This window comes from Sinohyriopsis cumingii, unplaced genomic scaffold (assembly GCF_028554795.1).
Source record: "Sinohyriopsis cumingii isolate HCF-2022 unplaced genomic scaffold, ASM2855479v2 utg000160l, whole genome shotgun sequence".
Taxonomy (NCBI): Eukaryota; Metazoa; Mollusca; class Bivalvia; order Unionida; family Unionidae; genus Sinohyriopsis; species Sinohyriopsis cumingii.
This window is the reverse complement of record NW_028315873.1, coordinates 11,654,622-11,798,800: the sequence shown is the minus strand read 5'-3', so window position 1 is coordinate 11,798,800 and position 144,179 is coordinate 11,654,622. Positions and strand designations below refer to the sequence as shown.

The 144,179-nt window shown below is 38.4% G+C and overlaps 1 protein-coding gene across 3 annotated transcripts; it reads left to right on the top strand.

Moving 5' to 3' along the window:
* Positions 1-76,072: 76,072 nt before the first annotated feature.
* Positions 76,073-142,489, top strand: LOC149774786 (uncharacterized). 3 transcript variants are annotated; one of them, XM_089944829.1, is made up of 4 exons: positions 133,124-133,546; positions 134,429-134,502; positions 135,731-135,833; positions 137,540-142,489. In XM_089944829.1, exon 4 carries the CDS (start codon positions 137,567-137,569, stop codon positions 138,995-138,997), a length of 1,431 nt encoding a protein of 476 aa, XP_089800955.1. In that variant the 5' UTR covers positions 133,124-133,546; positions 134,429-134,502; positions 135,731-135,833; positions 137,540-137,566; the 3' UTR covers positions 138,998-142,489. The 3 variants fall into 3 exon arrangements, with proteins under 3 accessions (XP_089800954.1, XP_089800955.1, XP_089800956.1); XM_089944828.1 differs by lacking the exons at positions 133,124-133,546; positions 134,429-134,502; positions 135,731-135,833 and adding an exon at positions 76,073-76,267; XM_089944830.1 differs by lacking the exons at positions 134,429-134,502; positions 135,731-135,833.
* The last annotated feature ends 1,690 nt before the right edge of the window (positions 142,490-144,179 follow it).

Below are 144,179 nucleotides of genomic sequence, written 5' to 3'. Positions count from 1 at the left end.
GGTAAGTAAAATAATTGCCATCACTCTTTGTGCTGTAGTTATTTATATGATTCTTAATGTACTACTGGTCCAGCGATTTTCAATTTTAATTTGTATTTCTTTGTCCTATTCGTATATACGGGATTTAAGAAACAAACAAATAAGAAAAGAAAACAACTCACTTTGACTAACATAACTCAAATCGTCTAGCAAATGAAATAATAATTGATAATTTGCTTATTAAAATGAATAGAATTTGGATAATTCGAAGGAAAGAAAGGCATACAAAATCCTTTATAGCATAATACTGTGTGCCTAAATAAACTTTAAAGAAACACATTTACGGTCCATAATTTTGCCTAAAGTTCCAACAATTTCATACACAGAAAGAATGAAAAAGCTACAACAGCAGCAAAACCACCACCACCACCCATAATCTAATTGTGACGTGACTAATTCGAAAGATGCTGAGCCGACTGAAGAGCAAGCAACCCACAACGCCTTATTCATTTCCGACGACAGAAAAAGCATAAATCCACCCCACTCCATCCCAGTCTCAACAATGAGCAAAGCCCACAAAACTCACAGAGTGGTAGAATCTTCCAAAAAGCCCTACCTATCATGTCAGACATTGATTAGATAATGACATGGCCAGTTTAACATGTTATCTTCCAAGAAGCCCTATCTATCATCTCAGACATTGATTAGATAATGACATGGCCAATTTAACATGTTATCTTCCAAAAAGCCCTATCTATCATGTCAGACATTGATTAGATAATGACATGGCCAGTTTAACATGTTATGTTCCAAGAAACCCTATCCATCATGCCAGACATTGATTAAATAATGACACGGCCAATTTAATAATTTATCATCAAAAGAACCATATCTATCGCGTCAAACACTGATTAGCTAATGACATGGCCAATTTAACATTTTATCTTCCAAGAAGCCCTATCTATCATGTCAGATATTGATTAGATAATGACATGGCCAATTTAACATGTTATCTTCCAAAAAGCCTTATCTATCATGTCAAACATTGATTAGATAATGACATGGCCAATTTAACATGTTATCTTCCAAGAAGCCCTATCTATCGTGTCAGACATTGATTAGATAATGACATGGCCAGTTTAACATGTTATCTTCCAAGAAGCCCTATCTATCATGTCAGACATTGATTAGATAATGACATGGCCAATTTATTGTTTAGCTTCCAACAAGCCTTATCCATCATGCCAGACACTGATTAAATAATGACATGGCCAATTTATTAATTTATCATCAAAAGAACCATATCTATCGTGCCAAACACTGATTAGCTAATGACATGTCCAATTTAACATGTTATCTTCCAAGAAGCCCAATCTATCATGTCAGATATTGACTAGATAATGACATGACCAATTTAATATTTTATCTTCCAAAATGTCATATCTATCATGTCAGACATTGATTAGCTAATGACATGGCCAATTTAATAATTTATCTTCCGAGAAGCCCTATCTATCATGTCAGACATTGATTAGCTAATGACATGGCCAATTTAATATTTTATCTTCCAACAAGCCATATCTATCATGTCAGACATTGACTAGATAATGAAATGGCCAATTTAATATTTTATCTTCCAACAAGCCCTATCTATCATGTCAGACATTGATTAGATAATGACATGGCCAATTTAATATTTTATCTTCCAACAAGCCCTATCTATCATGTCAAAAATTGATTAGATAATGACATGGTCAATTTAATATTTTATCTTCCAACAAGCCCTATCTATCATGTCAGACATTGATTAGATAATGACATGGCCAATTTAATATTTTATCTTCCAAGAAGCCCTATCTATCATGTCAGACATTGATTAGATAATGACATGGCCATTTTATTATTTTAGCTTCCAACAAGCCCTATCCATCATGCCAGACATTGGTTTTGTAAAGAAATGGCCAGTTATTTTCTATCTTCCAACAAACCTAATATATTATGTAAAACATTGACTCCATAACGAAATGGCCAATTTAATATTTTATATTCCAACAAGCCCTATCTATCATATCAAACAATGATTCTATAAAAGAAATTACTAAATTAATAGTTTACCCTATCACCATACAATTATATCTAAAATAAAGTAAAATAATTTCTTTTGTCAATGTAAATACCATGTATACCAACGTTGCTACTAGTGATGGTTCTAAGCATATATTAAGTCGTTCACCCTTGGAATGTCACAGAGGCATACCGCATGACATAAGGTGGTCAACGTGTGCTCGACACAAGTCAAATAAAGAATATCACATATTAATTGTAATGACATATCGAAACTGAACAACAGAGACTATAAAAGCATTGATTAAGTACCGCACCGATTGAAATGGTTCAGTAAAAACATTATTGGCTAAATTATAAGGCGCTCCAGTTGTATTATTCCCTATTTTCTGTTAGATGAAACATGCAGAATACCTGACAAAATTTCGATACAGGAGACAAAACAGAATTTTAGATGACTTATTAATGAATATACCTGTGACAAATTCGTTATTAATGCATTATGTAAATATCCATAGGATTTTTGACAAATTGCTTTGTCTATGTGACTCTCTTCGTCTGTGTAAACGATTGTTGTGGTTGTGATAAAGAAAGATGAGTAACTGAGTTCTATAGAGGATTATGAGATTATAACACGGCGTCAAAATAGGACAATATATTGCACTCCATAAATGCAGGATACGAAATTATCGCTGATTTGTAAGATTTATAGTATGCTTAGATTTAACTCAGACTTACACCCCAACCCACATCTGATGTGTTGATAATATTTCGGATTTGTAGCATAATTAAAGTGAAATATCACCCCACCCCCACCACCTCCAGTTCTCTTAGTGCATTAGCTCTTGGTACCAGTCAAAACACAAGGTCAGTAGCAGCTGTAAAGAATAAATGAATGAATATTGTCAAAAACATTTTGTTTTCAATTCCATCTTGAAAATTGAATCCCACCCCCACCAAACAAAACAAAGTGGCCATGCAGGAATCACGGTCAGTCAGATATTTGTGCTACCCCATCAAAATATGTTTCACACACACGCACACACATACACACACATGTACACACACAAACACACATACACACATAAACACACACACACACAAACACACACACACACAACATGAACAGACTGAGGATGATTTTGATGTGGATAGGGCGATATTGAAATACATAAAATCTCGCACTGAGTAAATTTGAATTTTCAAAACTTCAAATGCATCCTGATTGTTGATATGATTTATTGACTAAAAGGGAATCCTGGTTCACATTTATTAAGCTAAATTTGCATTGACAATGCTCTTAAATGCAGATTAGATAAGATGTACTAAAATTACCCTGTGTGTACCCTCTATGGATATTAGATAAGATGCACTAAAATTACCCTGTGCGTACCCTCCATGCATATTAGATAAGATGTATTAAAATTACCCTGTGTGTACCCTCCATGCATGTTTGATACGATTTGCTGTATTTGTCTTGTCCCAGGACTTTATTAAATTAAATTCATATTCAAGTATGCAATGTTCGTACGTTGACTTTACGATGCTACATTATTATGTTATAATCTACCTGGATAGATCAGGTGCAACGTAAATATTTCATATTTTCAGTATCTTGCATTAATAAAATGTTAAGTTTGCTTTTATTTAGTGTAGAAAGAGATATGAAAGTATTTGTAGATGTGACATAAAGAGAGCACATGTATAAAACAAAACATTATACTATGACTCAAAACAACTTTCATCTTGTAGCCTCTTCCAACCTTGGGGAGTTAAGACCGGATTGAGACTGCTAATGGGAGACTGCGGTAGCAAAGGATTCCTGTCACAAGGGTGTACAAATTGTGACGTCCTGAGAGCAAAAAACGTCGGGACATGGGAGCCCCGGTCACATGAACCGCTTTGAACCCGGGAGAGTTAAGGCCTGGTTGAGGGACTGCTAAAGGGAGGTTTGCTAGCCAGGTTATCCTACCACAAGAGCAGAAAAAACAAACGTCATAAGAACATTGGACATGGGAGTCCCAGTCAAAAGTACCCAATAATTCACTATGCAGTGGAGAAGCTGTTGGAGGGTGAAGGAAGACAATGAGGGAGCCATTGGATGGCATACCTATGCAGAGAAAGAAGCCAATGAAGGGCACATGTACTCATGTGAATAATAATTATATGCAGAAGTATTAGTAAACATAAAGTGCTCATAAGAATATACATATATAAGAACAGTTTAACTGCAGTTATTTGTTTTCATTTTACTGTTGTGTAATGTGTTTTTTTCTTCTTCAATTCATCATAACCATCTAATTGAATCATCGTAAGATCTTCGCTTGTTGTCTCTATGTTCTCCATAAGTAGCATTTCAAACAGCCATTCATCAATTATGTGACAAAAGATTCCCAGCCCATATCGGGAGTAGAGTTATACTAACATGGCCACACTCCAGTGGACTCGTTAGAGTTGTAGTAACTATAACATGGTCACATTTCAGTGGATTCGTCAGAGTTATAGTAACTATAACATTGCCACATTCCAGTGGACTTGTTAGAGTTGAAGCAACTATAACATTGCCACATTCCAGTGGACTTGGTAGAATTGTACTAAGTGTAACATTCCCAAATTCCAGTGGACTCAATAGAGTTGCACTAACTGTAGCATTGCCACATTCTAATGGACTCTTTAGAGTTGTACTAACTAGGTGACGAGGTCCTGTTTTGCACAATTGTTGGAATAGGCAGGATATTACTCTCACGAAATTAAAATTGAATTCATATCTGTACACTGTATTATAAGTTAGCATTTCGAATTTCTCATATGTATGATAATAGCTGATTTTGATAAATTATTAAATAAACCTTTTTTCTGTGGTAAGCATCTTCTTGCAAATTCTATTTTCTTTCATTTCTAATTTAATTTTACAGTACTGTATTAAATGTTATCCCTGTTCCTGACTTTAGTCAGTTTGTGCCATTGTACTGTGCTATTGATGTGTTCATACATATGAGATTAAATTTGACAAGCACAGCACTATGCATTAAAGAAGAAACTCTATTTAGGTGTAATTGTGGACATTGTTTGGCAATACCCAGAGCAAGGGAATGTGCATGTTGTTGTGACATAAAGAAGGTCACAAGTGTCCGCAATGAATACCAGGGGATACAGTGTATAACACACCATCCAGGATTCAGTCCAGTTTGTGCTGACATCCATGTTTTAAAAGTTGCATACTATAGCATAGACAACAATTTGGAGAACATCCAGAAAAAGGAAATGAGTAAGTAAAATGTCTGTGTAATTTTTCATGTTCTTTGGTTTCATAAATTTTGCTTTCATTACCTATGCATGACAGCATAGTATTGGGGTTATTAATGCAACAAATAAATAAACCACTTTTTCAAGTCATTTTGAGACACCTTCTTGGATTGAACCCCTGTTCTCGAGGCCTACACTGTCTAACCCATATACCACAGTGATACTGATAAATCATGCCAAAAAACAAGACACATACATGTACAAATATTGTTTTATTTCATTTTTGTGTCAAAAATAAGATCGTTATATTGGAATCATTTCACTTTATTGATATACAAAATAACGATAAATCGCACTGGGCCACTACTAATACTATACACTAAAACTTTTGATTTCCAAATTTGATCTAATGCATAAAGCATATTTATTTCAACTTAATTTTCAAATTATTATTTCAGAAGCCATCGGTATACAGCATATATACAATTTCCTAGGTGGTGTTGGCACTTCTTGGGCAAGGAAGTGAGGGTCATCATTCACTCATGTGTTGTTCAGAGGATCCGTACTGCCTTTCCTGATCAAAACCTGAACTACACTGGCTTTTTTGAGGCTGACAGCAATTAAACCTGCTAAGAAGATTTTGAGTAGCAATATCCTTGTCATGACTCTGATACGGACTACATAATGTTGGTGTTACATCTACCAGAAGTTTTACTCCTTCGTCATTCATGTGAGACACCTGTCCAATTGTGAATGCTGTTTTCATCAGACATTCAATAATCTGTAAATTAAAGTAAACTTAATACACATTGTATTGTACAAGCCAAAAACAGCAACCTTTTGTTGAAGTTAATACATAAATTAAAAGTATTTGTCTTTACAATTATCTGCATATGTTTATTATTTTGCCACAGGGCAAAATCATGACCTTTAAAATTAAAGGAGTGTCAACTTTAACAAATATTTTGCCTTTACTGTTTGAATTTAATATAAAAAATAATATAGGTACTTACACTTGGTACAACACACTTGTACAACAGTATTTATATCTCTGAGTGATATATTTTTCCGTTCATTAATTACTAATGTATATTCTTGCCATATGTTAAGTCAACAAGGATTTTCCTGAGAGCGTATTCTCCTTTCTTGTACTTTGGATGCAGTATATTATATCTGGCTCTCCCATTCTTAATGCATGCTTGCTCTCTTTGGTTGTTTCATTCAATTGCAATGCAGCTAGCCAAAGCTCATTTCTACGTAAATGAAGATGCAAAATATATAATTCTATCAAAATCTAGATAATTGTTTTTTTATCGATACTCTATTTTCAAACATTCCAAACACCAAAAACTGTTATATGATGTTACATTGCAGGATATCAAAATATCAGATCTTGATATCTATGATTTAATTTGAAGATGAATATACTGGGTTGTAAATAAAACACTGAAAAACCTGAATCAGTATTTTTGTGTGTGCAATAATATAAGATTTACCTTGAAAGCATTCCATAATAGGAGAACCAATCATCTTTGTTGCAAACTAATTTATCACAGCGTGGTATCCATCCAGTGCTGAAGCTTGTTGTCCAGATGACGACATTGGTACATCTTTTCTCATTTGTCTGCTGGTCACAATCTCTTCAAGCTTTTCAAATACTTTAGATCCTATAAGTTAAAAAATATATTTATTAAAGCTTGGTTTTATGCTATATTGCATGAAAATTAAAGTGTGCACTAACAAACATGTATCTAAATTCAATAAATTACTAGACCAATACAGTTAAATAAAAGGCACATACCTATATGACATGCACTCCATAAGATGCTTTTGCATAAAAAATATCATTGATCAATAAGAAATAGGTCTACTAATTGAACACACTTGATGGACTTAGATGATTGTTGCCAAGATACGAATGAAAAATAGATTAATATGATAACACCACCACCACTGAAAAAAAATTATAATACAATATTGTAAATTTTCTGCTATATTTTGTGTGATACAGATGTTTATTAATTGCGGATGGGAATAAACCTCATCATGTTTGTAAATATTTATATGTAATATGATTCACACATTTGTCCGACAATGAATTATATATGTAGGCCTTCTAAATCTACCAGCAGAAAGATTTGTCTATTCACATGATCAAACAAAGTTGAAAGCAACATGAAAATTGTGACAATATTTATCAAATGTTTATATCTCAGTTCTTGATTGAAAGAACTTTCTACAGGGTACAAATGGAAATTATGCAGTGACCGATCTGTTGAATATCATATGTATAATAACAATATGGTACTTGTCATTAAAACTCACCCTTGCAACTTCTCTCTTTGAATAGCCCCTTATTTTCTTTGGAAGTGACACTTAACAAGCTACTTCCTCTGATGATGACAACATTTCAAGCCTATACAGATGATGCTTTGGTGTTGAAGGTTCTGATAGATTTGCAGTTACCTTGGCTTGGTTGTCAGTTTCCTTCACATACTGGATATAAGGGACAGCATTGTGATTGAGTTTGACTTTCTTTGTTGCCCTACCCATATGCTCAACATCAAATCTATACCTAAATGGGAAGCATTCTGGTGTGAAATTAAAGGAGTAGAGGGCAGAAAACTCACTCGGACCATCCGAGTTTGCTTTTTTGATTTTTACAAGATCTGTCCACCTGCGACGAAGTGCTTGGTCTTTCGGAAAGGAATGCATGGAAAACCCATCAGCATTTGAATTCCAACAATTTGCTATAATACACCTGACCCAGCTGCCCTTGCTTGTACCTCCAAGATCTCCTCTTGGCATGATTGTGATGATAAAACTTTTCAAACTAGCTAATTTGGAACGGAACGCGTACTTTGTTAATGTTTTCATAGAAACGGAAGTAATGTGTGTTTAAAATATAATGTCAGGCGATCTACACACTCCGGAAGTTACCAAGCGATAAATTTATCCGATGTGTATTATTTTCGAAAACACACCTGAGCGTATTTCTGTTATTATGGGGAATTTTTCCACCAGTTTGTTTTTCATACCGCTTCCAGTCTTGACTTTCTATTCATATAATATTGAGTTGTGTTACGTTATCTACATTGGCATCGCACATTAAGCACGAAACTGTTGTACTTCAGACAGTTTACCCATAAATATTAATAGCAGAACTTGGTTTCATGACTTCATTTTTACCAGTGATATAGCTCATCACATGATGACATTTTGACCAGTGAAATGACCCATTACATGATATTCTTTTGACCAATGAAATGACCTATTACATGATGGCCTTTTAACCAATGAAATCACCTATTACATGATGGCTTTTTAACCAGTGAAATGACCCATTACATGATGGCCTTTTGACCAGTGAAATGACCTATTACATGAAAGCATTTTAAAAAACAAAATGACCTATTACATGATGGCCTTTTAACCAAAGAAATGACCTATTACATGATGGCCGTTTAAACAGTGAAATGACCTATTACATGAAGGCCTTTTCACCAATGAGATGATCTATTACAAGATAGCTTTTTGACCAGTAAAATGACCTATTAAATGGTGGACTTTCAACCAACGAAATGACCAATTACATGATGGCCTTTGAACCAACGAAATGATCCATTACATGATAGATTTGTGAACAGTGAAATGACCTATCACATGATGGCCTTTTGACCAGTGAAATGACCTATTACATGGTGGCCTTTCAACCAATGAAATCACCCATTACATGATGGCCTTTTAACCAATGAAATGACCTATTACATGATCGCCTTTTGACCAGTGAAATGACCTATTACATGATAGCATTTTAACCAACGAAATGGCCTATTACATGATGGCTGTTTAAAAAGTGAAATAACCTAATACATGATAGTATATTACCCAATGAAATGACCTATTACATGATAGGTTTTGACCAGTGAAATGACCTATAAATGGCGGCCTTTCAACTAATGAAATGACCAATTACATGATGGTCTTTAAGCCAGAGAAATGACCTATTACATGATAGCATTTTAATTAAGGAAATGACCCATTGCTTGATGGCTGTCTATCCAATAAAATGACCCATTACATGATAGCACTGTAACCAATTACATGACGGCCTTGCGACCAAAGAAATGACAAATTACAAGATGGCATTTTAACCAACGAAAGGACCTATTACGAGATGGCCTTTTGAACAGTGAAATTACCCATTACATAATGGGCTTTTAGCCAATAAAATGGCCTATTAAATGATGGCCTTCTGACTAGTTAAATGACCCTTTACATGATAGCATTTTAACCAATAAAATGACCTAATACATAATGACATTTTGACTAGTGTAAAGACCCGTTACATGATGGACTTTTAACCAATGAAATAACCCATTACATGATGGACTTTTGACCAAAGAAATAACCTATTGCATGATAGCCTTTTAACCAGTGAAATGACCTTTACATGATAGCCTTGTAGCCAGTTAAATGACCAATTACATGATAGCCTTTAAACCAATGAAATTACATATTACATTATGGCCTTTTGACCAATGAAATGACCATTTACATGATGGCCTTTTGACCAAAGAAATGATCTATTACATGATGGCCATTTGACCAATGAAATGACCCATTACATGATAGCATTTTAACCAGTGAAATGTCCTATTACACCATAGCCTTTAAACCAGTAAAAATACCTGTTACTGATAGCCTTTTAACCAGTGAAATGACCTATTACATAATAGCCTTTTGACCAGTAAAATGACCCATTACATGATAGCATTTTAGCCAGTGAAATGGCCTATTACATGATAGGCTTTTAACCAGTAAAATTACCTATTACTGATAGCCTTTTAACCAGTGAAATGACCTATACCATGATGGCCTTTTGACCAATGAAATGGCCTATTACATGTTGGCTTTTTGACCAATGAAATGACCCATTACATGATGGACTTTTATCAAATGAAATGACCCACTACATGATAGCCTTCTATCCAATGAGATGACCCATTACATGATGGCCTTTCGACCAGTGAAATGACGTTTTATATGATGGCCTTTTATCCAAACAAATGACCTATTACATGATGGCCTTTTGACCAGTGAAATGACCCATTACATGATGGAATTTTATCCAATGAAATGACCTATTACATGATAGCTTTTTAAACAAAGAAAATGACCTAATACATGATCGCTTTTTGACCAGTAAAAAGACCTATAACATGATAGCATTTTAACAAGTGAAATGAAATATTACATGATAGTCTTTTGAAAAGGGAAATGACCTATTACCTGATTGCTTTTTAACCAGGATAATGACCTATTATATCAATGCCTCTTGACCTATGAAATGACCCATAACATGATAGCGTTCTAACCAGTGAAATTACCTATTACATGATAGCCTTTTAACCAGTAAAATTACCTATTACTGATAGCCTTTTAACTAGTGAAATGACCTATTACATGATGGCCTTATGACCAATGAAATGAACTATTACATGATGGCTTTCTGACCAAAGAAATGACCAAGGACCTGATAGCCTTTTATCCAGTTAAATAACCTATTACATGATGGCCTTTTGACCAATGAAATGACCAATTACATGATGGCCTTTTGACCAATGAAATGACCAATTACATAATAGCCTTTTATCCAATGAAATGACCCATTACATGACAGCCTTTCGACCAATAAAATGACCCATTACATGATAGCCTTTTATCCAATGAAATGACCTATTACATGATAGCTTTTTCATCAATGAAATGACATATTAAATGCTGGACATTCAACCAACGAATTACATGATGGCCTTTTTAAAAGTGAAAAGACCTAATACATGATGGCCTTTTACCCAATGCAATGACCTATTACATGAAAGGTTTTTGACCCGAGAAAAGACCTATAAATGGCGGCCTTTCAACTAATGAAATGACCAATTACATGATGTCCTTTTAACCAGTGAAATGACCTATTATTTGATAGCCTTTTAACCAGTGAAATGACTTATTACATGATAGCATTTTAATCAATGAAATGACCCATTACGTGATGGCCGTTTATCCAATAAAAATGACCTATTATATAATAGCATTGTAACCAATGAAATGACCTATTACATGGCGGCCTTGCGACCAGTGAAATGACACATTACAGAATGGCATTTTAACCAAAGAAAGGACCTATTACACGATGGCCTTTTGGCCAGTGAAATAACCCATTACATGATGGCAATTTAACCAAAGCAATGGCCTATTACATGATGGCCTTCTGACTAGTTAAATGACCCTTTGCATGATAGCATTTTAACCAATGAAATGACCTATTACATAAGGACCTTTTGCTAGTGTAATGACCGTTACATGATGGCCTTTTAACCAATGAAATAACCAATTACATGATGGACTTTTTACCAAAGAAATAACCTATTGCATGATAGCCTTTAACCAGTGAAATAACCTTTACATGATGGCCTTGTGGCCAGTTAAATGACCGATTACATGATAGCCCTTAAACCAATGAAATGACATATTACATGATGGCTTTTTGACCAATGAAATGACCTTTTACATGGTGGCCTTTTGTCCAATTAAATGACCCATTACATGATAGCATTTTAGCCAGTGCAATGACTTATTACATGATAGCCTTTTAACAGTAAAAATACCTATTACTGATAGCCTTTTAACCAGTGAAATAACCTATTACATGATAGCCTTTTGACCATTGAAATTCCCCATTAAATGATGGCCTTTAATCCAAAGAAATGACCCTTTACATGATAGCCTTTTATCCAAACAAATGACCTGTTACGCGATGGCCTTTTGGTCAGTGAAATGACCCATTAAATGATGGCCTTTTATCCAAAGAAATGACCTATTACATGACAGCATTTTAACCTAAGAAATGATCTATTACATGAAAGATTTGTGACCAGTGAAATGAGGTTTTATATGATGGTCTTTCATCCAATGACATGACCCACTACATGATAGCCTTTTATCCAATGAAATGACCTATTACATGATAGCTTTTTAACTAAAGAAATGACCTAATACATGATCGCTTTTTCACCAGTCAAAAGACCTATTACATGATAGCATTTTAACCAGTGAAATGAAACATTACATGATAGACTTTTGACCAGTGAAATGACCTGTTACCTAATTGCTTTTTAACCAGGATAATGACCTGTTATATGAATGCCTTTAGACCAGAGAAATGACCCATAACATGATAGTATTTTAACAGTGAAATGATCTATTACATGATAACCTTTTAACCAGTAAAAATACCTATTACTGATAGCCTTTTAACCAGTGAAATGACCCATTATATGATAGCCTTTTCACCAGTGAAATGACCCATTACATTATAGCATTTTAGCCAGTGAAATGACCTATTACATGATGGCCCTTTGACCAGTGAAATGACCTATTACATGATAGCATTTTAACCAGCGAAATGACCTATTTCATGATGGCCGTTTAAAAAGTGAAGTGACCTAATACATGATGGCCTTTTACCCAATAAAATGACTTATTACATGATAGGTTTTTGACCAGAGAAAAGACCTATAAATGGCGGCCTTTCAACTATTGAAATGACCAATTATATGATGGCCTTTTAACCAGTGAAATGACATTTTATTTGATAGCCTTTTAACCAGTGAAATGACCTATTGCATGATAGCGTTTTAATCAACGAAACAACCCATTACTTGATGGCCGTTTATCCAATAAAATGGCCCATTAATGATAGCGTTGTAACTAATCAAATAACCTATTACATGACGGCCTTGCGACCAGTGACATGACACATTACATGATGGCATTTTAACCAACGAAAGGACCTATTGCGCGATTGCCTTTTGACCTGGGAAATGACCCATTACATGATGGCCTTTTAACCAATGAAATGGCCTATTACATGATGGCCTTCTGACTAGTTAAATGACCCTTTACATGATATCATTTTAACCAACGAAATGATCTATTACATAACGACATTTTGACTAGTGTAACGACCCGTTACATGTTGGCCTTTTAACCAACGAAATAACCTATTACATGAAATGACCCATTACATGATAACATATTAGCCAATTAAAGGACTTGTTACATGATTACCTCTTAAAGAGTAACATTACCTATTACTGATAGCCTTTTAACCAGTGAAATGACATATTACATGATGGCCTTTTGACCAACGAAATCACCTATTACATGATGGCCTTTCGACCAATGAAATGACCCATTACATGATGGCCTTTAATCCAATGAAGTGACCCACTACATGATAGCCTTTTATCCAAACAAATGACCTATTACATGATGGCATTTCGACCAGTGAAATGACCCATTAAATGATGGAATTCTATCCAGTGAAATGACCTATTACATGACAGCATTTTAACCTATGAAATGATATATTACATGATAGATTTTTGACCAGTGAAATTACATTTTTTATGATGGCCTTTCATCCAATGAAATGACCCACTACATGATACCCTTTTATCCAATGAAATGACCTTTTACGTGATGGCCTTTTGTCCAATGAAATGACCCATTACATGATGGCCTTTAATCCAATGAAATGACCTTTTAGATGATAGCTTTCTAACCAAAGAAATGACCTAATACATGATCGCTTTTTGACCAGTAAAAAGACCTATGACATTATAGCATTATAACCAGTGAAATGAAACATTACATGATAGACTTTTGACCAGTGAAATGACCTATTACCTGATTGCTTTTTAACCATGATAATGACCTGTTATATGAATTACTTTAGACCAGAGAAATGACCCATAACATGATAGCATTTTAACCAGTGAAACGATCTATTACGTGATAGCCTTTTAATCAGTAAAAATACCTATTACTGATAGCCTTTTAACCAGTGAAATGACCTATTACATGATAGCCTTTTGACAAGTGAAATGACTCATTACATTATAGCGTTTTCGCCAGTGAAATGACCTATTACATGGTAGCCTTTTATCCAGTAAAATTACATATTACTAATAGCCTTTTAACCAGTGAAATGACCTATTACATGATGCCCTTTTGACCAATGAAATGGCCAATTACATGATAACCTTTTATCCATTGAAATGACCTATTACATAACAGTCTTTTGACCAAGGAAATTACCCATTACATGATGGCCTTTTATCCAATTAAGTGACCCACTACATGATAGCCTTTTATCCAATGAAATGACCTATTACATGATGGCCTTTTGACCAATGAAATCACCCATTACATGATGGCCTTTTATCCAATGAAATGACCCACTACATGATTGCCTTTTATCCAAAGAAATGACCTATTACATGATGTCCTTTTCACCAGTGAAATGACCCATTACATGTTGGCATTTTATCCAATGAAATGATCTATTACATGACAGCATTTTAACCTAAGAAATGACCTATAATATGATATATTTTAGACCAGTGAAATGACATTTTATATGATGTCCGTTTGACCAGTGCAATGATCCATTACACGATGGCCTATTAACCAGTATAATGACTTATTACATGATGGCATTTTATCCAAAGAAATGACATATTACATGATGGCCTTGTGACCAGTGAAATGGCCCATTACATGATAGCATTTTAATCAACGAAATGACTTATTACATGATGGCCTTCTTTCCAGTGAAATTACCCTTTACATGATAGCATTTAAACCAATGGAATGACCTATTACTTTATGGCTTTTTGACAAATGAAATGACCCATTACATGATAGCGTTTTGAACAGTGAAATGACCCATTACATGATAGCTTTTAACCATTGAAATGACCTGTTTCATGATGGCCTTTTGACCAGTGAAATGACTCATTACATGATAGCAGTTCATCCAGTGAAATGACCTATTTCATGATAACATCTTAACAAACGAAATGACCTATTACGTAATGGCCTTCTGAGCAGTGAAATGACCCATTACATAATAGCATTTTAACCAATGAAATGACCTTTTACTTGACGGCCTTTTGATCAGTGAAATGACCAATTACATAATAACATTTTATCCAATGAAATGACCTATTACATTATAGCATTTTAACCAGTGAAATAACCTATTTCATGATGGCCTTTTGACCAGTGAAATGACCTTTTACATGATAGCTTTTAAACCAAAGAAATGACCTAGTACTTGACGGCCTTTTGATCAGTGAAATGACCAATTACATAATAACATTTTATCCAATGAAATGACCTATCACATTATAGCATTTTAACCAATGAAATGACCTATTTCATGATGGCCTTTTGACCAGTGAAATGACCTTTTGCATGATAGCTTTTTAACCAAAGAAATGACCTAATACATTATAGCTTTTTGACCAGTAAAAAGACCCATTACATGATAGCATTTTTAACCAGCGAAATGACCTATAACATGATAGTATTTTAAACAGTGAAATGAAATATTACATTATAGACTTTTGACCAGTGAAATGACCCTTTACATCATGGCACTTTGACCAGTGAAAATACTTGTTACTTGAAGGATGGTGTAAATGCTTGTTACATTGAACTGTTTGAAAGAAACAAGGAATCAGCAGTTTGGAATTATTTCAGAGATAGTGGAATGAAATGAAATTAGAACAGAGAGTTAGCTCCCTTACGTGAGTTAGAAACGGGTTCTTCAGGCCCTGTTCTTGCTTTCCTTAAAAATGAATTTCATTGTGTTTGGCAATGAAGATGATTACCATTTGACAACCATGCCATTAAATTGGCCGATTACTGTATGACGATCATGCCATTAAATTGGCAGCTTACTGTATGACGATCATGCCATTAAACTGGCTGATAACTGTATGACAATCATGCCATTAAATTGACTGATTACTGTATGACAATCATGCAATTGAATTGGCTGACTACTATTTGACAGCCATGTCATTAAATTGACTGATAACTGTAAGACAACCATGCCATTAAATTGGCTGATTACTGTATGACAATCATGGCATTAATTTGGCCGATTACTGTATGTCAACAATGCCATTAAATTGCTTGATTACTGTATGACAGCCATGCCATTGAATTGGCTGATCATTGCATGACTGACATGCCATTAATTTGGCTGATTACTCTATGACAGCCATGCCATTAATTGGGCTTATTGTATGACAACCATGCCATTAAATTGGTTGATTACTCTATCACAACCATGCCATTAATTTGGCTGTTTGGGAACATTTTTTCTTATCAGAAATAATTTAGAGATATGAATCTTGTAATTTTATGAGACAAAACTTGTATTTATCATTTTTTTTTGCGGTGCTTTCAATACAGCATAATTGGTTGTCATGAGTAATGATTTTTTAATAGACAATTGATATTAAATGTAAAATCACATTGGAATTGGTTGTCATGATTGTCATGTAACTATTATTTATTAGAATACAAGTACTTAATGATGAAAACTCACCTTGTGATTGGTTGTCAGACATCACATTGTAATTGATTGTCATGAGCACAAACGAGAGCAGTTTCATTAAATTAAATAACACTGATAAAATGGGGCTTCTAATAAAGTATCACTTTAACGGGAACCGTGTTTCACAGTGAGAACCATTTAGTGGGATATATGGGTATACTAGGTTCATAGGATAGGACAGCAGTATGGTGAGGGTCCACTTAATGGGATCTGTCACCATACCAGAGTGTTACAATGGACCAATTTAATGGGATTTATGACCATACCAGGGTGATACATGTGACCAATATATTGGGATCTTTGACCATATCAAGGTGATACAAAGTACCAATTTACTGAGATCTGTAACCGTACCTGGGTGAAACAAGGGACCAATTTATTAGGATCTTTGACCATATCAGGATGATATATGGGGACAGCAGTGTAGTAATTGACCAATTTAATGGGATCTGACCATACGAGGCTGATACAGTGGGACAGCAGAGTTTGTGAGGGACTATTGTAACGAGATCTATGCCACACATACATAATTATCAGGTAAACTTATATAGTAATGGGATTTGTATCGACCAATAGACTTCATGACCGTACCTGTTAAGGACCGATTTAAGATGGCAGCAGTAAAGTAAGGGGCAGACAGTGCAATCTATTACCACAACTGTGGTTATAATGAAACGGGGAGGGGGCAATTTTACAGTGAGTTACCGCGTTTTATATTTATGTTCCTATGTTATGCATGTTACGTGTCATGTTAGTTCATATTTTGCTTTTTAATTTGTCATATGAGATACCTCTGTTGTTATTTAGCTGTTTACACAGTTTTTCTACTCCCGGAAAGCAGCTTACACCGATATGTTATTTGTCCTATTTTACATATGGTAAGAATAACATGAGTCTCCTCTGGAATGCAATGTTACCTACACTAAACATGGGCTTGATTTACCATTCATGGTCACTCTCATAACGAATTGCAGAATCGTCCGTTGGTTCACTTCACTTGTGAATGAAATATTTGCACTTGCAAGAATAACAGCAGGTCCTCTGTTAGTAACTTCAGAGTTTAAGAGTCTTAATCGCATGGCTAATCTTTGCAGCCGTTATCCCGTTAAAATACAGTTTTGGCTTTATTCCTCTTCCAGGGAATTCTACAGTTTCAAATAAGGATTTTGGTTTATTCCTTTCCCAGTGAAATCTACAATTTCAAATAAAGATTTTGGTTTATTCCTTTCCCCGGTGAATTTACAATTTCAAATAAGGATTTTGATTTATTCCTTTCCCAGGGAAATCTGCAATTTTAAATAGGGATTTTTGTTTATTTCTTTCCCAGAGAATTATACAATTACAACTAATGTTTTTGGTTTATTCTTTAGCCAGGGACATTTACAGTTTCAAATAAGGATTTGGTTTTATTCCTTTGCCAGGTGAATTTTTAATTTCAATTAATAATTGTGGTTTATTCCTTTGCCAGGTGAATTTTTAATTTCAATTAAGGATTGTGGTTTATTTTTTTGCCAGGTGAATTTTCAATTTTAAATAAGGATTTTGGTTTATTTCTTTGCCAGGTGAGTTTTCAATTTCAAATAAGGATTTATGTGTATTCCTTTGCCAGGTGAATTTTCAGTTTTAAATTAGGCTTTGTGTTTATTAATGGTCACATGAATAACATTTTAGACTTTCTCTCCACACTTAACCCTATTCTGACTGAATGGTGACATAAATAACATTTTAGACTTTCTCTCCACACTTAACCCCATTCTGACTGAATGGTGACATGAATAACATTTTAGACTTTCTCTCCACACTTAACCCCATTCTAAATGATTGTGACATGAATAACATTTTAGACTTTCTCTCCACACTTAAAACCATTCTAAATGAATGGTGACATGAATAACATTTTAGAATTTCTCTCCACACTAAACCCCATTCTGACTGAATGGTGACATGAATAACATTTTAGAATTTCTCTCCACACTAAACCTCATTCTGACTGAAAACTAGAGTCAGATATTAGTTTCTCTTTGAAAACTAATTTGATTCTTTGTGTTATTACCGTTATTTCAGTCCTATTATGGGATGAAAGAGATTATATATGTTCAGCCCAGTGTTCACTCCATTACCAGAGATTACCCAATGAGAAAGCACAAATGATGCGATCTATAACCCACTACCAGGGCTTAGCCAGTCAGAAAGCACAAATGATGAGATGTCCAACCTACTACCAGGGATTAGCTAATCAAAAGGCACAAAAATGGGTTGTACAACCCAACTCTAGGGATTAACCAATCATAAAGCAAGCCCGCTGCAGATCGGAAAGCACAAATCATGATGTGCCCAATCCATTACAAGTGATTTGTGAATCAGAAAGCAATAGTGATGAGATATACAACACACAACCAAGAATTATCCAGTCAGAAGAACAAATGATGAGGTGCCCAACTCACTATGAGTAATTTTCAATTTTCAGAAAACACAGTGGATGCAGTGTAGATGGCCTACCCTAGAAGTTAACCTGGGACAAAGAGTGTAGGGCAGAAAAGAAGCTGGTGGAAGTATAGAAGAAATTAGAAGAAAACCAAATGCCCTTTTCAGGGCTACGCATATGCCTCAAAAAGATTTGCTTTCTTTCCTAATATTTCTATTAGTCGGTTGTATAGTTGTTTGTGTGATAGACTGATGTTCATCAATCTGTATCTGTATGTTGTATGTGTTATATATGTCTACGTCCCGCCAAGCATTCTAGGTTTTGTCCTGCTGTTTGCTCCGGCTGAGGTCAGCCCTTTGAAACACTGTTACCAATCCTCAGTACCGTAACGTCACCTCACCTGTTCCATTCCTATTGTCCCTATACAACAATCCCACTTTCCCTTGTCTGCATACAGTCCCAATATTCCCCATGTTAAATTTCCATTGTCCGTAAACGTTCCCAGGGGGGTATGAAAAACCCTGTCCGTAAATGTTCTCACGACCTTTCTGACTGGGATGTCCATTGTCTGTAGGGTATCCCCTATTACCACTCAGGAAGGCTGGCATTGGTCATTGTACTGAAAGCTGTGGTACGAAGAAAGTGGGCAGTATATCTTGCAGAAATATTGGCATATTTGTATGTCAGGCTTAGAATTGCTAAATTGTTTCAGTGCAACACATCTAGCCATGTTTCATAGTTGACACAGTTGAAGATTGGGCAAAGCAATGCGACAAAAGAGCATGTCAACTTTTGGATTAATACATGGGAGGTAGTATTATACTGTGCTGACTGTGCAGTCCTGACAACAGTTGCATACATTCTCTTATCAGAGTTTACCTCCTTAGCATTTAAGTCCTTCTGCTAACTTTGATATGTTAGAAGGACATATTTTTCCATGAGTGACATAGTGAATAGAGAGGTAGAAAAAACCTCTGAATCTGAGTGTTATAGGATGATCTTGCATCAGCTACTGATTGATTGCATGCATTTGGCATTGATAAATAATCAGTGTATATTGAGTGTTATAGGACGATCTTCAATCAGCTACTGATTGATTGCATGGATGTGGCAATGAGGTGTAATCAGTTTGTATTGAGTGTTATAGGATGATCTTGCATCAGCTACTGATTTATTGCATGCATGTGGCATTGGGAAATAATCAGTTTATATTGAGTTGATCTTGATAAGCCATTCCTGGTGTTAACGTCAATTTTCCATTTAACATGTATTTTCTTTTAAAAACAGAGGATCTATAACAATATTGGTTAAACAACCACATTTAACCTGAATAAAGCAATTAATAGCATCCTTTGTGGCATTCTTCAGCTTTGGCTTCAGGGAATGTTCTCATGCTGGTTTTGGTGATCTTGGGGGCTGCTTTAGCATAAAATATGACTAGAATTTGGTCCGAATCTGAAGACTTACCTGACTTCAGATCTACCTGCATGTTCTTCTCCTTGCACCATGCTGAAACTCATATGGATTTCAGCTAGGTTGTAACTAGGTTTTAAACATTTTAAATATTTAAAATAATATCTAAATATGGATCTCTAAGCCCCGATAAGGGACGAATTACTTTCTTGGTGAAAAAGGGGACGGCGTTTATTAAAAGGTGCATTTTATTAGATCAACTACAGTATGCTTAGAGACGGAAAAAAAGTAATAGAGTGATGTGACCTATTGCTTTCTTCTAAAATCTTGAGATAGCACTAATCATAATACCCATGGGACACATTTTTCGCTCTCACACAGACATTGTTCAGATGTGCATATCCAGACATTTTTTCATATAAACCACATGTCCAGCCTTCTGTTTGGATGTAGAAAGTGAATAATATTATAGAAAACTGACTGAAACCTCAGGTGTATGCCAAATTTGTCAGTAATACTACAGAGGAAGCCTGAAGTGTATCTGATGCCAGACTTGTGAATCATTGTCTATCTATAATTGGTTCACTAGTTCCTATTTATCAGAGCATTGATGATCCTTCTGTCATTGGTGAATGGTCTCGAATGCAGTTCAGAATGATTATTGATAAAACATCCATGTAAAGAAGTCTTTCTGCCGTCAACTTACAAACTTGCTCTATCTGATGAAGAAATCCCCCACCATAATATTGGAACATCTTGCACTTGATGAAATCTGAAAAGAAGTTAATCATTATTATCTTTTACTTTCCAAAGCTCATTTTTATAAATACAGGCATGCATTGAGAAGTATAATTTCTTGTTAGATACAGAATTAGCCATGATATATCTGGAATGACTACAATGATATTTTTAATCAATAAATATTATTCAAAGTCTATTCAAATTCTACTCTTTTCATAAAACTTTACTCATTTTGCTTAAATTGTAAGGTTGTGTAGCAAACAAATATATTCAGGATGCAAAACAAATCTGTTTTAGTATTTTTAATTATCTGACCTTCATTTCCACACAGCCCTTCCTAAAAGTCCTTGAATTTGTGATGATGTTGAACTGTTCCACTGGATAGCTAAAACTATGATACAACAAAGTGATACAGTGATGTGACCTATTGCTTTCGTCTAATGGAAATATTAAATCTGATGTATTCTCTTTTGCCAGAAAAGATCTGAATGAAATAGTTACTACACTCAAATATCTTTTAACAAAAACCATTAAAGATAGAATTATTCATTGTAGGTTTTTCAAGTCATTTACAATCGTAAAAATGAACTATTACGTCATGCCGTGTACAATGGTAAAATTGAACATGAAGTCAGGTAATGTTCAATGGTAAAAATTTACTCATAAGTCCTGTCATTTACAACGGTAAAAGAAAACAAAAATAAATTTAAGTCATGCCGTGTACAGTGGTAAAATAAACATTTAAGTCATGCTGTGTACAATGGTAAAAATGAACTATTGAGTCATGTCATGTACAATGGTAGAAAACAACTCTTGCATCATGTCATTTACAAAGGTAAAATAAACATTTACGTCATGTCATGTACAATGGTAAAAAACAACTCTTACACCATGTCATATTCAATGGTAAAAATGAACTATTGAGTCATGTCATGTGCAATGGCAAAAAACAATTGTTACACCATGTCATTTACAATGGTAAAAATGAACTATTGAGTCATATCATGTACAATGCTCTCATTTAAACTTTACTAAACAAGTGTCTTATGCAACCACTCAAATAATCGATAGTGCAATTGTAACTAAACTAGCTGAAGAGTTCTGCCACTTACAACAATTCGGGTATGAACTCAAGAAATTTAACTCATGATGAACTTAATTATAAAATTAAATACAACTGAGTGGCAGCTGCAAATTAATATTTACCATAGCTCATATAATACTTGCAACATTAAATTGTTTCCCATGGTCAGAACAAAAAACATTTTTTTTCCACCCACTTGTACCCGGTTTTTCTTGATAGCATGGCTTACCTCTTAATTGTCTGATATCTAATTAGATTATGTCATGTTTGATTTCTCAGATAAAATTTAACCATTTCCCACAACAAGAAATATCCCTGCATCTTGCAATACAGCCAAAAGTGTAACAAAAACTAGAAAAAGGGAAGTATAGACAAAAACAGGATAACATAGGAAAAGATATAACATAGACAAAAAGTGTTCATTACAAATATCTATAGACAGCTAAGACAACTATTTTATACGTGTTATCATGCATTTGTACAAATATATATATATATATATATATATATATATATATATATATATATATATATATATATATATATATACACACACACACACACACACAGATAAATATATATACAAAAATGGCATTGCCTGCACGTAGAACACATGATCAAAATAATCCTGGTATGTGAACTTGACCTCCAAAATAAAAGGCTGCGCGAGCGTGTTGTATGATCATGCTGCAGAATGAACTGTCTTAGGTTTATAACGATTCATCCAAATATAAAAAAAAATTATAAATCCATCAAGAGGTTTAAGAAATAAATCCAAATGACCAAACTTACAGAACAATCTCCACAGAAAATTTCTGACTTACCTTGACCCAAGAATGAATTCGTTATGACTATGACTTGGATCATACATCACACTGCATGGCATAAAATGAAATGCCCTTGCTTCATAATGATTCATCCAAGGTATGAACAAAATCCAAAATGGGTTTTAGGAACATAATGCAAAGAATTCAGTCAAAGCCATTATGCAGCAGTTTAGATGACACCCCTTAAGAATTTAAGTAGAATATAATTTTGTTACGACTATGGACACCACTTATAGGTTACCATCACCACACTGACAGTATGGGTCTTTTGTAGGTTACCATCATCTCTCTGACAGCATGGGTACTTTGTAGGATACCATCATTTCTCTGAAAGCATGGGTATTATGTAGGATGACATCATCTCTCTGACAGCATGGGTACTTTGTACATTACCATCATCACTCTGACAGCATGGGTATTTTGTAGCGTAACATCATCTCTCTGACAGCATGATACTTCGTAGATTACCATCATTTATCTTACATCATGGGTAATTTGTAGGGTACAATAATTGCTCAGACAGGATGTGTATTTTGGAGAACAGCATAGGTACATTGTATGATACAATCATCTCTAAGACAGTATGTGTACTTTGTCGGATACAATAATCTGACAGCTTGGATGCTTATTTTGTAGGATACATTCGTGTCTCTGACAGTATAGTTACTTCGTAAGATATCATCATCTCTTTGACAGCATAGGTACTTTGTAGAATACCATCATCTCCCTGACATCATGATACATTACAGGAAACTATAGGTACATTGTAGGATATCATCATCTATCTGACGGCATGGCTACTTTACAGTAGTACATCATAGGTACATTGTAGGATGCAACCATCTCTCAGACAGTATGTGTACTTTGTCAAATACAATAATCTAAAAACATGGTACTTTGTAGGTTACCATTACCTCTCCGAGAACATGGGTACTTTGTATAATACCTTAATCTACCAGTTTCGTGTTTTGTAGGACATTATATGTACTTTGTAGGTTAGCAATATCTCTCCAACAGCATCAATACTTTGTACAATACCAGAGTCTGACATCATGGCGACTTTGTAGATTTCCAATATCTCTCTGACAGCATGGGTACATTTGTGGTTACCATCATCTCTGTGACAACATGGGTGCTTTGTAGGATACCATCATCTCTCTAACAACAGGGGTACATTGTAGGATATCATAAGATCTTTGTAGGTTACCATTATGTATATAACAGCATGGGTGATTTGTAAGTAACCATTATCTCTCATGGGTTCTTCGTAGGGTACCATCATCTCTCTGACAGCACAGGTAATTTTTACTGTCATCACTCAGACAGCATGGGTTCTTCATAGGATACCAAAATCTGACAGCATGAGTACTTTGTAGGACAGCATCAGTACTGTGTAGGTTACCATCATCTCACTGACAGCATGGGTACTTTGTAGTATACCACCATCTCTCTGACAGCATGGGTATGTTGTAGGATACCATCATCTCTCTAACACCAGGGGTACATTGTAGGACAGCATATTCTTTGTAGGTTACCATTATCTTTCCGTCAGCATGGTTACTTTGTATGATCTCTTAATCTGACTGCACGATATTTTGTAGGACAGCATAGGAAACTGGTACGTTACCATCAACTCTCATTATGTGTAATTTGTGGGATACCATTGGTACTTTGTAGGATACCATAACAGCATGGGTACTTTGTAGGATAGCATCATCTCTGAGAGCATGGATACTTTGTAGAATTCCATCATCTCTCGGACAGCATGGGGTACTTTGTAGGATACCATCATCTCTCGGATAGCATGGGTACTTTGTAGGATACCATCATCTCTCGGACAGCATGGCTACTTTGTAGGGTACCATCATCTGTCAGCATGGGTACTTTGTAGGTTGCCATCATCTCTCTGATAACATGGGTACTATGTAGGTTACCATCATCTCTCTGACAGCATGGGTGTTTTGTAGGATCTCTTCATGTGACTGCATGATATTTTGTAGGACAGCATAAGAAACTGGTACGTTACCATCACTCTCATTATGTGGGATACCATAGGTACTTTGCAGGTTACCATATCAGCATGGGTACTTTATAGAATACGTCATCTCTCTAACAGCATGGGTACTTTGTAGGATACCATCATCTCTCTGACAGCATAGGTACTTTGTAGAATAGTATGATAGGACATCATAGGTACTTTGTAGGTTACCATCATCCCTCGGACAGCATGGGTACTTTGTAGAATACCATAATCTCTCTAACAGCACGAGTATTTGTAGTTACCATCATCCCTCTGACAGCATAGTTAATTTGTCGGTTACCATCATCTGACAGCATGGGTACGTTGTAGGTTACCATCATCCCTCTTCCTGCAGGGGTACTTTGCTGTTTACCATCATCCCTCTGACAGCATGGGCATTCTATAGGTTACCATCATCACTCTGACAGCATAGGTACTTTTATCAGTACTATCATCTTTCTGACAGCATGGGTACTTTGTAGGATACAATCATCTCTCAGATATTGTGTACTTTGTGGGATACCATAGGTCCTTTGTAGGTTACCATGAAATCTCTGACAGCATGGGTACTTTGTAGAATAACATCATCTGACAGCATGGGTACTTTGCACGATACCATCATCTCTCTGAGAGCATGGCTACTTTCTAGGGTACTTTGTAGGATACCATCACCTCTGACAGAACGGGTACTTTGTAGGATACCATCATCTCTGACAGCTTGGGTACTTTGTGGAATACCATAATAGGACGTCATTGGTACTTGGTAGCTTACCATCATCCTTCTGGCAGCATGGGTACTGTGTAGGATACCATCATCTCTATGACAGCATGGGTACTTTGTAGGATACCATCATATCACTGACAGCGTTGGTACCTTGGAGAATACCATAATAGGACAGCATTAGGTACTTGGTAGGTTACCATCATCCCTCTGACAGCATGGGTGCTTTGTAGGATACCATCATCCCCCTGACAGCATGGGTACTTTGTAGGATAAGATCATTTATATGACAGCAAGGGTCCTTTGTAGAGTCTTTTTTCAGTGGCAGTTGTATCCATGAATCTGACTTAAAAATGCACTAGGTGCACATATTGTCTGTATTCAATGGTAGTTGTATCCATGTATCTGATAGAATAATGCATCAGGTTCACATATTGTCTTTATTCAATGATAGTTGTATCGATGTATCAGACTCAATAATGCATCAAGTGCACATATTTTCTTTATTCAATGGTAGGCGAATGCATTTATTTGACAGAAAAATACACCAGATACAAATTAAGTGTAAGGTATGTTTTCAAATCCATATGCAGGTGTCCCTCCGTCATAAGACCATCTCGAACAATTGACTCAGTTTGTATTCCCTTGTAGTTTCTTCACTTCTGATAGAGCGGTCTCCAAGGCTGACCTAATGCCAGTGGCTGCAGCTCAAAGAAGAATACAGTATACATGATGTCTGAACCAATGAAAGATTGTTACGGATATATTCATGAATTGGATGGATACAATAAATGGTGCATGATTCTTGACCTGGCTGAAAAGACTGACTGACACATTTTAGATGCAAACAATGTTAGTGTCAGAATGAATTCGCATATATAAAATGTGTTTTATTAACTAATTTGTTTAACACAATAAAGAAACATTGTCTACATCTCTAAAATTTACTTTTTTCTTCAAGATATTTAAAGAAAGTGTACTTGATCAGTTCAAAACTAAAGAGTTTTCTACATAATGTTGTTACATTCTTTCAAAACATAAGATCTTATCACTTATGAAAGAGTACATTATGATAAATGTTGCATGCTGCAGAACTCTTTATTCTTTATGTTTATAAATCATTAATACTTGATAGATGAAAAGCGGTGAAACATTATGGTTATCCACATGTTTGAATATTATGGCTCTGGAAAGACGGAGATTATTTACTTACCTTCTGGGTTTTGGGGGGGGGGGTTGTATTCACGAGCTTCATGTGGAGTGATGGCCTGATTCTTACGTTTCTCTATATCTTCCAAGTAGCCATGGTTACCAATAAGTATTTCAATGTCATGAAGGACATTATGAATCATGGCCCAGTAATCCTCAAACTCTTGCTGTCCGATCTCTCCACCCATAGAATGACCACTGATGCTATTCCGGTACGAGCGAATCCTTTCCATGCTTACACCAAGAGTTGTATCCCTTGGGTTATCGGCTCGAGGGTTTCCCCAGCCGTTTGATGGAGCAGGAACTGAATTTACATTTCTTATGATTGTATATAAGAATATGTCAAATTCTTCTACCTTTCCAGTGAAAAGACCCCGTGGATCTTGGAAAACAAGCTGACATTGATCTTTGTTAAGTCTCTTGAAACTGGCTTTGTTAGCCAGGATTGCCTGGTGGATGGCTATGTGTGGTGCAGGGACAATGGTGAGGAGGATGTTTGTCAGAGCATTAGCACAAGCAGTTGTCAGTACATTACACTGACATGCATGATTGATCTGCTCCTGGGTAATAGGTGCATCATCATCATCTTGACCTTGACCTTCTTGGTCCTTGACCTGTAGGAAAGAGGCAGACTTTAAAATATTATAAACTGGAAAACAATCCAAGCAAAAGTGGCAATTCTACGAGATACGTCACAACACAAACACTTATATTTTGTAACTAAATGCTAGGATCCAATAGCTGACTAAATAGCCATAAAATCATGAGATTGCAGAGAGAGATACAATACCTAAAATTATCTGATATTCCCTTTTCTTCAATATCATATATTTCATTCAACGTGTCAAGTTTCTATAAATTCTTACACAAGCAGAGATTCGTACATATTGGATATTTTACTATAATTCCGATTGTCTGCAAATTTATAAAGCCTGAAATGTTGAAACTGGACAAATTACTCAGCAATATGTTATAAAAACCCATTTAGTTTAAATAAGGGAATTTCCACATAGGACAGTAATAAAACAGTCTTTAGGATACGGTTATCAAAAAAGGTTTCACTAAGAGGATCACAGGGGAATTTAGCTAGAGACATCAATACACAAGAGATTCCAGCCAGGCTTCAGCAAATGAGATACTGGTCTTTGTAGCTCAAAATGCCTGAAGAAGACAGCTATGTTAGAATCTACACCAATGGTCAGGCCTTTAAAACAATTTAAGCATGTTCAATAGAGGTGCCCTATAGCCCCTATCATTGAAAGCAATCATTGTCTCAGATAAGTGTGTATATTATGGGTGATCTATAGCCCTTATCATAGAAACCAATCATCGTCTCTCTAGAGTGTGTACATTAGGGGTGATCTATAGCCTTTTGTATCATAGAAACCGATCATTGTCCCCTTAGAGTGTGATTGATAGGGCTGCACTAAAAGAATTATATCATAGAAACCAATCACTGTTTCTTTCCAAAAAGGAGAAATTCAAACACTGTGCTCAGAGACGGATATCTAGGACTAATATATAATCTTCATGTACAATAGATGTTCAAAGCAATGTATGTAATGTCATGCAAATATACTTTTAACGTTTAAATAAAAAAAAAATTGCATTCAAATGGTCATGCAAATGATTAAACATTGTTTTGAAAACTTGACAGCCTTATTTGAAAATTATATTCACACAAATATATCAATTATATAGCAGAAAGAAAAGGTAGAACCATGTGGCTGCTAAATTATCTATTGATGTTTTATGTCACATGTATCTTCTTGCCTGGCTCACATGAATAATTTCTTGGCATTAAAATGTCAATCACTTACACAACTGGCATTGCCCTTGGAGCTAAATCCACCCTAATGGGGACACGGCCCTAATTCATTTCAGTGTTGTACACTGGATCTATATCCACCTTAATGTGGACACGGCCCTAATTCATTTCAGTGTTGTACACTGGATCTATATCCACCCTAATGGGGACACGGTCCTAATTCATTTCAGTGTTGTACACTGAATCTATATCCACCCTAATGGGGACACGGCCCTAATTCATTTCAGCGTTGTACACTGGATCTATATCCACCCTAATGGGGACACGGTCCTAATTCATTTCAGTGTTGTACACTGGATCTATATCCACCGTAATGGGGACACGGCCCTAATTCATTTCAGTGTTGTACACTGGATCTATATTCACCCTATTGGGGACAAGGCCCTAATTTATTTCAGTGTTGACAGCACTGTCAACTGAATCCATTTCTTTCCCAATGGGGAAAAGGCCTAATTCATGTAAATGTTGATAGTATATAAAAAGTATCCTCTTATGTGGCACTATAAAGAAAATTGGTTTGTTCACTTAGTATGGAGTCCACTCTTGGATTCCTAATTAAGATATATACCAAATAAGGCTGAGAGGTTTAGTGGTTTAATAGTTTGACATTGACCAGAAGGATGCTGGTTTAATCTCCACCTTCGACCCGTCCGGCACAAGTACCAAATTACCAAGCTTCTCATGTATTTTCTGTTTACAGTACTGCAATTCTTTGTTCTGAGTGCTTAGGTCTAAGTATTTGACAAGGAAGGCATGCAGATCCACAAATGTATGTTGAAGAGTAAGGCATTTACATCACTCTGAAGTACTTCTGGTTTATGCAAATCTATAAAAGACCACTGCTTGTATTCACCACTTCCTCAAACCAGAAGTTCAGCAATTGGAGCGAGTCAATGATGTGATTGAAATCGCATTCTACTTCTGAGTTTTCTTTGAGCTGGGATACTGGAATGAGGCCAATGACAGTGTCACCATTACACTCAGGACACTGTATATAATAATCAAACTTCAGGTTTTGGCCCAGGTGTCCAATGATGTTGATGAGCATGGTAGTTATAAGCTCCCTCACCTCGATGCACAGTTTTGGAGATGGAGTCTTGTCTTTGATCCCCTTTTTTGCAACTCTCACAAATACAACATGCTCCTTAAAGTATAGGGTTACTTTGTGATTCTGAACCAGCTGATAAACGCAGCAAGCACAGAAGATCAGCCTTTCTTTGTTCTGTGTGGCTATTGGCCAGAATAAAATGCAGGCAGCAAGAAGTCTATGGAAAATTGGAGCTGGGAGAAATTTCTCCATGAAGACATAACACATGACCGATGAGTTGTCCCTCTGAGGATTTGGTTTTGGGAAGATAATCCCTTGTGGTGTTTTCTCGCGAAGCATGCGCGGGGCAATGAAGTAATTCTCCTCCTAAATAATAAATGGATTCATTTGTTAAAATAAATGATTAATAGATATATAATTCTTTAATTTTCCATATCCAAACCCATATTAGAAAATATACATAGATAATAAAGTAACTTTTGTTTAAAAAAATAAAAAAATAATGATGTTATTATATGATCAGTGTCATAACAGTTATTTGCGAGAGAAACAACAATCTTAACTGCACAAGGATTCTTGTCAGACATCAGTAATATGTAATTACTGTATGAAAAGCTAGTCTGTAATATATATACATATATTCCTTAGAAACGAGATCAATGACAATAAAGATTAGTTGGGCTAAGAAAAGATGTCACTGAGACATATATTCCCCGAATGTTTCAGGATGATGAAAGAAATAACATGATTTAAACTGATGAACATAATGTACATTGCTGCTGGGGCATTGATGGGAAAAGTAATTGTGTGTATTAAAATCAGATATTGTGACATAATTCTCTGGTTTTGGTTCAAAATGATACAAGAAGTACTTTGACTAATGTCGATGACCCAAATATCCTGGCAGGATAAACAATTAATGTACTTTGCGTGTGGATAAATCTCTCATTTTGGAACAGTTTCTGAATCTCCTGGTGTTTACAGAATTCGATAGGTGGCAACCTGATCATTCTTGGAGATTTCAACTTTCACTTTGACTGTCCGCGAAACCCGAACATATCAAAACTCATAGATTCCATTAATGTTTTCAACCTCAGTCAGTTAACCAACCCACCCATAAACATGGTCACATTTTAGACTGGATTCTTCAAAGACCTGATGATAATATTCTACGGTCCTCCGTGGTATCCCATGACCTTGCATCAGATCACCTCTGCATTATATGCCATCTTGACTTATCAGTCCCTAACCCTCCATCTTTATCTGCTACTAAAAGAAACCTCCGTATGATAAATAGAACGAAACTAATGCATGACATCAAAGCAAACCTAACATCTTGCTTACCTCCTACAGCAAAACAACTCGATAACTGCCTGCGTTCATTGCTCGACAAACATGCCCGAGCTACCAAGTTCACAGTATCAATTAAAAAGTGTTCTCCATGGTATAGCACTGGTAGGGACCAGCTTCGCACTGCTAAAAGAGAATGCCGTAAAGTTGAGAGGCTTTGGCTTTCCACCAGACTCACTAATAATAAGCAAATCTATGAAGCCGCTAAGAAGAATGTCACAGATATAGTCCATGCAGTGAAATCAGCCCACTACACTTCTAATATCATGGAACGTTCATGCTGCAAAGAACTTTTCGAGATTACTAACACGCTAATGTCAATGAACAAATGTACACCATTTCCAGCTACCTCCTATCCAGTCAACCTTCCGGGCATGTTTGCGAATTTCTTCCGTGACAAAGTACTCACCATTATAGATAAGCTTGACACCACACTTTCAATTGACTCGTCGTCACCATACAGTTGAGATACGGAATTTGAGCGGCAAGCATTAGCAGCATTTGAACCTGTCTCTATGGATTTCGTACGTACAATCGTGATGAAGAGTGCACCAAAGTCATGTGAACTTGATCCAATTCCAAAATCACTGCTGCTTGAGTGCTTAGAGCCAGTATTGCCTTCACTAACTGATGTTATTAATACCTCTCTCTCATCAGGGGAATTCCCATCATTTTTTAAAATGCCATTGAAAATCCTCTGCTGAGGAAACCAACACTAGACCATAACGATTTAAAGAACTATCGCCCAGTTTCTAATCTCGCATTCATATAAAAATCTTAGAAAAGGTTGTTCTATCCCAGCTTGTATCTCATCTGAATTCAAAGTCATTTTAACAATGTACAATCTGCATATCGCCCTTGCCGCAGAACTGAAACTACTCTTCTAAAAGTAGGTAATGTCATTCTCACTGCTTTGGATAGAGGACAGATTACTGTCCTCGCCCTTCTTGAGTTGTCTGAAAGCATTTGATACAATAGACAATGATATATTGCTTCACCGTCTCCAGCATGTATTTGGCATTCATGATACAGCCTTACTGTGGTTCACGTCCTACTTGGTCAACAGGACACAAATTGTATCTGCAAATGGAATACACTCCAGTACAGTTGATCTATGTTGTGGGTCAACAGGACACAAATTGTATCTGCAAATGGAATACACTCCAGCACAGTTGATCTATGTTGTGGTGTTCCACAGAGATCTTTTCTTGGACCTGTTCTCTTCATTCTATACACTCAGTCGCTCTCAAGTGTCATAGATCATCATCATGTCAGGAAGCATCCCATGCAGATGATGCTGATCTGCAGCTGTTGAAAAGAAAAGTAAAACTTTCAACAGATTGGTGATAAGAGTACACACGTTTAGATGACGTATTGTTAAGTTTTACAACTTTAAAGTTTTAGAATTATACAATAGGCATTCTGCAATAATGCATTTCAGACAAGATGTACTCATTTTTGTATCAAACACTGTGTTCATTTGTACAGTAAGCATAAGCATCAGACACTGTGCTCATTTGTACAGTAATCATGTGCATCAGACAATGTGCTCAATTGTACAGTAAGCATGTGCATCAGACACTGTGCTCATTTGTACAGTAAGCATGTGCATCATACATTGTGCTTATTTGTACAGTAAGCATGCATCAGACACTTTGCTCATTTGTATAGTAAGCATGTGCATCAGACACTGTGCTCATTTGTACAGTAAGCATGTGCATCAGACACTGTACTCATTTGTACAGTAAGCATGTGCATCAGACACTGTGCTCATTTGTACAGTAAGCATGTGCATCAGGCACTGTGCTCACTGTACAGTAAGCATGTACATCAGACACTGTGCTCATTTGTACAGTAAGCATGTGCATCAGGCACTGTGCTCATTTGTACAGTAAGCATGTACATCAGACACTGTGCTCATTTGTACGGTGCTGATTGGAAGAAGGTGAAATTTCAGTGATACATAAAGTAGGATAAGTCTGTTTCTTGTGAATGACTAGGTAATCGTTAGTTTGTTCAGCAAGTAGTAGCAGCTAGTCTTCAAGAAAATTTATCCTAAATGGAAGTCTTTTAGATTGGTACAGACAACTAAAGAGTATATATCTATATATCTAAATTGTGGTCAGAATCAAGTATTTTAATTCCGATTGAGATGAGTAAAATTCATAAAGCTCTGCAATAAATATTTGATACAGTAACATGTTAGTGGACAACACTTGCTGATTGTTGAAATAAAGGATGATAGTGATTTGTATAGTCCAGAAGTAAATAGGATGCAGATGTATGTCCTCTTCTGGTGATATGTGAACACGTATACAATGTGGCAATACTAGCTTGTAACCATCTTCAAGCATGTATACAAATATACTTTCATAGAATCCAAATATGAATAACCTCCATTATTTGTTTCTCCTGCAAAGTTAATTTTAATATAATTCTCTAGCAAATTTAAACTGTTATATCGAGTTTTATCTGCATGAAATTGATAGTAAAATTATTTTTTTTCTCAAAAACGGCAAGTATTATAATCGTTATGTCTTTAATCCGCTGACAGACTAGACGAAACTCAGCATAGATGAATCCTGACCCGGTACTCGCCATTTGCGTTAATAGTCACATGACTTCACAAATCTCAAACAACGACATAGGAAGTCCAATAATCACGTGATATCAACAACAAACTCCTTTTCAGTGTTGTTGTACAAAATTTAAATTATATTAAATGAAAGCCTGATACCTTTTGTAAAAACCAGAAAACACATATAATTCTCAACATTTTTACTACGAGAACAAGTACAAGAAACATGGCCAGTCTGATTCATCAAGTAGAGTAGTCTGGTTCCCAGAGTCTTATGCTCCCTGCGTGAGAGAGCACATGTCAACGTGTTAGTCACGTGATGCAACAAAACTCCGGAAGTTGATCTCGGAATAAATATAGAGAATTGTGTGCCCTTTCGTTTTTGTATTTTTATTTCAACTACATTCATTTAAAAACAATTCAAACAATATTTGAAAATGACGGATGTGAGAATGTGTGTTCTTGTGTGACTAGCAATTAAAATCACTAATACCAGCTCCAATGTCATCAACGTATTAGTTTTATCGTCATTCAGCAGATTAAAGACACGACGATTTTAATACTCCCAAACTGCTGAGAAGTTTGCTAGCCATTAGATAATCTGCTATGATTTAACGCTACTATGTTGGCCTCTTGAGATGCTTGACTGGTTTTCATACCTTACATAAAAATAAAAATAAAAATACGGATACAAAGCTGTGAAACAAAAAGTCTACTAGGTGAATCTAATCCAATGAGCGTTTGGATTGAGTAAGCATCCAGATGATCCACACTGCATCCTCCTAATATTATGGTTAGAATTCGATAAACTTAACTCATGATCAGTTCAGTTAGGACTCAATTACGTAATTGTTTTGGGCGTCAAGTTGTGGAGAAAAATTCCCAGGTTTTTTTCCCGTCCTTCGCCAATATATGCAAAATTCAATGACGTTCACGGTCGGGAAAAAGTTATCATTTCTCCCGACTTTTTCCCGATATTGTTATGTATATTTGATTTAATTTAATTGTTTTTATTTTAAAATATTCCATTACATGCTGTCGTAAAGTAACTTTATTTACTGGATTTAATATTGTCGAGAATAGAGGTCAGTTCTGACTGCTTTTTTATTTTTGACGTAAACAGCTTATAATAGAGACATTGTATCTAAAGCTGACCTAGTCGCTGACCTTGATTCAGAAACAGCGGCAGTTCAAGTAAACAACCTTAAAATAATTGTATTTTCTTTTCCCAGAGCAAGAACCATTGATTTCAGTTAAGGCCATACTGGGAGTATATGATGTTAGGCATGTAAAACGCTTATATTTTGTTCTGGTAGAGTGACCATTTGACCCTTAAACAGGAATCTATTTTGAGTCTTAAATTAATGTATCCTTTCCGATTAGAATTTGGGCATTTGGGCTCTAAACCAATGACACTTAAAGGTGTTTTGTTCTGACCAGTTTGAGTTGAAATTTTCTTTTATGAAATACAAGTGATTCTTTTCCCTGGAAATGTATTAGTGATTATACCGAGTTCTTGGACAAAGACATTCATTGAAATGTATTCGGAATTCAAAACTAAATTATTTTTTTTTTTATTCTACAAAGAACTATTGACACAACATCACTTTGAAGTTTGCAACAGATATCATTACCTTCCATTCTGGATTTCATCGGAGCTTGAACTCATATTTATTTAGGACTTTTTAATAACAGGACTTCTATTTTTTAAATCTTGGAGTAATTTTGGATTTGATTCGTAAAACTAAGTTTTTTCTCTCATTATTACCTTGTTTTCCTAGGAAAATAAATTATTTGCTAAAACTGTTTTCTGTTATATATATAAGTTCACTTATGTCGTCTTCGAGATTGCTGGCACGGATTTGAACTAACACTTCATCTCGATACGACACATCGTTGCCTCTTACTTTCTCAATGAAATCGTTTCATCTACTTGCAAAATTTCATTTGGCTTGGTTTAATATGCAAAAGGTCTCTGTATATGGGGAGAGAGTCTTAGAGTCATAACAGAATTCATTCAACTCTCAAAATATCAAGAAGATGGAATAGTCAGCGCAGACTGAAATTCTGGTCAAAGATTTGCTAAGAGTTATAAGAAAGCATAATTCGCAGACGAAAGTGGCAACAAAATTTACCCTTATGGTCGTTGATTTGATGAGAGTCATACGAAAGTGTAGAAGTGCTCATGAGGTTTGCTACATCTGCAAGGTAAATGGGTATTTGTCTCCAGAATACCTGCTTCGTCCAAGAAAGAGAGACAAAAGTCAAGATAACCTGTTATCGTTGTCAGAAAAAGGAACATTGGGCTTTAGAGTGCCCTAAGATAAAAGAGAAGAAACAGAAATAAGATGAGAAAGAGGAGAGGGGTTCAGAAGAAGAAGAAATTTAAGATGAGGAAGAACTTGTGCCAGTGAAGAGATGGAAATGGAAAAATTAACAATTTGAGCCGATGCGTTGGCCCTGATGTGAAATTTCATACTAATTTCTAAAAGAGAATAGACCAAAAAGAAAATGTAAGCGTCTCGTGCTCTTGAGCTTTTATGATAAGGATGGCATGCTTTGTTTTTATTGACACGGCATGAATATGTGCTCTTTCACCTCTCTCTATCCCTCTGGGTCTTTTTTTTTTAGTTGGAATTGAGATAGAAGGGGTGATTTCCTTACAGACTTTACTCATGAAAATGGGTAAAAAAGTCAGTCTGTTCATCCATCATTTTGTGTCTTGATTGTACCAAAACCACACACACTGACGCCATAGAATAATGGGTTAAAAGGATTTTGGTGTATGTGTGTGCATGTGTGTGTGTGTGTGTGTGTGTGTGTGTGTGTGTGATTGGTAGAGTTGGTCATTGTAGGTGAGGGCTTATGCGCTTTCAAACAAACTGTTTCGTCTTCACTCTGTTGATAGCATATAACGGGTTATGTTCTTCAGTCTCTGTTGATAGTATATATAATAGGTTATTGTTTCATTTGTGTTGATAGTATATAATGTTTTTTTTCTTCCCTCTGTGTGGTTAGTATATTATGGTCTTTTTCCTTCTTCCCTCTGTGTGAATAGTCTATATTGGGTTATTTTGTATTCTTACCTCTGTGTGGATAGTAGATATGGAGTTTGTTTGTTTAATTCTCACCTCTGAACGGATAGTAGATATGGGATTCTGTTTTTTCCCCTGTTCTCTGTGTAGATAGTATATATGGGGTTAGTGTTCCATCCCTTCTGTGTGGATAGTAGATTTTGTGTTTAATTTCGCTTCTTCCCGTGTATGGATAGTAGATTTGGGTTATGTTTTTTGCTTCTGCGCGTATGTGGATAGTAGATTTGGGGTTTGATTTGGATTCTTTCCGTGTGTGGATAGTAGATTTGGGTTATGTTTTTTTTTTGCTTCTTCGCGTGTGTGGACAGTATAATTTGGATATGTTTTACTTCTTCCAGTGTGTGGATAGTAGATTTTGGGTTTTGGTTGGCTTCTGCGCGTGTATGGATAGTGTATTTTGTTTATTGTTTTTGCACCTCCGCATGAGTGGATAGTAGATTTTAGGTTTATTTTACTTCTTCGCGTGTGTGGATAGTATATAATATGTGAAATCATTGTAAGGGTCTTTCATGTCTCAAAAGGAATTGCTTTCTTGCCTCTCAATTTTTTTAAAAGTATATATGTTTGTCTCTTGTCTGTGTTATCTCGGTACACCGGCTCCTTGCTCAGTACTGTGACATCACCTCCCTTCTAGTTGCAACATTGTTACCAATCTCCCATACCGTGACTTCAGACGCTATATCAACTCCTTGTCCGTAAACAGACCCAATAGTCCCATGTTCAATTAAGGCTATAGTGCCGGGACCCGTTTTGAGGCAATAGTGCGGGGGGGGGGGGTGTCTGTAAAGCTAATTCCCCTTGAGGCTAGAAATCTTGAGGCAATAATTCCCCCGTGGGGTCCGTACTGTATTTTTCCATTGAGGCTATATTGCCCCACTTCGCTACTTATATTAGGTAACATGCTACCATTTCCTACAAACGGAAGTACATTGGCTTACATGGTGTAAATAACTATTCGCATCAGTCACCACTTTGACCAACTGTCCCATAATTTTGTCATCCAACTGAGCTCACTTAGTATCTCTTCTTTCCAACATTGGAATTTTACTAAATTTTTACTAAGCATTAAGAAAACATAGAAGATTAAAAGGCCAAGCATACAATCTCGAATGTTTCAGAGAAAATGCGTATTTTTAAGCAACCTTTGATGATTGAACAAAACTTATTTATTTCTGGAGTAAACGATTTCCAGGTGTAAAGTGCCTTTTCTGAATTACAAAAATGTAAGATATGTACTCATTTTGACATGTAATGTTGTAATGTTATTGTTGTTGTTGTTGTTGTTGTTGTTGTTGTAGGGTTTAACATGATTTTTCAGCACACTATAGGATATGCATGGCGGTCAGTATTAATGGTAGAGGAAGAACTAGGAAAAACTCAGGAAAGAACCACCGACCCACGAGAAGCTACTGGCACGCTTTCTCACATACCCACATTAGCCGAATCCGAGACTCGAACCCACACAGACAGAGGTGAGATGGCAGTGATCCGTAACGAAGGGCGCTTGAGACCACTCGGCCACTTGGGGCCTTGACATGTAATGTAATTGACGTAATTTTTAAAGCTCACTTTCATTTTGAATAACTGATATGAAAGCCAAATTTTGTTTTAAATGAAATGCCGAGCTGAAAAGGAACAATTTGGTGAAACTAAATGTGTGATTTCTAGATCAAAAGTGAAAATTAATAGAATCGACAAGTTTTATTTCTGAATCCAATATTTAAAGATTAATAATAAGATTCAGGCGATAGTAACATGAATATGAGAGTCTATAATTCAGTCTGCAGGGTGTAGCAGACTGTTATCATGAATGTGAGAGTCCGTAATTTAGTCTACAGTGTGTACCAGACTGTCAACACGAATGTGAGAGTCCTTAATACAGTCTGCAGGGTGTACCAGACTGTTAACATGAATGTAAGAGTCCGTAATTCAGTCTGAAGGGTGTACCAGAATGTTAACATGAATGTGAGATTCCGTAATTCAGTCTGAAGGGTGTACCAGAATGTTAACATGAATTTGAGAGTCCGTAATTCAGTCTGTTGGGTGTATCAGACTGTTAGCATGAATGTGAGAGTCAATAATTAAATCTGCAGTATATACCAGACTGTAACACGAGTCCATAATTTAGTCTGCAGGATGTACCAGAATGTCACTTGAATGTGATAATGTGTATTTAATTAGTATTGATTGTTTGTTAGGTTTTTATTTTTTTAATTATATGATATTGATAATGTAACATTGTGTGCTGGACTTGACCTTGTCCAAAATCAAGTTCGTTTACTATCTGACATAAATTATTGATCTGGTTTTGTAGTAAATATGTTTATCACAATTTGGGTCTTGAACATTGGAAATTCCCTATGAATTGCCTGGTCTACATGTTGTTTACTACATTTCATATTGTAATTTTAGTAATAGACTGCTGATTATAGCAAACATCTCATTTGGTAAACATTAAGAAATTTTCTCGAAGGTTATTTTCCATTAGGTAATTTCTTTTATAGAAATTGCTAATTGTGGCCTGAGCTCAAGTAGAGGACTATATAATTTTGTTCCAGGAAGGATTATTCATTCATGCTTTATGTGCAAGCACAATTAATTCATACTACTGTTATAAGAAGAAGTTCATTTGGGATGGAATTTATTTCTTCAAATCATTCAAGTGATACATTCTCTGTAATACAATGTGATCATAAGAAATAATATTCTTGGCCAGAGACATTCATTGGAATTTATAGTGAATTAAAACCTGGAATTACATTACTGTGATTCAACAAAATACCATAAGTGATTTTTCATTTTCACTTAGCATTCTAGACAAATAGATGATTTGTTGAATTTTAGAAAGCTTATTGTTTTTTGTTTTTTTCTGTTACTTATTTTATGAGCATAGCCTTGCAACATTCGGCCATACTTAAGTTCATAACAAGTAACAGACCTTATCATTTTGTGGTAACTGTAGAAGTGTTGCTATTGTAACCTTTTAACACTCATCCTTCATCAGTCATTTTTATTATTTCAAGACTATTAACAAGATTGGTTTATACCTAAATAAAGATAATCTTCAGTCATTTCCTATTATTGTTCATATTATTATTATTGTTGTCGTTATTATTATCTTTATTGCTATTATCATTGTTGTTGCTATTAATATTGTTATTGTTGTTGCTATTATTAATGCTTATTATTATTAGTAGTAGTATTGTTGTTACAGAAATTATTATTATTATCATTGTTGTTGAAATTATTATCATTATTATTGTGTTGTTATTATTATGATTATTATTATTGTTATTATTATTAGTAGTAGTATTTTTGTTATTGTTGAATTAATTATTGTTATTATTATTGTTATTATTAATATCGTTAAAGTGAGTCAATGAGTATTATGCTGTAGGTGAGAAAAAGTCACACCAGTAACTGATGTAATGCAAATAATTATCCAATATCACATATTAAGTATTAAGTAGAACACTTCTGATTGAAAATAGGTTACATTAACCTAGGCCTTACTCCAAATGGAGAAGTGTGCAATAAAAATAGATCCCTCCTACCCACACCCACAAGATTGCATTGAATAATGTTTGTTACTGATGAACTTCAAACATTTCTAAATCTTCTGTTGGTAAACTGTATTTATTTAGATTGATGCATGTTCCTTTTGTTGATGAATAGGATTTTATTTATTTATGCATTGATTTATTCGCTACTTTAGTTTTACAGATTGATGGAACATGTTTGAATCATCACTTGATTTATACTGAATGATGGAACATGTTTGAATCATCACTTGATTTGTACTGAATGATGGAACATGTTTGAATCATCACTTGATTTGTACTGAATGATGGAACATGTTTGAATCATCACTTGATTTGTACTGAATGATGGAACATGTTTGAATCATCACTTGATTTGTACTGAATGATGGAACATGTTTGAATCATCACTTGATTTGTACTGAATGATGGAACATGTTTGAATCATCACTTGATTTGTACTGAATGATGGAACATGTTTGAATCATCACTTGATTTGTACTGAATGATGGAACATGTTTGAATCATCACTTGATTTGTACTGAATGATGGAACATATTTGAATCATCACTTGATTTGTACTGAATGATGGAACATGTTTGAATCATCACTTGATTTGTACTGAATGATGAAACATGTTTGAATCATCACTTGGTTTGTACTGAATGATGAAACATGTTTGAATCATCACTTGATTTGTACTGAATGATAAAACATTTGAATGATCAATTTAGTTGTACTGAAAGATGGATCATGTTTGAATAATCACATTAGTTGTACTGAATGATGGAACATGTACCCAATCCATGGCACTAGGCTGAGTGCAAGTCTGCATATCATGGCCTTAAAGTAAATATATCACAAACAAGAGGCCCAAGTAAGCTTGATATCACTCAACTGGCTTAAGAGCTGTCTGTTCCACAAAGCATGCTTATTAAGTAGTGTGAATGGGTGAACAAAGATGATGAGAGACAAATGGGTGAGGTCATAGATGTACAGACAGACAAATCTGTGAGTATTGATAATTCAAGAAAAGATATACAGACAAGAGATATAAAAGGAATAAGTGGAAATGCAAAGAACATCCAATCATGCGTAATCAGGCAATACACAAAGATTGGGTCAGGTCTGTGATGTAGAACTAATGTAATTGTGTGAAAAGCATTTTTCCTGTTTCATTTAGTGACTTTCATCTTTTAAGCTTTGAGTTCAAAATCAATAGTCTCTTTCATTACCCCAAACTCAAGCAATCTATAAAGTTTTGTTGATGTATATCTTGTGGAAATAATATTATTGTGTTACTGTTTGAAAACCATTCATATTCTTTAATTCAAATTGATATCGTCATTGCATCGTTTGATAAGAAATTCTTCCTTGCTGCATGTACTGTTATTTCTTTTTTAATTCATTATATGCCGTTGATAATGTAACGTTGTATAATGGACTTGACCTTGTCCAAAATGTAATGTTGTATGATGGACTTGACCTTGTTTAAAATCAAGTTCACTTTCTATTTAACCTGAATCATTATGTTTAATTCTGTAAAAAACTAATATATACTGGTACATAAATAGTTTATTTATGTATATGGGTCGGTGTGTGATTTGGATTTTTAACGTAGCTTTAACAAGCTTACAGTTATATCGCTACAATGTCTGCAGTGTGACAGTTCTCAGTGATGTCTAGCACTGCGGCATCATGCCGCAGACATGTAGCATGATGTCCCACCCAGTCACATTATCCTGACACCAGGCTGACCAGTCCTAACACTAGCCTCTTAATGCTGAGTGCCAAGCGAGGCAGCTGTTAGTACCATTTTTCTCAATCTTTGGTTTTACTCGGCCGGGATTCAAACCCGCGACCATCCGCATCCGAGGCGAACGCTCTAACCACTAGGCCACCGGAGCAGTTATACAATTTTAGTAACAGACCTTCTAATTACAATTATGTTTTGTAAACATTAATAAGCTTCTAGAAGGTTATTTTCCATTAGGTAATAGAATATTTTAGAAACTGTTGAGACCCAAGGTCAACTAGGGAGCTATATATTCTTTTTTTTTCTTCAAGAAATTATTCAGTCGTGATGTAAGATCTTAGGAGAATCAGTTATTATGTCAGTAATTCATGTGGGCTGTAATTTATTTATTTAAATTATTTAATTCAATTGATTCTTTTATCAAAACACAAAGTGCTCAGAAAAAAAAAATTCTTGGAAATAAGATCTTGAATTTCGTTATAAAAATTAAAATAAGGATTTATTATTAGATTATATTATTGTGATTCAACATTACCACTACATGGTCCATTGCAGGCATATCAACACTTCCAGCATTAGATTTAACTTGGATTTCCACTAATGTTTATTCAGAACATAAATCAGTAGGGCTTGTGTCTGTAAATCTAGGATCATTTACAATTTAACTTGCAATAATATAAGTAATTATATTACATTTTCACTTTTTATTTTAGGGAAATAAATTATTTGTCAATCTTTACAAACCTTATAGCTTGTCACTGTCCTCTATTACTTATTTGCACACCACAGAGTTGTAATAGGTAGGTATTCCACAAAGTTTAGTAACTGTTGATGGTGAAGATAAATGCCTTTTTGAAGAAACCATTCATCTTCTTTCAGACAGTGACCATGACCTTTCACCTTTCTACCCTTAAATTTTACTTATTTCTCATCGTAAGAAAAGTCATACACAAAATCTGGTAACTGTACATGGGGAAGAAATGAAACTTTTGTAACAAAAACCATTCATTTTCCTTAAGACATTGACCATGACCTTTCACCTTTCAACCCTTGAATTTTTAGTTATTTCTCATCTAAGGAAAGGTCATCCATAAAGTTTGGTAACTGAATAAGGTGCACAACTAGAGTTGACATTCTCTCTGCTTTGGATAGCAGAAAGATTACAGTCCTCACCATCCTTGATTTGTCTGCTTCATTTCACACAATAGACCATGATATATTACTTCACCATCTCCAGCATGCTTTTCGCATTCATGATACAGGTATACTGTGTTTCAAATATTACTAATTCAACAGGACACATAATGTGTCTGCAAATGGAATACACTCCAGCCCAGTTAATCTATGTGGTGGTGTTCACCAAGGGTCTGTTCTTGGGACTGTTATCTTCATTCTATACACTAAGCCGCTCTCAAGTGTCATAGTTCATTATCCAGTCCAACATACCTATCCGACCTCACCCATATGTACGCACCAGCAATATACTTACGCTCCTCTTCTGACAATCGTATACTCATTATTCCCGCTATGAAAACGAAGTCATATGGACAATGTTCTTTTGCATACCACGGTCCAGAACGTGGAATGAATTGCTCACTGAACTTAGACACAAAGACAACGTGATCCCATTCAAGAGTGCTCTTTAAACTAACTTATTTCGACTGCATGAACAAACTTAAAGACTTAATAATGTTTCTTACCTTAAATATTTTCAGCATGTTTTTTTTTCTTCTAATTTCATGGTGTTTGCTTTTTGTAACCATATCATTTTATATGTTTTTTATGTTATAGGTGTTGTCTCATGCAAAGAGCTTAGACTGTCTAAAGATTAGGTGCTATACAAAGTCCTCATTATTATTATCATTATTATTACTATTATTATTATTATTATCATTATTATTATTATTATTATTATTATTATTATTATTATTATTATTATTATTATTATTATGCAGAAACAAAATTGGTAACAGATTGAATGATGGAGATTGCAACATAGTACATGCTGGCTTACATCTATCATGCAAAAATATGTCTGCCTTGTGAATACACCTGCTTATCCAATTAAAAATGTTCCTGTAAATTCCAACTGTAAAAATGATAAATGAATTTTTCTGAAGTTAGCAGTGGGCACTTACTTGCCTATTTTGTGAAAATTAAGTCTAAAGTTCCTATTTAGTGTACAGTTATGTGGACAGATCATTTCATTGGTTTTGTGCAATGGCAGCGTATAAATAATAATAATAATAATAATAATAATAATAATAATAATAACAATACTAATACTACTAATAATAATAACAACAATTGCAATACTACTGCTACTAACACTAACAATACTACTAATTATAATAATAAGAAGAAGAAAAAGGAAAATATGAATTAATTTATTTACACAAACAAATCATCAGGACCTGGGTTATGTACAACATATACAGTACCATGTGACAACAACTTTAGCTTAACACTAAAGAATATAGTTATTTTGAAAATCAAACAAAATTTCATGCCCATAATACATGTACTATCTATCATCAGTGCACATATAAAAATATACAAAATATCACATTATATGGAAATATTCATATACAAAACAGATATATTAACATGAAGAAGGAGGGATTGACATTACTCAGAACTCTTTGACCATTGTATGATTGTATATATTTATGACACTGATTATAAAAAATAAACAAATGCTACAAGCCTACATTATGTCACTTTGGATAACGCCTTATGTCACTGTAGATAATGCCTTATGTCACTGTAGATTTTGCCTTATGTCACTTTGGATAATGCCTTATGTCACTGTGGATAATGCCTTATGTCACTGTATATTTTGCCTTATGTCACTTTCGATAATGCCTTATGTCACTGTGGATAATGCCTTATGTCACTGTAGACAATGCCTTATGTCACTGTAGATTTTGCCTTACGTCACTATGGATAATGCCTTATGTCACTGGTGCAAGTTTCACGTCTAAAATGCAAAGACATTAAAATTGTGTTTACTATTATTAGTAAAATGTGATAATCAAAATCTGAACACCTCTTCTGTCTCGACAGTCAGTTTGTGTACCATTACGATACAGGTAAACAACTTTCAGGGGCAACATTTCCCATTTCTCAATCATGGCTGTCACATTCAAATTATGATCCAAAAAGTTAAATAGTATTCTACTCCCTGTATAAATATTACATTTCAATTAAGTAAGAATGACAAATACCTGAATCAATGCGTCCCAGAAAGAGCCTAGAAATTTGCACAGAAATGTTTGGATGAGGATACTTGAAGTAATATAATTTCTGCATGTTTTTAAATAGCAGAGAAATCAAAACAAAAAATTATTTGTTATGTCTTGTAATTTTAAGCGTCGATGTTTTCAGACATAATGTAATTTAAGACATAATGTAATTTCAGATGTAATGTAATTTCAAGCATAATGTAATTTCAGGCATAATGTAATTTCAGATGTAATTTCAGGCATAATGAAATTTCAAACTGACAAAGAAACCAACTAATACTGCTTTTAAAAACTAGAAGAATTGGCTGCTTATGAGTGGGAATAAACTCGACATGTTAAATGCAATATTTAAACTGTCAAAAATCAGGAGAACATTGTTTTACTATTAGCTTGCTGATGCAATATAATACCTGTGGATACCAATTTTTTTTTAGCGAAACACGTTTCTTCAAAAATACTTGCCCAAACATAATACCTTATCAGAACTACTACTACCTCGCAAATCCAGACATACCAGAGTAAAACTTTTCAACTGAAAAAACATAAAGTTATCTCCTACCTAGGAAAGTGAGTAATCTCCCTTTGATACCAGGATCGGCACCATATCCCATGAATATTTCAGTTACAACAGGATCAGAAGGTATGCTATATGTATGGATATAACTGTGGGAAGGGTGTGTGTGTGTGTGTGTGTTTGTGTGTGTGTGTGTGTTATTTTTAACATAGTTTTATATATTTTTCAGTCATATCACTACGATGTCTGCAGTGTGACAGTTTATAGTGATGTCTAACACTTGGACATCATACCTCAGACATGTAGCATCATGTCCTATCCAGTCACATTATCCTGACACCAGACCGACCAGTAATAACACTAACCTCTTTTTGCTGAGCACCAAGTGAGGCAGCTGCTAGTACCATTTTTATAAGTCTTTGGTATGACTCTACCGTGATCCAAACCCACAACTTTCTGCATTCGAGGCAAACACTCTAACCACTAGGCTACTGGAGTGGTCGAAGAGTTGTAGTGCGATCGAGTAAGTCTTATTAAAGAAAAATTTTACCAGAAGAATTATTTTCTGCTACAAATATGTTACGCGATCATAATAATTTAGGAGAATATGCAAGTTTGAGGTAGAAACAGCCCTTTACCCCTGAGGGCATTATTTCTTTTCGCCCCATAGTATGTGAGACAGCTTATGGATAACATGACCGGAAAATGGAATATATCGGGAGCAGGATCAAAGGGCTTAAAAGTTTCCGTCCTGAATATCCAGCAAAAGTTGTAAAGCCACATTATTATGATGCTGCTGAAATGACCCAGGAAGGTAACTGTGTCAAGGCTATAACTTCCACCATATTTAATATGAAAAATCTCTGGGATAAATGCTGGAGAAGTGCATCTGGATCTCCGTCCCAAAGAATGGACAATAACATCTAGAGAACAGTTTCGCTCGTACTGTAATATTGTGGTGACTGTCCTAAATTAATGAGCTAAGATGTGAAGCAGATTCATTTGCTGTGGGGTTGTTTCATGAGATGTGGAATGAAAGTCCACTTTATGCACAATGAAGGTTTATGTTCTCATATATCGTCCGGTCTCTACGAGGGATAAGAAAAGGCCTAATCTCCCTCAATGCAATGGTCCGGTCATGTTTAACAACAACTTCAAGGCTTGAACTGGGTCCTAGATAACTTTCAGATGAAGTGTCCAGAGAAATTCATTACCAAAGTTTGATTCCTCATGAATGTGAGACTGTTCTTTGCAATGAAAGCAGGGGCCTTTATGAGAGATACTGAACCATCTTTTTGCAACTACATGTTTGGTCCAGCAATACATTATGTGCTTAACTGATTCTGTATGACACTCACTAATGCAATGAGGTAGCAGGTCTTATATGAGCGTTGAACTAATAGAGTTCTTTAGAACAGTTCACGTGGTATCTTGTTTATCCAGGCTTGTACCTATGATAAATTCCACTTAAGCAAGGATCCAATGTCACTGTATAATCAAAAATGGACGGAAGATCGGATAGGTCTTATTTTGCCTCCCTTCCATAACGATGCAGGGTATCAGTCATTGTGGAATGGATTCTTTGTCGTCAAAGAGTCACAGGAATTAAGCTATCAAGATATGGATGCCTGCCATGATGTAATGTGCTCGTTTGCACACCACAGTGAGAATATATTCCATTGCTTTTGTACACCTTCAAGGTTGAGGGTCGTTTCGCTTGAGTGGTTTCTCTACCACCTTGTTGTGAAAATTGTTTGTTCAGGAGAGTGCATTAAAAAAGATCCAGACTTGTAGGGTCATCAATCTTTGGATTGGGATAAAATACCTGCCATCCGACATATACTGAGGGAAAATGGATCGTGTCAATTCTGTTTGTATTTGCTAGTTCCTGTGGGACAATGACCAGCAATAGGTTAGCAAACCTAAGACATGTCAAACTTGAATGTGGATGTCTCGTTGAAAACACCACTTTAGATAATACCAAACAACAATACAAAGGACTCGGCATTGGTTTTGGCTTGTTTTTTGTGATAAATCACCACAGTAGAGTTGCCCGACAGATGGAGAACTCCATTCCCATGTAGGTTCTCCACTCCTAATAAAACATATTTTGGAATAATTTTCATCTCATGAATATTGACATGAAAATTACTGCCATGAGTGACCCCCACTCTCTTTCATCCCATAATTAAAGATTTGACTCTCCCATCCTCTGTGTTCACATCCCTATAGATCGTGATTGCTTGTGATTGCACTTGCAGAGTATCCTCAATGTGACTCTGATGAGGTTTCCACACCTTCGAGACGGAAACTAATATTGTGCAAATTGTGAAAGGTGGTCCATTGGACAAAGGCTCAGTATCCATTTAGACCACAAAATCAACGTAATGTCAGCGCAAGGAGACCTAGGACTAATGTGTCTTCTGCCCTATTAAGCAAACCCATCAGGCAAAGAAATTATCTGATAGATGTAATGTTCCATATAAGTAAGGAGGTCACCAGTATACTAAGCTGAGTTCCAGTCGTAGATGACCAAAATCATGAACATTTAGAAGTTGATGCTATGGCCTTGGGCAGTGTATGTTGCAGTGATATGCTTATGTTGTTGGCTATTCTATAACAGACTTCCCCGTATGTCTGGTGAGATTTGGGATAGGGGAAGATGTGTTCTAGATGTTACAAGATTGCCACTGAAACTAGATCCAGTAATTAGCTCATAGTCCCGCCTGGGAATATAAATGGAAAACTCGTGTGCGTGTGTGTGTGTGTGTGTGTGTGTGTGTGTGTGTGTGTGTGTGTGTGTGTGTGTGTGTGTATGTCTGTGTGTGTGTTTGTTGCTTGTAGAACCACCAACTACAATTTAAGGGAAGGAATATGTGAGAAAATTTATGCCGAGGCTTGGGCCTTCTACTTGATGACATTAGCAGTCCAAAATGTCATTAGCTCTGTTAGACATTTGAAGAGATGAAAGCAGATTCTACATTACACTCAATCATCACCTGCTGTCAGTACTGTAGACCAAACAGGTGATGTAGAGGCATGAAGACATAATTCCCAATCGGATTAGGCAGAAAACTTCAGTTTAGGTCTGTAAAACTGAGCCTTCATGAATCATTATAAGATTTTATAATAATGAGGGAGCAAAACACCGATACCACAGCTCACTACATTTGTTGCAGGTCATGAGTTAGGTCCCATTACTGACAAGATCATAGCTCACTACACTTGTTGCAGGCCATGAGCTAGGTCCCATTACTACCAAGATCATAACTCACTACATTTGTTGCAGGCCATGAGCTAGGTCCCGTTACTGCCAAGATCATAGCTCTCTACACTTGTTGCAGGCCATGATCTAGGTTCCATTACTGCCAAGATCATAGCTCTCTACACTTGTTGCAGGCCATGATCTAGGTTCCATTACTTCCAAGATCATAGCTCTCTACACTTGTTGCAGGCCATGAGCTAGGTCACGTTACTGCCAAGCTGTCGCTAAGCATAGGCTCATTTTCTATGGCAAACGCTTCAGAACAAGTGACGTGACATATGATCTCTTGGATACTGAGGCACCTGGCTGGACATCGTATACAGGAAGTGCCTAGCAGCACTAAGCTGAGAGATTGATCCATGGAAAGCCTGTACCAATTGGGCATCGTACACAGGAGGACATTGTCCTCATGAAATGTCCAATGGAACTATGTGGGCTAGACTAATCCATAAGAGGACCTGTATATACTGGACTGTATGTTTTGGGGCACTAAGCTAGGCAACATGTACAGGAAGTGTCTAGCGGCACAATGCAGATGATGGAACTAGACAGACTTCATTCTTTTGGTGACAAATACTAATCAATTTGATCTTGACCTACTGCGATCAAAGGTATATGGCTGAGTCTGGTCAGGGCCATCTTGACTAGCATGATGTTGTCTAGTTCTTGAGGTTTGGACAGGGTACTGGCTATTGTAAATACGGTTTATCGGCAACTTTGAAATTCCACCAAAAAGCGATTATTCGCCACTTGATTGATAATAACATAGCGTTGAATATCCAAATATGGTCTGGCAAGCCTTACGTAGAAAAGAGGTCACGGCGAGAGTCTCGTGTTATCTGTCATGGTGGAGACAGTGAGGTTAGTGTAACCATGCCACTTTGCTTTAAGGGCTTAATAAATTCCAAAATAAGCCAAACTTCTTTCACAACAGGATTATGCATATGTAGTAAATTTCTACACTGTTTGTTTTTCTGACTTTACTGATGATTTTTTTTGTGCTCCATTACATGATATGGGACCAGATCGTAGCCTCAATCACAATAAATCAAGTTGAGGCTACGACATCGTAGCTAGTGCGACTAGCAATCAAAATTGCTAGTACCTGCTCAAATTTCATCAACGCATTAGTTTTATGGTCTTTCAGCAGATAAAAGACACATCAATTTTAATACTCGCAATTTCTGAGAAAATAAATAATAGTTATATCAATTTTATGCAGCAAGTCCATTCGTTTAGCGGCTATGCTTTAACGCCACCATGTTCTCCTCTTATGATGCTAGACTGGTTTTCATACCTTCCATATAAAAAAATATACAGATATCTAACTGTCTGTGAAACAAAAAGTGTACTAGACGAATCTAATCCACTGAGCGTTTGGATTGTCTCAACAAATATATTTGTCAAGCACCCATATGATCCATAGTGCAACCTCCTAATATTCTGGTTAGAACTCGATAAATTTAACTCACGGTCAGTTCAGTTACAACTCAATTACATAACTGTTTCGGACATCAAGTTGTGGAGGAAATTTCCCGGTTTTTGCAAAATACATAGATTTTTCACGGACGGGAAAAAATTATCATTTCTCCTGACTTTTTTCCGATAGCGTGGAAACCCCGTTTATAAAGCTTTACTCTGAGAAAGAAAAAAAGAAGAATAAAATGTTGTTTACTTCAACCTTCGCTGATTGTGAATCAAGGCCAGGAACTAGGTCAGCATTATTTATAAAGTTTATATTACAAGTGTTTACGAAAAACAACTGAATTTCCGGAAAAGTCAAATCCAGTAAATAAAATTATATTACTAAATTATGTACTGGAATAAAAATCTTTTTAAAAACTAACAAATAAACAAATAATTAAATATAAATTAAATCAAATATACGTAACAGTGATAATTATTATAGGACATGTATTTTGTAATAAAATTCATCTTAAATGTTTTCTGGTAAATATTACAGGGCATGTATTTTCTATAAAAAATCATATTACACCTCTCCCTCGATAACTCGCCACAACAGGGTTCAAAAACATAGACCACACTATAAGCGAAGCGCGAGTTATCGAGGGATCTACAAAAATTGAGAGAAAAGAATCGCTTTGAATCGAGAAAACTGGTGGGTGGGCGTTAAGGAACTGGACTGTTTAATGACTGAATCTTCATCTTACAATCACGTCGATAATAAGTTTTAATAACATGCCTTTTCTAATGAAGTTGTTCATTATTCTATTTAAAAAAACACATTTATTTTCAAAATGTCTAACATGTGCAAGCTTGTTCCACCATGTTTTAACAACCATGTGTATTACATCACAGCTTTTTGTTTTCTTGATGTGTCTGGTTCCCGCAATGGTGTTTAATAGTATACTGCCAAATAGAGATTCCACAGCAGGGAACAAGACGAATTGTTCATACATCACCAAACAAGATTCCTTTTTGTTTAAAAACACACTTCATTTAGTTTGTGAGACAATCAGCTACGTCGAAATTCAATTTTTGTGTTGTTCAATTAGTACAATATTGGTGTTGTGATTTCATTGGAAGTAATAATGAAACTTCATATCATCCTTGGGGATATCTCTAAGTGCCAGTTCAAGAATTCTCGGAAACTCGCTTGCCCACAATGGTCCGTATCTGTGAAATCAAGCTCTTTATTTTACGAAGTATTCATTTCGCTGCCTTGCTATATTTGATCACAGTTATGAAAGAGCTGGTTAATTTACGGTAGTTTATGCTACATACAAAATAACTTTTCTAACAGTGTTCGATTGATCAAATGAAGTGAGTCCACCTGACATTCGACGAGGGCCGCTATATTTTAAGTTTGTAGGATTTGCGTGCCTTTTAACTCTTCTTTTATTCCACCTTCTTTATTTGATTCAAAATACATAATTAATGTGATAATACAAAGAAGGCCAGCTTTTAATTCAGTCCAACAATACAACATATACGTCCGCATGTCAGTTATCAAAACACGGTCGTCACTTAATTAGGTTCTCAGAGAAACGCTCATAGACATAGCTGTTACAACAGATTCACGCATTTTACGTTTAATTACAAGAGGACACTTTGCAATTATGACGATTACACTTAAAAGGAACTAATAGATAGAACTAGAACAAAATTTTCAATTGATAAAAACTTTATTTAAATTGTATTTATTTATTAAAGTAATGCCTCCACTCGGCGTAAGTGACATTTTCATTGATCAAAATTTCCTTGCATATCATTAATTGCAGTGTATTATGAATGTCATCTGGAAAGTAAATGTCAAAAACTGTATGACCTATTTTTTAATTTGATATTTCATAATATTGATTAAAATGTCCAGGTTCTAAGTACCGTTTTCTACGATATATCAAAGTTTACGTTACCAATTTTGATCACGATTTTCTTCAAGTTCAACTATTAGGGATAAATTTTGGGGGTAGTTTTGGCTTTAAAAAAGGGATCCACGCCTGACCCCGCGTTATAAGCGAGTTCATGCGTTATCAGGGCACAAGTTATTAAGGGAGTGGTGTAAATGTTTTGGTCATTCACTAACCTATTGAATTTTGTGTGAGCTTTCCCGTTTCATTGAATTCACGCCACTTCTGAATGATGGCAGGTGTTTTTATTTTCTTCAGGATGAAATCCTCCGCTGCGATGATGGTCCTCAAGGAATAAATCAACCACTGAGGGTCAAGCATGATCTGTTCCCTCAGTCCTTCAGTCCTGAAATTTGCATGAGCAATTACAGGCAGTGCTGTAAATACCTTTTACACTATACTAAGTGTATAATGAAACAAGAAATCTTCCAAAACTTAATGACATGCTATAATACTGATAATAATTAAAAATGATCGACTTTGAAATAAAATAGAATCAGTCATTAAAGCTTCATATTGATACAAATTTACCTTTCTTGAATTACAGTAAAGGGATCTACCTAAAGACAATTCCTTACAGAAAGTCTTGCAAATGTTAATGTATTTGTCAACATAACTTTCTGAGCAATAATAATTACCTGTACTACATAGTCTTTCACCAATCTAACCCACTTAGCTGTTACCTTCACTTTCAAAACAGCCTTACTAGGAAACCCTTCCCACAATCCCTTTAATTCTGAAAAGCCTTTTGGTTGCCTTTCCCCTTTTAACTGTAATATAAGCCTGGCAGTGAAGGATATATCATGCTAGTCTCCCCTGAAATTGGATGCTTGTTTAGTACTACACATGAACCCTTTACACTAAACATCTGAATTTCCAGTACACCTCAGCATGATCAAGACATTGGGACTAATATACAATTCTAGCCATCACAAGAGTCATGACTGTGACTGAATAGTCCATTGTTGTTTTTTTTATCATTTACAGACCTGCCAACCCTGACGAGTCCGTTTTAGTAAGGCAGTTGATTTGTTTCCGTAAGTTTGACCATTTTTCGGTAAGGTGTAACAAAATATCATAAACTGTTATTGTAAAGCTGGAAACGTAATTAAAAGTTCAGTATTCAGAACGCGCAGCGACGATAAACATTATGTTCAACTGAAAAGTTTGCAAAGTACGCGTAGACTTTATTTACCACTAGTACAGTTACACAAATTTTAGTTCCAAACCCTATGGAGCTCAATGGCATGTTGCTATCTCTCAACTTGATGTAATTCTTGGAAATTCTTTTTTCCATTTCACATGACGACCGCAATCATATTTCCCGCCATGAGTCATACTAAAATTGGCATGTGATGTCCAATTGTTTCCCTTCCAGCTTATATTCACAGGAATCTGGTAGGTCTGCATTTAAACATTTCAGTTTCTCAATTTATTCTTGCACTATTTACTGGCAAAAAGGCATGCTAATAATTTTAACTAAAAATAAATTTCCAATTGTATCCTCAAAATAGTCATCGTGATACCGACTTGATACTGAAAATGGAGTGTTTGTCCTCGACATTCAACTGATTAAATACTCTCACAAGTGTGACCCAGATTGCCTTTTCAAAACACCCTTCAGTTAAGTATCATGTATTTGGTGGTTGTTGTAGTCATTAGATTGGTTCATAGCTGTCACAATAGTGATTATTTGCCTAATTGAAAACAACTTTAGGTAAGTGCAAGGCTCTTTGCCATTGTTCTAGACATCATGTTGGTTCATAACTGTCACAACAGTGACTGTTTGCTTAATTGAAAACAATTTCATGTTAAGTGCAATGCCATTCACATTTTTTAGACGTTAGATTGGTTCATAGTTTTCAAAATAGTTACTATTTGACTAACTGAAGAAAGCTTCATGTAAGTGCAAGGCTGTTTGCCATTGTTCTAGACATTAGATTGGTTATAACTGTCACAAAGATGACCCAGTTACCTGTTCTGAAAACTCTTAAACAAAAAGCATCATCTTAAAACAAACTTTGTACAGTTATGCAACACTACCTTCTATTACAACATTTACATGTGACACTACCTTCCATTTCAACAATTACATGTAATACTACCTTCCATTTCAAAAATTGCATGCAGAGATGCTTCCAGGATTTTATCATAAGGGGGAATTTTCCCCCTTGTCCCAAAAATAATGTGGGAACAGAACAAAATTTAGTGGGGGAAGGAAATGGCCATGCTTCATTATTTACATAACACTTCAATATCTATCTTTCTGTTTTCCTTATCTACTCTGTAAGACCCCTATTAAAATAAAAATATTTAAAAACTGTTGCCTCTAGTTTTACAAGTATTAATCTGTTCAATATTTTGCTTCTTAATCGGTTACATATCTCTGTAAGAATATTGTTCTGTACTGAGAACACCTTTCAGAACTCATAGGGATTTTTCACTAACATAGGCTTTGTCAAAGTCAAACTTTCTTGAATTTGCACTCTACTGACTACTATGTTAGATTTACTATTTCGTAATGCTGTAAGTCTATTAATGCCATAGTCTACTTGTTCAAACAGAGGTAATTTAATCAACTAAATGTCTTTACCTTTTAATTTCACTTTTAGATTCTTATTTATGAGATTTATCGTAACCTTTATATTAGGGCTATATAGCGTAATAACACATGATCCGGCTGGGCTAAAATGATACTAGAAAAGAAACGAAAAGTGTACTCTACTTTTAAATTATTTGTATAATAGTTTGGATTGTTTGTCTGCCTTTTGTACATTTAATCTCGAAATACTGCTGAAATGAGGGGTTAACCACTATGCCCTTTGTTTCGGTCCATCCAGCATGTAAATCGGATTCGAAGGAAATGCATTTTTTGGTTCAAAATCACTTACTAGCATACCATTTAATACTTTCCCAGCTCATATAATCTGACATATTTCAGGACTTTAAAAGTAAATTGCCTTCATTACTATGATCAGCCAGCATTTGCCGAACTAAGTCATTTATAGATGAACGATAGAAATCGGCCAACTTGGATCTTCTCAACAGCCCTTATTAAAAACACGCAATTGTTAAACCTACTTTATGCCAGATTGAAACTTTGACACAATGTTTATTACGGGGCCCCCTTGTGGCAAACAAATTTAGATTAACAAAAATCATTAATGTTAAGCGGAAGAAACCAGATATATTAACAAATATGACAAAATACATGTCGCGACAAGCGCCTCAATATTTGTACCATTTAAGTACGCTTTATGGGTGAATGGCTGAATAAAGTTGTATACTGCGCCAAGCACATTTTCATATGCGTGACTTGAAATTAATTTGCGGAAGTTCTTGCATTTCACCGCTTTCCAAATGCGCCATTTCGCATACATTTTGTACGAATCATGTGATCTCGTGCCCTAGGAGCATCTCTGTTACATGTGACTCTACTTTCCATTTCAACATTTATATGTGACACTACCTTCCATTTCAACAAGAATACTATGAACAGCATATAAATTATAATATCCCTGCTCTATGTTTAGTAAGTCTGTACATGGGCACTAGCAAGGCACTATATAATATCCTTCACACATGTTTAAAAAATCTGTATATGGCTGATTATGGACACCAACGACCAAATAACTGTATTTACTTCAGAATAAGCCCCTGTCTGTAGCGATTTACATTTACATGTCTGCAAGCCATTTATAAAGTTTGTAGCTGTTATATTGTCTGAAAAATATAAAGAAATGTCCTCTATTTTTGCAAAGTTACTGTAACCTTTTAGTTTTGCCATCTAACCTCCCAATAAAATGTTTCTTTTTTCTGTTTCCCACATGCAACCTCTCCAAGACACGTCATCAAGGCAGGTGGTAAATTTTTACTTTCCTTGTGTTAGTTATTATATTTTTCTTATTTTGCACACTGTGGCCTTGTCCATCAGACCTAACAATACCAATTTTTCCTAGTAAAATATGTTTCTTTAAGAATACTTACCCAATCATATACTTACCTCATTATAACTTCGGAGAAAGACTACTGCCTTGCAAATCCAACCCTCCTGTATTCTACTTTCACTAAAGGGAGTTAAAAATTGTCTGCCAATCTAAGTGGTGGTAGATCACTCTGCCCAACCAAACATAGGTTGTCAGACAACTTTTATGTACATAACTTGGCGCCAAAGTCTAAGAATGTGTCATTTACTACTGGAGTGGAAAGCGTGCTCTCTTTGGATGTAACTGCAGGGAGTTCAAGAGGATGTATGTGTATTATAATTAGGTAAGTATTCTCAGAGAAACATTTTGCATGCATAAATTGGTTCCTTCTTGAAATATGTTGCCCAATCATACTATCTTAGGAGAATAGGTAAGAGGTGGAGGGAGGTACATTCGCTTGCCCCGGAAATACCATATACAGTCTGGTAAAGTATGTGAGACAGCTTCTAAGCAATCTGACCAGAGAGGAGTCCATCTGTCAGAGCGCAACTTCAAATAGGGGAAAAAATCCACCACCCCCACCACAAATCCAGCATAAGTCATGAAGCTGTGTCTTACGCAGCTGTCTATTGACCTGGAAAGAGGACCTGTGGAGTTGTGGACATAGGTACTACTAGACTGAACTTGGACCTCTGGGATGACAGAGATCAAAGCTTGAGAATGTGTACTTGGATATCCATCCCACAGCTGAAATGTGTAAGAAGTACCTTTGAGTTGGTTTATATATATATATCCTGAGCGAATGACCCACTTAATCCAGGACAATATAAACTGCATTGATATATCTTCTTGACCTGTCCTGAGAAGTAGAAAGAAGTGTGATCTTTGTCAACGCAACGGCTAAGTTAGGTACCACGTCAAAATCTGAACTAAATCTTATAGGTGGCCTTCAGCTGATGTGTCCAGATAAGCAGAGGTTTCATTATGACAGTCTGGTTACCCGAGGAAGGAAGGTGGTTATGCCTTTCAAACTGGTCTGTACTGATGTGCCGAGCGTTCTTCCTGTGCACACAATGTTGGAAGGTGCAAAAGACGTCATTAGTTCCATTTGTTACTTTAGGCTCGAATAAACAGTAACACAAGAAAGAGTGAAAACAACAAGCTTTAAAAAATATAACAAATAATTTTTTTCCCTGGAAAAATACTGTAAAAATTAAAATATATGAGAACTTATGGTTTCCAGAGTCAAATCCAAAAACTATACAAGAATAATCCACGAATACAATTTTGAAGTCTTAATATATTGAAATTTTCTAATGATTCCAAGTTCCAGTTCCGACGAAGAATTCAAGATGGAAGGCGATTACGTATGATGTAGCACGTACTGTGTTGACGTCTACAGTTCCTTGTACAAAAACAATACTTAAACCTCGGGTCTTGGAAATCCAAATAAAATTTTCAAGAAATTTCCTTGTTCAAGAGTTCTGTATGAATACAATAATATTTCCAGAAAACCGAATTAATCTTTTTAGGGTCCAAAAAATATGAATAAAAGTTAACATATAACTCAAAAACTCAAAACTTCAATACTGGTCACAACAGAAAAATAAAATTGACATCAAGTGTTTAAAACCCAAACTGGTCACAACAGAAGAATAAAATTGACATCAAGTGTTTAAAACCCGAACTGTCAGATCTCTCTATCTCTCTCAACATCACTATTAATACTAAGTATTTCATAATTTTGGAAATGCCTAATTCCGAAATAAAGGATCACGTGATCATGTTTACACGTAAAAGTCACATAGTTCCTGTATGTCCTTGATACAAACCAATCATTTTACATCAAATAAAAGTTGATTACTTGACCCTCAATCAAGGCCAGGAACTATTTCGAAAATAGAAACAAATGTTTCTATTATTATGTATTTATGGAAACAGTCAGGTCAAACTGAATTTTCTGAAAAATATCAAATTCATTGTAAACAAAATTACGTTACATTGACATGTAAAGAAAATAAAAGGATTCCAAAACTCCACAAACAATTAAATCAAATATAAATTAATCAAATATACGTAACAATTCGAGTATACTTTCATATCTGTAAAGAGCATATTCCGGTATTTCACAAATTCCTGAAGGACAGATTCAGTGAGTGAACAACGAAATGTAATATTCCATATTCTAACCTGGAATGATTGGGTCATCTATAAATGGGTTATGGCAGCTAGAAACAATAACAAACTTTACCCAATAAAATACGAGTCTAGATCAGAAATGAAAAAAACATATTTGGTTGTTTATTGTCTAAATATGTTCTATAGCAAGGTCGTTTTGAAATTCCCAGCTATAACTAGTCCATGGACGGACTTAATAGGAAAGGAACTCCAACAAAATCACTTGGAATTAGTACCAGGAAAGACCTTTCAACGTTCTTTTAAAGATTAAAAGGGAAGTCGATCAACGTACCAGAGATGAATAAATCATTCGTGCTGAGCACTGATGCACGCGACACGGTACTTGGAGCAGTTTCGATGCAGTAGCAAAAGGAGTTAATAAAACTTAGTCCTTATGGTGGTAGGAAATTGTTGCCTCGGAGTAAAGCTTCATTGTTATTGAAAAATATATGTTTGGCAGTGATGTGAAGATTGAGAAAATGCTATATTTTCTGATGGGATTTTTTTCTTGGAACTGACCATCGGCGGATAAATGTATTTGAAAAAAACCAAGGTGGCCAGTGCATAATTCATGTAGTGGGAAATGACCTTACAGGCGTATTGCCTCCAATCGTGCCAATTAGAGGACCTGAAAATATAATTACTTTTAATCTAACTAAAATTTGATTAGTCTGGACTTCTTTTTTGCTTCTATACCGTGATATTCTAAAGGTGTTTCCAATTTGTAAGGGGATTTGGCAATACGATTTGTCACACTATTGGGTCTGCAAAAACGTGTATGCGTTATATGTGAAACAAAATTTACCGATCACTTCGTGTTCAACGGCCGTTGATTTAACTATAGCTAGGCTCTCTCTCTCTCTCTCTCTCTCTCTCTCTCTCTCTCTCTCTCTCTCTACACCAATAAGTGTTAAAAAATACATACACCAATAAACTTTCCAGATGCAGTATACAGCTTTGAGGTATTTGGAGTGTAAAATTGTATTCTTTCCGTTCTATGTGAAATAGTTGTTTTATATGTAGAAATGTTGAGACTTTACTCTAATTTTTAAAATGTTAGATCTGTGTTAAATTACGTTAGTTTAATGTAATACAATCTGTTTCATGTTAGTCATTTATACAGAACAGACAAGTGGAATTCAGTTGTACTAAAGGCATTAAATGGTAAACAATGTTCCAATTCTTATAATCCGGTCATTCTTGTCGAGCATATCCATGTACGAACGTGGCTTTTATAATAATAATCTCGTACAGTATTTTGGATTACCAAATGCAATGGGTTAGGAACTTAATAAATGTAATAAATTTATGCGCATGCGTAATGAATACCATTATAGTGGCATTGCTTACTAGTCTCCTTTTACTTGATTTATGTAGATTTTCTACCTGATTAATAGCTAATCAATAATTATTAATGTTTTTCCTTTCTTTAAATTATATCACTTAATTAAGTAAAATATATCACTTATAGTTATTACTAAGTAACTGTATTTCACAATTCTCAAGCGATACTTACTTACATGTTTAATTTGAATGGGATAGTCAACTTTAAGCAGTATAATAAACTTCCTGGCGTTTTTTATACTGCTTTTAGTAACGGTTTTACAAACAAATTACAAGTTTTTACTTAATAAGTACTAATTTTTTAGATGGCTACGTTTTACAAACAAAACCTGACCCCATAAAGCGAAGGCCAGGATAATAGTATTTAATAATCATAACTGCCCCATTTTCTGAATGAATTACATTATTGTTTCCAAAAGAGCGTAACAATTGATTATGGATTGGTGCAAGCTCTAGGCTGTATATCAATAAAAAGGTTTATATCAGGGGCTTGGTACTAGCTCTAGGCTGTATATCAATAACAAGGTTTATTTCAGTGATATTGGCTTGGTACTAGCTCTAGGCTGTATCTCAATAACAAGGCTTATTTCAGTGATACTGGCTTGGTACTAGCTCTAGGCTGTATCTCAATAACAAGGCATTTATCAGTGATATTCGCTTGGTACTAGCTCTAGGCTGTATCTCAATAACAAGGCATTTATCAGTGATATTGGCTTGGCACTAGCTCTAGGCCGTATATCAATAACAAGGCTTATATCAGTGGCTTGGTACTAGTTTTAGGCTGTATATCAATAAAAGGCTTATTTCAGTGGATTGGCACTAGCCCTAGGCTATATGTATGTCAACAAAAAGGCTTAAATCAGTCGCTTGGCACTAGCTATAGGCTATACATCAATAAAAAGTCTTATATCAGTGGCTTAGTACTAGCTATAGGCTGTATATCAATGGAAAGGTTTATATCAGTGGCTTAGCACTAGCTCTGGATTGTATATCAATAAAAAGGTCTATATCAGTGGCTTGTCACTAGCCCTAGGCTGTATATCAATAAAAAAGACTTATGTCAGTGGATTGGTACTAGCCCTAGGCTGTATATCAATAACAAGGCTTATATCAGTCGCTTGGAACTATGTCTAGGCTGCATCTCATTATAAAGGCATTTATCAGTGGCTTCGTACTAGCTCTAGACTGTATATATCAGTGGGTAGTTACTAGCTCTGGGCTGTATATCAATAACAAGGCATTTATCAGTGGATTGATACTAACTCTAGCTTGTACATAAATAAAAATGCTTATAACAATGGGTTGGCACTTTCAGAATGGCACGGTCCTTATGGAAATATAGGATGATTTGAAAATACACCACGTTCTTATCCGGTTCATATAATACTGCTTCTATGCAGCAATACTGCAGTTTATTTCCACCATTAACGTTTACCTATTCCTATGCCCATCATTTATATCTATCATGATGAATATGCATGATGCAATTATGCTCAACGGATTTAAAGACAAGAACAGGTGTTGTCCCCTTTCTGATTGTGAGATACTGGGATTTTAGCGATCTTCCGACTCGTATAGTTGAAACCACTTCAGTACATATATCATAGACTGGAGAACCTAAGATTAGATACAGTGAATATATTCAAATATAAATGCGATAAGTAATCATAGCCTACGTGGATAGATCATTTAAGGTCATCGATACGTAATGTTTGCGGTTTTCATACACCCATGACTTACTGGTATTTAAGATCAAAGTCTGAAGACCAGTCACAGATATTTAATTGGGGTAAGGTAGGAAAATGGAGTGCAAATTTGTCAAGGGCATTCATATAGGTTCAACTAGTATGAGGGAATCATGAATTGGGACCGGTCGATTCACCTCCCACTTTTCGGTTCTTTTTGTAACCGTGATATTTACGGATCAAATATAAAAAGTGGCCTGAGCACCTTACCCTCCCAAGCCTCCCTGGCTTTGTACGGCAAATTTTGTTATAAGCCTTATTTTAACAAAATAAGGTCTTGAATGTTTGGTTTATTCAGCGTCCTTGCTGCTGCTGATATCGGCTATGACGTTGTCTTGGAGGAAGAGAGTGATTATGACGCGGGAGGTGTACTGCGGGATCATTTGACAGACTGGGAAGGTCAGGCCATGCGTTGTGGCTCTTTGATCATCCGCCAGAGCGGTGGGACTGAGGATACCTTGTTCTCATCAACTGTACGACATAAGTTGTGTTCCATATATACCATTGACATAGCGAGGCTTGCCGACTTTCGTTTAAATTGAAATATATTCAAGTGGTATATCATTGATACAGCGTACATACTGTACGTATATTTTATTTATATCACATATTTGCCATTTGAACTAAGTTCAGATATACTCCAGGCAATTGTGTATTGACCGAGTGAATGAAGTCGTGAGGACTTTGTGAGATCCCTGCCGAGTGTGCCCGCTACACAATGTAGCTCTCTCTCTCTCTCTCTCTCTCTCTCTCTCTCATCCCTTGGTCGATTTAATTTAACTTTACTATCATCGAAAAAGTCCAGAGACATTATCGTATTAGACAAGCGAAAATCCTCTACGCTCGTATTTTCATAGAGTTTAGTCCGTAACTTGCTACGATGAGAGAGAGAGAGAGAGAGAGAGAGAGAGAGAGAGAGAAGGGGGGCTGGGGCTGCCTTTTGGAAATATTCATATTTAATTAATAATAATCGATTTTCAGAACATAATAGGTTTCAGAAACAACAAGAAGACATAAAATACTTTGCATTGTATGTGCTATTAACCTCAAAATTTAGCGTATAGTGTCGACCGGCTATTGCAACTTTGTATCATTGATGTTACCAACACTGTAGATAAATCACAGGGAAAGTGTAAACATACCGTTAAGAACGAACTATGTTTGTGTAGCTTACATCATTGGTATAAGTTCAGTTTCAAGATTTTCATCTAGCCTAAATTCCTTTTGTCTCTCACTCCAGATTTTTGCTTATTTTGTTCCTTATGCATGCGAGGGGATGGGGAAAACGACGCAGACAAGACTGCATTGAAATTGTGTATGATGTTAAGATCATTTAGAAAACGGTAATTATTAATAATTTTTAAAGTTATTTTCATACGTCACTAATGAGTATTGAGCTAAAATTCGTCACTGGTTGATAGGACTACAATCGATATCACACACTAACAAGAATGTTGATATATGCGTAATATTGCGCCATGGGCAGATCACAATGTTATATACCAATAGCTTTGGCATAACTAACTGCTTTATACCAGCACTTTAAAGGCCATGTTTTTAATATATATATATATATATATATATATATATATATATATATATATATATATATATATATATTCAAAGTTATGTAATTTCATACTTTTACTTCTTTATTCTTCCACCAATTGCACCACTCGACAGCGCATACGTAGAGCTCGATCACGTGATTCAACATTATCTTCTGACCAGCTCTCGAACTGAGTGTTTGAGTCTTGAGATCTCGAAGTATTTCCACCCAATGGCACCGATGGCTTGCCAGCGACCCCTGCAAACTCGGACAGTCGGTAACAGAGAATGTGATCTACTTTCAAAAGCCTCAGTGGCAACACAGCAAGAACAAAAATATTATAAAATACGTACGTATGCACGTTCCTCTATTATAAGTATTTCATATGACTCCTAGTCTTCGAGAAACAGTCCCATTCATATTACTATGATGTTTCTGAGTGTTAGTGTTTGTTAAGTAAATTTAGCTGTAACGTATGAATAAACTGTAAAGAAGTACAGGTCTAGTCCCCTTTCTAGGTGTGAGGTGTACGAATAAAATGTAAAGAAGGGCAGGTCTCGTCCCCTTTCTAGGTGTGCGGTGTAGGAATAAACTGTAGAGAAGGGCTGGTCTCGTCCCCTTTCTAGGTGTGAGGTGTAGGAATAAACTGTAAAGAAGGACAGGTCTCGTTCCCTTTCTAGGTGTAGGAATAAACTGTAAAGAAGGACAGGTCTCGTCCCCTTTCTAGGTGTGAGGTGTATGAATAAAATGTAAAGAAGGACAGGTCTCGTCCCCTTTCTAGGTGTGATGTGTAGGAATAAACTGTAAAGATGTGATCTGATGTGATTTTGATTTTTAACGTAGCTTTAACAATTTTTCAATCATATAGCTACGATGTCTGCAATGTGGCAGTTTATAGTGATGTCCAGCACTTGGGCATCATGCCACAGACATGTAGCATGATGTCCCACCCAGTCAAATTATCCTGACACCAGGCCGACCAGTCCTAACACTACCCTCTTAATGCTGAACGCCAAGCGAAGCAGCTGTTAGTACCATTTTTTAAGTCTCTGGTATGACTCGGCCGCGGATCGAACCCACGACCTCCCACATCAGAGGCGGACGCTCTAACCACTAGGCTACCGGAGAGGTAAACTGTAAAGAAGGACAGGTCTCGTCCCCTTTCTAGGTGTGAGGTGTAGGAATAAACTGTAAAGAAGGACAGGTCTCGTCCCTTTTCTAGGTGTGAGGTGTACGAATAAAATGTAAACAAGGACAGGTCTCATCCCCTTTCTAGGTGTGAGGTGTATGAATAAAATGTAAACAAAGGCAGGTCTCGTCCCCTATCTAGGTGTGAGGTGTAGGAATAAAATATAAAGACAGGCGGGTCTCGTCCCCTTTCTAGGTCTGAGGTTTAGGAATAAAATGTAAAGAAGGACGGGTCTCGTCCCCTTTCTAGCTGTGAGGTGTAGGAATAAACTGTAGAGAAGGACAGGTCTCGTCCCCTTTCTAGGTGTGAGGTGTACGAATAAAATGTAAAGAAGAGCAGGTCTCGTCCTCTTTCTAGGTGTAAGGTGTAGGAATAAATTGTAAAGAAGGGCAGGTCTCGTCCCCTTTCTAGGTGTTAGGTGTATGAATAAAATGTAAAGAAGGGCAGGTCTCGTCCCCTTTCTAGGTGTGAGGTGTACGAATAAAATATAAAGAAGGACAGGTCTCGTCCCCTTTCTAGGTGTGAGGTGTACGAATAAAATGTAAAGAAGGACTGGTCTCGTCCCCTTTCTATGTGTGAGGTGTAGGAATAAAATGTAAAGAAGGGCAGGTCTCGTCCCCTTTCTAGGTGTGAGATGTAGGAATAAACTGTAAAGAAGGACAGGTCTCGTCCCCTTTCTAGGTGTGAGGTGTACGAAAAAAATGTAAAGAAGGGCATGTCTCGTCCCCTTTCTAGGTTTGAAGTGTAGGAATAAAATGCAAAGAAGGGCAGGTCTCGTTCCCTTTCTAGGTGTGAGGTGTAGGAATAAACTGTAAAGAAGGACAGGTCTCGTCCCCTTTCTAGGTGTGAGGTGTACGAATAAAATGTAAAGAAGGACAGGTCTCGTCCCCTTTCTAGGTGTGAGGTGTACGAATAAAATGTAAAGAAGGACAGGTCTCGTCCCCTTTCTAGGTGTGAGGTGTATGAATAAAATGTAAAGAAGGGCAGGTCTCGTCTCCTTGCTAGGCTTGAAGTGTAGGAATAAAATGCAAAGAAGGGCAGGTCTCGTTCCCTTTCTAGGTGTGAGGTGTAGGTATAAACTGTAAAGAAGGACAGGTCTCGTGCCCTTTCTAGGTGTGAGGTATACGAATAAAATGTAAAGAAGGACAGGTCTCGTCCCCTTTCTAGGTTTGAAGTGTAGGAATAAAATATAAAGAAGGGCAGGTCTCGTCCCCTTTCTAGGTGTGAGGTGTAGGAATAAACTGTGAAGAAGGACAGGTCTCGTCCCCTTTCTAGGTGTGAGGTGTAGGAATAAAATGTAAAGAAGGGCAGGTCTCGTCCCCTTCCTAGGTTTGAAGTGTAGGAATAAAATGAAAAGAAGGGCAGGTCTCGTTCCCTTTCTAGGTGTGAGGTGTAGGAATAAATTGTAAAGAAGGACAGGTCTCGTCCCCTTTCTAGGTGTGAGGTGTAGGAACAAAATGTAAAGAAGGACAGGTCTCGTCCCATTTCTAGGTTTGAAGTGTAGGAATAAAATGTAAAGAAGGGCTGGTCTCGTCCCCTTTCTAGGTGTGAGGTGTAGGAAAATACTGTAAAGAAGGACAGGTCTCGTCCCCTTTCTAGGTGTGAGGTGTACGAATAAAATGTAATGAAGCTCAGGTCTCGTCCCCTTTCTAGGTTTGAAGTTTAGGAATAAAATGTAAAGAAGGACAGGTCTCGTCCCCTTTCTAGGTGTGAGGTGTAGGAATAAAATGTAAAGAAGGGCAGGTCTCGTCCCCTTCCTAGGTGTGAGGTGTACGAATAAAATGTAAAGAAGGACAGGTCTCGTCACCTTGCTAGGTGTGAGGTGTAGGTATAAAATGCAATGAAGGACAGGTCTCGTCACCTTGCTAGGTGTGAGGTGTAAGAATAAACTGTAAAGAAGGACAGGTCTCGTCCCCTTCCTAGGTGTGAGGTGTAGGAAAAAACTGTAAAGAAGGACAGGTCTCGTCCCCTTTCTAGGTGTGAGGTGTAGGAATAAACTGTAAAGAAGGACAGGTCCCGTTCCCTTTCTAGGTGTGAGGTGTAGGAATAAACTGTAAAGAAAGACAGGTCTCGTCCCCTTTCTAGGTGTGAGGTGTAGGAATAAACTGTAAAGAAGGACAGGTCTCGTCCCCTTTCTAGGTATGAGGTGTAGGAATAAACTGTAAAGAAGGACAGGTCTCGTCCACATTCTAGGTGTGAGGTGTAGGAATAAACTGTAAAGAAGGACAGGTCTCGTCCCCTTTCTAGGTGTGAGGTGTAGGAATAAAATGTAAAGAAGGACAGGTCTCGTCCCCTTTCTAGGTGTGAGGTGTACGAATAAAATGTAAAGAAGGGCAGGTCTCGTCCCCTTTCTAGGTTTGAAGTCTAGGAATAAAATGCAAAGAAGGGCAGGTCTCGTCCCCTTTCTAGGTATGAGGTGTAGGAATAAACTGTAAAGAAGGACAGGTCTCGTCCCTTTTCTAGGTGTGAGGTGTACGAATAAAATGTAAAGAAGGACAGGTCTCATCCCCTTTCTAGGTGTGAGGTGTACGAATAAAATGTACAGAAGGACAGGTCTCGTCCACTTTCTAGGTGTGAGGTGTATGAATAAAATGTAAAGAAGGGCAGCTGTCGTCTCCTTTCTAGGTTTTGAAGTGTAGGAATAAAATGCAAAGAAGGGCAGGTCTCGTTCCCTTTCTAGGTGTGAGGTGTAGGAATAAACTGTAAAGAAGGACAGGTCTCGTCCCCTTTCTGGGTGTGAGGTGTACGATTAAAATGTAAAGAAGGACAGGTCTCGTCCCCTTTCTAGGTGTGAGGTGTAGGTATAAAATGCAATGAAGGACAGGTCTCGTCACCTTGCTAGGTGTGAGCTGTAAGAATAAACTGTAAAGAAGGACAGGTCTCGTCCCCTTTCTAGGTGTGAGGTGTTGGAATAAAATGTAAAGAAGGGCTGGTCTCGTCCCCTTCCTAGGTGTGAGGTGTACGAATAAAATGTAAAGAAGGACAGGTCTCGTCACCTTGCTAGGTGTGAGGTGTAGGTATAAAATGCAATGAAGGACAGGTCTCGTCACCTTGTTAGGTGTGAGGTGTAAGAATAAACTTTAAAGAAGGACAGGTCTCGTCCTCTTTCTAGGAGTGAGGTGTAGGAATAAACTGTAAAGTAGGACAGGTCTCGTCCACTTTCTAGGTGTGAGGTGTAGGAATAAACTGTAAAGAAGGACAGGTCTCGTCCCCTTTCTAGGTGTGAGGTGTAGGAATAAACTGTAAAGAAGGACAGGTCTCGTCCCCTTTCTAGGTGTGAGGTGTAGGAATGAAATGTAAAGTAGGACAGGTCTCGTCCCCTTTCTAGGTGTGAGGTGTAGGAATAAACTGTAAAGAACGACAGGTCTCGTCCCCTTTCTAGGTGTGAGGTGTAGGAATGAACTGTAAAGAAGGACAGGTCTCGTCCCCTTTCTAGGTGTGAGGTGTAGGAATAAAATGTAAAGTAGGACAGGTCTCGTCCCCTTTCTAGGTGTGAGGTGTAGGAATAAACTGTAAAGAAGGACAGGTCTCGTCCCCTTTCTAGTGGTGAGGTGTAGGAATAAAATGTAAAGAAGAACAGGTCTCGTCCCCTTTCTAGGTGTGAGGTGTAGGAATAAAATGTAAAGAAGGGCAGGTCTCGTCCCCTTTCTAGGTGTGAGGTGTACGAATAAACTGTAAAGAAGGACAGGTCTCGTCCCCTTTCTAGCTGTGAGGTGTACGAATAAAATGTAAAGAAGGGCAGGTCTCGTGCCCTTTCTAGTTTTGAAGTGTTGGAATAAAATGCAAAGAAGGGCAGGTCTCGTTCCCTTTCTAGCTGTGAGGTATAGGAATAAACTGTAAAGAAGGACAGGTCTCGTCCCCTTTCTAGGTGTGAGGTGTAGGAATAAACTGTAAAGAAGTACAGGTCTCGTCCCCTTTCTAGGTGTGAGGTGTAGAAATAAACTGTAAAGAAGGATAGGTCTCGTCCCCTTTCTAGGTGTGAGGTGTAAGAATAACCTGTAAAGAAGGACAGGTCTCGTCCCCTTTCTAGGTGTGAGGTGTACGAATAAAATGTAAAGAAGGACAGGTCTCGTCCCCTTTCTAGGTGTGAGGTGTAGGAATAAAATGTAAAGAAGGACAGGTCTCGTCCCCTTTCTAGGTGTGAGGTGTAGGAATAAACTGTAAAGAAGGACAGGTCTCGTCCCCTTTCTAGGTGTGAGGTGTAGGAATAAACTGTAAAGAAGGACAGGTCTCGTCCCCTTTCTAGGTGTGAGGTGTAAGAATAACCTGTAAAGAAGGACAGGTCTCGTCCCCTTTCTAGGTGTGAGGTGTAGGAATAAACTGTAAAGAAGGACAGGTCTCGTCCCCTTTCTAGGTGTGAGGTGTAGGAATAAACTGTAAAGAAGGACAGGTCTCGTCCCCTTTCTAGGTGTGAGGTGTAGGAATAAACTCTAAAGAAGGACAGGTCTCGTCCCCTTTCTAGGTGTGAGGTGTAGGAATAAACTGTAAAGAAGGACAGGTCTCGTCCCCTTTCTAGGTGTGAGATGTAGGAATAAACTGTAAAGTAGGACAGGTCCCGTCCCGTTTCTAGGTGTGAGGTGTAGGAATAAACTGAAAAGAAGGACAGGTCTCGTCCCCTTTCTAGGTGTGAGGTGTAGGAATAAACTGTAAAGAAGGACAGGTCTCGTCCCCTTTCTAGGTGTGAGGTGTAGGAATAAAATGTAAAGAAGGGCAGGTCTCGTCCCCTTTCTAGGTGTGACGTGTACGAATAAAATGTAAAGAAGGACAGGTCACGTCACCTTGCTAGGTGTGAGGTGTAGGTATAAAATGCAATGAAGGACAGGTCTCGTCCCCTTTCTAGGTGTGAGGTGTAAGAATAAACTGTAAAGAAGGACAGCTCTCGTCCCCTTTCAAGGTGTGAGGTGTACAAATAAATTGTAAAGAAGGACAGGTCTCGTCCCCTTTCTAGGTGTGAGGTGTAGGAATAAACTGTAAAGAAGGACAGGTCCCGTCCCCTTTCTAGGTGTGAGGTGTAGGAATAAACTGTAAAGAAGGACAGGTCTCGTCCCCTTTCTAGGTGTGAGGTGTAGGAATAAACTGTAAAGAAGGACAGGTCTCGTCCCCTTTCTAGGAGTGAGGTGTAGGAATAAACTGTAAAGAAGGACAGGTCTCGTCCCCTTTCTAGGTGTGAGGTGTAGGAATAAACTGTAAAGAAGGACAGGTCTCGTCCCCTTTCTAGGTGTGAGGTGTAGGAATAAAATGTAAAGATGGGCAGGTCTCGTCCCATTTCTAGGTTTGAAGTGTAGGAATAAAATGCAAAGAAGGGCAGGTCTCGTTTCCTTTCTAGGTGTGAGGTGTAGGATTAAACTGTAAAGAAGGACAGGTCTCGTCCCCTTTCTAGGTGTGAGGTGTAGGAATAAAATGTAAAGAAGGACAGGTCTCGTCCCCTTTCTAGGTTTGATGTGTAGGAATAAAATGTAAAGATGGGCAGGTCTCGTCCCCTCTCTAGGTGTGAGGTGTAGGAAAAAACTGTAAAGAAGGACAGGTCTCGTCCCCTTTCTAGGTGTGAGGTGTACGAATAAAATGTAAAGAAGGACAGGTCTCGTCACCTTTCTAGGTTTGAAGTTTAGGAATAAAATGTAAAGAATGACAGGTCTCGTCCCCTTTCTAGGTGTGAGGTGTACGAATGAAATGTAAAGAAGAACAGGTCTCGTACCCTTTCCATGTGTGAGGTGTACGAATAAAATGTAAAGAAGGACAGGTCTCGTCCCCTTTCAAGGTTTGAAGTGTAGGAATAAAATGTAAAGAAGGACAGGTCTCGTCCCCTTTCTAGGTGTGAGGTGTAGGAATAAAATGTAAAGAAGGGCAGGTTCCGTCCCCTTTCTAGGTGTGAGGTGTAGGAATAAAATGTAAAGAAGGACAGGTCTCGTCACCTTGCTAGGTGTGAGGTGTAGGTATAAAATGCAATGAAGGACAGGTCTCGTCCCCTTTCTAGGTGTGAGGTGTAAGAATAAACTGTAAAGAAGGACAGCTCTCGTCCCCTTTCAAGGTGTGAGGTGTAGGAATAAACTGTAAAGAAGGACAGGTCTCGTCCCCTTTCTAGGTGTGAGGTGTAGGAATAAACTGTAAAGAAGGACAGGTCCCGTCCCCTTTCTAGGTGTGAGGTGTAGGAATAAACTGTAAAGAAGGACAGGTCTCGTCCCTTTTCTAGGTGTGAGGTGTAGGAATAAACTGTAAAGAAGGACATGTCTCGTCCCCTTTCTAGGTGTGAGGTGTAGGTATAAACTGTAAAGAAGGACAGGTCTCGTCCCCTTTCTAGGAGTGAGGTGTAGGAATAAACTGTAAAGAAGGACAGGTCTCGTCCCCTTTCTAGGTGTGAGGTGTAGGAATAAAATGTAAAGAAGGACAGGTCTCGTCCCCTTTCTAGGTTTGAAGTGTAGGAATAAAATGCAAAGAAGGGCAGGTCTCGTCCCCTTTCTAGGTGTGAGGTGTAGGATTAAACTGTAAAGAAGGACAGGTCTCGTCCCCTTTTTAGGTGTGAGGTGTAGGAATGAAATGTAAAGAAGGGCATGTCTCGACCCCTTTCTAGGTTTGAAGTGTAGGAATAAAATGTAAAGATGGGCAGGTCTCGTCCCCTCTCTAGGTTTGAGGTGTAGGAAAAAACTGTAAAGAAGGACAGGTCTCGTCCCCTTTCTAGGTGTGAGGTGTACGAATAAAATGTAAAGAAGGACAGGTCTCGTCCCCTTTCTAGGTTTGAAGTTTAGGAATAAAATGTAAAGAAGGACAGGTCTCGTCCCCTTTCTAGGTGTGAGGTGTAGGAATAAAATGTAAAGAAGGGCAGGTCTCGTCCCCTTTCTAGGTGTGAGGTGTACGAATAAAATGTAAAGAAGGACAGGTCTCGTCACCTTGCTAGGTGTGAGGTGTAGGTATAAAATCGAATGAAGGACAGGTCTCGTCACCTTGCTAGGTGTGAAGTGTAAGAATAAACTGTAAAGAAGGACAGGTCTCGTCCCCTTTCTAGGTGTGAGGTGTAGGAATAAAATGTAAAGAAGGGCTGGTCTCGTCCCCTTCCTAGGTGTGAGGTGTACGAATAAAATGTAAAGAAGGACAGGTCTCGTCACCTTGCTAGGTGTGAGGTGTAGGTATAAAATGCAATGAAGGACAGGTCTCGTCACCTTGTTAGGTGTGAGGTGTAAGAATAAACTGTAAAGAAGGACAGGTCTCGTCCACTTTCTAGGAGTGAGGTGTAGGAATAAACTGTAAAGTAGGACAGGTCTCGTCCCCTTTCTAGGTGTGAGGTGTATAAATAAACTGTAAAGAAGGACAGGTCTCGTCCCCTTTCTAGGTGTGAGGTGTAGGAATAAACTGTAAAGAAGGACAGGTCTCGTCCCCTTTCTAGGTGTGAGGTGTACGAATGAAATGTAAAGTAGGACAGGTCTCGTCCCCTTTCTAGGTGTGAGGTGTAGGAATAAACTGTAAAGAAGGACAGGTCTCGTCCCCTTTCTAGGTGTGAGGTGTAGGAATGAACTGTAAAGAAGGACAGGTCTCGTCCCCTTTCTAGGTGTGAGGTGTAGGAATAAAATGTAAAGTAGGACAGGTCTCGTCCCCTTTCTAGGTGTGAGGTGTAGGAATAAACTGTAAAGAAGGACAGGTCTCGTCCCCTTTCTAGTGGTGAGGTGTAGGAATAAAATGTAAAGAAGGACAGGTCTCGTCCCCTTTCTAGGTGTGAGGTGTAGGAATAAAATGTAAAGAAGGGCAGGTCTCGTCCCCTTTCTAGGTGTGAGGTGTACGAATAAACTGTAAAGAAGGACAGGTCTCGTCCCCTTTCTAGCTGTGAGGTGTACGAATAAAATGTAAAGAAGGGCAGGTCTCGTCCCCTTTCTAGGTTTGAAGTGTTGGAATAAAATGTAAAGAAGGGCAGGTCTCGTTCCCTTTCTAGGTGTGAGGTGTAGGAATAAACTGTAAAGAAGGACAGGTCTCGTCCCCTTTCTAGGTGTGAGGTGTAGGAATAAACTGTAAAGAAGTACAGGTCTCGTCCCCTTTCTAGGTGTGAGGTGTAGAAATAAACTGTAAAGAAGGATAGGTCTCGTCCCCTTTCTAGGTGTGAGGTGTAGGAATAAACTGTAAAGAAGGACAGGTCTCGTCCAATTTCTAGGTGTGAGGTGTACGAATAAAATGTAAAGAAGGACAGGTCTCGTCCCCTTTCTACGTGTGAGGTGTAGAAATAAACTGTAAAGAAGGACAGTTCTCGTCCACTTTCTTGGTGTGAGGTGTACGAATAAAATGTAAAGAAGGACAGGTCTCGTCCCCTTTCTAGGTGTGAGGTGTACGAATAAAATATAAAGAAGGACAGGTCTCGTCCCCTTTCTAGGTGTTAGGTGTAGGAATAAAATGTAAAGTAGGGCAGGTCTCGTCCCCTTTCTAGGTGTGAGGTGTAAGAATAACCTGTAAAGAAGGACAGGTCTCGTCCCCTTTCTAGTTGTGAGGTGTAGGAATAAAATGTAAAGAAGGACAGGTCTCGTCCCCTTTCTAGGTGTGAGGTGTAGGAATAAAATGTAAAGAAGGACAGGTCTCGTCCCCTTTCTAGGTGTGAGGTGTATGAATAAAATGTAAAGAAGGGCAGGTCTCGTCCCCTTTCTAGGTTTGAAGTGTAGTAATAAAATGCAAAGAAGGGCAGGTCTCGTTCCCTTTCTAGGTGTGAGGTGTAGGAATAAACTGTAAAGAAGGACAGGTCTCGTCCCCTTTCTAGGTGTGAGGTGTAGGAACAAAATGTAAAGAAGGACAGGTCTCGTCCCCTTTCTAGGTGTGAGGTGTACGAATAAAATGTAAAGAAGGACAGGTCTCGTCCCCTTTCTAGGTGTGAGGTGTAGGAATAAAATGTAAAGAAGGACAGGTCTCGTCCCCTTTCTAGGTGTGAGGTGTAGGAATAAACTGTAAAGAAGGACAGGTCTCGTCCCCTTTCTAGGTGTGAGGTGTAGGAATAAACTGTAAAGAAGGACAGGTCTCGTCCCCTTTCTAGGTGTGAGGTGTAAGAATAACCTGTAAAGAAGGACAGGTCTCGTCCCCTTTCTAGGTGTGAGGTGTAGGAATAAACTGTAAAGAAGGACAGGTCTCGTCCCCTTTCTAGGTGTGAGGTGTAGGAATAGACTGTAAAGAAGGACAGGTCTCGTCCCCTTTCTAGGTGTGAGGTGTAGGAATAAACTGTAAAGAAGGACAGGTCGCGTCCCCTTTCTAGGTGTGAGGTGTAGGAATAAACTGTAAAGAAGAACAGGTCTCGTCCCCTTTCTAGGTGTGATGTGTACGAATAAAATGTAAAGAAGGACAGGTCTCGTCCCCTTTCTAGGTTTGAGGTGTACGAATAAAATGTAAAGAAGGACAGGTCTCGTCCCCTTTCTAGTTGTGAGGTGTAGGAATAAAATGTAAAGAAGGACAGGTCTCGTCCCCTTTCTTGGTGTGAGGTGTACGAATAAAATGTAAAGAAGGACAGGTCTCGTCCCCTTTCTAGGTGTGAGGTGTATGAATAAAATGTAAAGAAGGACAGGTCTCGTCCCCTTTCTAGTTGTGAGGTGTAGGAATAAAATGTAAAGAAGGACAGGTCTCGTCCCCTTTCTTGGTGTGAGGTGTACGAATAAAATGTAAAGAAGGACAGGTCTCGTCCCCTTTCTACGTGTGAGGTGTATGAATAAAATGTAAAGAAGGGCAGGTCTCATCCCCTTTCTAGGTGTGAGGTGTAGGAATAAAATGTAAAGAAGGACAGGTCTCGTCCCCTTTCTAGGTGTGAGGTGTAGGAATAAACTGTAAAGAAGGACAGGTCTCGTCCCCTTTCTAGGTGTGAGGTGTAGGAATAAACTGTAAAGAAGGACAGGTCTCGTCCCCTTTCTAGGTGTGAGGTGTAAGAATAACCTGTAAAGAAGGACAGGTCTCGTCCCCTTTCTAGGTGTGAGGTGTAGGAATAAACTGTAAAGAAGGACAGGTCTCGTCCCCTTTCTAGGTGTGAGGTGTAGGAATAGACTGTAAAGAAGGACAGGTCTCGTCCCCTTTCTAGGTGTGAGGTGTAGGAATAAACTGTAAAGAAGGACAGGTCGCGTCCCCTTTCTAGGTGTGAGGTGTAGGAATAAACTGTAAAGAAGAACAGGTCTCGTCCCCTTTCTAGGTGTGATGTGTACGAATAAAATGTAAAGAAGGACAGGTCTCGTCCCCTTTCTAGGTGTGAGGTGTACGAATAAAATGTAAAGAAGGACAGGTCTCGTCCCCTTTCTAGTTGTGAGGTGTAGGAATAAAATGTAAAGAAGGACAGGTCTCGTCCCCTTTCTTGGTGTGAGGTGTACGAATAAAATGTAAAGAAGGACAGGTCTCGTCCCCTTTCTAGGTGTGAGGTGTATGAATAAAATGTAAAGAAGGACAGGTCTCGTCCCCTTTCTAGTTGTGAGGTGTAGGAATAAAATGTAAAGAAGGACAGGTCTCGTCCCCTTTCTTGGTGTGAGGTGTACGAATAAAATGTAAAGAAGGACAGGTCTCGTCCCCTTTCTACGTGTGAGGTGTATGAATAAAATGTAAAGAAGGGCAGGTCTCATCCCCTTTCTAGGTTTGAAGTGTAGGAATAAAATGCAAAGAAGGGCAGGTCTCGTTCCCTTTCTAGGTGTGAGGTGTAGGAATAAACTGTAAAGAAGGACAGGTCTCGTCCCCTTTCTAGGTGTGAGGTGTAGGAACAAAATGTAAAGAAGGACAGGTCTCGTCCCCTTTCTAGGTGTGAGGTGTACGAATAAAATGTAAAGAAGGGCAGGTCTCATCCCCTTTCTAGGTTTGAAGTGTAGGAATAAAATGCAAAGAAGGGCAGGTCTCGTTCCCTTTCTAGGTGTGAGGTGTAGGAATAAACTGTAAAGAAGGACAGGTCTCGTCCCCTTTCTAGGTGTGAGGTGTAGGAACAAAATGTAAAGAAGGACAGGTCTCGTCCCCTTTCTAGGTGTGAGGTGTACGAATAAAATGTAAAGAAGGACAGGTCTCGTCCCCTTTCTAGGTGTGAGGTGTAGGAGTAAAATGTAAAGAAGGGCAGGTCTCGTCCCCTTTCTAGGTGTGAGGTGTATAAATAAACTGTAAAGAAGGACAGGTCTCGTCCCCTTTCTAGATGTGAGGTGCTGGGATGTTAGCTATCTTTTTAGTCCTATTATTCAAACTAATTCAGTATCATATTTAAACCAGTGTTGAACCATTACCCTAGATATATGTACTGATTATTACGACAAATCAGGTTGGATGTAGACATAGCATAGACTGGATGACCTACTGTTAGATAAAGTGAACATATTCAAATATAAATGAGATAAATGATCATACACTAGGATATACGAGGTCATTGATTGTCGTGCACAAATTGATTACTAATATGTGCTGTGGTCATGCGCCCAAAATATACCGCTAATTAATATCAAAGTTTGAAAACCTTGCCCAGTCACATACATTGAACTAAAAGTAAGGTCGGAAAATGGAGTACACATTCGTCGAGATCGTTCGTATCGGTTCGACATATCTGAGGGGGAATCATGGATAGAGACCGGTCAAGGTATTTTTTTACACCATTATTAGTACGACAAATAAAAAGTATCACCATTGCAATGATCAGACAAAATAATATACTGATTACAAATAACACTTGCATTGGAAACACGATAGACCGAGGGACTGTTAGAGGATGGAATTAGGAATATAAACCGAATAACAAGAAACTACGTTGCCATAACAACATGGTATTTGTGCTTGTAATAAAGATCATATTCACTTATAAAGATGTTGAGGGAATTAAAATCCAATAGCAAACCCACTTTTAAAGCATCATGTCATGGGAAAATTGGATGAGTTAGAGGAAAATGAAGGCTTAAAATACCTATCTGAAAATGCTTTTGTAACTTTGAATGGTAACGTATGTGTCGTAGTGTAAAACACGAAAATATTGTACAGTTCAAGGAACTATTTTGGGTACCTTATTTCAGACAAAACTGCATTATATACAATGAGTTTTCTTCTTACAATAAAAACGTAAGTGTCAATCAAAGGTTTTAATTGGAATCACTTACCTATTGGTGGGCTTTAGTACATAAAATATAACACTTTTACTGCCAATTCCTCTTTGTACTTGACTTTTATGTTTGCTTGTTTTTTAATAATTATTTTTTATATTGAGAATTGAAAGATAGCGGCATGACACCTTTCAGCATGCAAAGTTGTCCATCTATCGTCACGTGTTCCGTTATTTAGTATATTTTTGTCACGTATGTATCGGTAACGTACGTATTATTAAGCATTATTTGTGCTAAAATTTGTCAAAATATTACTTGATAGATTTGTCAAGATTTTATTTTCAGTCATATATGAAACATGATTACATTTTCGTAGGGTTTATTCAATCCTTTAATTTTGATTTCATATTATTTGGACCAAGTAACGTAAGTATCCCATATTTTATAACCAGCGAACATCACAACATATGGCACGTAAAAATGATATGAATCAACAATAACCATTTATTTGGTTGGAATTTTAATAATAAAACGTACAAGTGAATTTTGTGCTCCTTTTATACTCCCCAAAACCCTCCTTTTACAAAAAAAAAAATAAAAAAAAAATGCCGTGCATAATAAAGGTTTACGTATGTATCATGGCCATAGCAACCTACATTCTGAAGTCTGGTGAATGAATGTTCAGGGTATATTTATTCAAAATTTGCATTTAGATTTGGTTTTATACACGAATGATTCAGATTTTTTTAAAAAATTTTCATCTGAGAGAAGAGGCTCGTATTTACACCAGCGACGGTAACGTAGGTATTGATATATACCAGTTAGGTTGCCATATTTTCAGATCCAAGCTTTATGTATTGTTTACATTGATTCTTTCTTGGAATGATAGACGTATACTGATATAGCAAAAATGTATGCATTAAGGAAATAAACGTATATAATGAGATAACCTGTCAGAGACATTGATTTGTGCCTCATTATTGAATTTGGGTCTTTTAAAAAATGATCAAAGTCAGGTATGCCATGACTGCGCTAACCTCAACAGCCGACAACGGTCAAACACAAAATATAAATTAAATATAAATATCATACTATTTCTATAATAGTGATAAATTGCATGACGACGACGGCAGCAACAACAACAATACATGCATTACGTGATATACTTGGTACAAGATTGACAAATTATTTCTGGTAAAACCCTTATTGCAATGATGATATATTTGATAGCTCTTACGTTTTATTCGGCAAATGAACGCTACCGCTCATTCATGTACATGAGTGGAGGTTTTATCTATTACGTTTTATTCGGCAAATGAACTCTACCGCTCTGTTATGTACAACAGTGCAGTTTTTATCTCTTACGGTTTATTCGGCAAATGAACTCTACGTCTCTGTCATGTACGTGCGTCGAGTTTGTTTTAGAAATAGCGTACACAATGTACACTTTCTGTGATTCCACTCTTGTCAAATTCACTGTAGGAAGTAATGTCGTTTCTACTGAATTTAATTATGTATGAAAGATTACATGAGGTAGGTAAATAGGTATCATATGACAAGTGTTGACATTCAGTACCGTTAACAACTTGTCAACAATTTTCGGAATCGATTCATTCTATCTATAAATAATGGGAGGGGGTTGTCGATACGTGCAAAATTTGTATCCTATATCGTGTTGGATGGGTATTTAATCCGCAACCTTTAGATTACGAGTCCGCCGTCAACCGATTAAGCTATCACTGCTGCAAACTGGCGATTGCATTATATTATTCCAGTCAATGGCAAAACTCTAGCATCTATAAAATAAACACATTCCTTACCTCTGTAGCCTTACCGGCAGTGTTCAAAAAGAGTGTTTGTGCTGTAAATATGCGTATCTGTATGTTAACGTATGCAGTGTACTGTTTTATTTTTTTATAACCGACAGAAATATACAAACACGGTAAAGATTGAATCTGTCCTAAATGTGGCTTGGCTCGAAACAGACACTGCTGATCAAACTGTCCCAGTTATTATGAAGATTCCAAATAGCCCGTATTGACGCATACATACATGTAAGAAACTAGACAATGAACGGATAATAGTTATAGATGAAGAGGTTATTTCAGAAACTTTTAGAAAGCCACATGTACAATTGTAAAATGTGTTAGAAAATTCACGGGATCTTGGCGTAATGGATTGGAAGTATCACTCTGTTCTGGGTTGTATCTTCCGTATAATAAGGACGGAAACAGATGGCATCCATTGTTACATTACGGTGTTTGACTTTCTCAGTTTTCTCTGATAAATACGGAGTGCATGCTTGACGTTAATGGTCACATGTACAATTTTAAAATATGTTAGATAGAAAATTCTCGGGATCTTGGCCTTATGGATTGTATGTATTACCCTGTGTTCTGGGTTGTACCTTAAATATAATAAGGACGGAGACAGATGGCATCCATTGTTACATTACGGTGTTTGACTTTCTCAGTTTTCTCTGATAAATACGGAGTGCGTGCTTGACTTTAATGGTTGATAAACACAACGATTTCATCTGGAAAATGGGTTGTTTTTAAAACTGAAACATAGCGATGATTCAACACCTAACAATGAAAAAGAGGACCAAACGTAGAAGCAATAATATTCAGTTGCAATACACTACACTTGAAATGTAAAAAGAAAAAGTCAAACACAACACCTCCAATTTATATCAGGAACGCTATCTCTGATTATAAAGAGAAAAATACTCGTTAGCGTTCAAAAGCAGTTCCATTAAAACATATTATCCATTTTTCACATTCGAATTACAAAGAGTGTTAGTGATATAAAAATAATTTGCACAGCAAATGGTTCATCCTTTGTGCTCACTTAAAGAGGCACATTAAAGTCCCAACCAGTGTATATTTATCGGAATGTGTTTCTATGAAATATATAAAGAAAGTCCCAACCAGTATATTTTTATCGGAATCTATTTCTACGAAATATATAACGAAAGTCCCAAACAGTGTAATTTTTATCTGAATGTGTTTCTATGAAATATATAATCAAAGTTCCAACCAGTGTATATTTATTGGAATGTGTTTCTACGAAATATATAATGAAAGTCCCAAATAGTGTATTTTTATCGGAATGTGTATCTACGAAATATATAATGAAAGTCCCAACCGGTGTATTTTTATCGGAATCTGTTTCTACGAAATATATAATGAAAGTCCCAACCGGTGTATTTTTATCGGAATGTGTTTCTACGAAATATATAATGAAAGTCCCAACCGGTGTATTTTTATCGGAATGTGTTTCTACGAAATATATAATGAAAGTCCCAACCGGTGTATTTTTATCGGAATGTGTTTCTACGAAATATATTATGATAGTCATAACCACTGTATTTTTATCCTAATGTGTTTCTATGAAATATATAATGAAAGTATAAAAAAGTATATTTTTATCGGAATGTGTTTCGATGAAAAATATAATAAAGGTCAAAACAATTTTGATAGGAGAAATTCAGATATACGAATAATACGCAGTAGTCTTTTTCACTGTTAATGTTAATTTGCCAATACTTATTACTATATATCTGTCACCAACTAGTCCACGAATTATTACAATATATGTCTCATTAACTAGTCCACGATTCATTACCGTATATATATATATATATATATATCACTTACTAGTCCACGATTTATTCCATATATATATCAGTAACTAATCCACGATTTAATACCATATATATATATATATCATTAACTAGTCCACGATTTATTACCATAGGGTGACAGACTATACTGCCCAATATATATCCGTCTCCTGATGAAAGATTTCAGAGAGTGTACCTTAGGTCCGAAGGATCTCTCTTTCAAACAATTGGAAATAGTATTAAAATCTGTATGTGTGTTTTGTTCTGAGCATTAGAAAAGAATGAATTTGATATGGCGTAGGAATGTCGAAGCCCTCAGGCTATTTTCCATCTTTATATGTTATGAATATCAATATAATGTGATTGACTTTGGTCAGTAATTGAGTTGAGGTCCTGCGTGACTAGTGACATTATTTTGTAAACACCAGTAGTGAATGGGGTCACCCTAGCGACAATAGGAATTAGCATTAAAAACACCCTTGGGTCACTCTGGCGACAATGGAAATTTAACATTAACCACCCTGGGTCACTCTAGCGACAAGGGAAATTTAACATGGGCAAAAAACCCTGGGTCACTCTGGCGACAAGGGATTTTAACATTGGAGAAAGGAAATATCCATGCTAGGGACATTCTAGGGACAAAGGCATTCGAACAATGGAAATTTAACATGGGAGATATTGCTGGGTCACTCTAGGGACAATGGGAATTTAACATGGGGAATAGAGTTTGGGCTTGTCTAGGGACAAGGGGAATTGAACATGGGGAATAGAGTTTGGGCCTGTATAGGGACAAGGGGAATTGAACACGGGATTTTTTTTTTTTTTTTAAATTTTTTTTTTAAAAGGGGTAGGCAATGGAAAGTCAATCTCTTTTCGAGAAATGTGGGTGGCCCTGAAAATGGCCTTTGGTTTCATCATCAACTTCTTTTATTTCCTCCACTTCTGTAGCCATCTTCTAACTTTTGCCATCATTCCTTTCTTCTTCTTTTCTGTTTCCGGTATCCAGTCCGGGTGACCCATGGCTCGGAACTTCTGTTGGATTTTTATCCAGTTAGCGTTCAGTTTTTCTAGTTCTTCCTTTTTCTTTCTACTTCTTCTTCTTTTCTATCTTTTGCCCACCTGTCCTTTATTTTCTCCACTTCTTCATCTATCACCTTTCTCATCTTTTCTTCCCCTTTTTTCAATCTTTCAACACTCCTTTTGACAAAGGGCCACTCTGACCTTTTTTCTGTCTCTTCCAAAAACCTTCTTACTTCTTCTACCTTCTCCAGGTCCCCTTTTAATGTTCCCACTCTGACATAAGGGGGATTTATTAGCCCTCTCAGTCTCTTCACTTCTTTTTCAATTAATCCTTCTATCATCTCCCTGGCTAATTTTAGTTCGTTCACATAGTGCACACTGGTTCTTAACCTCCAATCTCTTTCAATCCTTTCAACTCCATACTCACCATCCACCATCCAAAAATAAACATGCCTTAAATCATTGAACAGTTGGGACACTTCCATCTTCTTTTGTATTCTTTGTAGACTGGTTTGAACATCAAACCTTGTGGGTTCTTATACGAAAAGCGCGGACGTGATGGAAAACATCCCTCTACTTTCTCATTTCATATAATATACTATCCACGTAAGTGAAGCAACATTTAACAAACCCATAATCTACTATTCACACAATCGTACGTGAGCGGTTACAAAACCCAAACTATACTCTCCACATACGCTAAGAAACAATAAACAAATCCATAATCTACTATCCACACAATCGTACGTGAACGGTTACAAAACCCAAACTATACTTTCCACATACGCTAAGAAACAATAAACAAACCCATAATCTACTATTCACACAAATTTACGTGAGCGCTTGCAAACACAAGCACACAAACACAAACACAAACACATACACTCACACTATGAAAAAAGAGTCAGTGTTTATATTCACACTACTCTACATACACACATTGGCAAATCTATTGTTATTTCTTTTCTAGAGTATTGGGTAGCCCTGAAAAGGGCTGTTGGTTTTTAACTCCAGATGCACCTATCTAATGCTGGCACCTTCCTGGCCTGGCGCCACACACACATCTTCTTCCCCAGTCTCTTTTCACTCTTTTTAGGGGGAGAGCAGAGGCGGGATATGTGGCTTCAGAATCCCAATTTTCTGTCTCTGGGATTCTGAAATTTCTTCTCTCCTTTTCCTCCTCTTCCTTTTTTCTTCTTTCCTCCTCGTCTCTCATCCTTCCCTCTTCGACAATTCGGCCAGTTCATTCAACAGGCGCCTGGCATATTCCAGGTGCATCTGGAGTTCTAGAAGCTTTACAATTCTGGTATTCATTTTCTTCATCAATCAACAAGGGTAGCTAGACTGCCCAGCGAGTTTCAATTTATACTGAAAGCGCGGACGTGAAGGAAAACATCCCCTAAAACATAAAATTGATCTTACCTAGATCATGACCAAAACAACGCGCGGACCTAAAAGAAACACTCACTCACTTTTTTTTATACTACCCATTACTATTCGTAAAAAAAAATTACATTAATCACTTCAATATACTATCCACATACGCAAAGCAATCCAATCAAACCCCCAAATCTACTCTCCCCACACCTCAAACAGCCAAAAACATGATCTTAATCTACTATCCACACAAACGTACGTGAGCACTTACAAACACACAATCCTATACACAAACACATACCCTCACACTATCAAAAAAGAGTCAGTGTTTGTATTCACACTACTCTACCTACACACATTGGCAAATCGATTGTTATTTCTTTTCTAGAGTATTGGGTAGCCCTGAAAAGGGCTGTTTTTTTTTTTTTTGTTTGTTTGCTATGGCAATCTTTTAGCTTCTAAGAATGCGACGTCCTCTGAGGATAGACTTTCTGACGATAGGTCTGCTTCTTCGGAAAGAGAAGAAGAACTCTTTGGTGTCGATACGACAATCGACAAAGCCTCTGTCAGGTTCAGGTTGCTGTTGCTGATGATGATGCTGTTGTTGCTGTTGCTGCTGTCTCTGAAGTCTGTACTTCTCTGTCCATTCTTCTTTCTCCCTGTTCACTTCTTCTCTGAAGAGCTCTTCTATCAGGTCTTCAGTGACTTTTAACATTCTCACATTCTCTATCTCTTCAGCTTTCGGTATCAGACTGTGTCTGACCCTATGCAAATTCACGTAGGCTTCGTTTAGCTTAGGTAGTTTGGAGCACATCTTCGTAGGAGGATGAGTCGACAATGGATGGTTAGACTGGAAACTACCCCGGTTCTTAAAGTCAAAGCGCGGACGCGAAGGAAAACATCCCTCCACGGTTTTCGAGCCGCAACGTTCAATGAGTGTCATGAGAGGGATAGTAAGAAGTCAAAGAGCATGAATCAACATTCTTATAGCCAAACAAAAGACAAAGGAATTTTTTCAAAGCAAAACATTTTTTTATTCAAAATCACTTAACATTAACAAACAACTCTAACATTTTTTTAACAATAATCCAACCATATAACATCAAACATTTTTTTCAAATCTCAAACATTTTTTTCAATTAACACTCTACTTTAAACAAGGCTGACAACGTTGTGAATGAAATTGTGATTTCCACTGATGGAAGTCATTAGGCCATTGATGGACACTACGTTTCCTAGCTTGAGACAAAAGATAAGCATAATGGTCACAAAACCATCGATCTACTTTCACATCGTTTCTAGAAGAAGAACGAGGATCAAAATGAGTCACTAAATGTTCTAAGGAATAGCCCAGGCTGCGATGATGTAGAAAATACACACAATACTGTCCACACACCAAGGAAACTGTGCCTTGTAATTTCACATTATTGAATCGGGTGGTCTGAGCATTTCTTCTCATAAAGTCAATGATATCGTTTTCCAAAGGGGGCAATCCGTACGAATCGAAATATTCCACACATCCTTCTTGAGGAAAGTAGACGGCTACCCAGTGGGTTCCTGGGAGATGACTGTCGTCTGTGTTGATCACATAAGCTAGATGGTCTTGAGGTTTGCGATGAGGGAGTTCATCTTTAGCACAGACGACAGGATTCCAAGAAGCCGTATACGAACTGTGGTTCAAAAGGTAATAAAGTTCCCAGGTATCCATTGATTTGTGTGTTTTCTTCTTCACAGGTAATAATAAGTGATTAATTCGATCCTGACTTTTTGCTTGAAAATCTCTGACAAATAACCGTTTCTTCGCTTCGTCTCCTCACTCTGATTCAGGAGAGCTTCGATACGATCGATCTATTGAGTGGTTAATGGTGGACAAGAATGTTCACACAAGTCTTTATACCACTGGTGCAACACGACTTCGTCCGAGATGAGACTCCAAGCTTCGTCCAGATACTCGTCCAATTTTTTTTCTTGACTCAGCATCAGGTATTTATCGTGTTGAATTTGACTGGGATGATCGTTTTGACATCCATAGCAATTTTTCTTGATCAATTCCGTCATTTTTTCGACCAAGTATTTGGCAAAACAGGAGACTAAATGGGCTTCTTGTTCTGGCCATCTCGACTTCATCATGATAACTTCTTCTTTCACAGTCTCCTCACATTCCATGTCTAAAGTTTCTCCACTAGGTAAAGAGGGATAACAGTCTTCCATGGTTTCTAATAATCTAGAATGACTTCTCTCAAACTGTTGATTTCTATCGTATTATCGAATTCTGCATACAGGATGACGTTCACCGTTTCATCAGGGACTCGGTTTGCAAACTGAATTTCCACACGAATCTGACAGGATTTTATAGGGTGGAAATGTCCCTCGTCGCTGCCTTGGTCTGGAGTGAAATCAAAAGCCCACAAAGCATAGCCTCCTGCATAATCCTCGTACGTAATGCCGTGACTGGTGTTGGTTCCTAACTGACCGGTGGCTTCGTACAAGGACAAGTACGACCTCAAGTAATTCTTCTTGGTAAAGTCAGGTTCGAAAGGTCAGGTACACAAGGTTTTGCCATCGCGACTGACTTCGATCTTGGACACGCCAAAGTGTTGAAAGTAGAATGGATTTTTATCGGCAGCTCCGTTGAAGGTTGTATTCTCGACGATACCAACGATCAAACGTTTGGGTAACTGTCCTTGGAACAGATGATCTTCGATCATGGATCGTTGCCCCTTGGGAATGGTGAAGGTTTTCAATTCCACGCGTCGTATCGGATACTTGGCGGTAGTTCTACTCAACGTCTGACTGATGTCGTTTCCCACTTTAGGTAACACTTCCACGCGTCGTACGTAGAGCCTGGCTTCCTCGATGACAGTTTTGCAAGCACTAGTACCTATCAAATGGAAAGCGGCACTACTACGATTCAGTCTCAGGCGAACATTCACCCCGTTCAGCAAATATTTCTCTTGCACCCACATTCCAAATGCAAACGATCCATCAGTTCTAAACTCTGTCCGTCTTTGATTTTGTCTCTTCGTTCTAGAAATCCATCATTTTTTGGTTTAGTTTTATCCTTTGTATCAGTTTCGAATGTTTCAAATTCGCCCGCATCGTCAGCTTCCCATACCACACAGGCATTGAGATGAGTGTTCTTGGCGTCTATTCCGTACGTCAAGAGATTTTCCAGGTACGCTCGATAAGGGTAAGTATCCATGCTGCTACTGACTAGTTTGTTATTCAAGTACAAGTCCACTCCACTGAACAAGGAATGGATGCAATTGTTGACGGGAGCTATTACCTCATCGCCATCTAGGGGCGAATTGTCCTCATCGACAACTTTGACTTTCAGGTACAAGTAACTGCTATTCAGATCGATGTAATCTTCGGGCTGTCCTTTGATTTCAAACTCGATGGGAGCTGAGGCTGTCAAAGAGGAGACGGGGTGAAATTCCACCCACTGGGATTCTTGCATGGTCATCTTGGTGGGGGGCATGGCAAACAGATCCAGTTCCGACTTGGAACAAGCGCAAGATTTTCGGTGCATCATTTTTCTGTGTCTCAATACTTTAATAACCGAAAACGTCTAAGTCTCGAACAGTTCTTCTTTTCTTTGTCTTTCTAGCTTTAGACGTGTGAAGTCTGGTGAAAGGGTGTTTTCTTCGTCGTCTCTTTCTGCCTTGTCCTTGCTGTGGCGTCAGGGAAGTAGGAATGCCTGACTCGGTAGCGTGCAGGGCATTTATAGGTGTTTCTCGTCGGCCCAAAAGGTCTTTACCCGTTTGCAGCAAGACATTTTTGCCTACCGTCATGAAAGCTTCTTTAGGGTTTTGTTTGTCGATGATGACATTTTGGAGAAATTCTTTGCCTTGTGTCAGTGCGGCATCTTTCAAGGCGTGCAATCCGCGTGTCACCATCGGTTTCAACACTGGGGCCACCGAACGAAAGGCCGATTTCAACATATCTCCTAAGCCGTGTCCTCGCTGTCGAGCAACCCTTCGGTATACTGGATACATGACTTACGAATCGTGAGAGAACCGTTTTCGAAAATGGAGTTTCACCGTGACTTTTCCTTTGGTGAATGGAATATTTTGTCCCAAATCTCCTTTTATAGCAATGTTGACCGTGTCCAAATAAGACTTACTGACAGGCAAATAGTGAGGATGTACAAATTCGCAGTGGACGTGATAAGTGTTTCCACCTTCCTCGTCAGCGCTCGTGGCAGAATCCACTTTGAAAGGAATGACACGCAGTAACGGTACGGAGGTGTGTCCCACCACGTTGTACTCCACCACATCGGAGTACACAAACATCAAATTCAGTCCTTGGTTCAGTTCTACCAGGGCACGAAATAATTTGCTAAAAGACTCGTTGTCGTAAACGACTGGCAATTCGTTTTTCTTGAGTATGGCCATTCTCATGTCCATGTCTCCGCCCAACATGTGAAGCAATTCAGGACAAAATAAAATGGACACGATTTTACTCCCGTCAAATTTCATCAAGAAGCGACGAGCTGCTTTGTGGTATTCCATGGTGACACTTTTTTTGACACTTTCCAAAGCTTTCAGAAACACGACATTAAACCTGGAGGCTATGGTGCTCACCAAATGTTGACCACTAAAATAATAGCCTGGGGGAATGAACAAGTGATAGGTGGTGTACTTTTGATTTTTTGTGCCAGGGGTTTTCTTGTCATATTTGCCATGGGTATCCAAGTACTGTTGCAATTGTTCGTCATAAACTTCCACATCAAAAAGTTTTGATTGGGAAGGACATTGAGGACTTGGGTCGGGTGAATCATTTCTACTAAAGCCACATCCCAATGGGCTTCGTGATCTAATGGGATGGCCTGAGGTAATTTGGCCGTGTAACAGCACTACTTGTTGTTGGGAAACACCTCCATGGAACTGTCACTAGGTAAGGTTAAGTAAAATTGGTTTTGGTGACTCATAATTCCAGAGATCTGTGGCTGTCCGAGGGGTTACTGGACGTCAGAGGCGTGTCTCCGCTCAAAATGGGGTTCTGGTTGTGGTTGTTATTGGAGTGGTGACTGACACTGGCACTGGACACAAGGTTCCCGTGGTTCCCGTTCGAAGAGGATTTCAGGGAGGGATTGGGAAGCAGGTAACCGATGCAACTGCTCAATAAAATGGTCCACAATTGTTTGTCTCCTTGTTGCAAACTCAAATTGGCAATGGCTGCCCCGTTGACACAATACACCACGAAGATTTGGCAGAAAAAGACGATTTGCGTTTTAGGCACACGTTCTCCGCACCACACCCACAAAGGTTGTTTTTGTATATCTTGCAGAAAAGAACTAGGTGAAGGAGTGGTCGACGTAGCTGCGTCTGTGTGAAAGGGCATGATGGTCATTTCTTTTCATAGTCGATGACTTGCGAAGCGTCGATCCAAAAATCAAAACTGGGTGGATATCCTTTCTAACGTACTTTGACTTCTTTGACACGTCGTTTGCCCACTTTACGGGTCCTGCGTTCGAGAATGCTTTCGATGTCGTACAGGTCGTCTTCTTTTTTGGTGACACATTGTAACTCGGGTAAGTAAAACGTTCCTTTGAGCTCTTCTCCGTTCATGTCTTCCAATTTATAGACGGCAGGATGACGGCCATGCACTCGTCCAGTGACACGAAACAATTCGGTGGTCCAGTTAGGTAAGTAACCTTTGTCGAAAGTGCGTTTGGTTTTGCCAATGTGTACCCAATCTCCTACGGCCAACACTCCACTTTTCTTGGGGACAGCCCTCGTCGGGGACGTACCAAACAGGCGCTCAAACACCAACACTTCGTTGTCGGGAGTCACTTCTTGCGGGGCACGTCCGATGCTTCGATGGTAAGATTGGTTGTACGATTGCACCAGGTGCGGTAAGATGTCGACGTACTTCAGATTGTGGTGACGCGTAAAATATTTCCACATGCGTTCTTTCAAAGTGCGTTGAAAACGTTCCACGATGCTGGCTTTGGTTTCGGGATTCTCGGTGGTAAAAAAATGAATGTCACGTTTCTTTAATTCTTTTTGGAAAGCTTGGTTCAGAAATTCGGTACCTTTGTCCGTTTGCCATCGAAGAGGGTGACGACCGCTTTGTTTCAACACCCGTTGCAAGGCTCGCACTAACTCGCTGCTCGATTTGGAAGTCAAGGGCACGACCCAGGCAAATTTGGAAAAGACGTCGATGACACAAAACAAATATTTGTAGCCACGATTGTAGCTGGCCAAATGAGAGACATCGGCTAAATCGGCTTGCCATTGATGATCGATGTCTTCCACTCGGGTGCGACTTCTGGCAAACTTGCGTCGAATGGGTTTGTGTAAAGTGTAGGTAGCTTGTTCTTGCAACCATCGTTGCACTTGAGGTAAACGGAGACTTTTCAGTCGAGTTTTGGCAGCACGATACAATTTTTGAACTCCTGCGTAACCTGCAGGATGGGAGGGATCGTAGTAAATGCTGGCTAAGACTTTTTCCATTTTTGTGTTTGTTTGTGTGTTAATAAGTTACCCACTTTTCGGTGATGCTACTTTGGGTGGGTCGAAAGGGTGGTTTAGAAACGGATTAACGTGTCCGATGGGCTACGGGAGTCGAAGGTAGTGGTGGTGGAGGTGGCAATGGAATGCCTTTGGTCTTCTTTTCTTTTTTCACTTCTGGTTTCCCTTCTTTCTTTTTCACTTCTGTCGAAGGAGGCGTGGACATCATCTTTTTAACCCAAGCTTTCATTTCTTCTCGTTGGGGTGTGGGGGACGGGGTCAACAAGGATGCTGCAATCTTACTCGAAATGGGAGCTGCTGACGGTGTTTGAAACACTTCTCGCATCTCTTCTTCCTCAGGTCTTCGTGGGGTAGCATCTCTGCTGACCCCTGGGGATGGTAGTAGTGGTGGTGGTGGTAGTGATGATGGTGCTGGACTTTTCATCAAGGTCTTAAAATCTTTCAGAGTGGGTAGAGCTGTTTCGTCTAAAGCTTTCTGGTGAAAGAGTTGCAGTCGTTGCAAGAGTTGACCGTACGTTTGCGATTTTTCTGTTTCGGACAAATCTTGGCGATCCATCAAGGACTGCAATTCGTGTTGTAACTGGGACATCTCGCTCAAATTGGGATTGGGAGGTAAATGCGGGGTGCGTTGTTCTTGCCAACGATGGTATTCCATCCATCGTTTGTAAGGTACTAAAGCTAGTTTTCGTCCTTCCATGGGGTTGTCAGGGGTCGATTCTGAGATCTTGGGACTTCCGAGGGCCTTTTTATCTTGCTCCCACAAGTCCTCCCAACATGGTTCCAAGACTCCTTTCAGTAAGGGACCTAACAAGAGGGGTAAAATGCCTCCACGTTGGACCAACATCTTCTTCTTTTGACGAAGGGGAATTTTCTTTTGAACCATTTGGCGAAGAACGTGACGATGTGTGCCTAAGCATTGTTTCTGGTGTTTGGACAAAGGGATCGTGCCTTTCAAGACGTTCAAACAGCATTCGCACACGGTATCGATGACCTCTTTGGAGGCTGATTGAATGAGTTTTTTTCGTAGAGGTGGAGAAGCTTTGGACAGGACAGATAAAATGTCCCCTTGTTTGACTAAACGAGGAGGCAGTCCTTTCCTTTTCTTTCCTTGGGGTTGTTTAGAAGAGGGATGTTTTCTGGAGGGTGACATCTTTGAGTCTTCAGGAGCACCAAAACACTGATACCCTACTTGGTCACACACCTTTTTTATACTGGAACGCGTCGCCACTGATTGTCTTTACGTCGTATCAACTTCAGGACAGGCATGACACGTCGTGCAGGGGTACGTAACGGACTAAATCGAGCCAGTTCTTGCTTGGGCAAATCCAGTAAACTTTGTAACATGCCCGATCTCTCTTGGACTTTGATTTTGGGAGAAGGTACTTTGTGAGCAGCAGCCACTGCCACTAAATTGGAGGGTCCTGCCACTGGGGAAGTTCTTCTTGGGGTCATCAACGGAGAAGTTCTTGGTGTGATCAACGTTTCCAAGTACTCTTCAGTTCTTGGTGTCATCAACGGAGAAGTGGGTGAAATTGAGGCTGCCGGAGACACGGTCACCGCCGTGGCAGGTCGTGGTTTGCGAGTGTAAAGTTGCGTCCTGGCCGAGGTGCCTCTCTTGCGACTAGTTTTCTTCTGTGGACTTTTCTTTTTCTGGGGGCTTCTTTTCTTTTTCCGGGGTGGTGTCTGGTAAGAGGAGGGTCCCACCACTGGAGAAGTTCTCCTTGGGACCTGGTCTTTTTCTTCTTCTTCTTGGAGCTTTGTTTGACTTTTTTCTTGGGGAGAAGTTTGGGGGCATTAGGATCCCATCTTAAGAGAGAGCGAATGATGACCCCTCCTAGAGTACCGCTCCCTCCAAGTTTCAAAATGGTTTGTTTTTATGGTTTGAGTGTCTATGCGGGGATCGGCCAGTTGGGTCAAAGCGACTTTGTTTCGATCAAAAAAGCTTTGGTTTGATGAGGAATCTGAATGATTCCTTGGAGTAATTGACGTGCCGTCACCGTGAACCATCGTAAGACTTCTTTGAGACTAGCTTCTAAGACACGAGCTCGCGTTTGTGGATTTTTTTCTCGACTGATGCCATACAAGGCACGAATCAATTTGACGGGAAGATGCGACTGAAGAAACGTCATGTTCAAAATGTGTGTGAGACAGACGAAAAGGGTCTGAGGTTTTTATAGATTTTTTTTTGTGGAGTGAAATGAAGTCGAGGACGGAGACGTGTACAGGACAGGCCCTCCGTCTTGGCACCAGTGGTGAAACAAGTGGGTACGAAATCGCAAATCCTCGGGGGTCGTAGGTTTCAAATCGACGATTAAATAGGCGTGTGGAGTTTGAGTGGCATCGTCGTACGCCTGAGTCAGCCAAGGTGTCCCTAACTGTTTGGCTAAGACTTGCACTTGCGATTTATCTCGAGGGCTTTGAAACAAGACCACGTAATGCGCATTGAGACTGATGGTGCGATGGGCTTTACTTTGTTGAAACAAATTTTGGGTGATGTAAACGACACTGGCATTACGGTGATGCCCTTTGCGCGTGAACCACAGTTTAATTTCTTCTTCGTCTTCTCCTAACATGTCGTCGAAAATGACCAAATGGGTTTGACGGGAGTCAGAGACATGCCGTCGTCTTCTTTAGGAATGCCTTCCACAAACACGATGGAATCGCCTTGACTTTCTCGCAAGAGGCTGTACGCCGATTGCCACTCTTTGTAACACCACACGATCCGTTGAGGTGGTCGATCGATCAAATGATGTTTATGTTCGATCAAACGTTTGACGAATTCGGTTTTGCCTGAACCGCTAGGTCCTGCAATGAGCATGTTAAAGGGATGGCGAAGATACAAAGCCTCCCAACTGGCTCGATCTAAGTGTTCGTCGATGACTTTGACAGTAGAGGAAGAGGGAGCAGAGACAGCAGAGGTAGCCATAGTGTCTGGAATGTCACTTGTGACACAAAAACAAACAAGACGAGAGTTTATATACTTTTTTTCAGAACACGTTTATTGAATGTTTTAAACATGAATACGAAAGACAAAAAAATACATAAAAGCCAAAGGCTTAAGTACAAGGATAAAAGGCACATGATAACCATTAACGTGGAATAAACACAAGTGTCTGTACAACATGTTTTGGGTAAAGTTGTGACCAGTTCTATAAGGGGCAAGGTCACACAAGTGTCCTCCCGAAAGGGTCTTTCAGGCCTGTCCACGACAGTCCTGTCCTGGGTGACGGGTTCTTCTGGTACTGTCACTAACACAGGTTGAAAAGTCGCAAGGCTCACAATTGCATTCCACTTGAGAAGCCCCACACTTGAATTGTGCCTTTCTAAACTTGTTTTGTGTTTCTCTGCAAGTATTCATCTTGTTCACTTGGTCTTGGTAGTCACAATGAACTATCGATCTTGCCTAGGGTTCCTTTTTATATACAGACCAATACCGACGTGTCCATACGGTAAGGTGAAATGATTGGAAAGTCGCACTCGCTTCTGGTACACGATTTGATAGACTTTTTCCAAGGGACGACTGACGATGTGGTGAATGGGTAAACGTACAATCTTGTTCGGTTGGTAGGTGGTCACTTTAAAGTGTTCATCCTCTCCAGATTGCAAGGCTTCTTTCAATACCCCAAAGTTCACCACACGACTGGTACGATAATTCAGAGTCAATCTTTTCACTTTACACGTCGTGTGCACTTCACCTTGTGGGTCCCTGTATTCGTAGCCGTAATTTTTGGGACCGCCACTGACGAAACTTTGAATCTTGTCGTCGGGATGCTCGTCTGTCCAGGCTCCTAAACGGTCTCCTTCGATGTCAGGGTGCTGTTGACTCGGGTGATGGATGTAAATGCAACTGTCCGTGTCAAAGTACAGGACGCGTTCCCCTAACAGTTCTAAAGCTTCGTACAATTTCAAGCGAGCATGAGTTGTCACGTAAGCCGCAATGATGACATTTCCAAAAGGGTCGTCTTGTACAAAGTCCAGATCTTCTTCGTAATTGACCAAGATCAAATCCTCGCGAACGACGTCCACGTGTTTCATGTATTTGGTTTTGTCGTGAATCATCTGAAAGTAGCGGGAAGGTTCTGTCAAATATTCCTTCTTGGGTAAACACGGTCGTTGTGCCATTTTACCCCACAAGCAATTTAACATCACTTTGGCAAACGATCGCCTGCCTTCGTTTGTCTCGATGTGGTCTAAAGAGATACCTTCTTGTTCATAGTATTTCTCTTTGAATGTCTTTTCGTCTTCGGAAGTGTGACACCAGGACGGATAGCCGCTGGTTTCTTGTTTCAGTTTCAAAAAGGCATCCACGTAGTCTGCGAAAATGCCTTTCTGACTGGGGTCACCCTTGTGGTATTGTTGTGTCTTGGGAAAGTGGCAAATTTCGTACACTTCTAACAGTTGGTATCCCATGTCCAGAGCTTTGAACAATTCTACCCTGACCCACGTCCTCGTCAAGGCCCGTTCTTCCTGGGTGTGCTGACAAGGTTGGTCTTGGTTGCACGTTTCGGCACAAGTACGGCACAATGGAAACATCAGTTTGCCTTGGCAATGGTGAGGTAAGACGGGATGGTACAAGTCCGTGGGAGGCAAAACTTTACACTTGATCAAGCCTTCGTATTGTCGAATGTTTTTCAGGTCAATGTGTTCCGTCAGCAATTGCGGGTGCCCTACAGGAAAGCGACAATATTTGCACACGTAGGGATACAGCGAACACACGTCCAAGTATTTGATTTCTTCTCCTTTCTCTTCGTCGGCTTGGTACAGCAAACAGGTGGCATTGGTCCTTCCTCCGTACAAACTATCCCTCGGGTTCAGCGGGTCCATGAACTGGTAATTTTCCATAAGGCGTTTAAATTCGGGATCGGTTTGCATACGGTGATCGTATTCGTGTTCCCACATTTCCACCACTTGGTATCCTTCCTGTTCCAACTTTAGGCGTCGCTGACAAGTGACCTGGTACAAGTCTTCCATGGTTCGTTGTAAAAACTGATTTTTAGTGCTACGATCAGGGTAACAGACGGGACATCCGTGAAATAAGCAACCGTTAAACTCGTACACGATCTTGGGGTTTTCTAAGTCCCAGCCATCGACCGAATACGTTCCGATGTTCTTTTCACCCCCTCCGTTGCGGGCATGCTGAATCCACTTGTCTTCCTTGTCGCACAAGTAATGTAACCAACGTAGGGCTTTGACCGAGTATTGACGTTTGACAAAGTGGGTCGTTTGAGGACTGATGACAGCCACGGTGTTTTCAGGCATGAATCGTTGTCAGTAGTGAAGGGGGATATTATAGGGTCTATGGGATTTATCATTAAAAACACCCTTGGGAACATATAGGGTCTATGTAAATTTAACATGGAGAAAAATCGTGGGAACATATAGGGTCTATGGGAATTAACATGGCCAAAAACCTTGGGACAATATAGGGTCTATGTATATTTAACATGGCCAAAAACCCTTGGGACTGTATAGGGTCTATGTAAAATTGAAACAGGGAGGGTCTCTATTTTTTAAACAAAAAATAAAAAAACAAAATAAAAAAAAGGGTAGGCAATGGAAAGACTATCTCTTTTCGAGAAATATGGGGGCCCTGAAAAGGGCCTTTGGGTTTTCTTCTTCTTCTAATTTCTTCTTTTTCTCCACCAAGTTCTTATTTTATCTCCTACACTCTTCTTCCCTTTCTTTTTTTTCTTCTCCTCCTCCTCTTCTTTCTTCTTCTCTTCCCCCTCTTCTTTCTTCCTCTTTTCATTTTCTTCTTCTTTTTCAATTTTTTCGTTCCATTTGCGTATTCTTATTCTTTCCTCTTCATCCTCCTTCTCCTCCTTTATCTCTTTCATAACGCAACTAATCTTGTCCTTTGCTTTTCTTAAGTTATTAATTTCCATCTTTACACGATGGGGACTATAGGAATAATGGTCTTCAACCAGTCTTATTAGCATCTGTTCCATTATTCCTAAGTTGTCTAAAACGTCTTGCAAGGTTTGTATTTTGTCCATTTGGTTTGACGCCATTTTCTTTTTATTCTTTGCAGAATGGTTTGAACAACGAACACTGTGGGTTCTTATAGTGAAAGCGCGGACGTGAAGGAAAACATCCCCCTACTTTCTCATTTCATATAATATAACCACAACTATACTCTCTACATACGCTAAGAATCAATGAATAAACCCATAATCTACTATTCACGCAAACTTACTTCATCATTTACAAACAAAAATCACACAAACACTCAAACTCATACACTCTCGCTATAAATAAAGAGTTAGTGTTTATATTCACACTACCCTACCTACACACATTGGCAAATGGATAGTTATTTCTTTTCTAGAGTATTGGGTAGCCCTTAAAAGGGCTGTTTTTTAACTCCAGATGCACCTATCTAATGGTTGCACCTTCCAGGCCTGGCGCCGCACACGCATCTTTGACTCCAGTCTCTTTTTACTTTTTGTCTTGAGAGTGCAGAGGCGGGATGATTCGCTTCAGCGCCCCAATCCTCTGTCTCGGGAATATTGTATGACATCCTCTCTTCTAGTTTTTTTTCTTCCTCTTCCCTCTGTCTTCTCTCCTCTTCGTTCTTTGTTCTTGCTTCTTCTACGATAGCCTCCGCTGATAGTTCATTTACTATGCGCCTGGCATATTCCAGGTGCATCTGGAGTTCTAGCAGCTTCACAATCCTTTTATTCATTGTCTTGCTGTTAACAGGTCGACGATGGGCCCAACTGACGAATAGTTTTTAATTTATACTGAAAGCGCGGACGTGAAGGAAAACATCCCCCTAAAAACATAAAATTCATCTTACCTAGATCATGACCAAAAAACAACAACAACGCGCGGACCTAAAAGAAACACTCACTCACTTTTTTATGCTACCCATCACTATTGTAAAATTTTTTATAAATCACTTCAATAGACTATCCACATAAGGAAATCAATCCAATCTAACCCCAAATATACACCTCAAACACCAAAAAGACATAATTTTAATCTACTATCCACACCAACCTACTTTATCACTTACAAACACACAAACACACAATCTTATACACAAACACATACCCTCACAATTTTTTATAAAAGAGTTAGTGTTTATTTTCAAACTACTCTACCTACACACATTGGCAAATCGTATGTTATTTCTTTTCTAGAGTATTGGGTAGCCCTGAAAAGGGCTGTTTTTTTGTTTGCTATGGCATTCTTTTTTAGTTTCTAAGAATGCGATGTCCTCTGAGGATAGACTTTCTGGCGATAGGTCTGCTTCTTCGGAAAGAGAAGAAGAACTCTTTGGTGTCGATACGACAATCGACAAAGCCTCTGTCAGCTTCAGGTTGTTGCTGCTGCTGTTGTTGCTGTTGCTGCTGTTGCTGCTGTCTCTGAAGTCTGTACTTCTCTGTCTATTCTTCTTTTTCCCTGTTCATTTCTTCTCTGAAGAGCTCTTCTATCAGGTCTTCAGTGATTTTTAACATTCTCACATTCTCTATTTCTTCTGGCTTCGGTATCAGACTGTGTCTGACCCTATGCAAATTCACGTAGGCTTCGTTTAGCTTAGCTAGTTTGGAGCACATCTACGTAGGAGGATGAGTCGACAATGGATGGTTAGACTGGAAGCAACCCCGGTTCTTAAAGTCAAAGCGCGGACGTGAAGGAAAACATCCCACACGGTTTTCGAGCCGCAACGTTCATGAGAGGGATAGTAAAAAATGAAAGAGCATCAATCCAACATTCTTATAGCTGAACAAAAGACAAAGGCATTTTTTTTCTAAACACAACATTTTTTATTCAAAAATTACTTAACACTAAACAACAACATCTCTAACATTTTTTAACAATAATCCAACACTATAACATCAAACAATTTTTTTCAAATCACAAACATTTTTTTCTCAATTGACAATCTACTTTGAACAGGGCTGACAACGTTGTGAATGAAATTGTGATTTCCACTGTTGGAAATCATTAGACCATTGATGGACACTACGTTTCCTAGCTTGAGACAAAAGATAAGCATAATGGTCACAAAACCATCGATCTACTTTCACATCGTTTCTAGCAGAAGAACGAGGATCGAAATGAGTCACTAAATGTTCTAAGGAATAGCCCAGGCTGCGATGATGCAGAAAATACACACAGTATTGTCCACACACCAAGGAATCTGTGCCTTGTAATTTCACATTATTGAATCGGGTGGTTTGAGTATTTCTTCTCATAAAGTCGATGATATCGTCTTCCAAAGGGGGCAATCCGTACGAATCGAAATATTCCACACATCCTTCTTGAGGAAAGTAGACGGCTACCCAGTGGGTTCCTGGGAGATGACTTTCGTCCGTGTTGATCACGTAAGCTTGATGGTCTTTAGGTTTGCGATGAGGGAGTTCATCTTTAGCACAGACGACAGGATTCCAAGAAGCCGTATACGAACTGTGGTTCAAAAGGTAATAAAGTTCCCAGGTATCCATTGTTTTGTGTTTTTTCTTCACAGGTAATAATAAGTCGTCAATTCGATCCTGACTTTTTGCTTGAAAATGTTTGACGAATAAACGGTTATTCGTTCTGTTTCCTCACTCTGATTCAGGAGAGCTTCGATACGATGGATCTCTTGAGTGGTTAATGGTGGACAAGGATGTTCACGCAAGTCTTTATACCACTGGTGCAACACGTCTTTGTTCGAAATGAGACTCCAAGCTTCGTCCAGATACTCGTCCAATTTTTCTTCTTGACTTAACATCATGCATTTATCGTGTTGAATTTGACTCGGATGATCGTTTTGACATCCATAACAATTTTTCTTGATCAATTCCGTCATTTTGTCGACCAAGTGTTTGGCAAAACAGGAGACCAAATGGGCTTCTTGTTCTGGCCATCTCGACTTCATCACGATCACTTCTTCGTCTTTGTCTTGAGATTCTTCTCCTTCCACGGTCTCCTCACATTCCATGTCCAAAGTTTCTCCACTAGGTAAAGAGGGATAACAATCTTCCATGGTTTCTAGTAATCTAGAATGACTTCTCTCAAACTGTTGATTTCTATGGTATTATCGAATTCTGCATACAGGATGACGTTCAACGTTGGATTAGCAGTAGCGGGGTCTGGTTGGATTGCAAACTGAATTTCCACACGAATCTGGCCGGATTTTATAGGGTGGAAATGTCCCTCGTCGCTGCCTTGGTCTGGAGTGAAATCGAAAGCCCACAAAGCGTAGCCTCCTGCATAATCGTCGTACGTAATGCCGTGACTGGTGTTGGTTCCTAACTGTCCCGTGGCTTCGTACAGGGACAAGTACGATCTCAAGTAATTCTTGTTTTTAAAGTCAGGTTCAAAAGGTCGGGTACACAAGGTCTTGCCATCGCGACTGACTTCGATCTTGGTCACGTCAAAGTGTTTAAAGTTGAACGGATTTTTATTGATAGCTCCGTTGAAGGCTTCATTCTCGACGATACCAAGGATTAAACGTTTGGGTAGCTGTCCTTGGAACAGATGATCTTGGATCATGGATCGCTGTCCCTTGGGAATGGTGAAAGTTTTCACTTCCACGCGTCGTATGGGATACTTGGCAGTTGTTCTGCTCAACGTCTGACTGATGTCGTTTCCCACTTTAGGTAACACTTCCACACGGCGTACGTAGAGTCTGGCTTCTAGGATTTTGGTTTTGTACTCGTCAGCATTAGCCAATAAGTGGAAAGTGGTACTGCTCCGATTCAGTCTCAGGCGGACATCCACTCCGTTCAGCAAATACTTTTCTTGCAACCACATGTCCAAATGCAAACGATCCATCAGTTCTAAACTCTGTCCATCTTTGATTCTGTTTCTTCGTTCTGTAAATCCCTCATTGTATGGTTTATCTGTTTTAGTTGTATCAATTTCGAAATTTTCAAACTCGTTAGCATCGTCAGCTTCCCATACCACACAGGCATTGAGATGAGTGTTCTTGGCGTCTATTCCGTACGTCAAGAGATTTTCCAGGTAGGCACGATAAGGGTAAGTATCCATGCTGCTGCTGACCAGTTTGTTATTCAAGTACAAGTCCACTCCACTGAACAAGGAATGCATGAAATTGTTGACGGGAGTTACCGGCTCAGTGTCTATAGCACCTCCAGTCTTATCTTGAACTTGGACTTTCAGGTACAAGTAACTGCTATTCAGATCGATGTAATCTTCGGGTTGTCCTTTGATTTCAAACTCGATGGGAGCGGAATCGGTCAATGAGGAGACGAGATGAAATTCCACCCACTGGGATTCTTGCATGGTCATCATGGTGGGTGGCATGGCAAACAGATCCAGTTCCGTCTTGGAACAAGCGCAAGACTCTCGGTGCATCATTTTGTTCTGTTCTTTCTCAATAATCGAAAACGTCTAAGTCTCGAACGGTTCTTCTTCTTTTCTTGGCCTTTCTCGCTTGAAGTCTGGTGAAAGGGTGTTTTCTTCGTCGTCTCTTTCTGCCTTGTCCTTGCTGAATGCTTGACTCGGTAGCGTGCAGGGCATTTATAGGTGTGTCTCGTCGGCCCAAAAGGTCTTTGCCCGTTTGCAGCAAGACATTTTTGCCTGCCCTCATGAAGGCTTCTTTAGGGTTTTGTTTGTCGATGATGACATTTTGGAGAAATTCTTTGCCTTGCGTCAGTGCCGCATCTTTCAAGGCGTGCAATCCGCGTGTCACCATCGGTTTCAACACCGAAGCCACCGAACGAAAGGCCGATTTTAACATGTCTCCTAAACCGTGTCCTCGCTGTCGAGCAACCCCTCGGTACACTGGATACATGACTTACTTACGAGTCGTGAGAGAACCGTTTTCGAAAATGGAGTTTCACCGTGACTTTTCCTTTGGTGAATGAAATATTTTGTCCCAGATCTCCTTTTATAGCAATGTTGACCGTGTCCAAATAAGACTTGCTGACGGGCAAATAGTGAGGATGGACAAATTCGCGGTGGATGTGGTAAGTGTTTCCACCTTCCTCGTCAGTGGCCGTGGCAGAATTTACTTTGAAAGGAATGACACGTAGTAACGGTACGGAGGTGTGTCCCACCACGTTGTACTCCACCACATCGGAGTACACGAAGATCAAATTCAGTCCTTGGTTCAGTTCTACCGGGTAACGAAAATACCTTGCAAAATGCCCGTCGTTGTCAATCTCTGCCATTTTAATCTTTTTGGTGTCCTTATCCGTGACCATTTTGAGGTCTCCACCCAAAATGTCATACAATCCAGGGCAAAATTTAATACGTATACTTTTTTCGTCACTTTCAAATCTGATGAGTAGACGGTGAGACTGTTTGTGGTACTCGATGGTGACACGTTTTTTTGCATTGGTCAGAACTTTGTCAAAGGTTGCATAGAATTTGTCAGCGATGGCTTCCACCAGATGTTGACCACTAAAATAATGGCCTGGGTTAATTTTAAAGTGATAAACGAAAAGAGGAGGAGGAGGAGGAGAAGAAGAGTCACTGCTGCGGGATAATAGCTCCTTTGCAGAATGTGAGTTATGTTGAGGACTGCCCGTCATCTTTTGCTGCAGTGCTGGGTCCAAAATTTCGACGCAAAAAGTGTTCTGAGTTTCAGTGATGTTTTGGATTTGTGTTGGGTGAATCATTTCTACTAAAGCCACTTCCCAATGGGCTTCGTGATCTAAGGGGATGGCTTGAGGTAATTTGGCCGTGTAACAGCACAACGTGTTATTGGGAAACACCTCCATGGAACTGTCACTGGGTAAGGTTAAGTAAAATTGGTTTTGGTAACTCATAATTCCAGAGTTCTGTGGTTGTCCGAAGGGATATTACTGGACGTCAGAGGTGTGTCTCCGCCCAAAATGGGGTTCTGATTGTGCTTGGAGTGGTGACTGGCACTGAACCTGGACACAACGTTCCCGTTCGAGGAGAATTTCAGGGAGGGATTGGGAAGCAGGTAACCGATGCAACTGCTCAATAAAATGGTCCACAATTGTTTGTCTCCTTGTTGCAAACTCAAATTGGCGATGGCTGCCCCGATGACACAATACACCACGAAGATTTGGCAGAAAAAGACGATTTGCGTTTTAGGCACACGTTCTCCACACCACACCCACAAGGGTTGTTTTTGTAAATCTTGCACAGAAGAACTAGGTGAAGAAGGAGTGGTCGACGTAGCTGCGTCTGTTGAGTGAAAGGGCATGATGGTCACTTCTTCTTTTTATAGTCGATGACTTGCGAAGCGTCGATCCAAGAATCGAAACTGGGTGGATATCCTTTCCAACGTACTTTGACTTCTTTGACACGTCGTTTGCCCACTTTACGGGTTCTGCGTTCGAGAATGCCTTCGATGTCGTACACGTCGTCTTCTTTTTTGGTGACACGTTGTAACTCGGGCAAATAAAACGTTCCTTTGAGCACTTCTCCGTTCATGTCTTCCAATTTATAGACGGCAGGATGACGGCCATGCACTCGTCCAGTGACGCGAAACAATTCGGTGGTCCAGTTAGGTAAGTAACCTTTGTCGAAAGTGCGTTTGGTTTTGCCAATGCGCACCCAATCTCCTACGGTCAACTCTCCACTTTTCTTGGGGACAGCCCTCGTCGGGGACGTACCGAACAGGCGTTCAAACACCAGCACTTCGTTGTCGTGAGTCACGTCTTGCGGGGCACGTCCGATGCTTCGATGGTAAGATTGGTTGTACGCTTGCACCAGGTGCGGTAAGATGTCGATGTACTTCAGAGTGTGGTGATGCGTAAAATATTTCCACATGCGTTCTTTCAAAGTGCGTTGAAAACGTTCCACGCTGCTGGCTTTGGTTTCGGGATTCTCGGTGGTAAAAAAATGAATGTCACGTTTCTTTAATTCTTTTTGGAAAGCTTGGTTCAGAAATTCGGTGCCTTTGTCCGTTTGCCATCGAAGAAGGTGACGACCGCTTTGTTTCAACACCCGTTGCAAGGCTCGCACTAACTCGCTGCTTGATTTGGAAGTCAAGGGCACGACCCAGGCAAATTTGGAAAAGACGTCGATGACACAAAACAAATATTTGTAGCCACGATTGTAGCTGGCCAAATGAGAGACATCGGCTAAATCGGCTTGCCATTGATGATCGATGCCTTCCACTCGGGTGCGACTTCTGGCAAACTTGCGTCGAATGGGTTTGTGTAAAGTGTAGGTAGCTTGTTCTTGTAACCATCGTTGCACTTGAGGTAAACGGAGACTTTTCAGCCGCGTTTTGGCAGCACGATACAATTTTTGAACTCCTGCGTAACCTGCAGGATGCGAGGGATCGTAGTAAATGCTGGCTAAGACTTTTTCCATTTTTTACTTTTTGTGTTGGTGTGTTAATAAGTCACCCACTCTTCGGTGATGCTACTTTGGGTGGGTCGAAAGGGTGGTTTAGAAACGGATTAACGTGTCCGATGGGCTACGGGAGTAGAAGTCGAAGGTAGTGGTGGTGGAGGTGGAGGTGGCAATGGAATGGCTTTGGTTTTCTTTTCTTTTTTCACTTCTGGTTTCCCTTCTTTCTTTTTCACTTCTGTCGAAGGAGGCGTGGACATCATCTTTTTAACCCAAGCTTTCATTTCTTCTCGTTGGGGTGTGGGGGACGGGGTCAACAAGGATGCTGCAATCTTACTCGAAATGGGAGCTGCTGACGGTGTTTGAAACACTTCGTGCGTCTCTTCTTCCTCAGGTCTTTGTGGGGTAGCATCTCTGGTGACCCTTGGGGATGGTAGTGGTGGTGGTAGTGGTAATGATGATGATGATAGTGCTGGACTTTTCATCAAGGTCTTAAAATCTTTCAGAGTGGGTAAAGCTGTTTCGTCTAAAGCTTTCTGGTGAAAGAGTTGCAGTCTTTGCAAGAGTTGACCGTACTTTTGCGATTTTTCTGTTTCGGACAAATCTTGGCGATCCATCAAGGATTGCAATTCGTGTTGTAACTGGGACATCTCGCTCAAATTGGGATTGGGAGGTAAATGCGGGGTGCGTTGTTCTTGCCACCGATGGTATTCCATCCATCGTTTGTAAGGCACTAAAGCTAGTTTTCGTCCTTCCATGGGGTTGTCAGGGGTGAATTCTGAGATCTTGGGACTTCCGAGGGCCTTTTTATCTTGCTCCCACCAGTCCTCCCAACATGGTTCCCAAGACTCCTTTCAGTATGGGGCCTAACAAGAGAGGTAAAATGCCTCCACGTTGGACCAACATCTTCTTTTTTTGACGAATGGGAATTTTCTTTTGAACCATTTTCCGAAGAACGTGACGATGTTTGCCTAAGCATTGTTTCTGGTGTTTGGACAAAGGGATCGTGCCTTTCAAAACGTTCAAACAACATTCGCACACGGTATCGATGACCTCTTTGGAGGCCGTTTGAATGAGTTTTTTTCGTAGGGGTGGAGAAGCTTTGGACAGGACAGATAACATGTCCCCATGTTTGGCTAAACGTGGTGGTAGTCCGTTCCTTTTCTTTCCTTGGGGTTTTCTGGAGGGTGACATTTTTGCTTGTGGGTTCCGGGACATTCACCGAACAGACACTAACGTCGATGACTTAACGCACACCCTTTTATCTTTTTTTGGGGACTATCGCTTTGTCATAAAGGTGACAATGTTTTTCCGAAAATCGCCAAGGAATCCTCCCCTTTGTTGACGCCTCTTTTTCTTGGAACGACTGTGTCTTTTCTTAGGGTAACGTCGATGCTTGGCTAAGCGCTTTGTCGGATGACGCGTCTGCCTTTGTCTCTTTCTTTTGTGGCTTCTTGGAGGTGACATCTTTTACAAGTTCACTGATACCCCGACTTGGTCACAGGTCTTTTTATACTGGAACGCGTCGCCACTGATTGTCTTTACGTCGTATCAGTTTGAAGACAGGCATGACACGTCGTGCAGGGGTACGCAACGGACTAAATCGAGCCAGTTCTTGCTTGGACAAATCCAGTAAACTTTGTAACATGCCCGATCTTTCATGGACTTTGATTTTGGGAGAAGGTACTTTGTGAGCAGCAGCCACTGCTGCTAAATTGGAGGGTCCTGCCACTGGGGAAGTTCTTTTGGGGGTCATCAACGGAGAAGTTCTTGGTGTGATCAACGTCTCCAAGTACTCTTCAGTTCCTGGTGACATCAACGGAGAAGTGGACAAACGTGAGGCTGCCGGAGACGCAGTCACCGCTGTGGCAGGTCGTGGTTTGCGAGTGTAAGGTTGCGTCCTGGCCGAAGTGCCTCTCTTGCGACTAGCTTTCTTCTGTGGACTTTTCTTTCTCTGGGGACTTTTTCTCTGTTTCTTTTTCTGGGGGCTTCTTTTCTTTTTCCGGGGTGGTGTCTGGTAAGAGGAGGGTCCTGCCACTGCAGAAGTTATTCTTCTTGGGGACCTGGTCTTTTTCTTTTTCTTCTTGGGGCTTTGTTGAACTTTTGTCTTGGGGATAACTTTGGGGGCATTAGGATCCCATCTTAAGAGTGAGCGAATGATGACCCCTCCTAGAGTACCGCTCCCTCCAGGTTTCAAAATGATTTGTTTTTTGGTTTGAGTGTCAATGCGGGGATCGGCCAGTTGGACCAAAGCGACTTTGTTTCGATCGAAAAAGCGTTTGGTTTGATGAGGAATCTGAATGATTCCTTGGAGTAATTGACGTGCCGTCACCGTGAACCATCGTAAGACTTCTTTGAGACTAGCTTCTAAGACACGAGCTCGTGTTTGTGGATCTTTTTCTCGACTGATGCCATATAAGGCACGAATCAATTTGACGGGAAGATGCGACTGAAGGGATGTCATGTTCACACTGTGTGAGACAGACGAAAAAGGGTCTGAGGTTTTTATAGATCTTTTTATGGGGAGTGAAATGAAGTCGAGGACGGAGACGTGTACAGGACAGGCCCTCCGTCTTGGCACCAGTGGTGAAACAAGTGGGTACGAAATCGCAAATCCTCGGGAGTCGTAGGTTTCAAATCGACGAGTAAATAGGCGTGTGGCGTTTGAGTGGCATCGTCGTACGCCTGAGTCAGCCAAGGCGTTCCTAACTGTTTGGCTAAGACTTGCACTTGCGATTTATCTCGAGGGCTTTTAAACAAGACCACGTAATGCGCATTGAGACTGATGGTGCGATGGGCTTTACTTTGTTGAAACAAATTTTGGGTGATGTAAACGACACTGGCATTACGGTGATGCCCTTTGCGCGTGAACCACAGTTTAATTTCTTCTTCGTCTTCTCCTAACATGTCGTCGAAAATGACCAAATGGGTTAGACGGGAGTCAGAGACGATGCCATCGTCTTCTTTAGGAATACCTTCCACAAACACGTAGGAATCGCCTTGACTTTCTCGCAAGAGGCTGTACGCCGATTGCCACTCTTTGTAACACCACACGATCCGTTGAGGGGGTCGATCGATCAAATGATGTTTATGTTCGATCAAACGTTTGGCGAATTCGGTTTTGCCTGAACCGCTAGGTCCAGCAATGAGCATGTTAAAGGGATGGCGAAGATACAAAGCCTCCCAACTGGCACGATCTAAGTGTTCGTCGATGACTTTGACAGTAGAGGAAGAGGGAGCAGAGACAGCAGAGGTAGCCATGGTGTGAGAAATGTCACTTGTGACACGAAAAACAAACAAGACAAGAGTTTATATACTTTTTCAGAACACGTTTATTGAATGTTTTTTTTTCAAACATGAATACGAAAGACAAAAATACATAAAAGCCAAAGGCTTAAGTACAAAGATAAAAGGCACATGATAACGATGAACGTGGAATAAACACAAGTGTCTGTACAACAACCACATGTTTTGGGTAATGTTCTAACCAGTTCTATAGTAGGGGGTAAGGTCACACAAGTGTCCTCCCGAAAGGGTCTTTCAGGTCTGTCCACGACAGTCCTGTCCTGGGTGACGGGTTCTTCTGGCACCGTCACTAACACGGGTTGAAAAGTAACTTTTTTCCTTGAACAACTCTCGTGCATACTGGGCCACTTCTTGGGTCCAAGCCTCAAAACCCCATTCTTTCCAGGCACGGACATCTGTCCAATGGGGATGTAAGTCACAAGCTACACACACATCGTCATACACGTCCTGGGTAGCTAAAAGTTGACGAATCTTTTTTTCCTGTTGAGGTCGAGAAGTATCCAGATGAAACCGCAAGGCTTTGAGCAAAAGGAGTTTTTCGTGATCATTTAAGGCCATGGAGGTGGTAAGTACTGATCGTAAAGAGTCCACAAAGAATCGGCTGGTAAACGAAATCCCAGAAAACAAGTCACTAAGACACACACCACTTGTCGTCCCAAATTGAATGGATACAGTTCTTGTAATAATTGATGGTAATGATCCACGGTTTGAATATGGTCATTGAGTTCCTTCCACGGAATCTGTTGGATGACATGTGACATAAACCGTGGCATGGCAGCCTGTTTTTATATTCTCTTTTTTTGGATGCAATACCCGTACTTTCTAGCCAGAGATCTTCGTTCTCCAGTAGGGAATCTAAATCTTGCATACTGTAACCGAAACGTCAGAGTTCGTTTAGAAGTTTCCTCTTCCGCTAAGTAGATTCCACGTAACAAATGTTGGTAATCCTTTACCTTGTCTTCCTCAATGTATTGCTGTAGGTGAATCTCGAAGTAACCATAATTATGAACATGTCGATCATTAGCGACCTCAAAGTGTTGAACAATGTCTGACCATTGAAAGAATTTCTGACGAATCAGTTCTCTTATACCATTCAGGTACCAGTGGTTAAAGATCTGGTGACGTAACGGATGCAATTGTTCTTTACGTTTCACTTGTATTTTGACCAGCTCTCGGTAAATCCTTTCTCTCAACTCCACAGGCAAGCCCAAAATGTTCTCTTGTAAAGTATCCATAAGTATATACACTGTTTTTGGAATCGTTGGGTGGTGACCAATAGCCTCGTTTAACTTTGTGCCTAATGTAATATCCACTCATAATCAGTCTTCTTGTACTTTGGAACAGAGCATAATTTAAAACCGGACGAATCACTTTGAGTTTGCGTTTCACTTGTATTTTGATCAGTTCTCGGTAAATGCGTTCTCTCAACTCCACAGGCAAAGCACGAATGTTCTCTAGCAAAGTATCCATAAATAGGTCATACTAAATCCTCTTTGGTCTGACACAAGAAATGTACTGTTTGCACAAACATGGTTTTACTTCAGTGTCGAATTTAAATCGTTGAGTCACTAATCTACACATTACAATTCGTTCAGAAGTTTCCTCTTTCACCAAGTTGACATTGTGTTCAAGATATTGGTAATTCGTTAACTCTTCCTCTGGAATTCCATGCAGTACGTTTACAATGATGTAGGTAGAATCGTCCATATCAAACCAATCCTTTTTAAAACTAGACGATCGTTCATCAATGTCTGTCCGATGAAACACTTTCAATTGAATCAATCCTTGTATAGCCTTCAGGTACCAGTGGTTGAAACACCGGTGACGTAACGGATGCAATTGTTCTTTACGTTTCACTTGTATTTTGACCAGCTCTCGGTAAATGCGTTCTCTCAACTCCACAGGCAAAGCACGAATGTTCTCTTGTAAAGTATCCATGAACAGATTATTATGGTAAGAAGTTACTTCAATGTCTCGGTCCCACTAAAGGTAAGTAATGACAATTCGGTGACCATCGAGCATGTTCAACGTAGGCCGAATCTTGCGGTTCCCAGTGGTGAAGTGACACACCGCAACTGAAGCACTTGACTTTATCTCCTTCGCCCAAGTAGAAAAATCCGGCTCTGGCTAATTCTTCAGGGGTCGGTCCTCCCAGATACTTTGGCCATTTTCCTTTGAACGATTGAAGACGATTTTCAAAGTCGCAGTATTCCGACAAACGCACAGGAAACGAATATTCGTCTTTCACAGGTTCGTTTCGATGAGGGTTGAGTGACATGGGTAGGAGTTTGCTCAGGGCTGGATGACATCCGTAGGGGGGTAGACGTGAAGGTGAACATTCCCCTTTAAAACGAAACCCAGTAAAATGTCCAAGAGGACGAGCAGCATCGCTTTCGCATCCCACAGGTTTGACACGCACAGCATCACTTTCCATGATAGGGGTAGGGGCACTAAAGTTCCCATGATGCTTTACGGCATCGCTCAGGTCACAAGGTACAGCATCGTATCCATCGCAAGGCTCACAATCGCACTCGTCTGCAAACTCCGTTACGCAATTACAATGGTAACCACATGGACAATCGCAGTTTCCTTCCGGACATTTTCCGTCGCAATGTCTGGGTCTTATCCATCCAATATTAGTCACACTAGAGGAAGATACAACTTTTTTACAATCCCCAAACTGGAACGATGTCTCTTTCAAAGTATTCATCTTGTTCGCTCGGTCTTGGTAGTCGCAATGAACTATCGATCTTGCCTAGGGTTCCTTTTTTATATACAGACCAATACCCACGTGACCGTACGGTAAGGTGAAATGATTGGGAAGTCGAACTCGCTTCTGGTACACAATTTGATAGATTTTTTCCAAGGGTCGACTGACGATGTGGTGAGTGGGTAAACGTACAATTTTGTTCGGTTGGTAGGTGGTCACTTTAAAGTGTTCATCCTCTCCCGATTGCAAGGCTTCTTTCAACACCCCAAAGTTGACCACTCGACTGGTACGATAATTCAGAGTCAGTCCTTTCACTTTGCACGTCGTGTGCACTTCTCCTTGTTTGTCACGGTATTCGTAGCCGTAATTTTTGGGACCGCCACTGACGAAACTTAGAATCTTGTCGTCGGGATGCTCGTCTGTCCAGGCTCCTAAACGGTCTCCTTCGATGTCAGGGTGATGTTGAATCGGGTGATGGATGTAAATGCAACTGTCCGTGTCAAAGTACAGGACGCGTTCCCCTAACAGTTCTAAAGCTTCGTACAATTTTAAGCGAGCATGGGCTGTCACGTAAGCCGCAATGATGACATTTCCAAAAGGGTCGTCTTGTACAAAGTCCAGATCTTCTTCGTAATTGACCAAGATCAAATTCTCTCGAACGACGTCCACGTGTTTCATGTATTTGGTTTTGTCGTGAATCATCTGGAAGTAGCGGGAAGGTTCTGTCAAATATTCCTTCTTGGGTAAACACGGTCGTTGTGCCATTTTACCCCACAAGCAATTTAACATCACTTTGGCAAACGATCGCCTGCCTTCGTTTTTCTCGATGTGGTCTAAAGTGATGCCTTCTTGTTCGTAGTATTTCTCTTTGAATTGTATTTGGTCTTCGGGAGTGTGACACCAGGAAGGATAGCCGCTGGCTTCTTGCTTCAGTTTCAAAAAGGCATCCACGTAATCTGCGAAAATGCCTTTCTGAGTAGGGTCACCCTTGCGGTATTGTTGTGTCTTGGGAAAGTGGCAAATTTCGTACACTTCTAACAGTTGGTATCCCATGTCCAAAGCTTTGAACAATTCTACGCTGACCCAGGTTCCCGTCAAGGCCCGTTCTTCCTGGCTGTGCTGACAAGGCTGATCTTGGTTGCACGTTTCGGCACAAGTACGGCACAAGGGAAACATCAGTTTGCCTTGACAATGGTGAGGTAAGACGGGATGGTATAGGTTCGTGGGAGGCAAAACTTTGCACTTGATCAAGCCTTCGTATTGTCGAATGTTTTTCAGGTCAATGTGTTCCGTCAGCAATTGCGGGTGCCCTACAGGAAAGCGACAATATTTGCACACGTAGGGATACAGCGAACACACGTCCAAGTATTTGATTTCTTCTCCTTTCTCTTCGTCGGCTTGGTACAGCAAACAGGTGGCATTGGTCCTTCCTCCGTACAAACTATCCCTCGGGTTCAGCGGGTCCATGAACTGGTAACTTTCCACGAGGCGTTTAAACTCGGGATCGGTTTTCATACGGTGATCGTACTCGTGTTCCCACATTTCCACCAATTGGTATCCTTGCTGTTCTAACTTTAGGCGCCGCTGACAAGTGTCCTGGTACAAGTCTTCCATGGTTCGTTGCAAAAACTGATTTTTAGTGCCACGGTCAGGGTAACAAACGGGACATCCGTGAAATAAGCAACCGTTAAACTCGTACACGATCTTGGGGTTTTCTAAGTCCCAGCCATCGACCGAATACGTTCCGATGGTCTTTTCGCCTCCTCCGTTGCGGGCATGCTGAATCCATTTGTCTTCCTTGTCGCACAAGTAACGTAACCAACGTAGGGCTTTGACCGAGTATTGACGTTTGATAAAGTGGGTCGTTTGAGGGCTGATGACAGCCACGGTGTTTTGAGGCATGAATCGTTGTCGATACACTAGGGAACACGCTTTGGCAATGGTGCAAGCTTCTTTCAAAGGATCGACCCCTCCGTGTTCCATGAACAGTTCTCGAAATTTTCCACAGCAACGCCGTAAAATGTCCACGTCGGAACGACAATACTTTAACGTTTCTTCCTGAAAGTCGAAAGGGTCCGAGGCGTGAGCCTGGTACCAAGCGTAGAAAGCTTCTCGTTGTTCGGTACGCATGTTGTCGGGGTCGTAATAGTGAGCCTCGGGCAAATGGGGTAGAACGGCGTGTTGATTGGCTTCCGTATTGAAAAAGTGTGGAAAGTACCCTTTAGCCATTTCTGTCATTCCAAACGTTTAAGGCATTCGACTCAAAGGCATGGCCAAATAGCTCATCGAATCTTTAAACTGTACTTGTCCCACTTGCATGAAAATGATTTTGGCTCCGTTCAAAGTCACTTTAGGACGTTCGGTGCCTTGTTCCGTATAGTACCTCAAAAGAAACTGCCCATCGTATCCGGAGAAATTGTGAGCCATCACCGTGGCATGACGATGACAATCTCCGTAAAGTTCGATGTCCTCTTGGCTCCACGTCTTGTCGATGGGGTCTAAGACCCATTGGGCAAAATCGGCTAACGTGTTTGGCCCCCGAAAGATTTTTTCACGCCCTCCAGGAATCTTGCTGAGTGAGGGCAATGACTGAAGATAGGTTCTTGAATGCACTTCTCGCACGCTCGATGAGCCACGCAGACATTAGGAATGTGAATGCCGGTTTCTTGCATGCATTCGAAATCGAAAAAGATGAAATTGCCTTTCTTCTTGTGACCGTCCTCTTTCTCTGGTGGGGGTTGGTATTTTTGCACGTAGCATTGGTGTTCCAAGTCCACGATGTGATGACAAATGTGACATTTTTTCTTTCCTGAACATACGTGTGCCTTGGTATTATTGGTACGTATGACTTGTTCACACGTAGGGCACAATCTCAGGAGTTGACAAGCACATTTCTTCTGTAAACCTTGCGTTTTCAGATGTTGTTGGTAACAGGTAGGGCTGACAAACGTGCGCAGACAAGTTGAACAAGGCACTGGTTCTTCGCTCAGGCAGGGTGAAGAGGCCAAACATCCTGAGCATTTCAATCCACAATGCTTGTGTTGCTCTCGATTATTATAACCATGGTCACATTTCTCACAGTAATAACCGTATCCCAGGAATCCGGTGATACTGGTAATGGTATCGAAATGGTCATCGTGATGATAAACATGAATGTATTTTCCGTCCTTAAAATCTTGCCCTCGAAACAACAGAGACCCGCGCACTTCTTGAGGGTGCACTTTCAAAGTGTATCGTGGAGCTAGGGCATCTTGCAATTTTTGCATCTCAGGAATGCCACAGGGTGTGTCTTTGGACATGCCAGCTTGTCGTAACAGGAGTTCTGCTTCACTTCGTTGTTTGGCTCGGTCCGATTGTCGAATGTTCTCCCAGTCTCTTTTCCATTCTACCGTGTCGTTCTTGTTGGCATAGGTTCGTCCCACCACGATGGCACGGGCTAAACACATCTGGTCATGATGATTGTGAATTTGGACAAGGCTACGCTTAATGCTGCGAAGGTCGTTCACCAATAACATCTTTTTGCGTCCGGTCCCTTGAGGAGGAGAGACGTGGGTCATGTCCAATGTGGCTTTTCCATCGGTGATGTCAAACTGGTCATTAGATTGTTGCACGTGTTGAATCTTGTCCATGACTTTGGAAGCGGTCAATTCTGCAGGGGTGCTAAACTCGATCCAAACAGGGGATTTCAAACCGTCGTGTTGTATGGAAAGTCTCAAGCGATCGTCTTCTTTGGGTTGACATTGTTGCTTGAGTGAAGTGAGCAGAGAATCCCACACTCCGGTGATGAACCCTTCTGCTTTCTCTAACGGTACTTCGGACTTGAAATCTTTAAACTTCACTGTGTATTTGTAAGCCGTGGTTCTAAATTTTCTAGAGGAGCGCTTTTCCGTCTCTCGAATGGAATAGTACTTTTCAGGGTTGACTAAGGGTGGTGAACTTGGTTTAGAGGTTTCAAATTCTGGTTCACTCATGTCCTCTTCAAAATCACTGGCATGAATTTGTGCCAAGATTTCAGCCCTGGTTCGAGGCGATAGATCACGTTTCTGCCTCTTACTTTCTTCTTTCTTCTCGAATGAATTAGATCGTTTCATCTTGAGTGAAAAACGTCAAATGACTCAAGTTCAAACACCATGAGCTACTTTATAGTCATAACAGACCAGCGTATATAAAAGGGTGTGTGTCTTGTCCTTTCACTATTCATTTCACTCTCAAGCCGAGCACAACGATGGAAGAGACTAACCAGATGGAACGTTTCGTCAGAGCTTTGCGAGGGGTCATTAGAAAATTCTCTTCAGACCAGCCTACGGACTACTCTCCTTCCTTTCGAGATAAAAGTCAAGATACTTGCTATATCTGTCAGAAGAAAGGGCATTGGTCTTCAGAGTGTCCAGACCGTCAAAAAAGAACAAAAACAGGGACTAAAAAAGACAAAAGTCAAGATACCTGTTATTATTGTAAAGAGAAAGGACATTGGTCTCCAGATTGCCCAAAAAAGAAACAAGAGGAGTCAGAAGAAAAGAGGGATTCTTCAGAAGAAGAGAGGGATTCTTCGGAAGAAGAGAGGGATTCTTCAGAGGGAGAAGAGGAAGAAAAAAGACAATTCTATTTACAAGAGGCAAAGAAACAGGAGAAGAAGAAAAGAAGAAGGGAAGAAAATGAGGAAAAGACGGTGAAGAAATTTAAAAAACAGAGAGACTAAACAAGGAGAAAGAAGAAGTCAATGAACTTTTTATTAAAGTGTTGTGTTATGAATTGTGAATTGGATTGTAAAAAAAATGGAGAAAAGAATAAATGAATGATATAAGGTAAGTGTCTTTGAGTTGTGATTTTAAAATAAGAAGCTACACTCACGCACTCATACAAAGACACGTACTATAAGGGTAAAATGTGTGAGTTATTTTGAGTTATTGGCAAATTGAAATTGTATTTCTTTTCGAGAAATATGGGTGGCCCTGAAAAGGGCCTTTTTTCTTTATGGTGTAGGGGTGAGTTTAAGCAATCAATTTTAACTGCCTTATGCCTTTGCCACGGCCAAGGCCTACTTCTGGACTGCGTAATGTTGATGATGATGATAATGATTGGGTTGAAATCACTAAGGGTGGTACGGTAGGCTTAGTCACAGGGTTGACGTGTTTAGCTCGGGAAGGTCGTATTCTCTTCGGTCGTGATAAAGAAGTCTGATACATTTGTTTCAGACTTCTTAACTCCGCTAAAATGTCCAACAGTACCGTGACCGTTTGATTTTCACCCTCTTGTTTCTTTGCTGCTACTTCTTCTTGCTGTTGTTGCTGTTGTTTTTCTTTTACCTCTTCTTCTTGTTGCTGTAGGAGAAAAGCCTGTTCCGCTTCCTTTTGTCGTTGTATAAATTTCTCCAATTCTTCTTTCTGTCTCTGTCTAAAATTCTCCACTTGCGGTAATGAAGAAGGTAACGAAGGTTCCGGAACAAATTCTTGCGAGGAAAGAAAATCCACAAAATCCCAATTCACCTCTTCTGAAAGTAAGTCCGGGTTCCCTTGGGCGGTCTCCCCTGCTGGTGCACCCCATTGGATCGTTTTCTGAGTTTCCGTCATGTTGAATCACTGTCGCATAGATTGACTGCACACAAGCGCTAGCGAATCTATATAGACTACGTGACGTCACAGACTGCTCTCTTCGGATTGGATGCGGGCTGACTGAATTCTGTAACGCGTGTTCGGATTGGTGAATGAACTCAATCCGTTTCAATCCTTTCTGTCCCTATAAATAAGCGCAGTTCACTGCATTGATTCACCTATTCTCGGAGCCTCAACATGTGGACCGACGTTGAATCTTCAACCCTTGTGTCAACAATGATGTTCAGGACGGACATGCTCATGTATGTCCGATCCAAGTGGACCGTTGTCCACAGGACCAGCAGCAGCCTGTGGATAAGAAGAGTCTATATAGAGAGACAAGGTTGCCTCAAGAGGACTCTGATGTATGGCCCTGCTGTAAGACGAAGTTTGAGGAAAAGAAGATGTCGCAAATGCCCTTTATGTTAAGGGCATATTAACATAAACCAAAGGCCCTTTTCAGGGCCCCCATATTTCTCGAAAAGAGATAGTCTTTCCATTGCTTACCCCTTTTTTTATTTTGTTTTAAAAAAATAGAGACCCTCCCTGTTTCAATTTTACATAGACCCTATACAGTCCCAAGGGTTTTTGGCCATGTTAAATATACATAGACCCTATATTGTCCCAAGGTTTTTGGCCATGTTAATTCCCATAGACCCTATATTGTCCCAGGGTTTTTGGCCATGTTAATTCCCATAGACCCTATATGTTCCCACGATTTTTCTCCATGTTAAATTTACATAGATCCTATATGTTCCCAAGGGTGTTTTTAATGATAAATCCCATAGACCCTATAATATCCCCCTTCAATACTGTTGTCGATACACTAAGGAACACGCTTTGGCAGTGGTGCAAGCTTCTTTCAAAGGATCGACCCCTCCGTGTTCCATGAAAAGTTCTCGAAATTTTCCACAGCAACGCCGTAAAATGTCCACGTCGGAACGACAATACTTTAACATTTCGTCCTGAAAGTCGAAAGGGTCGGAGGCGTGAGCCTGGTACCAAGCGTAGAAAGCTTCTCGTTGTTCGGTACTCATGTTGTCGGGGTCGTAATAGTGAGCCTCAGGTAAATGGGGTAGAACGTATTGAAAAAGTGTGGAAAGTACCCTTTAGCCATTTCTGTCATTCCAAACGTTTTAGGCATTAGACTCAAAGGCATGGCCAAATAGCTCATCGAATCTTTAAACTGCACTTGTCCCGCTTGCATGAAATGATTTTGGCTCCGTTCAAAGTGACTTTAGGACGTTCGGTGCCTTGTTCCGTATAGTATCTCAAAAGAAACTGCCCATCCTATCCGGAGAAATTGTGAGCCATCACTTTGGCATGACGATTACAATCTCCGTAACGTTCGATGTCCTCTTGGCTCCACGTCTTGTCGATGGGGTCTAAGACCCATTGGGCAAAATCGGCTAACGTGTTCGGTCCTAGAAAGATTTTTTCACGCCCTCCGGGAATCTTACTGCAGTGAGGGCAATGACTGAAGATAGGTTCCTGAATCCACTTCTCGTACGCTCGATGAGCCACGCAGAAGTTAGGAATGTGAATGCCGGTCTCTTGCATGCATTCGAAATCGAAAAAGATGAAGTTGCCCTTCTCCTTGTGACCGTCCTCTTTCTCTGGTGGGGGTTGGTATTTTTGCACGTAGCATTGGTGTTCCAAGTCCACGATGTGGTGACAAATGTGACATTTTGTTTTTCCTGAACATACGTGTGTCTTGGTACTGTTGGTACGTAGGCCTTGTCCACACGTAGGGCACAATCTCAGCAGTTGACAAGCACATTTCTGCTGTGAACCTTGCGTCTTCAGATGTTGTTGGTAACAGGCAGGGCTGACAAACGTACGCAGACAAGCAGGACAATGTACTCTTTCTTGTCCTTCACTCAGACAGGGTGGAGAGGCCAAACATCCTGAGCATTTCGATCCACAATGTTTGTGTTGTTCTCGATTTTTATAGCCATAGTCACATTTCTCACAATAATAAACATATCCCAGGAATCCAGTGATAGTGGTAATGGTATCGAAATGGTCATCGTGATAATAGACATGAATGTATTTTCCATCCTTAAAGTCTTTCCCTCCAAACAACAGAGGTCCGCGCATTTCTTGAGGGAGCACTTTCAAGGTGTAGAATGGAGCTAGGACATCTTGCAATTTTTGCATCTCAGGAATGCCACAGGGTGTGTCCTTGGACAGGCCAGCTTGTTGCAACAGGAGTTTGCTTCGTTTCGTTGTATGTCTCGGTCGGATCGTTGAATAGTTTTCCAGGCTCTTTTCCATTCTGTCGTGTCGTTCTTGTTGGCATAGGTTCGTCCCACCACGATGGCACGGGCTAAACACATCTGGTCTTGAGGGTTGTTAATTTGGACGAGACTTGTTTTGGTGTTGCGAAGGTCGTCCACCAATAAGACCTTTTTGCGTCCAGTCCCTTGAGGAGGAGAGACGTGGGCCATTTTCAGTGTGGCTTTTCCATCGGTGATGTCAAACTGGTCATTAGATTGTTGTACGTGTTGAATCTTGTCCATGACTTTGGAAGGGGTTAGTTCTGCGGGTCTGCTAAACTCGATCCAAACAGGGGATTTCAAGCTGTCGTGATCTATGGATAGTGTCAAGCGATCGTCTTCTTTGGGTTGACATTGTCGCTTGAGTGCGGTGAGCAAAGAATCCCACATCTCGGTGATAAACCCTTCTGCTTTCTCCAATGGTACGTCGGACTTGAAATCTTTAAACTTCACCGTGTAGGTGTAAACCGTGGTTCTAAATTTTCTAGAGGAGCGCTTTTCCGTCTCTCGAATGGAATAGTACTTTTCAGGGTTGACTAAGGGTGGTGAACTTTGTTTAGAGGGTTCAGATTCTGGTTCACTCATGTCCTCTTCAAAATCACTGGCATGAATTTGTGCCAAGACTTCAGCTCTGGTACGAGGCGATAGATCACGTTTCTGCCTCTTACTTTCTTCTTCTTTCTTCTCGAATGAATTAGATCGTTTCATCTTGAGTGCAAAACGTCAAATGTCTCAAGTTTAAACACCATATACTAATTTATAGTCCTGGCAGACCAGCGCATATAAAAGGGTGTGTGTCTTGTCCTTTCACTATTCATTTCACTCTCAAACCGAGCACAACGATGGAAGAGACTAGCGAAATCGAACGTTTCATCAGAGCTTTGCGAGGGGTCATTAGAAAATTCTCTTCAGACCAGCCGACGGACTACTCTCCTTCCTTTCGAGATAAAAGTCAAGATACTTGCTATATCTGTCAGAAGAAAGGGCATTGGTCTTCAGAGTGTCCAGACCGTCAAAAAAGAAAAAAAAAACAGGGGCTAGAAAAGACAAAAGTCAAGATACCTGTTACTATTGTCAAGAAAAAGGACATTGGTCTCCAGATTGCCCAAAAAAGAAACAAGAGGAGTCAGAAGAAGACAGGGATTCTTCAAAGAAAGAAGAAAAAGAAGAAGAAGAGGCGGAAGAAAGCAGACAGGTAAAGAAACAGGAGAAGAAAAGAAGAAGGGAAGAAAGTGAGGAAGAAGAAGAGGAAAAGACTGTGACGGTGAAGAAATTTAAAAAACAGAGAGAGTAAATAATGAGACAGAAGAAGTTCATGAACTTTTTAAAGTGATTTGTTGTGAATTGTGAATTGTTTTGTAAATATTAATAAAAGAATAAATTAATTATAAAACGTAAGTGTCTTTGGGTTTTGATTTTAAAATAAGAACCTACACTCACGCACACTCATACACAGACACGTACTATGGGGTAAAATGGTTTGTTTTTTTCTGAGTTATTGGCAATTGAAAGTTTATCTCTTTTCGAGAGACGTGGGTGGCCCTGAAAAAGGCCTTTTGTTTTGGTGTAGGAGTGAGTTTAAGCAATCAGCTTTAACTGTCTTAAGCCTTTGCCACGGCAGAGGCCTACTTCTGATGATGATGATTGGGTTGAAATCACTAAGGGTGGTACGGTAGGCTTAGTCACGAGGTTGGCGTGTTTAGCTCGGGAAGGTCGTATTCTCTTCGGTCGTGATAAAGAAGTCTGATACATTTGTTTCAGACTTCTTAACTCCGCTAAAATGTCCAACAGTACCGTGGCCGTTTGATTTCCACCCTCTTGTTTCTTTGCTGCTACTTCTTCTTGTTGTTGTTTTTTTCTTACCTCTTCTTGTTGCTGTTGCTGTTGCTGTAGGAGAAAAGCTTGTTCCGCTTCCTTTTGTCGTTGCATAAATTTCTCCAATTCTTCTTTCTGTCTCTGTCTAAAATTCTCCACTTGCGGTAATGAAGAATGAGACGAAGGTTCCGGAAAAAATTCTTGCGAGGTAAGAAAATCCACAAAATCCCAATGTACCTCTTCTGAAAGTAAGTCCGGGTTCCCTTGGGCGGTCTCCACTGCTGGTGCACCCCAGTGAATCGTTTTCTGAGTTTCCGTCATGTTGAATCACTGTCACATAGATTGACTGCACACAGGCGCTAGCGAATCTATATAGACCACGTGACGTCACAGACTGCTCTCTTCGGATTGGATGCGGGCTGACTGAATTTTGTCACGCGTGTTTGGATTGGTCAATGAACTCAATCCGTTTCAATCCTTCCTCTCCCTATAAATAAACGCAGTTCAGCGCAATCACTCGCCTGTTCTCGGAGCCTCAAGATGTGGACCGACGTTCAATCTTCCACCCTTGTGTCAACAATGATGTTCAGGACGGACATACTCATGTATGTCCGGTCCAAGTGGACTGTTGTCGATAGGACAGATACTAGTCTATGGATGAGAAGAGTTTACATAGAAAGACAAGGATGCCTCAAGAGGGTACTTGTGTATAGACCTGCAGTTAGAAGGAGTTTAAGAAGAAGAAGATGTGACAGATGCCGTCTATGTTAATATTAACATAAAACCAAAGGCCCTTTTCAGGGCCACCCACATTTCTCGAAAAGAGATTGACTTTCCATGCCTACCCCTTTTTAAAATTTTGTTAAAAAAAAAAAAAATTCCCATGTTCAATTCCCCTTGTCCCTATACAGGCCCAAACTCTATTCCCCATGTTCAATTCCTCTTGTCCCTAGACAAGCCCAAACTCTATTCCCCATGTTAAATTCCCATTGTCCCAAGAGTGACCCAGCAATATCTCCCATGTTAAATTTCCATTGTTCGCATGCCTTTGTCCCTAGAATGTCCCTAGCATGGATATTTCCTTTCTCCAATGTTAAATTCCCTTGTCGCCAGAGTGACCCAGGGTTTTTTGCCCATGTTAAATTTCCCTTGTCGCTAGAGTGACCCAGTGTGGTTAATGTTAAATTTCCATTGTCGCCAGAGTGACCCAAGGGTGGTTTTAATTGATATTCCCATTGTCGCAAGGGTGACCCCATTCATTACTAGCACCTTAATACAATGATAATATTGATCTATTATTATAGATTAAACATTAAAAGTATCATATTTGGAGGTAAACATGCTTACGGACGTATGTAGACATATATACATTCGCTCAAAAATGTGTACGTCCGTAAGTAGCTACAGTAACTATAATAATTTCATATGACTTATGGTTCTCTATGAACAGTCCTGTTCTCATTGCTTTGTTGTTCCTGAGTATTAATGATTGTTGAGTAAATTTAGTTTTAATGTGTGAATAAACTGCAAAGACGGTACAGTCTTGTCCCCTTTCTAGTTGTGAGGAGCTGGGATGTTAGCTATCTTCCGTATAGTTAGTTTTTAATGTAGGAATAAACTGCAAAGAAGTACAGTATTGTCCCCTTTCTAGTTGTGAGTAGCTGGGATGTTAGCTATCTTCCGAGTCCTATCGTGCAAACAATTTCAGTATTATATTTACTAGGTGGTTAACCAGGACGCTAGATATGTGTTGCTTATTATAACAAATATCAGTATATATGTACACATAATATAGACTGGAGAGCCTAAGATTAGAGATAAAAAGTATCTGTGTAAACGTAATAGATGTTCATAGGGCACGTGGAGAGGCGAGTTGAGGTAATAGCTTATCGTGAACAAAGTGATTTTCAATCTTTGAAGTTATTATACACCCAAGACTTGCTGATAATTGTGATTAAAGTCTGACGACCAGGGATAAACATGTGACTGGAGTAAGATCGGAAAATGGTGTACAAATTCGTCAAGATGATTCATGTAGGTTTGACTCAAAGGAGAAAATGATGATTATATACCACTAATTGTTTTAATATCATTTTAGAACTCAGCTAGTTCTACGACAAAAGGAAGAATATCACAACTGTATCGATCAAACAAAATACAGGTACCTCCGGTATCGATCAAACAAAATACAAGTACCTGCGGTATCCAGAATACAAAATACAAGTACCTCCGGTATCGAAAATACAAAATACAAGCACCTCCGGTATCGAGAATACAAAATACAAGTACCTTCGGTATCGAGAATACAAAATACAAGTACCTCCGGTATCGAGAATACAAAATACAAGTACCTCCGGTATCGAAAATACAAAATGAAAGCACCTCCGGTATCGAGAATACAAAATACAAGTACCTCCGGTATCGATAATACAAAATACAAGTACCTCCGGTATCGATAATACAAAATACAAGTACCTCCGGTATCGAGAATACAAAATACAAGTACCTCCGGTATCGAGAATACAAAATACAAGTACCTCCGGTATCGATCAAACAAAATACAAGTACTTCCGGTATCGATAATACAAAATACAAGTACCTCCGGTATCGATAATACAAAATACAAGTACCTCCGGTATCGATAATACAAAATACAAGTACCTCCGGTATCGAGAATACAAAATATAAGTACCTCCGGTATCGATCAAACAAAATACAAGTACCTCCGGTATCGAGAATACAAAATACAAGTACCTCCGGTATCGATCAAACAAAATACAAGTACTTCCGGTATCGATAAGACAAAATACAAGTACCTCCGGTATCGAGAATGCAAAATACAAGTACCTCCGGTATCGAGAATACAGTAGACCGATAGACTGATGGCGTTTGGAAATAGACATAGAAACTCAATAGTAAGAAACTACGATGTTACAACAACCATGGTCTGTGTGTTTATTATCGTATTCACATGAACAAACGTCAAGGGAATTAAAATGCAACTGCGTCGTAAACATTTAAAGCACTTTTTAATGGAGAAATGGAATGGGTTGAAGGCGGACTAAAGATTAATGGCGCATAGAAATTTGCCTTTATCCGTAAGAAGTATATTCATCATCTTTTCGAAACAAACGGAAGCTTAGACATAGGAAAACTTATGTTGGAGGATTTCTGCTGAACATAACGTCATACATTTTTTAATCACTAACAATTTCTGAGTTAAATTAGGAAAAAAAGACAAACAGAGCCATATCATTTTAATGTGACCTACATAAAGTTAGTAATTACTTTGTTGGCTAATGATGAACACTTGGTATATTGCATAACACTTTATTTATTGCACTAAGACCTTTCTGTCATTAATGAGAAACATGTACGTTCGCTCGCGATATGAACACCCAATACGCAAGCAATTCATTTCGTTATATAATAATTATCTGTATAAACTAATGAATTTATTATTTACTTCCATTTTGTTGAATCATTATTAAAGGAATACACGTAATATAACTATCTGACAAGACGAGGAAGACATGTAATATAAATCTGACAAGACGAGGATCTGCACTGCATTGTAAGCACAATCTGTCATTTACACCCCGTTCGTATATACTGCACTGTAAACACAATCTATCATGTACACCCTGTCCATGTATACTGCACTGCAAGCACAATCTTTCATTTACACCTAGTCCATGTATACTGCACTGTAAGCACAATCTGTCATTTACACCCCGCTCATGTATACTGCACTGTAAGGATAATCTGTCATTTACACCCGGTCCATGTACACTGCACTGTATGCACAGTCTGTCATTTACACCCCGTCCATGTATACTGCACTGTAAGCACAATCTGTCAGTTACACCCCGTTCATTTATACTGCACTGTAAGCACAATCTGTCAGTTACACCCCGTTCATTTATACTGCACTGTAAGGATAATCTGTCATTTACACCCCTTTCATGTATACTGCACTGTAAGCACTGTCAATGTATATCGCACTGTAAGCACAATCTGTCATTTACACCCCTTTCCTGTGCATTGCTTTAATGGCGACTTTGAACTAGTTCTATGTAAATCTATCGTATAGCTAGTTTGCTATTCTACGTCTCGCCAACACTCGACAAATCATGGGAATTAATAATAATACGAAAATTAATATTCCATAAACTGAGAACCTTGATATTTGTTGAGAAAGAGAATATGCATTGATGTTAATAATACATACAGAATAAATGAATTTATGAAGATAGTTGTCAAATAATATTAAAATAATATTTATTTTTCTGAAATTTATGGCATTTTTTCCAAGCATTCCAGATCGATCAGAAAAACAGTCAGTATCGCTATTTTTCACTATAAGCTTGCAAGGGAAAAACATGTACCACACATTCAGCCGCTGCTGTGACGGCATATACCTCAAATCTCGTTAATAATGTTGCAGCAGTCATCCCACCCACCATTGCTACTATGGTCAAGGTCACAAAGCTTTTAGAACACGCCAATTCATGGCAAATTCATATAAAGTATGATTCTAGAAAGACTGTTATGAATCTTTAACGACGTGCAAGGGAGCCCAGAGTGGTCGAGTGGTCTAAAGCCCGTTACGGATCACTGCCATCTCACCTCTGTCTGAGTTGGCTCGAGTCTCAGATTCGGCCAATGTGGGTATGTGAGAAAGCTTGCCAGTAGCTTCTCTAGGGTCGGTGGTTCTTTATGGTGATTTCCCTGGTTCTCGCTTCATCATTAATACTGGCCGCCATGTATAGCCTATTGTGTGCTGAAAAATGGCGTTAAACCCTACAACAACAACAATAACAACAATAACAACAACAACAACAACTTGCAAGATTGAACTCGATGTCAGTGCAGTTGCATCCACATTACCGGCGATCACACTTGACACTGCATTAACGATTTCACACAGATCTCAGGGTAGGTCGCGTACTATACATTTATACTTACACTGTAATGTTCAAATTCACTCTTTTAGCAGTTTATATATTTAGGGCCCCAGGTCTGTTACATAATCTTTTGAAAGCAAATATACACAATAGCATAAAAGAAAAGATAATTAAAGGGAATACGTAATTTAGCGCAAGTGACTAAGTTAACCAACAATGTAAACCTGGTCAGAAACATATTCTGGTTCAAGAGATGCTTGCACTGCACTAAGGCACATACGATGCATGTCAGACCAATAAGTGTATCAGTAGTATAATTGTGGGTATTTTGCCAACTTACTCCCAAATTGCACTGATATATGTCACTGCTTCTGTCCCATCACTCCCTTTTCCGTACGCTACCCATGCGGTTCATGCATATTTAGTATCCAGGCAACCCACCCAGGTATTAAGCAATGGTTGCGCGATGTAGGTAGGGCAGAGACCAGAGGCGACTCTCAGTGTCCCAAAGTGCGCAGTGCACCAAACCTTAGCATTCATAATATTGTACTTGCAATGACATAGTGTGTTGTGCTCAGACTGGCAAGCCTGTAGAAGTGATCAATACAAACAGTGCCAACTGAAATGTTTTCGAGAGATTATCAGTTCTCTGCATGACGATTGTTTTGTTTTGTACTTGACTTTTATTATCCGTAAATCTGCAACAGCGGTGTTTCTTATTTGTGCTCGTAACTGTCAGTGATTTTACATCACACGTACACACTAATTTCCATCATATATATTATACACTACCTTACAGCACACATACACACTACCTTCCATCATGTCTATTTCACACACTGCCTTACAAAACACATACACACTAAGTTCCATCATATATATTATACACCCAAACTTACATCACACATGCACACTAACTTCATTCATATATAGTATACACACAACCTTACACCACACATAAACACTACCTTACACCACATATATTATGCAAAATGCCTTCCATCATATATAATTTTTACGTGTTTATGCTCTGAGAAAACGTAACAAGAAAAAAGCGAAGACATCAAGCTTTTTAAAATTTAACAAATAATTTATTTCTTTAGAGAAACAAATTAAAAATGACAAAAAGAACGTACGGTTTGCGCATCAAATCCAAAAATTAATCCAAGAATTAAAAATAAATTGAAATCATAGAAAAAAAAAGTCCCAATGAGTTCGAATCCTGATGAAATCCGAAATTGAAGGCGATGACGTATGCTGGGGTCAGCGTCATACTGATGTGTCAACAGTTTTTTGTTGAATTAAAGAAGATAATAATGTTCTAGTTTGAATTCTGTATAAGTTTCGATAACTGAATTGTCCAAGTATTAATTTAGAGCACTAGTATTTCCAAGGAAAAAAATAATTTTTCTTTAAAATAAAATAAAATAAAATAATTAGCCCCAAAATACTTGTCACAACACAAAACAGCTGGACGTCTCCAGTGTTAAGCAAGTATTACTATTAGTTTTCAAATCATCAACAATAAATCGAGCTACAACTCAAAACAGATGCCCGGATATGGGTCAATCTTCTAGAAAAACCTAATTGATACATGTTATTTAACACGTACTCCAAGGATGGCCTTGAATCTACTTATGAATCTTACTCTGAGAAAGAATAAAAAAAGTTAAAAAAATGTTTTTTTTTAATACAAACTATCACTGGTTCTGAATCAGGGTCAGGAATTAGGTCAGCATTAGATGCAATGTTTCTATAAATTTGTTTACGTCGAAAATAAATTAAAAATATCTGTCAGAACTCAACTCTATTCCAGTAAATAAGTTACAATAAAATGGCATATAATGGAATAAAAAAATTAAAACTTACAACTAAACAATTAAATTAAATCAGATATAAATTAAATCAAATATACATAACACTTCCCCATAAAGAAAAAAGAATGATTTATGTAACAAAGCTTAATTTTTACCATAGATTAATTATATATTTAGTTTCTTAGATAAGTAACACACTGGATGATCAACACAATTTCCGTCTTCTTGAATCAATACGGCTCCAAGCCCAACATCACTTACATCAACAGACAGTGTAAATGATTAGCTGAAAGTTGGAGCTTTAGGAACTGGCACTCTTTTAAGTATGGCTTTTTACTTATCAAAAGCCTCCTGACATATTTCAGTCCAAAGAAACTTGTTTTTCTTGCTCAATAAATGTGTCAGTGGTTCAGCAATTATGGAAAAAGTGGAACAAAATTTCCGATCGTAACCAGCCATACCTAACAATCGCATCAGCTGCTTTTTACTAACAGTAACCGTGAATTTAGAAATATCATTGACCTTAGCATATCAAAGGTTACCTTGTCCATATCTCACGATATGTCCTAGAAATGTTACGCAAGCACGGCAGAACTCACTTTCTGGGTAAATTAAATGTCAAAATTGCATCAGTGATTCTGTCAAGGAATTTCCGAATTGTCGCTAAGTGGTCTTTCCAGGTGTCATTTTATATGATGACATCATCGATGTAAGCATCACATTTATCTAGACGAGAAGTAATCATATTTGTAACTTTGAAAAATACTTGGCGAACCTTTCATCCCAAACGGCAACACTTTATATTGATAAAGTCCATATGGAGTCACGAATGCCGAACTTTTCTTTGCTTTTTGCATCAGTGGAATTTGCCAAAATCCTTTCAGAAAGTTTAATTTGGTAACATACCTGGCATTCCCGATTTGATCAATGCAGTCATCGATTCTTAGCATTGGAAATGTATATGTTTTAGTAACACTATTCACTTTCCCATACGGAAAGCATTATCTTGTGTCGGAACAAGTATACTTGGTGAACCCCAGTCACTTTTTACTGGGCTCTATTAAATTGGTTTCCTCAAATAACGATTTTTTTCTTCAAGTATTTATTTTTGAAAGGGTTTTCTTGTATTGAGATTGTTTGACAGGTTTAGAATTTATAATGTTAACTTCATGAAATATTTTATTTGTTCTTGTAGGAACATCTGCAAATATGTACCCATATTCAAATAATAAATGTATAAGCTCATTCCCTTCTTGCTGTTGCAAATGTGAAAGTTTCTGGCCCAGATTATTCATAAGTTCTGAATTCCGAACATTTTTCACTCCAAAATCAGTAGAGTCCGATTGCATTCTTTCACTTAAATCTTCACTGAGTGGGGCAGGTACAATTAAATTAATTGCATGTGTAACCGGGCTGTCTCTAACAACATGCTGGTATAAGGAGAATGAGTAGTTAAAAAGGATCGCTGTCATCAACACCTTTTGATTGATCCAAGCAAGGAAAGAAAGTGATCTAATCGAAAGTCTGACCAATACATATGTTAGCTAAAGGAATACTTTCCTTATCAACATCATTCTCAAGAGCGTTCGTTTCCACATTTCTAGTAACTGCACAGGAATAAGGCAAGGGCAGCATTTTGCAAGGTTCCGACCTTATGCTCACCAATATTAGTCTTATTGTCACTTTGGGCACAGTTCTTAAACTCTTTAAGTAATACGATTTGTCTGAGACTTTCATAATCTTGATCAACTGTCTTGACTAAGTACGATCTGTAAAATAACTGATCTTTTTCTCTAGCAATTTCGACATGGGTTTGTCCAGCTTCTTTTTTTTTTATAGTATCTGACCTTTTACCGATAAGCCTCAATGACTACCTCTTAAACCTTGAACATGCATTCCTTAACCGAATCATAGTCACCACTTTGCTGTAGTGATAGTGAATGGTAAATATCACTAGCTTTACCAGTAAGTACACATTGTAATAATATAGTCCAATGCTCCCTTGGCCATTTCAAATTTTCCGCAATTGTTCCAAAACGAGAGAAATATTTGTCTACTTCTTTTTTACTGAAAGTTAGCATTAATCTAATATTGTTAGAGTCATCATAACTGGAATTTTTATCCAAAGTGAGAATGTGCTTTTCTCTTGCCAGCTACTTTTCTTTTATTCTAAACTGACATTCCATCTCTTCCTTCTCTCTTTGCATTTGCATCTGTCTCTCTCTCTCTCTCACCGCTCCGGTGGCCTAGTGGTTAGAGCGTCCGCCTCGGATGCGGGAGGTCGTGGGTTCGATCCCCGGCCGAGTCATACCAGAGACTTAAAAAATGGTACTAACAGCTGCCTCGCTTGGCGTTCAGCATTAAGAGGTTAGTGTTAGGACTGGTCGGCCTGGTGTCAGGATAACGTGACTAGGTGGGACATCATGCTACATGTCTGCGGCATGATGCCCCAGTGCTAGATATCACTATAAACTGCCACATTGCAGACATCGTATCGATATGACTGAAAAATTGTTAAAGCTACGTTAAAAATCAAAATCACATCACATCACTCTCTCTCTCTCCTCTTTCTCCAATTGCACCTGCATGTCTTTCACTTCTTTCTGTAACTGCATTAAATCTTTTTGTAACTGCATTTGTATTTCACTCTCTCTCTCTCTCTCTTTCTTCCTTATCTAATTACATTTCGTTATCTTCTTTCTGTAACTGCATTTGTATTTCTCTCTATCTCTCTCTCTATTCCTTATCTAATTACATTTCTTTATCTTCTTTCTGCATTTGATTCTCTTCTTTATCTTTCTGTAATAACATTTGTTTTGTCTCTTTATACAATTGCTACTGCCTTTGTCTATCTTTCTGAATTTCCCGCTTCCTTAGCTCCAATTCCATGTTGTATAATAATTTTAATTCATTTACTTTCATGTCAGATTCTGATTCAAACTTAGCGATAGAAACCAAAGCACTTTTATCCAAAATACTCTTTTCTACCGAATACTGGACAAAAAATATTTTTTTCTTGCTTCGTTATGGAAGCTTTTGTTTCAGCAAGATCATTTGTTCTGGAAACTGCATCAATTTATCATTTTTCAAACAGTCCAAATGTTCCTGGGTAGGATTTAAAAGAAAGATTTCCACTTTTGATGACATTGTAAGAAAAGCTCATTGAGTTCTCTAAAGATTTAATAAAATAAAAAATAATGCTTGGGATTTAAATTTTTTGGAAAACTAAGGGAATTTAAATTTCGAAAATCAACGTTTTCTGAACTATTTTAGAGAAAATTCATATATACCAAGGACGAGCCCCCACTTTTCTTTGTTACGTGATTAGGCTCTTACAAAACCTAACAAGAAAAAATTGAAGACAACAAGCTTAATAAAATTTAACAAATAATTTATTTCCCTAGAAAAAAAGTTAAAAATGAGAAAAAAAGCTTACGGTTTTACAAAACAAATTCAAAATAAAAAGATGTCACATATGAAAGTTACAATTAGTGTGTTGTTAGTAACTCTGAATTTGGCAAAAGTAGTGATGTGAAAGTGGTAACCCTTATCAAAAACGTTAGACAAGAATGTACTACGTGTCACAGTCATTGTTGTTTTCATATGAAGGTCAGACATGGACGTTGCTATATTTGTTTGGAGCTGTAACTGGCAAACTTTCAAATAAAGTAACAGACGTAAAACGTTTTATAGCAGAACATAATGTTTTGATGTTGTCGCTTGGCATTTTCATGAACCTTATCTATCAGGTTAGATCTCGGTTCTCAGGTCAATATAACTTATTGAGTGCTCAAATTGTCACACAGAGGTTTTTTTAAAGGTCAAGAAATGAAATGTTTTCCCCTGTAAAACCATAGCTTGAGGGTGTAACATGTACCCTGTATGTGTATCAATATCATGGTCCCATCAACAAGATCAAGAGCTTTGCTATTTAGACTCAATGGTTACGTTACGACTGTAACTCTAAGGTCATTAATGGTAGTAAAACTAACCTAAAGTTAAATCATAACTGATAAATTTATCATTTTTTTATGGCAATCACATCAATGTTGAACACTATGATCTATATTTGTCTATCCTGTAGGTCACAAAATCTCAAAGTCACTGAGATACAGTTTTTCTTCGTTCATTTTGACATAAGGTAATGTCGCGTAACACCTTTATTACCCAATTTTAAAAGAAACAATACTATTTGTCATGGTTGGGATTTTGCTTCTACGCTATTTTTGTAACGAAAATTTTTTTTGGCATCGCTTGCCTTGTACCACTATCAAGATCCTCTCTGACAAGTTATGGTAACGGTCTTCCCAAGATTTCTTTGTAGTATCAAGCCTGTATTTTAAAGCCATTAGGAGTGGTATAAACCAACACTGAACATGTTTGCATTTTACTAACCTTTTGCAAATTTTAAAACCTTAGCCATAAATGTGTATTCAGAAACCAATATGGACACATTTCTTGTCAGATATGAACTAAAATTCCATGTTTAGAGAGTTGAAACTGAAAATGCGTAGATGCACGATAGTCTGACAGTGTTTCAGGTGCCAGTTTCACTTTTCTAGCCTAAATGTAAACATATTCATAGTTTGTATCCATGATGTAGCTCCGAAGCAGTGTGAGATATTAGGAAGAATGTTTATATATGATAAATGGTGTGTTGTATACAATGTTCTTATCATATTTCTCACAATCAAAGTGAACTCAAGAACACTTGTGGTGACATGCTAAATCATGACAAGAATATTGATGTGACATGTTAAATCATGACAAGAACACTTGTGGTGACATGCTAAATCATGACAAGAACACTTGTGGTGATATGCTAAATCATGACAAGAACACTTGTGGTGACATGCTAAATCATGACAAGAACACTTGTGGTGACATGCTAAATCATGACAAGATTATTGATGTGACATGTTAAATCATGACATAATTGATGCATATTTTAGAGCCGTTGTAAATTAGGTACCGTTTGCTCACACGTTATTCTTTTAACATTTGCTTGTCTAGTAAACAACGTATTGATAGCTGGAGAGATTGCATGAATTTCTGCCTATGTGTTTATCATATATCGTGTGGCATACCATGTACAGATCGCCACTGAGTTCACTTCACGGCAAGGCAAGATATATTGTTTATATGTGATTTGTGCATTTTCTTGATGATAGCGTTTGAAATACTGAAGACATTTTAATGAAACTTGAACCAATTACACATCATAGTAAGAGATCCCATAGGCACGACGTCATCCTCCGGCTTAAGGTCACAGATAGCAAAAATATAAGTTAGCAACCACTCTCCATGAACATGTATGTTATTGGAACCAATGATGGTGCTTTAATATGTAGTATATCTATACTTGTGTCATGTATATCTATATTATGTGTTTCATTTTTGTTCACGATTGTAGGGTGGAAGGGAAACTTTAGATATCTTGACTTGATAGTGTTTCATATCAAAAACACAACAAGTCAGTGATCTGCTTCCTTAACATGGAAGACTCTTTTTAACTATTTCATATATTGATGAAATTGTATCCAGTTCCAGCCTATATTATGTATCTGACAAGAATGTAGCACTACGATCAAGGTCGCTGGTAAAGGGGAAGAGCACGATCTGTGCATATAGTGTGAAGTGCAGTACGTTTGTTACGTAAAGCCACGAAGTTGTCTCACATCTCATGTTTTGGATGTCATCTTTAAGATCAAAGTTGCAGACTTTAAGAGGGGTTCTCACCAAAATATTGACATCCACTCACGAGGAAATGATATAATTGGTTTGTGGACAAAATACAATTTTGACACCTTTGTCACGATATTTTCAACATTACTGTGGATATGCTGGTGTAGCAGTATAAGGTTAATAATGCACATAAAGTAAAATTAGCACATTATACAAAAATACAACTCGGATGAATATTACGTATCAGCTGGGGTGCTAAATTACTTAGAAAGGACTAACTTGTGCTGAAGACAAACCGGGCTCTTGCTGATTACCTTATTATTCGGTAGGCATAGGACACAGACTGGTCCCAAAGAATATACGTCAGCTATGCGTTCAAAGAAAATAATCTAAAATACCAGGCCGAGAACTACATCATATCAAGTGCAAAATGATAATAGTATATTACATAAATGACAGATATTATATCCCAAAACTGCATGGTGTTAGCTTCTTCTGTTTATAACAGTAACGACATAAACTCTTGTGTTCCAGCTTTCGACTGAAATCGGGTGACTCACGGATGTCGCAATACAACACCGGATTATTTTGTACGCATATGAAAAATGGCCATGATTCTTGATTAGAGAGAGAGAGAGCAATTACATGGTCCTTAGTGGGATGAAACGTCGATATTATCTAGCTTCAATGCGACCTAACGATATTTAGGAGCAATATCTTTCAATATTCTGTATTATACAGATCATTTACCATATTTAATTTTGCGCTTTAATGAGTCATTGGGACTTAATAAAAATTGCTGTCGTTTCTTTTGACGTTTAATAGCACAACGAATGTAACCTTCAATCACTAAGCAACGTACAAAATTGATTGGCATGAATGGGGAATGCAGGTTTGTGTTTGGAATGCTAATGATCGGTCCTACATATAGGTAAAGCAAAAGGGCAATAATAAGTTCCCAAATTACACAAAGTCATGTTGTAGTAATTTTAGGAGACTGTTTGTCTCATAAACTCTTAGTCAAGCTGTTTCGATGACCCGATAGAAAAGAGAGAGAGAGAAAGGAAGAAGTCCAAATGCTCTTGAAAGAAGTGTCATTTTGGCAACGAAGATATGGCTACATCTTGGGAATTTGGCAAGCGAAGGGACGGGATGCTGTAAAGAGAGAAGTCTCTTTGAGGTTCTGACGAGGCATCTGTTTATTGAGATACTCACCTTATAAAATTACATTCCAATATCAATATACATAGACTTAAAATACAGATATAAGAGATACATATAAAACTACAAACTTCCATCACTTACCAACATCATACATTGTATTATTTCTGCCTTTTATAATATAATACAGATAATCAAATAACGAATAGATTCACGATAGCTAAAGAATCTAAATTTCAATATTTTTCAGACTAATATCGTAATTGAAATACAGTTTACTGAATTTAATCTAGAATGTCAACATATTAAACTATTATTTAAAGAGTATTTCATTTCTAAATTGACTATTACTGAGTTTGAAGTTGGTAGCGAATTTACAAGTAAATATAAGTTCTTCAAACAATTAAACTTTCCTATGCATTATATTAAAGAATAGTATATATATATATATATATATATATATATATATATATATATATATATATATATATATATATATATTAAAATAATCCAATGTTGCAACGTACTGATGTTGGATGAATATCTTAACACTAAAAATCATTATAACACTAAAAATCGTTATACTATATAAAACATTGTACATAGACGATACTCTTACCTGTAAAGACAGAAATCGCTCTTAGTTTCTGACGAGTAAACTGGCGTGTCCGTGGACTGACGCTCTTTATATCAGTTTCTTAGGACAATGTTGTTGTTGTTGTTGTTGTGGGGTTTAACGCCATTTTTCAGCACACGATAGGCTATATATGGCGGCCAGTATTAATGGTGGAGGAAGAACCCGGGAAAACCACAGAAAGAACCACCGACCCACGAGAAGCTACTGGCATGTCTTAGGACAAAGCCAAATATGGATATACGTCAGGTACTTGTGATACGTCAGAATCTCAAAGTGAGGCTTCATAGTTTCTTATAGATTATCGTCTGGGTCTATGTGTGTCATTAGGTAGACAATTCTGCTACATCAGCTCATTTGCTCAGCTAGAAAAATCCTTGGAATTCGTCCAGTTCATCTATCTACACAACTTACCGAGTGTATTTTTTGCTGACTTATGATACAAGGGAAAGGTATGTACAAGAGGGTTTTGCCTTTTTTGCTCATAAGGACGCAATCTTTATTAAATAGTATATAATTGTAATACCGAAATAAATGGATGTAATCTCAGTATATGTTAATAGAAAATTACTTTCAATATAATTTAATAAAAAAAACTACTTTTAATACAATTTAGAGAAAATTTGAATCTTAATACTTTTGCTAAAACATTCTGTCCTAATAGTGATATCCGACGGGTATTGGTTGTATGGACGAAGTCATTGAGGTTTATATTAAACTTATACCGCTAGTAGTGAAATTGTTAATGCACATTGCATACGATAATCTGCTAGAAAATGGTGCCCATAAAAATAGAGTTGACTCCCAAGGTAAACAGTACTTTTGGTGATATATTAATAACTAATTATTGAGCTAAGTTGTTTCAGAGATACTGGGCAACGAGTAGGCATAATCGTTCCAAGTATATCAGGAGAAAGGTAGTATTCAAAGCGTCTCCATATATGTGACACAACGCAGCAACGGGCAGTCATCCTGTTGATACGTAAGATAAAAATTAGCAGAAGGCAGTCATGCTACTGATTTGAATGGTAAATATGAACAGAAGGCAGACGGGCTGTTGATTCTTATGTTAAAAAGAAACAGGACACATGAATTCTGCTGACTCCTACTGCCATCAATTACAAAGTGTGATGAAGAAAAGTCTGTACGGAAGGAATTTGTAAGAAATGCCTTGGATTCTGTGAAGGTAATGAGTTTGTAGATTTCCAAAACTCCACCCACTTACCAATAGCCATGAGTTGTTTGCACGGCATAATAACAAGACAACATAGCTGCTTATTGTTCATTTGTTAGCAAATAGTCCTGCGGCGATTAACCTTCATATGTGTTGTTGTTTACTGATGGCAGGAAAGCATGTAGTTGTACTATAAAGCAAGTTCATTATTTACGGTATAGAAGTTTAAATCTAGGATATCGTAGATGACAGTTCATAAATATTTTGCCGTGTTAGGCTGATAATTTTAATCCCGACGTAGATAACAATTAATGATTATATTGTACAAATTTGAGGCAGATTTCTGTATTCCCGGTGTGGATGATATTTAATGATTATATTGTACCATCTTAGGTTGATTTCTGCATTCTCTATATAGATGACGCTTCATGATCAAATTGCATAATTTATTGTTGATTTCTGCATTTCCAATGCAGATGACACTGCATGATTATGTTACTTAATTTTAGGTTGATTTTTTCATTTCCGATGTAACAAAAGCAATGATGTGCATTTTGTGGTGCAGTAACTTGTCATCCTTTGGTGAAAAGGAAGGTTTCTTTATTTAGAGAAAGACCATTGTTCACCCAATACATACACTGGATTTGAAGGTCTGTGTAAATACACTGACGTCAGCAAGGTTAACCGAAGGTCACGAGATTGGCAGGGGTAACAGGTTTAATTCAAGTCACACACAAGCGAATACAAACTGAAAAGACGTATTTATATGGTGAAAAAATCTTTAAAAAACTGTTTAAAGTTGCTACATTGACAAAGCGACCATGATTATCTCATTTTGTAGGATTGGTCATTTAGTGTAATAATAATCAGCCTTTTTCAACCTGGATTTAATAGGACATAAAACAGCGATCGGAACATCGATCGGAAATTTCCGTCAGGTCGTGATATGACATCAGAAGTAGCTATAGGTAAGCATTTCATTTTGCAGTGCTTAGTGATTTGTCTCTGGCGGAGTTTATTACATATGTTGCAGAATATCTAACTGTGAATTTAGAATATTGTCCATGTATAAAGGTAACATGAACCACAGGCATCTTTTATTAACATGATCAGGGTGTGGTGAATAAGGAATATCGAACTGTGAATTTAGAATATTGTCCATGTATAAGGGTTACATGAACCACAGGCATCTTTTATTAACATGATCAGGGTGTGGTGAATAGAGAATATCGAACTGTGAATTTAGAATATTGTCCATGTATAAGGGTTACATGAACCACAGGCATCTTTTATTAACATGATCAGGGTGTGGTGAATAGAGAATATCGAACTGTGAATTTAGCATATTGTCCATGTATAAGAGTTACGTGAACCACAGGCATCTTTTATCAACATGATCAGGGTGTGGTGAATAGAGAATATCGAACTGTGAATTTAGAATGTTGTCCATGTATAAGGGTTACATAAACCTCAGGCATTGATTGCACTAGACGAAGTCAATATTATATTTTAAGGTGATTTTTTAAAAAAGTTCAGGAGAGGGTCTAATTTCATCCTTTATTTTAATATCATGGTGTGTAAGGCAGTGCATTTTTTGAGAATACGTATTTTTTATATAAAGTATTACTATATTTGTTTATCCATGTTATTATCTTATTGATATTTATGGTAAGGGTTTGTAGAGACTCTCGTACTTCACTATCATTATTTGTTAGTCGCAGATATTGCGTTCGGAGTTTTCACTCAGTCCCTATCCAATCGGTTTATATATTGTTGCATAAATGAAACGGACTGAATATTTAGAGTAAAGGTCACAGAAACATTTAATATTATGATTGAACATCTGTGGCAAAGATAATATAACGCATGTAATGTATGGATAGAACATTTCTGGTAATGGCAACATAAATTGTGATGAATTTGCAATTTGAGGTAGAGAAAATAAACCGGTACAATAATGCATTTAACATTTTGGGTAAATGCAACATAACTCACGCTAAATATGAATTGAACATTTTCTGCAAAGACAATTTAACTCACGCTATATATGGATTCAACATGTTGGAAGAAAACCAACATATAACATACAATATAAGGATGAGTATTTGAGGTACAGACAATATAATTCTTGCAAAAGATGGACTGTACATTTTATTTTTTGACAAAGGAACTCAATATATAGAGTGAAAATTTCAGGTAAAGAAAATAAAACTCCTGCAGTGCACGAATCGAACGTTTGGGGTCAAGACCATATAACTCGTGCAGCATATGTATCGAACATTTGAGATAAAGAGTAAAGGTATGAAACGTGTTTTCCTTGTATTTACATGAGCAGCGTGATCTCATGAGTAAATCAGACACATGACAAATGCGATTAAAGTCTTTTTAATTATCTTTTTATATAAATTTTCATCACACCTTAGTTAATTAAATAATTAAAATAGATTCACAAAATTTCTTTAGCTTTTGAATTTGATTTTTTTGGTGTGAATTCTAGACTAAGCTGGTTATGCTATTAGAGGACTCAGTAATGGTAAGCAACTGATTGCAAATACCCCTTACATTTACGCAGTTGTGTGATTTTGATCAAATATGTAAATTCATAGGATATTTTACTGGTCTCTATTCTTGTACCTATCAGACAATGTACCGTTCTAACTATTTATACTTTTATGTAATCATTGCTGGTACGTTTCATACTTATTACTTGGCATATAATTGGGGTTCCTAGCTAATATAAGAAGCCATTAAGATGGGTTGCATTTAAATATGCCAGCATATTTTACAGTTCAGATTTGAGTGTTACCCTCATGTTTACACATTACTCATTTGTACATTATATGTGTGACCCAACAGGATTGCATATAATATGTAACACAACTCCTATTTTATTTTGGACTAACAGTACCTTATGATGGACGTCAATCAAGACGGTTGAGAAATGTAATAAAGACCATGATAAACTATGAGATTTCGATTCTAAATAAAAAGCCTGCTTATAAGTCATAGTTTTACCTGAGGAAATACATGTATATATATATATATATATATATATATATATATATATATATATGAAACACACATCTCTCTCTCTGTTTCTCTGTCTCTCTCTCTCTCTCTCTCTATATATATATATATATAAGTATGTTTATGTCAGGCGGTAAAGAAACCATATAAGCGCCATCTACGACACTGGATTAATTAGGATATGTTCTAGACCTACGCTTTAAATAACGCTGCCTTAGGAAGCCACACTGTATTTGCATATGATGATGTGCCGTTTTCGTAGCTGCTGTTACTGCACAGAATCTTTATGTTGTATGTATATTGTCATTGGTAGGACCATCTCTGTTCCTCGGATGTTAACGCTATGACAATTCCCGCTTAAGCTGCGAAGCCTTTAGAAATTAAAAATTAAACTCTTTGATATGCGAATCCTTTAGAAATTAAGATTTGAAGCTATTGATAGGTTGTCAGCTCGAATTCAAGAACTGAATCATTAGATACACGAATACCTTCGAAATCAATGTTAACACCAATGGCAGCGCTTATTCGTTTGGTTATAATTAAGCAACGTCTTAAAATTAAATGCCCCAAAGGAATACTGCAGAGCAAATTGGCGTACTTATCTTTTGTCGGTTTGACATTATCTTGAATTTATTGCACGCAAGAAAGCATTTCCTTAGAACAGTCGAGTATAATGAAAATTGTATAAAGCAAAAAGGAAAATAAGTAACTTGCATTTAAATTTATATTTCCTCTTTACTAATAACATACCTAATATACTCCATCTTCTCTAATCATAATTTTATTATTTGAAACCAATTTATTTTATTGGTGCCTCGACTGATGTTATCATCAATGTCCTCTACCGCTTTTTCATTTAAGGTACACATTGCGACAATAATGTTTACGTATTGTTTAGGAGGTAATTGCGTACATAATGTTTTTATATCAGTCATGTAATAATGTGGAAATTAATATTGGACTGTCTCTTGCTTGCAGATATAAATATATACTGGTACTTCCAAAATGAACAACTCCTCTTCGACGAGTCCCTTGCAGAAACTCAATGACGAGAAAGCGATTATGCTCATCCCAGCCTTGGTATTCGTTGGAGTCCTAATGTTTACAGGATTTATCGGCAATATCGTTGTTTGTTACTTTTATGGCTGTAAGATAAAGACAACACCTACATCTTGCTTTATTCTCGGCCTGGCAATATTTGATCTTTTGAGCTGCACCATTTCAGTTCCTATGGAGATTGTTGATATGCGATTCTTTTACATGTTCCCAGACGCAACGGTGTGCAAACTTCTAAGAGCGACCAATTTCGTATGTACACTTTCTTCTGGAGCTATTCTAATTGCTATAGCAATGGAACGATATAGACGAATATGCCTTCCTTTTAGGAAACAGATGACGATTTTCCAGGCCAGAGTCGTGTGTGTTATCTCTGCGCTTATTTCTTTTGTTTTTTCTTGGCCAAGTCTTTTGTTTTACACTGTCGTGATTGTAGATATACCCGTGCCCGGATCAGAGACCATTCAGGGATACGACTGCACCACAGTCAAAGATGATTACTTAAATGTATATTTAAATGCCTTTAATATCATTCAGATCCTGTTATTTATTTTCTCGGCCATGATACTCATAGTTTTGTATACGTTGGTGTACAGGCAATTGATTAGACTTAAACAAGTCCGAAAGTGTGGGTCATGGGCGAATACAGTATTCCCTAAACCGTCGGAGGTTCTCAAGAGTAATAACATTTCTCTCGAGAAATGGAATCACAAAGAGGACATGCCTAGCGGTTGTAGCAATAATACAGAGGTTAGAATATCAGTTAAATCCCAAAAGGCAACTAATGGTTCAAATATTACTGACAATAATATTACACAGATTACAAGCGGAAGCAAAGTCGTGACAAAGAAAACTTCATTTATGAGAGAAGAGATCATTAATCTGAGTGAACGTAATAGCACTAACAAAGACGAAAACTCAAGGCCCGTTCAATTACAACAAATAAATAATCTAACCCAGCTCGAGAAAGAGCGTGATCCACAAGATTTCAGGGATAATAAGCGAACCGACTCACGCTGTGAAACCTCTGGAAAGTTCAGCAACGACATTGTGAGGCCAGCAAGCGATAGAAAAAGAGCACGATCGGTACAACATATGAGCAGGCAAATGTCTACGGATATAAACACTGTTAGATACACTACACTTATGCTTGTTATTACAGTAACGTATATAGTAAGTTTTCTCCCTCATTTATGCTTGGTGGTCTGGCGAAGTCTTTCGACGGATTATGAAGTAAACAATATGACAGACCTCCAGCTTGTGATGTTTTCTATTGGTATTCGCTCGTACTTTATCAACAGTGCTATGAATCCCATCATTTATGGGTTGTTCAACTCGCAGTTCAGGGAGTTCTTCACAAGTGTGTTCTGCGGATGCTGAGGAGACAGATCCAACTGCATGATCGTGTGCGAACCAACGGAAGTTCCAAAAGAAATGAACTTTTCCGAAGAGAAAATTATTGGGATAATAATAACGGGTTTTAATGATATTGGCGATGGCTATTGGATTGTCCTAAATTGATGTATTGGGTCGTGCCCTTATTATCCTTTATCATAATGGATAATAAAGTGGTGATGATAAACTGAAAGTTTGATGGTAAGTATTATAACATCAGAGTGTGCGAAGCAGGTGATACTCGAGAAGTGTTAGATGTGGCATCCGCTGTGTCTATGAACACTGACATAATGCAGTATTGCATATTTATTCAAATTTAATTGGATTTGCAAAGATATGTCTTGAGGTGGTTTGCTTTTAACTGAGCAACTAATCGAGCGAATCAGCCCTTTGTTAAGCATACTCATCCACTCGAGAGAAACAGCCATTTTCTGCCAATACTCATCTACTGCACCAAATGAACCTTAGTGCTGTGGATGAGTATGCGTAGCGAAGATCTGTTTCTCTCAATTGCTTGCCCAGTTAAACGTTCGGTCTTTCTCAAGACAATTTGTTGGACAATGATTTGACGAAAATGAAAATCACATGTCAGTCAAATGAAATCTGGACAGTGCTACGATTGTGTGGTTTTAAGCTAACGGAAATAAGCGAAACCATGCAGTTTAGAAACATCGACAAATGCATTTATTTCTCTAAGCTACGAAGTAAGTAAGTATTTAAGAGGAACTTATAGTATTTAAAATTAAATCCCAAATAAGTATTCCGAACTATTTCCAATATCGAATATGGGGATTTGAGAATAGTTTTGAATATGTTGATGTGTCAACAGTCTTTATGTGTCACAATGGTATAATCCTGAATGACTTTTAATAATTCGCAATAATCCCAAAATAATCATTTAGTCCACAATATCAATAAGCACGGTGTCAATCCAATTAATAATTTTTGAATACATTTATATCTCCAATTATATATGAATTCAACTGCAAATATTTCCAGAGACTGCTCTTAGGATGAGTATTGAATAATTTCGTTGACATCAACCTTATTTAAAACCCAAAGACACACAAGTACAATTATGACGGTAAAATTGCGCTTACTGAACATTAGAAGTTGTAAATAAGGCTAAACCTTGAACTCATATATAGTAAACGGCACATTAAAACATTATTAATGTCAGGTAGTTTATAACCTGCAAGTACGTAAAATACGTTAGATATTCATAACAATAGATGCAGATCTTGACGTTTTCTCGGTTCCTTTGGAGAAAGAGGGTGGAGGCAAATGTTAGAAATGGAATGTGTGTCTTATCAGAGGTACCTCCCTGTATAAAGTATTTCGCTGAGAAAACTGGCCATTTAGCAATAAATTATAATTGCATATCCAATCAATGTTGGCATATGTATTCATCTTGGTTAAATTAAGAGAGGCAAACGTTCTTAAGTAGAGCAAACAAGAACTGTTAGAATCTCTGGAGATACAATTAATACCACGCATGCTACGTTGAACCCAAGAGTTAAAAACATGACAGCGCCAAATTCACTGGCAAATTATTGTTCTGACAAGGTCGACCAGAACCTTTGACGATGTAAGTGATATAATGCCCACGCTAGATTTTGCCAGGCATCTAATGTAAATTTGTGATCAATCTGTACATACAAAATACTTTACTTTTAATAGTCTGTATTCTGTCTGTGAGTCTTTTTTCTGCGTGTTTCCATCTTTGTTTGGATATCTATTTTCATCATAATCAAACCTTTGTCCCTATAAATACATTTCATCCTATATATAGTTTTGAAAAATATAAATCACATGAGGTCACCAATGTTAAATTCCCATTAGCCCCCCAGCGACAATGCCATTATATTCCCGTTTACCCTATAATGGAAACCACCTTTATTGACATAAAACTCAAACAGCATCAGTCACCCTTATATATTACTCTGGAATTTGCACAAACGAAACTCTTATAAAATTTGCATACGCCGTTGGAGCCTTTCAGCCTTACCTATTGTCTTATTCGCCGAAGACACTCCTTTGTTATGCTAAATACATTAAGTAACATATATTAAAATTGCTCACTTCGAAGGTTTGGCCTACACGATAAGAATATATATGGACACATGCATATTTATATATCGCATTACTCATTTAAAATTTTACTTTTTAGTTGTTGGATTATCATCGCTGTGTTTTTGTTGTTTCCGTCATACGGATCTCAAGGAGAGCATATTTGCACTTTTATGCACAAATTATTCAAATATTGATCAAGTCTATATGTAACAACAACCAAAAAAATACATTTTATAGTGACAACAAATTTCCTAGTCCTGCTGTTAGTTTCATACTAGTTTCATAACTAGTTTCATACTAGCTTCATACTAGTTAATACTAGTTTCGACCAGTTTCATACTAGTTAATACTTATTCAAATGAATGACATTCAGCAGAAGAAGCTGTTGTTGTTGTAGGGTTTAACGCCATTTTTCAGCACACGATATGCTATACAAGGCGGCCAGTGTTAATGGTGGAGGAAGAACCCGGGATATATATGTCACTTTGACAGAAGTAGTATTATTAGTCCCTGTCCGGTGTACCGTGCCTATCGCATAGAGCCATAGATAGACGGTATTGTTAAATTCCAATATGGCGAACAAAATAGCATGTGTTCAAGCGGACATGCAAAAGAGGGTTATATCGATTAAATAAATATTCTACAAGATATACCGTTATAATGGTTTTAATAACCGTGTTGCTTGTGATGATTTTCTTGCCTTTCTTCGCTCTATCACTGTGGAAATTACTGAACAACCACCACCAAGTGGAGGAAAAGATCTGCTTAACAATTTAAAATAGTTTTGGAATTTGTAGTGAGAAATAGAAACATACATTGGCATATCACCTGTCTGCGTGGGATCGAGTCTCGAGCTCAACCAATGTGTGTTTGTGAGAAAGCTTGCATGCAGGAATTGTTATGAGACTGCGTCAAAAGCGAGTCAAAAGAAAATTGTAGATAGACAAGTTTCCAAACGAGTTAAGTGGCATTGCAAGTTAAAGACAAAACAGAATGAAAAGTAAAAATCAAGTAGGCGAACTGCATAGCAGTTCAATCATTAAGCTGTTGACTGAACAAGATGCAACTGATATGCACATGTAGGAGTGATATAGAGCGCTCAAAATCATTGTTACCATACAAAAGCTCATTCAAGCAGTTGACCTTTTCTATTATGACTGGTATATTGCTTCTGAATAGGGTAGCTAATCTTTAAGTTTAAACTTTATATAATGTATGTTGATTGCACAATAATCTATTCAAACTTTTGACCGTATGGTACTTCTCTCTCTGACATCGTTTATCCAACAATTCCAAAATCTACTGACGATTTGTTTTGTCAAATATCGCTCTTATTTCAATAAAATGGATGAACGTTTTGACAAATTTCAGTCTTTTAAATGCATGCTACAAATATTTATTCAAGATGGAAAAGGAAAACAAAATAAACAGCTACAAATTAGATAATCAGTATTTATCTTCATTCTTTGAATTCTTCACAGTTACGGAGATGAGTACTGGGACTTCGGATTAGATTATCTGGTATTTTTCTTGAAAGGTTGAGTTTTCTACTTTATTTTCATTCACTGATATGCGTAGGAGAATAACACAACTCTCGTGTTTAGGGGACTTGATTTTTATTCCATAATATAAAGATTTGAATAAAAGGGATTGGGGCTGTAAAAATGGTTATTTTTATTTGTAATAATTGAAAATATTGGTAAATATATTTCGGAAGTAAATGAAACCGAGATTTAGAACATACCTATATCATGTTATTTGTAGATGAGTGTAGCTACATCGTGGCTGTTACATATTGCTATACAGACACGAATATGTTTGGGTTTTAGATGATATGCAGTCGGGTCTCTTGTGAACCCGCGTGCTGGATTTTGATTCGTTAAATGGTCTTATATATCAAAGCGCTTGAACTTATCTTGCAAACTTGAAAGTTTGAAGAATGCTTGGGAATTGTTAAGTGTTAAAAAATTGAGAACATTGCTGGTAAATCCAAAACCATCATGATGCTAGAAACCTAAGAAAACAGGATAATTATTGACAACTATTTGGTGAAATCGGCTTAGGAAGAAAATAATGATTAAATGCTGAACCTCAATTTAGTAACACATAATCATCCGTGCAAGTGTACTAGATTCGGCCTTCATGCACATGCCTAGTGAGTAATACCATTGATGGCAGCAACCTACGGAGACTACATACAATGACTGAACAAACAATCGGGTAATAATCATCAGATCAAAGCCATCTGGTAATCACCAGATCCAGCCACGTGGTAATCATCAGGTCAAAGCCATCTGGTAATCATCAGATCAAAGCCATGTGGTAATCATCAGATCTAAGCCATGTGGTAATCATCAGATCAAAGCCCTGTGGTAATCATCAGATAAAAGCTATGTGGTAATCATCAGATCAAAGCCACTTGGTAATCATCAGATCAAAGCCATCTGGTAATCATCAGATCAAAGAGATGTGGTAATCATCAGATCAAAGCCTTGTGGTAATCATCAGATAAAAGCCATGTGGTAATCATCAAATCAAAGCCATCTGGTAATCATCAGATCAAAGCTATCTGGTAATCATCAGATCTAAGTAAAACTTAAACGTTTTTAAAAAAAAGTTTTAAAATCAAAAGCTACGGAGGATTAATACAATGGCGATTATCTTTTCATTGTCCAGAGCATAATGTGTGGGACTAAGACCTAACTACAGATATTCATTAGTGATAATCAAATGTTGAAGGTAAATGGAAATTTGATTGAGAAGAGAAGGCGGGTACACGAATAAAACGTGCGTATGACGCAGTACTCGACGAGGTATTCGGTGATCAAAACGTTGCTGTATGCATGCAAACTTGAACAGAGTAATTCTCTTCATGTCATCTATTAGACTGTGACGTCATGCATATACTTTAGTGCTACAGAAGGTACATCTAGCACTTACTGACCTCATATGTTCTAAGCATTTGCATTAGCATGTGAAGAGACTTTAAAACACAGTTTTTCATCATAAGGAACGTTACTAAATAGTACGACTAGAAATCCCACAATATCTTCTCCAATATTTTGAAAGTGGTGTTGGCTGTGTGAGCATTATT

What these genes read in the sequence shown, in the direction of transcription:
- LOC149774786 (XM_089944828.1), top strand. Translation starts at nt 137,567, where the DNA reads ATGAACAACTCCTCTTCGACGAGTCCCTTGCAGAAACTCAATGACGAG.